Source organism: Colius striatus, chromosome 1 (assembly GCF_028858725.1).
Source record: "Colius striatus isolate bColStr4 chromosome 1, bColStr4.1.hap1, whole genome shotgun sequence".
Taxonomy (NCBI): domain Eukaryota; kingdom Metazoa; phylum Chordata; class Aves; order Coliiformes; family Coliidae; genus Colius; species Colius striatus.
In genome coordinates, this window is record NC_084759.1 from 118,109,442 (window position 1) to 118,253,620 (window position 144,179).

At 39.7% G+C, this 144,179-nt stretch overlaps 4 protein-coding genes across 7 annotated transcripts; 1 reads left to right on the forward strand and 3 right to left on the reverse strand.

The window, feature by feature from the left end:
• Positions 1–266: 266 nt before the first annotated feature.
• On the reverse strand, positions 267–38,685 carry F5 (coagulation factor V). The gene is made up of 26 exons (XM_062004840.1): positions 38,624–38,685; positions 37,809–37,994; positions 34,607–34,698; positions 33,106–33,228; positions 29,918–30,130; positions 26,491–26,634; positions 25,389–25,610; positions 24,476–24,641; positions 22,056–22,233; positions 20,900–21,002; positions 20,302–20,513; positions 19,436–19,586; positions 18,812–19,024; positions 15,064–16,999; positions 13,019–13,184; positions 11,591–11,827; positions 10,920–11,127; positions 9,772–9,951; positions 7,664–7,780; positions 7,137–7,208; positions 5,986–6,080; positions 4,558–4,713; positions 3,799–3,943; positions 3,492–3,640; positions 2,573–2,755; positions 267–1,800 (listed from the first exon to the last, which is right to left on the reverse strand). Exons 2-26 carry the CDS (start codon positions 37,967–37,969, stop codon positions 1,612–1,614), a joined length of 5,811 nt encoding a protein of 1,936 aa, XP_061860824.1. The 5' UTR covers positions 37,970–37,994; positions 38,624–38,685; the 3' UTR covers positions 267–1,611.
• Positions 38,686–45,891: 7,206 nt separating this feature from the next.
• ATG3 (autophagy related 3) lies at positions 45,892–68,229 on the reverse strand. Its single transcript, XM_062004899.1, has 12 exons — positions 68,037–68,229; positions 64,974–65,015; positions 61,473–61,522; positions 60,193–60,263; positions 58,369–58,476; positions 56,632–56,681; positions 55,335–55,416; positions 54,850–54,884; positions 53,929–54,084; positions 53,142–53,269; positions 47,670–47,738; positions 45,892–46,022 (listed from the first exon to the last, which is right to left on the reverse strand). The coding sequence occupies exons 1-12, from the start codon at positions 68,106–68,108 to the stop codon at positions 45,941–45,943; spliced, it is 945 nt and encodes a 314-aa protein (XP_061860883.1). The 5' UTR covers positions 68,109–68,229; the 3' UTR covers positions 45,892–45,940.
• On the forward strand, positions 68,196–80,882 carry SLC35A5 (solute carrier family 35 member A5). 4 transcript variants are annotated; one of them, XM_062004878.1, is made up of 7 exons: positions 68,196–68,297; positions 69,623–69,777; positions 70,658–70,756; positions 72,068–72,201; positions 75,358–75,425; positions 77,896–78,691; positions 79,841–80,882. In XM_062004878.1, exons 2-7 carry the CDS (start codon positions 69,648–69,650, stop codon positions 79,907–79,909), a joined length of 1,296 nt encoding a protein of 431 aa, XP_061860862.1. In that variant the 5' UTR covers positions 68,196–68,297; positions 69,623–69,647; the 3' UTR covers positions 79,910–80,882. The 4 variants fall into 4 exon arrangements, with proteins under 4 accessions (XP_061860862.1, XP_061860855.1, XP_061860871.1 ...); XM_062004871.1 differs by lacking the exon at positions 68,196–68,297 and adding an exon at positions 68,444–68,522; XM_062004887.1 differs by lacking the exon at positions 68,196–68,297 and adding an exon at positions 68,456–68,814 and having other exon boundaries at positions 72,071–72,201.
• Positions 80,883–81,944: 1,062 nt separating this feature from the next.
• Positions 81,945–108,339, reverse strand: CCDC80 (coiled-coil domain containing 80). The gene is made up of 8 exons (XM_062004851.1): positions 107,725–108,339; positions 105,476–107,364; positions 99,638–99,794; positions 94,281–94,417; positions 93,527–93,675; positions 90,174–90,277; positions 88,826–88,906; positions 81,945–86,419 (listed from the first exon to the last, which is right to left on the reverse strand). The coding sequence occupies exons 2-8, from the start codon at positions 107,354–107,356 to the stop codon at positions 86,073–86,075; spliced, it is 2,856 nt and encodes a 951-aa protein (XP_061860835.1). The 5' UTR covers positions 107,357–107,364; positions 107,725–108,339; the 3' UTR covers positions 81,945–86,072.
• Positions 108,340–144,179: the final 35,840 nt, after the last annotated feature.

Here is a 144,179-nt window from a genome sequence, read left to right on the forward strand (position 1 = left end):
TTAGGAAGAACTTTTTCACTGAGAGGGTTATTAAGCATTGGAACAGGCTGCCCAGGGAGGTGGTGGAGTCACCATCCCTGGAGATATTTAAAAGATGCATAGATGAAGTGCTGAGGGATATGGTTTAGTTTATGGATGGGCTTGGCAGTGTGAGGCAAGTGGTTGGACTGAATGATCTTAAAGATCTTTTCCAACCATAACAATTCTAATGATTCTACTGTCAAGGCAAAAATACAAAATAAAATCTTGATGGTTTTCATGCTACAATGTTATCTTTATTTCCTAGTGAAAAATGACGACAGTTTGTGACATAGTAAAAAAACACGAAAATATTTGTTTAGTTTTTCTACTTTTTTCGTTTCCATTCTATACCTTCATTTTGAAAAGCATGGTCTGTAAGATACATGAATTGAAAAACGATTGAAATAACTTGGAATAACTTGAAATAACACCGTATGATGTTCAAAGACAAACTGCTTTGAAAAATCCACCTTGGTCAATGGTACCCATTGTGATAAATGGAAGTTCTGCAATTAAACAAGTTACAGGATAGAAGTAAAAAACACTACTGGAAGTTCATGGACTGTGTATATATTTGCACTAAATGTAATCATCCTGGGAAAGATCCATGCATGGTCTATGCACAGAGTGGTTCATTAACAAAAATTCCACTAAATGGCAAAGAATATGCAGATGTTTCTCTCACCCAATTTCATCAAACGCTCTCCTCTGCCACCACCAGGCTGCATTCTCACTGAACTGCTACAGTTCTCAGTGCCTTCCTGTTTGAGGGAGCTCTCTCTACCCATGTCCTAAAAGCTTGTATAGGACTGAACTTGCATGGATTCTCACTTTGGTCCTGTCATTGCAGTTCCATGACCTGCCATAATCCAGGTTAAATCATTCCCTTCTCATTTCTGGGAAAGAATGATATTGCTGAGTCCCCTTCTCCTTGCAAGCACGCAGAAGATTAACTATGTGAAACCCACAGCATTTCAAGTGTGCTGGGTATGTAAGAACCAAATCAATAACGCAAACCCGCATTCTCCAAGAAGGGACTGCACACGCCTCAATGCTGGAATGTATTCTACCTTTGCTGCTGTGTAGATGAAAGACAGGTGCAAGTGAGGCCACCTCTACAATAATTTCTTACCAAAGTGCTGCTGGAATGCAGCACCACAGCTCCATATCTGCATTGTTTTCTTTCCTCTCAGCCCTATGTATGGAGAACATCCACCTGCTGCAGCTTTCTATTCCTCCTTTGTGCTGCAGAAGCATTACAAAATGGAGATAATCAGGGTTTAGGATTAAGGCCAGAGTCCTCCATTCCTAGGGATTTGGAACTTAAAATTCAGTAAAAAGTAAGACAGAGTACTGGCTAGAATGAAGAAGTGGTAATACAGATCATAAGGGACTGTTATTTCTTCCCAGAGAAATGAAGCTGTTTTCTAGTATATTTGCAGGAATGAAACATCTGCCAGAAAAATCTCTCACAACTCTTGCTGGCAAAACATTAAGGTCCTTTGAAGAAGCACACATCCAAACTACTACCTACAATTGTTTTAAGAGTTTTAAAAAAGATTGTTTTTCTGCATGAGAATTGCTGAAAAGTTAAGAGCTCCCAGGCTTGTCAGTCCTTTTCACAGCCAGACCCTCATCAAAATCACAGCCATAGAGTTCTACCCGAAGGGCAATACCGTGATACCATGTTCTTGGAACGATGCGGATAAACCTGGACAGGATGGGTGGGTTAAAGAAATGCTTGACGTGCCCGCTGCTGTTTTTGTTACCCAAGAAAACCTACAAGTAACACAAACACAATTAATTAAAAGGCAGCACTTTAAAAAAAAAATAACAAAACTACCTGCTTTTTCTTTTTTAAATGGTTCCAAGCTGTTGCATTAGCCATCCAGAGCAGATGGACTGTCTTATTTCTGATTTTACATATGACCATATACAATCTCTTCCTATGATGCTGAGTCAAAAGTAGTTCAGACCAGCAATATCTGAGTGAATTAAGCAGCCTCTTTCATCCGCACCACAAAATTTGCCACTCTAATTTGGGTGGACTGAAAAAAACCAAACTTGTCTGATTTTGCTTCTGCTAATAGCCCTTTTGGGGGCTTAGGTTTGTGTAAGGTGGTAGGGGCAACAATATCAAATATTGTGTCTGCTTTAGGTATCAGGAGCTCTCCAGCTGTGTTACAGCAGAAGTGCTCACTATCATTAATTTCACTTATAAAATCAAGGCAGAAATAAAAATCCTGAAAAGAGACTCCAGGAAATCCCTTGTGCTTTCAAATTAAATGCCCTCCCTTACAAATAGTGTCAAGCTCCTTTTATCACAACGTTGACTGCATCCTCTACAGATTTGGTTTTCTTTCCTTTTATTACTATTAATTGCTGTGACCAAAATCAGATGGCTATTATGACACTATCTGTATTAACATCATCTCCCTCTCATTAAGTGCTATGAGAATATCTCTTTGGCTGGGTATTCTGCCTTTGGACCTTGACTGTGCTTGGCACCTAAACCAAGCAACAATAAAATTGTCTGAGCTGAGGACGATACCTTGGCCACTGAGCTTGAATCTTCTGTATATGATTTCCACTCTGAGCCTTGGTCGCTGTATAGGATAACATAGGTTTTCACAAAGTTTTCAGCAGATATGGACTTGACCCCCTGGGTAGCGATAGCAGTTATCTTCTTAGTTGTGAGGAGATCAATTTGCAGCCACTGTTGGCTGTTGTTCAACTACAATTGACAGAAAGGGTTGTCTGTTAGCAAACATGGCTATGTCTTTATTTGCTTAAGTGAGAAATCCTGTTTAAAGTCAGCTAAAATTGCACCAAAATGCATCAACACTGTATCAAAGAAGTGCAGAAGAGTGAAGCTGGGGCAAAAGTCACAAGCGTTCTTGTTGGCCCCTACAATTAACTTCTTTGCTGCAGTAGGTGTATTTGGTGTCTTCTGATTTCCACATTCATTTCCAACACAGAATGAAAAATAAAAGATTTATCTCTAGTATTAAAAAGGAATACATAAAAGCAACCAAAACAGTAGCTCCCAGCAAATCTCAAAGAACTTTGTAAAGAAATGCAGCTCCATTTTGAAGACACAGAAGCTTACATGTCTTGCTGACGTCCATACACTCCCAAATCCATTAAGATGCACTGCCTGCAAACCACTGCAGGAGGGGTTTCTTTAACCCCTTGGAGACAAATATTCAACTTGTATTAATCTCCTGAAATTAAAAGGGCTGTTTCTGCAGGGAAGGGCTGCAGGCTCTGGCATCACCGGGACATCATCCACTTCTCAAAATATGATTTCATTGATGTTGCCAGAAGTTCATCCCAAAGGACAGCTAAAGAGCTGAGAAGTAACCCTATCAGGCTTGGCACTGGACAGAGCATGCAGGAAGTGCACAAGCACTCAGGCAGCACTATTTTATTGAGCTGTCTTCCCATCATCCCTGTTTTTCACTTGTTACCTTGGCTCGCCAGGCATTCAACTTTCCTTTCTGATTGAGACGAGCAAGTGAAGGATCCCATGTGCTAAACCAGGATGTCTTAACAGATGAGGCAGTTATCTGGGTATTCTTGATCTTTCCATTTTCCATTCCAAGTGGTAAAGAGCAACCTGTTGAGAGAAGCACTATGTTAACTCTGGTTCATCCAAGCAGCCACAGCCTAAGCCACAATGTTGGTATTGAGAACATATACACTTTTACCTTCATTTAACATATTAGGCAAAAAAAAAAATCAGAAAGGAAGCACCAGCACATGACCCATTCTTACCATCTACTTCACAGCCCAGAAGCTCCATGCGAAGAGTAGGTCTGTTGTAGGCCTTGGATGGGTAGACTCTGATGTACCTTGCAATAATAGGGGGATCAATAGTGTTCTCTTTCACCTCATAGGCATTGGAATTACCTTCAAAAATCTAATAAAAAAAACCCAACAAAAATTATCCACATATAGTTAATTGGATGGGAACAAAAGCTTGGATACTGAAAGCCTGCTCTGTTACAAAAGCAGTCTTTTTTTACACCATCCATGGTGATGGAGTGGCCTATGCTACAGGGAAACTTGAAATATTTCATGGTCCCACCTTAGCATATTTGCAAGTGCCCAAAGGCCTCTGTTCAAAGAAATGACCCACTTCTATGCATTACATAAGTCTGTAAGGTGACATTGGTAAAGAGGCAAAAGGAGAGGCAACAACAGGTTATCAATTTTGGAGTTGTGCCATAGGAGTCCCATGGTAAACTAAAGGGAGCTGTAATAGGTAGGGCTGGATTGGTTGAGCATAAAATGACCTCTTTCAGGGTACGACCTCATTTATTAAACAGGCCTTCTGCAGGCAATTCAGATAGTTTAATGTTCAACTGTTGCCATAGCAGAAAGGGAGGATCAAAAAAGAAGACCTAATTCTAAATGACAGTGGGGCTCAATTTTTAATTCTGCATCCTGCTTGCTTCAAAAAAGCTGATGTGGGCTTAGGAAGTCATCCTATGATGTTACCAAGTTGTTGCAACCCCTACGGCATGTACAGACCTTTTCTGCTGGGGAGCTGTCTCCTTTGAAGGTGCTCCACTTCCGTTTGTCTTTGCTGTAAACAATAAAGAAATTCTGGACGTACAAGGACTTAAAATACTGCTTGGCTCCCTGTATCTGTATCCCAGTTAACAGAACTTGTCTCTGAAAGTCCACCTAGGAACAGAAAACAGTGTTTATAGAGCCAATAAGCACAGTGAAACCTGTTTCATACTTGGTCATCTACACAATAGCTTGAGCCATGTATTTTAACACCCACAATGGTCTCAGGAGTAATAACAGTCAGATGCCAGAGTTTGTCTGGTTCTCATTTCATGTGTGTATTTATTTGTGTATGCACCACAACGATGCCTCAGAAATAACTGCATCTCCATGGTGGGCAGAACTCTGCTATCCCTGTTTTACAGGTAGGCAGAAGGAGTATAGAGAAATTCAAGGCTCACATATTTGTAAACTGTCTCTAGTTTTGGATACTCAGGCTAAAAAAATGTGTATGACATTCTGAAGTGTTGAAAACCCACTATTCTTGCTGATATTAGGTACAAGCACTTAGCATATAAAAACAAAGCAGCAAGATGATCTTATCAGCAGTGAAACTCATTCTTCGGGAAATGCCATGCACATGTCTGCATGCTTTACTGTAGTAACCTCAGCTTCTCACCACCCATGATCCCTATCAAATTCTTTCTCCTTCCAGCATTATTTCCAGTTCCACATCATGTCTCCCAACCTTCATCTCCACTAACTTGCTGGCACGTCAAATGTTAGCAAGCCAAACACAATGGCCATCTGCTGAACTTACACTGCAACACTAGTCTGAGTCTTTCTTTTCTCCCAACTGACAATTTGAACAAGATTTGTAAGAAATTTACTATCTTCCCTAAATTTGTGTGAAAATTTGTGTGCTACCTGGTGCACAAGTTGATCGGCATGGAAGAAAATGATGAATTGAAGTGAGTGAATAATATAGTGCTTGAAGCCATAATTATAACCTTTATTTCCCTGTGAAGCCACATTATGCTGTATCAAGTTGGATACAGAGGCATCTAAGCCAAACAGACAAAAAAAACCCTGAAGCAATGCTTGAGAGCATTACACTTGAAATGATTGCTCAAAAAACACATACCTATAAATATGCACTGTTAGGTAGACAAAGAAGTATTGGAAAGAATGACCCATTTGCCTACAAAATGGTTAGTCTAAACTGTGAGGGTAACTGTCCAGTCAATGAGCCTTAAGATCTGTAGAGACTGGGTTACTTCAGGGAAAATGGACAGTTTATAGCATCACCAATCAAACTTGCTACATCTTTTCAGTTTTGCCCAGCAGTCTTCTCAGTACAAACAAGAGCAGCTTGACCTTCAAAAAAAAGTTGTAGGGAAATCACAACTCAGTGATGGTCAAGCACATGTTGTGTACCAACCATACCTGGATCCAAGGAAGTTCTTCGTTTTGCATTGTAGTGCTCCAAGCATTGTATGTTCCAGAATTGTTTAATCGGGCTAACTTAGGTTCCCAATAGTCTAGTGAGAAAATATAAATAAAGCAGGGATATGAAGAGAGGCATTGAAAGAAATGGAGACTATGACTAGCTACTGATATTGAGTACTTCAGTCCTTTTCCAATCTATCTTGGGTAAAAAAAACCTAAACAAAAAAACAACCAAGAGACTCTAAAACCATAATCTAGAATATTTTGTATATAGTCTGCAACTGAAAGTCAGCTGTTAAGTTTTACAGTTGGCAGAATGACTAAAAAGAAACGCCTTTTATGTAATGTGTTGTCTGATGATTTGGAACCCAAGGCTAGGGTTTGCTAAACAACTTTTAGCCACCAGTGTGATCAGACAGAAAGCATGCTCTATGTTCATGAAAGAGAGCTCCCCAAGGACATTTCCATGTTAGCAATTGATATGGAATATATTTGACAACACATCTTTCACATCTTTATAACATTGTGTCAGGAAAATTAAATCCAAAGAAAAATCAGTTTTTCAAAATAACTTCTTGTTTCAAGGGAAAGGATGTGTGTTCCTGCATGTGCACGTTAACATGTATAACTTTCTTTGCCACTGTTCACGTAAAATTCTATTAGTTTGTCTACTAAATAATCCCACTTTTATACCAGGAATAAATGTAGTAAATTAAAGGTTCGATCATTGTTCTGAATGCCAAGTTCCCAAATCTTTCATAACAGACACACTTTGTCTTTTCACATCTCATACCACATGCAAATCTCAAAAGCTTTTTGAACACTTGGTGTTAATTTTCAAGCAGGACAAAAAAGAAAAAAAAGGACAAAAAAGATAAAGCTGTATTTGTTCCAGGTCACCCAGTAGGTCACAGAGGACTCCCTGATTCTCAAGCCTGTGAATCTGACAGTAGATCACCGTTAGAGGGCTACCTAACTCAGCTTACAGTCTCTGCTCGCAGCATCGGAGAGCTTTTTAACCTGACAGTTGATTCACTGCTGAACTGATCTTTTAGGATGTATCATGAGATGCCAAAAGAATATGGAACTGTAATAGTATGTTGAGTATACTAGGGAGCGTGCCCAGAGCTTTTCAAGTATTAACTCACCTATATGATGTGAAGCATCAATTTGCGAATCGAGTATAACTCCACTTGCCAGACCCATTGGAATCCTGCATTCTAAAGAGAGCATGGTAAGTTTGTTGTTAAAGGAGAACTATTCCTATATATATACACTGGTGGAACCTTCTAAGACAACATCACTCAGAACAATTCTTAGTGTTACTGTAACGTGACCACTCCCTTCCTAGAGAAGGCCAAGTTAATCTCTGCAATTTCTCTCAACAGATGGATCCACTAGTCACTACGAGGAAACCTCATATTCAAAGCTAGTATGCTAAAGCAACAAAGATAGCATGCTACATAATTCAAAGCTAGTATGCTAGAGAGTAAACATTTTTTCTCCTAGAACAAATTGACAGCAATTAACCACTCCACTTCCTCCTTGAATGCACTTAGAATCTGCTTTGGGTTTTTGCAGAACAATCTCCCACATTTATTTTTAGTGATCCTAAAAGGGTAGAGATGACTTTATATGTTGACCCTCCGAGTCAAAGAACACTTTCATTCAGTACCTTTCTCTACAACTAAATAGGATGCCTGCATTCCTGCTTGCTGATATTCCCCCACTGCAGTGTCTAAAAGCCACCAGCCAGGTTTCTGTGGTTTCATTTCGATTGTTCTAAAAGAGCCTAGAAAAAAATGGAAGAGAAACATCAGAAACATTAGCATTGTAAGGTCAATGTTAGCGAGATTTGACGTTAAATCAAACATGATGGTATGACTCAATCCAGAAAAATTAAATAAACTGCTACACATTGCAGAGAGAGTAATAACTACTACCATCTCATTTTTTTCTCTTAGGAAACAAGTTCCAGCTGGAGACTGAGACTGGAATTAAGTGAGCAGATCAAAACCTAACCATTGCTGCTAGTGCAAAGCACAAAACCTTCAATGTCTCTGTGTAACAAAAAGTACCTGCACGTTAATGAAAAGTGCTTTTAAGTTTATTACATAATATAGAGATATTACATAATATAGAGATATTATAATCAGCTGTGGTGCTGATTATAGTCCTTACTTCTGCTGCCCCAGTGTCTTGTTCAAGTAATGTAAAGGATGGATGTAAAGCAGTCAAAAGCAGATGTGGGAGAATCAGGTGTATAGGCCCTCCTCTCACTTTCTGCATGCCCCAGGACTAGCAAGGATTGTGCGGGAAGAAGATATGGTTCAGGCTGTTTGCTGTGCCTTTTAGAAAGCACAGCACATGTTTCATTGTTTTTCTTACATTGCTAGTTAGTGCAGACATGATAGTTCCAGTTCCCATTCAAAGAAAGATGTACATAGATGTCACAGTGAAAAACATCACCCTAAAAATCTTAAATAGTGAATAAACCACCTAATGTTCACTAAAATAAACTCCTATATCCCAAGCAAATCCCATTATTTTAATCTCTGTGTTGCCTTTTTTTGTTGTGTTCTTTCAAACACTTGTAGCTGGCACTACAGGCTCCATAAGCACTGTTACTGCACACATGCACTGCTGACCATGATGGGCAAAAGAGTATATCCTGAGGCCTAATGAATACTTTTAGCTTATATCCTTTCTCTCAGGACATAAGAATGCTGCTAGGGCTCACATTCATTCTTTCCCTTCTGTACTACACTCATGTTAACATTACAGAAAATAAACCCCCACCATAGTGAGCCAGACACCAGAGTAGTATTTCCCAGCAAATATCAATGAGCCTTGTTGGTATTGAAGCCTGAACAGGCTGCAGTATTTTACATGTTGTTTCCCAAGGAGTTGGTGGCTGATGCTATCCTACCAGCTCCCTTTTCCCCTTACTGACCTTTGTTGTTCAGCACCTTCCAAAGCCAGGCCCAGCGCTATGACATACTTTGCAGATAGGAAAAGAGAGATGCAATAAAGGGGAGAAAAACACTCATGCTCACAGATCTGGCGAGTGACAAGGAAAGTGCAAAATGGAAGACAGTGCTGCAGATCATACTGCTATTCATTTTCCATATATATCTCTCATCTGAGAAGATGACGTTTGTCCAAGCACTTAAGTTTTGTCTACAACTTTACTTGAATTTCCACTTTGAAAGGATAGCAATGTTATCTTTATCTCTCCCCTCCCATACTGTTAAGTGAGGGGCAAAGCAATGATTTTCCTTCTAAGTATCATAGACAAAAGAACTGTTAGTGCTCTCAAACTCTTTCTTACTCTGCCCAAAGCCAGCTTAAGTTCACCTTTACCTTGGTCTGGAGAAGAGGAGACTGAGGGGAGATCTTATTAACATTTACAAATATGTAAAGGGTGAGTGTCAGGAGGTTGGGACATACATTTTTTCTATAGTAGCTAGCAACAGGACAAGGGGTGATGGGATGAAGCTGGAACACAAAAAGTTCCACTTAAATATAAGAAAAAACTATTTTACTGTTCAGGTGAAGGAGCCCTGGCACAGGCTGCCCAGAGGGATTGTGGAGTCTCCTTCCTTGGAGGTCTTCAAGACTCTCCTGGACGCATTCCTATGTGACCTGATCTAGGTGGACCTGCCTCTACAGGGGGATTGGACTAGATCATCTCTAAAGGTCTCTTCCAACCCCTGCCATTCTATGATTCTATGACAGACTGCAACGACTACCCCTTCAAACTTTTTCTGCTCTGATACTTACCTGGTAGGAGTGTGTATGTACCAAGCTGATGCTTTGGCTCTCCTTGTTCTATGAAGGTCTGTCCATGAAAATTAACAACATGAATGTCTTTTGGCCCACCCATATTTAGCAAATGCCATCGGACCAATTCACCTTCATACATCCTCAGGCCTTGCAAATTGTAGGTAATCCCATTAATGGCTGGAAAAAAACCAGTGAGGAACACAGCTCATAAAACAGATTTCTTTAAAGTGCTAGAATGTAGTCATTAAAATGAGTAAAATAATGAAGTAATGCATTTGGGAAAAACAACACCTTTTCCAATTCAAAGTGCTGCACACTGCACAGTCTACGTACATCGATTCAGAAAATCCAGCAACCTCAGCATAGGATCTGAGTACAGGTTTGCTTGTAACACATGAGAAGTTTGCTTGCCAGGAGAAGAGAACAAGGAGGTGTAAAGAGATTAAATGTCAGATGGGAACATCAGGCCCAAAAGAAAGGATGGCTATCCAAAACGTGTTCTGCAGTTTTCATATCCACAGTCAAAAGGCAGCTTCCACTTTGCAATATGCTGCTTCTTCAAACACGTTCACTTAAAATAAACAGGATCAGATTTTCAAAGCCACAAACATAGAGTTTTATTACTGAACATCATTTCAATGAGAAAAAAGGGCTACCTTTGAATACTCACCACTTAATTCTACATGACTAAAATCTCTATCCATAGAGACGTATATGAAGGGCTGTCCTACAGCTGCTTCAAATAGCTCAGTAGAACTACCTGATTTGTCATATTATTACAGTATTTTTAAAATGTCTTGCAAAAATGTTTCTGGGTATTAACTGTTTACTGAAGAGAGGTTTCTTGGCTTTTTGTGGTTTGTTTGTTTGTTTTTTTTGTGAGGGGTAGATGAGTATGAGAGGTTTTCTGTTGAAAATTCTAATATGTCCTTTCTTCATTTTAATTAGAAACTTCCAGTCAATGCTAATCTTTACATTTAAAACTATGACTATTATGGGTACAATGGAGAAAAAATCCCACCCCATTCTCAAAATTAATGTGCAGGATTTATGCATGTTCAAAGGCACTATGAGCTGAGATACCTCTACCAAAGTCTTTCCCCGTATCTCAATAAACGGAATACTTGGCAAAATTAAGTAAGTACCGTGGAATTTGTGGCATTGTTGTGTTTCTTGGGTCTTCTCAGTACAAGGCCTTCTAGAACGTTTGTCAAAGTACCAGCTTTTCTCTTCATCAAAAGCCATAAAAAGCAAGAAAAAATCTCGTGTCAACGTTCTGCTGTCTGATTTACTGAAGGTTCCTTTCTGACAGATCAGTATTGGTCCAATCAGACCAGAGTTAATATCTTTCTCCTGGAAGGTAATAAACTCATATTAGATGTAAAAGTGGATTTCCCAAAAGGTGTCAAAAAACCCAGCATTCTGTAGAAATGCATCAGGCCCAAAAAAATTAAAGCAGAGGCCAGAATTGCTGTTGCCTTGTATCTTCACCTTTCTCATGCTCGGTCTACCAAAGAGCTCCCCAGTTTGAATTGTTCAACCGCTTATATCATCTCTCAATGTAGTACAACAGATTAAATGTCAGATGGAAACATCACACTCAAAAGAAAGGACAATTATCTAAAATGTCTCTTGCAGCTTACATTTCTACAGTCATACAGAAACATCATTTGGAGACATTCAAAACCTGACTGGACATAGTCCTGGACAGCCTACTCTAGCTGACCCTGCTTGAGCTGGGGAGGGAGAGAGGACTAGGTGAACGTTTCTGTGAGCAACCCCAGCAACACTACCTCTTCTGTTTTGAATTCCTTACCAGATTTAAATCGGAGTAGTAGATCCAGGCCCGACAAGCTGAGTCTGACTGCACAGGGCCCGATCGCCTGTTTGCATACCATACATATATATAGCTGTTATTAGGTTGAACTTCATCATCTTCCTTAAACCAAGCAGTAGATTCATCATCATAAAGGCTTCCCTCAGAAGACTTTTCATAGAGGAGTCCGTGAGCATGGAGGGAATATGGTCTGGATGCCAGATTTTTGAAATGAACCTAAAAAACATAGAAGAAATAGATTCTTGTTCAGCAAATCCAGGCCTAAATAAAAGTCTCCACACCAGACATTCACATGACCTCAAGTGAGAGTCAAGATTTGTGTATTGATAACAGGCTACACTGTTCATGGTATAGGTGACAGGGACAGCTTTTAATATCTCCATGCAGTCACCCTCTCCTTGATGCATGGAGTAAATTAAAAAGTAGAAAGCATTTTATCTAGCTCTTTGTCTTCCACTGAGTCTAGGTTCTTAGGACTTCTACTGCTGCCTTTCACACCTGGATAGGCTTAGTTACAGCAAGCAGGGAGATGGGGAGTTTCTATCTCTTACACTTTGCTTCACAGTCACAATAAAGAAGGACCCAACACAGTAACACTAGACCTCTGTATATATTGCTCTCACTGAAACTGGTGCTTCTCACTTGTCCCAGAGGAGCATGAGGATAGGGAGAGTCCTTAGCAAATAACACTTCCAAGATAAAATATCCTCTTTCTTCTCTTAGCCATGTTTATAAATGTAGCTCACTGTGTTTCTGTTGTGCACCTACTTCTACTGAAATAAGCAGAAAGGAGAAAGAGATCTGCTCTCTCCATCTAAGTCTATCTCTGGGTATTAGAAGACTGGATGAAGAGCGATGAGAAAAGGGAAACTCTACAACAATGTGCTTCCTAATGCAAATATAGCATGGTATTACCAAGGATATAGTTCCTCTCCATCCTTGTTTGTATTAGAACTAACCAGCCCATTTAATGCAAAAGTTTCCAGAGGAAAATACGCTTTTTGGACAAATATAAATATTCAACTTGAATACAATGTTATCATTTTTTTTTTATTAAGAAGCTCCCTTAACATAGAAAAAGTAATATTTCAGTGCCATCTGGGGTTAAAAATATATTTTTTTTAAATGTTAAACTTAAATCTCATTTTACATTAGACTAATAAGATAGTATTTAATGTTGAGAAACAGGAAAGTAAAACAGAAGTGAATTTACTGTGGAAGAGAGAAGGATGTGTTTCAAAGTGACACACCACTGTGCTTGCGTGTCCACACTGCAATGTCTGTCTTTGAAAGCTGTTTCCCTGTCATCATCTTTTAAAAATGTGTGTCGTGTTTACAGTCATGCTGTAAGACTGCCCTAAGAATCTTAAATCTTATCCGGCACACATATTCAAAACATTGACCTACTTGGATAACATCGTCCACTTCAGCCCGGATAACTGGACCCAGGATGCCAAGGTGTTCATTATATTCATCTTCACCCTGAAGAGTCGTAAAGGTACTGTCTGTATAGCTTTGGAAAATCACCTTAAGTGTGGTGCCTTCTTTACAGGTGTTGTCATTCACCATTGTACTGAAAGAAAATCCCCAATTAAAAGCCCACACAGTGAGTCAGAAATAATAGCTTTGATGAAATCTGAGAACTAATACAGGAGGAACATTTTAGAATATAAAGGATAAATACAAAATAAATGTCAGATGATTCTGAAAATCATGGCTTGCAATGCTCAGACAATTCTAGTTCTACACTTGTATATGAAAACCTTCAAAGTTTTGGTCAGCTATTGCTGAAAAACTCCAACAAAACTCTGAAAACCCACCTGAACTCTATTTTCCATTTTTATCATTAGCCTCAATAATCTGTATCAGGGTTTAGCTCAGAGTGTAGTGAGCCTACCACCTATAACCTACTGTCTCACAGACATACCTTCTCTGGAAAGATAAAAGAAGCACACTTTATATTTGATTATATCTGTATTTTGCAACACAGAGCTGGTAAGAAAAAAAAAGCTTTTAGGCATTAAAATAATTTTTTTCAGTTCTTAAGTAGAAGCACCAAAATGCTATTATTCTGATAAAACATTCTATTATTCCCTATAAATTGTGCTTTGTTATGAATTCTGCAAATAGAAACTTAACTGAAGTCATCTACTGGGAAGAGTGGCTGGGTTTGAGCTCTTCAGCACACTGGGACATTACATGCCATGGGCTTTGTTAATTGTACTGGAACTCTGCACCTCTCATCAGTTGAGGACAAACCTCACTGGGGAGCTCTACACAGAGCTTTGAGCATAAGGATTTCTTTATATTGCAAATGTGCAAAGAAACCGTCTGTGGCTTCTGCCATTTTTGCATGTACCATTTATATGGACTGAGATTAGACAGGAGTAAAACCTGGAAAACACTGAAAAAGTGGCAGGGGACTGCCAGTCAAATAAAACCGAAATTCAGTTTGAGAAATAATATATGTAAGGAGCTGAATTTTGTACAGTGATGTTTTTCTTGCTTCTATTTTTGCTGCCTTTGATAAAAACCTGAAGTTGTGGCAGTTTTGGTCTTGTTCCTTTCAAGGACCACAAAGTTCAACACTTTGACAAAAAATTTCTACACATTGCAGGGCACTAATCTAAATTTGTAGGAATTAACATATTCAATTTTTAGTACAGAGTTTCTCTCAGGTCACATATACTCTCTGCTGTGGCACAGTGGTCAGTCTTCCCTGTCAAAATGTAAGAAAACTTCAGCGTTTGTGATTCAGTCACCAACTTTCTCTAAACAGTAGGAACAACCACACAGTAACTTATGCAGCTTTGTTTTTACTTTAAGCATAAGGCAGTCACGAGTGTGGTTAATCAATTTGCATATGTTTTTCAGTATTGCAGTCTTCTGAAGTTGGAAAGTGCTATTATCTCATTTTACAATGGAGAACTGAGACACCAGAACTAGTGCGAAAAAATGAGATTTCATCCTGCCTATAGGCACAACCTGCCTATATTACATCAGTTAATCCATTAAATTCCTGGAAAGACATTGTACAAGGTGGTCTCTATCTTGTCTCTACTACAGAATCCAAGAAGTCAAGGAGGAATTAAAAGAAGTCATTCAAGTATAACAAAACTAACTGGAAGTTTCTCTCATGACCTCTTATACTGGGTGTTTCAACTTCTGCCATAAAGAGTTTCTAGTGAGTCTAGAAGAGGGGGTTAAGGAAAAAAAAAAGGAGAGGCGGAGAAGAGTTCTTAATTGTGCTGCTCATTATTATAATAATTTCTCACTATGACATTCTAGGGAGATCCCTGCCTCCCCTGGAAAATTCTTAGGGTTCAGCAACTGAAATGTTGGAAATCACGTTACACATTAAAGATGCTCTTAAGTTTATCAGCACGTGAATCAACATTCTGCTAGTATGTATCAGACGGTGTGCAAAATGAAAGCAAATTATTTAGCCAAACCTTTTTTTATATCCTGCGTAGTTCCAGCAGACCTCTTTGGCTGCGATATAGTATCTCCTCTCATTCCCTTTGCTACGCAGGTAATGCTCAGCAATGTTGTCTGGGTTACGTTGTTCATTGATATTCACTTTTGGATCTGTCATGTATGGGTCCTCAAAGCTCACATAGTGGTATTCGTATTCCCCACCTGATGTTTCCTCATTGTAATAGCCTTCCATAATGTATTCATAGTCTCCATTTTCCTGAGGAAGCCCAATCGTGATGGATGGCTTAAGCTGCCTTGGGGTTAGTGTGTAATTTAGTGACTCTCCGTGCCTGGCTCTACTCAGATCCGCTGTATTGTTGGCCCTGCTAGGTGCCCCCGTGGTGTTAGTGCAACATGGCAGTGTTGTGTGGTTGGTCTCACCCGGAGACAATGTACGGCCAAACCCTGCCATAGAATCGGCGATTCTGGAGGGTTTTTTACTCCTTGGGCTCAGCAAGTGGGTTGTTTGTGGATATTCCTGTTTTTTCCTTCGGATCTTGATGAAGGTTCCAGATGTACTCAAGGTATCATTCTTGTTCCCATTCCCCTCCTTTCCTTTCAGAATTGGGTGCATGTGGCTCCCATTCTGTTTTTCTCCCATTAAATTTGAGAACCTTTGATACTTCTTCATATGCTTCTTATTTATGAATGCTGTACCATTTCCACCACGATGATTTAACATCCCACTAACAGATTTGTCTAAATTTGCCTCTAATCCCAGAGTTCCTTTTGCAGACACCAAATTCCATTCCTCATTTGTCATTTTAGAAGAATATTTCTGAGTCCTGGGTGACGATGCTTCTAGCAAGTTCTTTACTAGTGCAGGGCCTGAATTAGGGCTTACATTACTGAAAGTATGACCTAAAGTGTCTGGTTGTCTATCTTTGGAGAGCTTGGGTTCAGAGGGACTGGATGCATTCAACCCATCTCCTACAATGAGGTCTAAAGCAAGCGTCGAGTTAACCGCATGCGTGGCATTTTCCATCTTGGCTTCTTCCTCTTCAAGTTCCTCATCATAATCATTTGGAAGCTGGCCAGTTCCCAACGTGGCTATACCAGATGTCTGTTCTGGATGATGAACAGAATGAGGTGCCCTGGTCTCATCAAAAAATGAGACATTTTTATTTCGTACATGGTGTAGAAGAGCATTCATCTTTTGGACAGAGTAAAACTTCATGGCCAGCGAGTTTCTCCTTTTCCTTTTACTGTTACTGTCATGGTTTCTGCTTTCTGTGTTTTCCTCTTGATGCTCTTCTGAAAAAAAATTACCATCCTTTCCATCAGTCAGAAGCTCTTCTGCAAAATTCCTTTGGCCTTCCCTGTTGCTCGGCAAGTATTCACCTGCAGATTTGTTACCGTGATCTGTTTCATAACTGCTTTGGCTTCTATTCTCAAATACCAAGTCAGCCTTTCCATCACTTGTCCTAGCTAAAAATAAGTCCTCTTCTGCTGTGACTGATGTGTGATTTGACTGGAATGTTTCACCATCAATTGAAGGAAGAGGAGTGATAGTTTCTAAGAACTTATAGGTGTTTGTGGACTCACTACTATTAATAGCTGTCAGACCAGAGCCAGATGTCAACTCAGAACTCGTGACATCAGCGCCTTCATACTGTTCCCAGGCCAGTGCTGTAAGGTTTTGTTTTTCTTCATCACCTGTTCCCTTCCTTGAGCTTCGGATGGAGTAAAAAGTAGCCAGGTAATCCTGATAATCCGAGTCCTCTTTATCTGCCTCTTCTTCCTGCACATCCTCAACTGAGGTGGAGATAGCCTTTTTATCAGTCTTGGTGGGAGTGAAATCCATAATATCAAAGGAGTCATCTTCCTCATAGTCACATCTGGCATCTCTGAATCTCAGCCTCATGCCATAACTCATCTCTGGGGTACCCCAGGATGTTAAAAGCCAAGTACCTGCAATGGAAATACAAGTATTTTTCTAATATACAGTAGTTATGAGAGTAGATGTTGGCTATCATGGTCGGGGTAAGTTGATGGGTTTTAGGAAGTGGAGTGCTAATCCTCATCTGAGATTAGCACGAGTTCTCATTGCAATTAAAGGTAATACATGTAAATAAATGATAGCACACATAAATAAGTACATCTAAGAGCTGAAGCTCTTCTCCACAGATTAAGTTGTACCTGGGATCAAACCTAACCCATAAAAGAGATAGACATGAAAAAGAAAGAAAGAAACAATATAAAAGATCCTATGTTTAGATCTGGATTTAACTAAGACTGGGATCTTTAGAGATAAAGTTTTAATTTCATCCTATCTTTAATACTATATGCAGTGCCACACAGATTGCACTGAACAAAAGAAATGCATTCTGAGGCACTGTTGACATACATTTGACAGACATAGTATTTTAAAAGACTTTTATGTATAAAGGATGATTTTTAAAATGTAAAGAATTTTAAAAGGATAAAATTATTTGAGGCAAAACATTAGGCTGCTAATCTGAGGCATCTAAGATTAACTTAAAATTTTTAATAATTCCTCCAAAGCCTAGTTAGAAGATAAGTTCTATATTTGCAATTAGAATCTGCAGACGACAAAATACAATCTGTTTCCCTAAACACCGTCAAACCAAGTTCTTTGCTTGTTACAGTTTGCTTTTGGAACCAGCAGAAATGACAGAATAGACAGAATTAACAGAATTTGGGAAAGACAATATTTTTCATTAAAAAGGTCACATACAATTTTTATGTATTTATCAGAGCCTGAAGTGACCTGCAGAGCTCTCCTGGTTTTTAACAACAGCAAATTTACAAAAGAAAACATGCCCAAGGTGAAAAGAACAGATCACATACCAAAATCAAGAAAACGTATGACTTTGTTATCAGGGAGGTTTCCATAAAGTCTTATGAAGGTTTAATGATTCTCTAGTTTTGAACAAATAAAACCATTTAACATACATTTTTGACTTACAAAGTCTTAATGCTGTGTGATCACCAAAATCAAGCTTTGAGAACATACAGAATTTGTTACTTAAATAGATAAAAGATGCAAAAAACCCATTGGTGTTTTAAGTAGGATAAGGATATCTAAACCTTGTGAGATTTTAGGATGATTGCTAAACACTCACAGCCTTACATAATGAAGAACCTCTGTCCTTTTGTAAATAATTCCATGTGGGCTAGATGGTTTCTAGCATCACCTTTTCAAGATATGGTATTCATAGTAATTTGACATTAAGATGTATACTGATGACTAGTAGTCCAGTTCAGTCAGGTAGACTTTACTGCTGCTGGATGACCACAAGTCTGAGGTGAGGTGTAGCCACTTTGTTCAATAATGACTAGTGTAATTTGACAGTTTTGGCCCCTTGTAGCTAAGTTAGGATGGACAAGTACGTGGCAAAATTGGAAGTCCTACAGTAGTGTTGATACTAGATTGTTTCCAAAGACTATTTTAGAATTGGCTTGAAATGATCATTGCTAACTCCAGTACTAATTGTGAAGCAAAAAAAGAACCCAACTCACTGCAACAAAAAAATAACAGAAAGAGCCTCAGTATTACATACAATTATGTTATGTGCTAAGTCTCTGTAGCCAACAAAACTCCATACACATCAGCTGCACTGCTGAATGATTCAACATTTTCCAGCACTATGTTTATCTGAAAAGCTTTCTTTCCTATTTAGGTAAGTCCTTACAGACTGGAGATTAAAAAAAACAAAGAGTCTTAGAATAGTCGTTAAACATTATGGTTTTACCACTTACCAACATTGTCCATTTCCACTGTGACTGATTCTCCACTCATTGGGAAAAGGTTTAACACATCTTCGTACTTCCCTCGATGCAGAAAAGAGTGCCCAGAAAGGCGAACAGAGACAATCTCATCATGAGTGCCAACACTGGAGAAGTGCCACTGAACCACGCTATCTTGGCAAAATCCAAGGATCTCACTGCTGTCAGACACATAGCCATTTATTGCTAAAGGGAAAACAAAATAAAAGTGGTTTCAATATTTTCAGATTAAGACTGTTAAAATCTCCTGTTCTTTGTTGTCAGTCCACTAAACTGGACTCACATTTGCACTTGGAAAGAGACTGGCACAGGGATGAAACCACAATAGCCTCAATGGAGATTTCAGCTCTGGAAATAGTATCTCTAAGGCAGCAGAGTGCTCTGTCAAAGTCGAATAGCCCTTGTCCTTGCTTCAGGGTCCAGAGCCAGACTGGTTCCTAAAATTCTGCATATTTCTGTACAGTGCCACCTAGCAGGGTTAGAATTTCACTAACTTTCCCAAGAATTCCCTGATTGCACTATATCTGAGAAATAGCAGTCACTGAATGTTCAGGTTCGTGTGAGCTTTTGTAATATTCAACTTGATATTCCACTCACTGTGCATTATGTTTGAGTTATAGAACTTGGGATCGTCCCTTTTAACACTGGCAGGATTGGTGCAGTATTCCTTGATGTTATCCTCTATGTACCAGCTCTTATTTTCATCAAACACGGCAAACATTGCTTGCTGCTCCACATCTGCCTTTTTCTGAAAGACAGTCAACATAAAAGTTACATTTTATGAGCAGATACATATTAAAGACTCAGTACTACTATCTTTTTTATTACTTAAGCAATAAGCTTCACCAGAGTTGTGGTAAGCGTGATTGCCGGGCTAAGGGAAAGGAGGGTCAAGACTTCAAGGTCACAACTGCAACCAATCCATGGTAGAGCACTGGGAAAGCCTCTAGCATTGCTGATATGCATATAGTATACGGCTGGGCTTTCTGTAAAAGGATCAGCCTCCTGGTTTGACTTGAGCAGAAACTTTTGACATTTTTTTCTCCCAAGTGATGCTCAACTGTTTGCCAAACAAGATTTCAACAGATGGCAAACAGAACCGCTCACCCAGAGCTCTCCCATGCTGTTTGGGTTAGAACTCAACAGGATCTGACAGAAAGGGACCAGCTCAGATCTGAATGTCTTTAAGAGTGTGAAGGTACAATAGCAGCAAGAAAAGTGATTATCAAGTCTAGAAGTCTGTACACTTGCAAGTCAGGTTGACCTTTTGTTGAAATGCTTCTCTTGCTAAGAAAGAAATATACAATTTCTCTACCACCGTGTACAATTACAGGATTGTTTGATCAAGAGATTTCTTTAGAGGCCTATCACTTTAATTGTTCTCTAAGGGGAGCAAGATCAAAACCACTGTAGATCAAATACTATTATTTGAGCAAAATCTAAGAGGTTGCCCAATATGTTACCTGCACACCCTTCTGTGTCAATGCTTCACTTTTACAAATCAAAAGTGGTCCAATCAGTCCAGAGGCTATATCTCTCTCAATATCTACAGCACTATGATACAGCCTTGTAATACATTGTGCATCCTGTGCAGTGGGTTGGTCTGTTTTAGCAATTTTCCATTCATAAGTGTAGGTCTTCCCTGGTTGAATTCCTCTGCTCTGTGTCCCATTGCCTAAGATAAAATAATGGAGAACAGTAATGATACAGACTTTAATGACATAGTAATGATACAGATCCTTATATAATATAAATCTCCACCTTTTAATGAGATTGGTGCAGTTATGTCATTTCAAGCTACCTCTGATATAACTGAAGTTCACATAAAAAAAGTTTAAATTTCTCTAAAATCACAAAGAACAGAAAAGACAGTACAAAAGATTATTGGTCTATGCTTTGCAGATAATACCTTGGTTTCTCTAAAGAAACACTTCAGGTCAGCAGAAGTAGAGCACAGAATTGTGGTCTCCCAATCATGCATACTCCTAGCCGCCTTCTTAAAAGCAACGAAACCCTCCACAACAGTTAGTGGTATAGAAAATGTCATCACGGATTTCTTACCTGTGGAATCCAGAGGATAATCAGCTCCTTCTGCATTCTTTGAAAGCGTTACTCCATGGAAGTAAATGCTGTAGGGTCGACTGGCCTTATTTTTGAATACAATCTATATTGTTAGGCAAATGAAAAAAAAAAAGGGGGATTCAGCATTCAATAAATCCTTGTCTGATTACATACCAAGGTTCTAACTACAGTAGAATTTTTCTGGTTTCAGCCCATGAAGTGCTGGAAAGGGAAAGTGATGTCTTAAATATTGTCTGATAATATAATCTCACAGTGTAAATGCTACTGGTACCCTGCTGCTGGGCTTTGTAAAGCTCACTGGCTTACATCTGGTCTCTGGAAAATCTAAAAAGAACACTTGTTCTTCCAGCTGCCAGGCAATGCTACCTCACGGAGCATGAAGTTATCGAGTTAAATTATTAAAAACCTTCACTATGGGAGAAAATTAATTTTAACAGATTTAAAAAGTGAGTCTCAGGTTCCAAGATGCAAAGGGGATAAGGAGGAAAAGGCAAAATGTCCTGCCTACTCTTGATGAAACCTGAAAAAAAAAAAAAAGAAACACGCTAAATTCAGACTCACAGAGTTCTGGTGTCATTTAAAGGTCATGAAAATTTGTGATGCATCCTCAGGTGACAACAGAAAGACAAGTAGATGTGACAGGAGCACAAGTTTGTAATGCAAATGCTTGGTAGTTTCATTTCATAATTTCACGAAAGAATAATTAAACTAAGAAAATTGAGTACCATTGTATAAAACAGCCAGAAAAAATAAGACCATAAGGAATGAGGGGCTCATGACATTTGGGCTTACTTCCAAATCCTCCTGGAAGTCCACTTGGGTCTAGGTTTTTTCCATTTTAGACCAACATCAACATATAAATATATCTTACAAAGACTGTAAATTGTGTTTAGAGTATATATGTGAACATAGCGTATTACGACAAAGTGTAAAATAAAGCACAATCACAGAAACTATATAAGGAATGATGAAAAATAAGTTAAACACCTGTCACTTGTGATCATGCCTTTTAATAGGGCCAACATTTATAATACATTTTTTGAGAAAAAAACCTAGATCAAACTACTTCTTTACATCTCTGCTCAACAGAAAATTATGCTATAGTATGATTAATCTCTGAATTTATGTTACTTACTTTGACTTTGTCATTGAGTTGAGCTCTGATGATAGGGCCCAAGATTCCAGTTTCCTTGGGACGAGGATTCTCCAGACGTTTAGTGAAGCTGGCATCAGTATATTGCCTAAAAATAGCCTTTTTATATTTTTTACCTATAAGATTTGAGAAGTTGTCCAAGTGCTGTGATTTATAGTGTCTTAAAAATAAAGGAAAAGACAAATTATCAACAAAACTTGAATAGTGACATCTATTAGAACACAAAATCAGTATTCATGCAACTGGAAGAAATCTCACTACTTGAAAAAAAAAATCCAAATCCTAAACTAACCTAATGCTTTTGACTCCAAATTTTAACCTAAATTAGGTAAGACAAAGCTTGGAACATTATATGTATTTTAGTATCACACATGATCAATAAGTATCAGAGTTTACATTTAATTTAATGGGGTATGCATACAAGAAAGAAACAAATTGAAAAAATAGCTACATTCTCCAGATAAGTTAGCAGAAATCACTGTTCTTCTTTTACAAAGGCATAGTTGAGAATAGAAAAAATAGACAATTTCCTTACAGTAGTAAAGATGTCAGGAGAGACTGGAACGGATAATCTTAATCCTAGTCAAGCACCATACAGTAAGTAGTGTTACACTCAGGTTGAAAAACATTAGACTTGTTAATGCTGAGATCAACACTGGGACAAATACTGGGAAGGAACACAGAGCAGCATGTTTGTCCTGGTCACTTGCAATTCAAAAAAGTTTACTGAAGTGGGATAAACTGTAATTTTGAACAAAAGAGGAAAAAACAGAGCACTGAGGCCATGTAACCACCAGGGAAAGATGTAAGAGTTTGTTCCATGTAATCCAACAGCAAATAAGAAGGAAAACAAAGAAGGAAGAATATTTGAAGAGTTATGTGAACACTATTTTCTAAGGAGGTGTATGAAATGATATCCCCGTACAGGGTAAGTAATTTGTCTTGTTCTTGTTTGTCTTTGTTTAAATCCTTCTTTAAGCTTCTTAAGAACATCAGCTAGTAAAGCCATCAGTACTCTAAAAGTGGGGAACTAAGAGATTGCAAAGTTAACCTTACAGTATGCTGGCAACATTGTATTTCATTTCACAAAATTCCTTCTATTTCCCTAAATTCAACAAAATAGTCCGGTATGCTATTATGACTTTTACTCCATCTACACAGGTTCCATGCAATGGTCATTTATAGAGAGATCTCTCTTTCTCCCTTTCCCAAAATGCTTCATTGTACTGAACTTTTAAAAACCTTTATTCTTCAGAAATATCACAGAATGGCAGGAGTTGGAAAGGAGATCTAAAGATCATCTAGTCCAATCCCCTGCTGAAGCAGGTTCTTTTCAATAAGGTCGTGCAGGAACACATCCAGGTGGGTTTTGAAAACGCCTAGAGAAGGAGACCCCACAACCTCCCTGGGTAGCCTGTGCCAGGGCTCCCTCACCATTACAGTGAAATAGCTTAAGCTTAAGGGGAATTTTTTGTGTTCCAGCTTTTTTTCCCCTAGTCCTGTCACTGGACACTACAGAAAAAAAAAGTGTTGCTCCATCCCATTGACATACATCTTTCAAATACATGAAATATTAATGATGTTTCCCCTTAGCCTCCTCTTCTTGAGGCTGAACTGCCACAGTTCGTCCAGTCCCCTGATCATTTTGGTGGTCTTGTGCTGGACTCTCTGCAGAAGTTCTCCGTCTCTCTTGAGCTGGGGAGCCCAGAAGTGGATAGAGGACTCCAGATGAGGCCTCATCAGGGCAGAGTAGAGGGGGAGCAGAACCTCCCTTGACCTGCTGGCTACACTCTTCTTGATGCATCTCAGGATGCCACTGGCCTTCTTGGCCATGAGGGCACATTGCTGGCTCAAATATTGTCTTCCTCCCTTCCCTTTCCTCTTAAGGATTGTTTATTTCAACTGAATTCACGTTGAGAAGTAATTTAGAAAATAAAAAATGCCCTAAAGGGCACACAAGCCAAAGTCATCTTCATATTTTGGGTTCCTCCTTAGAGGCAAAAGAACGTGTCCACTTTTGGGCTCTATAGCAAAGAAAGTCACTAACACACTGGTAGGATTCCAGTGAAGGGCCATCATGGTGATTAGGGAGCTAAAGCATATGACATAGAAACAATATCTCAGTTTATCCAGTTGTGTGAAAATATGGCTAAGGGATTATCTTATTTTAATCTTCAACTATCAAATCTTCACTGTGAGGTTACAAAGGTGCGCAGAGAAGTTGAAGAGTCCTCATCCTTGGAGACAATGAAAATTCAACTGGATAACTCCTTGGGCAACAGGATTCAATTTCACCATGGGATCCAATTTTGCCATTAGATGCCCAGAGGTCCTCTCCAACCTGAATGATTCTGTGATTTCATGTTAACATTCCATATTATGTTGACAAAGTATTATCTTACCTATCAAGGCTTTCTGGAATATTTGGGGCATAATCCCAAGTAACTTCTTCTGCAGCAATGAAATATTCCCAGTTTTTTACCATAAGACGTTCTTTATAGGAGAGATGACTCTTCTTCATCTCTTTGTCCCCACAGTCTCTTATAGTGAGGTAACCATGCATTCCAGCTAAATGAGACGAAACAATGACATAGTGATTTTCCATTTTATGAACAGTTACCACTTCAACAGCATTTCTCATTTCTTGAGCTAAGGCTGCCAGCAAGTGTTTGTTCAGCTGATTACCATCTTTTCAGGCTTGAACAAGCTGCATCCAGCCAGACTACAGATAGGCTGGAAGGCCTCCAAAGAGCACATGTTAATCAAATAGAACACAGAAGTTCTCTCAGTTAGCCCTTTTTGAAAACACCAGCTGAACAGATAGAAAGCTATTCTTTTTCCCATTTTTTTGTGTTTTGATTTTTCCAAACATGTCTTCCAGCTATTGTGAGAGACATTTCCCTCATTCTTTAAAACAGAAATCTGATCACTGCTGAGAGATATCCACATTCAAATGATGAATAGCAAATATTTTCATCAGATTGATTGTTCCTTGGCCGAAAGTGCTTGGTTTCTCAGGAAACAAGCGATTCCTTACTAATTTTATAACATACTTATCTGAACAGCTTAGATGCTGAAGTACTGATTAAGTGTTGCTCTGTCATCTGTACACAGCAGTAAAGCTGCAGGTAAGAACATCTTTTAGTTCACTGTGTACTTCTCATTCCAATAGAATGCTCTGTTCTCCAGATGGCTTACTGAAACGACAGCCATCTGAAACACCGTAACTACCATTGCAAAACAGTAGAAGCCGTTTGGCACATAAAGTAATAAAGGACAACACTACAGCTGTCTAATAAATAGTTATTTCCTTGCCTTGCAGGTGCTTTTGGACAAGAGAAGATATCAGCCACCTTCCTTCCTGACTCACTGTCATGTTTACTGTGGCTGATGCTCCTCCCACTAGGTTAACAGCAGAAACACGGCGACGGCTTTGCTCCATGGACTGGCCATTGATGTGAATGGAGAAAATTTCTGGCTTGGAACTCATTCCTATCAAATGCCAGCTAATGTTGTCATATGCACAAGCCTCTAAATCTGAAAGAAATGAGAGTAGGGTTCAGAATACGGGCAAATCATGCAAGTTTCCTATGCACATGAGATCTGAAGTGAATCTTTGCTCAAAACATTAAAAACCAAATCTCTGACTCCTGTCATCAGTGCTTGCAACAAGAGAAAGATTCAGAAATTTGTAAATGGAATACTGAGCTGGGGAAGAAGGAAGAAAACCAGTAGCTTCTTTTGGAAAGCTCATCTGTACTTACTTGGAAAAGAAAAAAAAAACATCAGACCCCTTTCTCCTGAAAAAAAACCCCAAACCAAAACAAAAGGCAAGGATTCAGGCTAAAGAATGAGGTTGTACCTACTGCACTACAGTATTCGTTTAAAAAACCCCACCTAAGACAGTCTTTTGTATTTCTGCAATGGACTGTACAGAGATATGAAAGTAGTTCCTCAGGAGAACAAGGTGAAAACATTAGCAACAGAATAGCTTTGTTGTCATCTTCCTAGTCTTTCCACTTCATTGTTTAATTAATTGTAACCGACTTTCCAGTTCCAGGTAGCTCCTCACCTACTATGTTCTATATGCTGTAAAACCAGCAGTTTGCTCAACCACATCACTACCACCCCATCAGCTGAGTAAAATAATGAAAGATTTCTTATACCGTTAAAGTCAGTAATCCTGTTCTTAGAGCAGAACTCCTCTTGAAAGTAATCTTTTTGTTCTTATCAGTGATATGGCATGACTTTTTTCCAGTAGCAGTTTCTCTTTTACAATTCAGATGCTCACAGACATGTTCTAAAAAAGGCCATATCTCATTTCTCCACATCTCTGTTCTCTTTCATCAGAAACACACAAAGCTAATGTTCACTTTCTTTCAATGTTAATTTAATTTCACAGAAGCCTGAACAATACCTGGCAATGTTCCATCAGCATAGCCATTAATTGTGTACTTAAGTGATCCTGATTTTTGCCAACTCTTGCTTTCATCAAATACACCAAACATCAGTACATACTCCTTGTCGAAAAATTTCTGTGACCCATCCTCATTTAGGCTTCCTATGAAGAAGAAACAACAGGTCTTAGTTTGAAGCAGAAGTAAAGCAGTTCTCACATCAATGTAGTGGCATTAACATATATTTAATGAGCTTGCTTCATCTGTTAGCAGGTACTGTCTGAGCCTGACCAAAACAAGACATTATGAATGCTCACAAAGTGATTTTATTTCTCAAAGTACTTTTGGGTTGGGTAACTATGAAATGAAAAGTCTGTAATATCCCAGAGGAGATTTAACAGAATGCGATGAATTGTCCCAGACAATTCTGGCAATGTGTTGGAGAGATCATCTTAACGAGTGGGAGCACCAAACAGTCTTCTGTCCACAATCAGACTCTGGCCTCTCTTTTGAGACTGTGAGGCAAAGAGAACCATGGCTGTCACTTGCAGTGTTAACACTGACTTTTCTAGCAGTGCACTGAGGTCATCAGCTCCTTTGAAAAGCACAAAACCAACCATTCAGCAAGCAACCTTTACATACAAAAGACTACTGTTGAATTGGATCAGATAGGAAACCACCTAGCTGAGTTTGTGATACAGGTCTGATTTTCACCAACAAAGAGAATTCGTCACCCAGAACTGGTGCGATTTTACTGACTCTTTCTGTAGATAGCAAATGGAAGTTTTTGGCATGAACAACTTTCAATACATAATCCATGACTAAAATAAATGTCCCTCTGGACTGCAGGAACCAAAAAATTGGGAGCCTGTAAATTGCTCTACTTATGAAGTGACATGGGCAGTATGTCCTGTTTTTGGCTGTGATAGAGTTAATTTTCTTCCCAGTAGCTGGTACAGCACTGTTTTGGATTTAGTATTAATGTTGATAATACACTGATGTTTTAGTGCTTACTAAGTAGCACTTATCCTATGTGAAGGACTTTTCTGTTTGCCCATGCTCTGCCAAACAAGGAGGTGCAGAAGAAGCTGGTAGGAACTGTGGCCACGACAACGGACTCCAACCAGCCAAAGGGCTATTCCAGACCATAGAACATCATGTCCAGTATATAAATGGGGAGAGCTGGTTGGGAGGGGCAGATCGCTGCTCAGGGTCTGCCTAGGTATGGGTCAACAGATGGTGAACACTTCTTTTCATTACAATTATTTTTCTATTTTATTTAAATTATTAAAACTGTTCTTATCCCAACCCACAGTTTTACTTTTTTTTTCCTGTTCTCCTCCACAACCCACAGCAGGGTGGGGGCAGTAAGAGAGCAGCTGTGTGGTGCTTAGTTGCCAGATGGAGTTAAACCATGACATCATGGAAGCAGTTGCCTTTAATACAATTCTGTTTACTTATGAGAGCCTACAAAGTCCTGTTGTCTGGCACAAAAGAAGTCTCAGATGAACAGAGGAATTTATCTGCTGGTCATGCAAAGAATATTTAGTCAGTTCAACTCAAAAGTCTCTTTTTACAATCTCCCCAGGTCATACCAGCTATGTTGCTCTTAATGAGTCAGACTGTGGTGGGTTTCCCCGGTCAGGAGCCAAGCACCAACATAGACCCTTCAATGCTTTTCTGCTTCCAGTAGGACAGGGGAGAGAATAGGAAGAGCAGAAGTGAGAAAATTTGTAGGTGAAAAAAAGATGGCTTTGTAGGTGAAAGAAACTGGGCAAAAAATCCCAGCAACACAAAGGAAATCACCCATCCCACAAGCAGAATGATGCCCAACGAGTCTCTCAGGTTGGAAAGCCAACAATCCTTATCCCTCCAGACTCTGGCTTCCTCCTCTGTCTCCAGTTTTTATTGCTGAGAATGACATTACAGGGTAGTAAATATCCCTTTGGCCAATTTGGTTCTTTTTTCCAGCTGTATCTTCTCCCAACCTTCTAGCCTGTGACGTGTGAGTAGGAAGAAGCCTTGACATTGTGCCAAGAACTGTTCAACAACTAAAACATGGGTGTATTGTCGACACTATTTAGCCACAAATCCAAAACACAGCACCGCATGAGCTGCTGTGAAGAAACTTAACCTCTGTACCAGCCAGATCAAATACACAGGCATGTTGTGCACCCACCACACATAGTGTCCAGCCAAAGCAATTCTGTTCAGAAATCTTAGAAAAGTTAAGTAGTTAGCTGTTTGTCTTTGCTCTAGCTAGAAACATAAGCTTAAAATTGTCTTGAAGGTAGTGGTCAAACTAATCCATCTCAAACTCATATCCAGCTCAAGCCCACAATATATGCATGAATTTGAGAAGCTTGAGAAGGAAGGAAAGTAATTAATTCCAAAGCATTTGTCTAGATTAACTCCACCAGTATGCCATAAAATGCACAGATACACATGCACATGGGGAAAGAAGACCCCATGAAAATTAGAAAAACAATAATGCTAAAAGCACTAGTTCTCAAAAAAAGTTCAGGAGGAATTTAATACCATTATTCCTTTGAGGTGATATGACTAGGTGTGTTCTGCAGCTAAATGGGTATGAAGCAGTGAGAAGAGTGCCCTTGTACAACCCATATTGAACTAGTTTTATGTTTACTTTCAGGAAAGCTTCAAGGTCCAAGTCCATGTACTCTAAAGTCAATATAAAATGTTTGACTCAAACTGCAGGGAAAGAGGACCGAGCTAAATAGCTCTGAGCTTTCACTAAAAGAAGGATATATAACCTGGAAAAAATAGGATTTAAGAGACCAGTAAGTAGTTTAAATAGCTTACACAGTTGTACAATGTTTCAAATATTCTTCAAATCAGTGGCATATACCTAGCAGCTATTTACAAGATCTACAAGACAGCAGCTCATATTATTGGAGATGCAATTCAATAACTCAAACTGTGATGGTGTGCAAAGTAATTTTTGAAGATTTACAATCTGTTCAAAATTTGGCCATGTTTTCAAAAGACTAACAAAAGACACTCTGCAACTTCAAACCCTTGTTGCAGAAGCGAATGCTACAGCCTCTTGATCAGATAGCCTTTAAAAAGTGTGGGTAAAACAATTATTTCTTGTTTTATTCTCTGGAATGGCTGAACACTTTTGAATTAAACTCTAAAAAAAATATTTATTTCTAAGGAATTTCAAGGTCATATATTTAGCAGTTAAGCAACTGAAAATGCAACTACCACAGGCAAATGTATCTATTAATAATGCACTGTTGATCTGCATGAAAGCTTGCATTTAAAAACTTGAACATCTACAAGAAAGATGTTGAAAACCATTTACTTCACATTGCATATAAAGATGTGAAAAGGAAAACATCTGTTCTCTCATTATCATAGAACCATAACTTTATTACGAAATTATATTATATTACCTTACAGTCGTCTAAAACGTTTTGTTACCTTTCTTGCAGATAAGCAGTGCTCCAATCAGACCAGAGTTAAAATCCATTGCCATGTTTTCATGAGAATAATATGCATAAGTAAGACAAGGAAGGTCATCTTCTCTTGGGCCAACTTCTTCTGTTATATCCCACACATATGTGTAGACCTGGCCTGGAAGTACAGCATCATCTCGTTTTTCTGCAGATGATGTTCTGTCATCATAAAGGGAGCCTGCCAAGAAAAGAGTTGGTAGGGTGGAATGAAGACAAACAGCAATTAAAGCATCCGGAATGTTCAATCAGTTCCGAAAGCTTGGTTTGTTTCTTGCCTATACAGTACTTCATCTTCAAAGAGTGAACTCGTGATACCACTCACATTTTGAAGAGTTACATAGGGGATACTAGGTATTTCACCATCCTCTTTCTTATAGATTAAAGATTTCCTAGAACTGTCATCACTGCCAAAAGGTGGGGCTCTTCAACAGTCTGACTAGGGTTAAGATGGCGTGAAGTTTCAGCCTCTGCTGACTGATACTCTGTGGAGGAATACTACCTACTGATTGTCTCTCACAAAGCCATTGTGCAGGCTATCATTGCTTTGCTGCCTTAGATCTTTTGTGCGCTGCATATTCAGATAGCTGTAATGGCTCCTATCCATGCCTACAATATCCAAAAAATCTGTAATAACAAAGGGGAGCCAAAAGATCACAACTCTAGGTGCAAAAGGTGCATTAATAAGACAGTCAAACTGAATTGCCACTTCTAATAACCTGTTCTGACTCCAGGATATGAGATTGCAAAACTCTTTTTGTACCGACACAATAAACAAAGTTTTGAATAAATTTGCAAACTGCAAGACAGAGCTCTGGCTCAGCATCCAGGCCAGGGCAATCCAAGAAGTGCTGGCAATGGAACTCACTCTGTGCTAGTGCAGACATTTGTCTGTTTATGATCTCTTATGATTATGGACACAGTTTATGATCTCTTTTTGCTAGAGTCATGAGAGTTCCAGAAGCAAAACACCACAAAGATGAGCATGAAGTGCTGAGTTATCAGAACAACATGATCAGCATTGTCAAATGCCTTCACCAATAATCACACAGAATGGTAGGGGTTGGATGGGACCTTTAGGGTCCACCTCCCCTGCCAAAGCAGGTCCCCATAGATCAGGTCACACAGGAATGTGTCCAGACGGGTTTTGAAAACCTCCAAGGAAGGAGACTCCACATCCTCCCTGGGCAGCCTGTTCCTCATCTGAACAGGAAAGAAGGTTTCCTTATGCTTAATTGGAACTTTTTGTGTTTCAGCTTCTTCCCATTATCCCTTGTCCTGTCACTAGATACAACAGAAAAAAAGTGATGCCCCAACCTCCTGACATACACCATGTAGATATTTGTAAATATTAATGAGATACCCCACAGTCTCCTCCAGACTAAACAGTCCCAGTTCCCAAAGCCTTTCCTCAATGAAAGATGCTCCAGTCCCCTGATCATCTTGATGGCCCTGCACTGACCTCTCTCCAGCAGTTCCCTGTCCCTCTTGAGCTGGGGAGCCCAGAACCGGACACGGGATTCCAGATGAGGCCTCACCAGGGCAGAGTAGAGGGGGAGCAGAACCTCCCTCGACCTGCTGGCCACACTCTTCTTGATGCATCTCAGAATGCCATTGGCCTTCTTGGCCATGAGGGCACATTGCTGGCACATGTTTAGTTTGCTGTCAACCAGGACTCCTGGGTCTCTCTCTGCAGAGCTGCTCTCCAGCAGGTCAATCCCCAGACTGTCCTGGTGCCTGGGGTTGTTTCTTCCCAGGTGCAGGACTCTGCATTTGTCCTTGTTAAACCTCATGAGGTTCCTCTCTGCCCACTCTCAAGTTGGTTGAGATCCTGCTGAATGGCAGCACAGCCTTCTGGGGAATCAACCAGTCCTCCCAGTTTAGTGTCATCAGCAAACTTGCTGAGGGTACCCTCAGTCCCCTCATCCAGGTCATTGATGAAGATGTTGAACAAGACTGGCTCCAGAACTGATCCCTGTGGAACTCCACCGGCTACAGGCCTCCAATTTTATTCTATGCCATCAATTACCACCCTCTAGGCTCTGTCATTCAGCCAGCTCTCGATCCACCTCACCGTCAACTCATCCAGCCCACAATGCCTGAGCTTTCTAAGAGGATGTTATGGGAGACAGTGTCAAAAGCCTTGCTGAAGTCAAGGTAGATGACATCCGCTGCTTTCCCCTCCAGCCGGTTATGCCCTCATAAAAGGCTATCAGGTTGGTCAAGCAGGATGTGCCCTTGGTAAATCCATTTTGACTCCCCCTGATAACCATTATTTCCTTCATATGTTCAGTGACTACTTTCAGGATGAGTTGTTCCATCACCTTTCCAGGGATGGAGGTGAGGCTGACCGGCCTGTAGTTTCCTGGGTCATCCTTCCTGCCCTTTTTGAAGACGGTATTGACGTTGGCCTTTCTTCAGTCCTCAGGCCTCTCATATGTACTCCATGAATGTTCATAAACGATGGAGAGCATTACTATGAGGATTAAGCTTGCCCAACAAGTCTTTAACCTCTTCCTTATCCACCCAGGGCAAGTCCTCTGTTTTCCAGACCATCCTCCTATCCTTGCTGGACTGGGCTTCCTGAGGGCTGGCCTTGGCTGTAAAGACCGAAGCAAAGAAGGTATTCAGTAGTTCAACCTTCTCTGCATCCTCTGTCAGCAGGGCACTCTCCGTGTTCAGTGGTAGGCCCACATTCTCCCTACTCTTCCTTTTGCTGCTGATGTACCTGAAAAAGTCTTCCTTGTTTTCCTTTACTTTCCTGGCCAGTTTTAACTTCCTAGTTGCACTCCTGCATGCAATAATGCCTTGATATATGCTATTGTAAGGCACTTGGAAAAGTCTTTTTAGACCTATATTTAAGAGTTTATATGCCCTAAAGTAGAATAGTTTGCAATTACATGGGGTTCTACTTGGTGACTTCCAGAGGTGATTTCCAACCTCAACTACTTTGTGATTCTGTGAAACAGGCAGCTGATAAAGCAACTGTGCATGTCAGATGACACTCATCTTCCTAGTGTTAATGCTGATCAACAAGCAAGTAGTTAACAATGGGTGTTTTACACATGTCCTCAAATGTTGGTCTGGGCCTCTCTCAATATTTCATGCAGTAGTCTACAAATAAATGAACATAACATGGAGTTTTATGGTATTTACCTTCTGCAGTTTTGCTGTAAACTATGCCTTGGGGATGAATGCTGACTGGCTTGTCAGCCATGTTCTTAAGGTGAACTACTAAAGTATCTCCCACTTCAGCACGCAGAGTTGGTCCCAGAATTCCTGTAGTTATGAGACAGAGAGAGGGGAGAAAATGTAAGCAAAGCAGTATGCTTAGTGAAACAGAGTTCTCTTCTCCCATTAGGGAACATAAGGTACAAGTTGCAAAATTAATACAGGCAGAGAATGTATTAAGATTGCAATGAAGATCTACCTGTAAAAAGGCACATGGGGATGTATAATCTGCAGCTCATAGTCAGGAATGTTATAAATTACATATCTGGCAACTAGCACTTAAAAATCACAGAAAAATTATTGATTATAAAAACCAATTTTCAAACACTGAACATTTATCAAAAAGTTCATGTTGAGGTTCATTGGGAATTTTTAGGAATCCTTCACATACAATTTAATTAAATAGTATTAGAATGGCAGATATTTTTTGAAGTTCAAGATTTCAGAGAAAGGCATTCAAGCACATGTATTTCAATAGCACTCTCAATGCCAGAAGTCACAGAACAAAAAAGATCTTTCAGTCCGTAAATGTTCTCTGTAGAAATAATCAGTTCCATGCCGCAAATTGCTTGAGGCATACCTGTAAAAAGTTTTAAGAGGGGTTTGTAGCCCTAATCCCCACGTTGCAAAAATAAGCAATGGAAGAAACCTGCTAAGACAATCTTTGGCTTGCTAACCTCTTTCCTTATAAACTCTTTTGTACATTTCTTTCTGTGAAAAGAAAAAAGCGGTTTCAGAAAACACAGGAGAACAAGAAAAATTGGAAGGAATCAGATCATAGACTAGATCTTTCAGGGCAATTTATAACAATTTCATATTACCAACCTCATACATATTTACTTTGAAATCTAAATCTGAACATTCAACATCTGAAGGTATTTTACCTTTTAATATGAAGTGCAAACAGATTCTATAAGTACTTGCACAAGTATCAGAACACAAGTATCATACTTATGTATGGCCTAAGTAAAAAAATTGCCTCCATCCATTTCAAGCACCTTCAGGCAGCATCAGACATAAAGGCAAGGGGACACCTTTCACAACCAACCTCATACTTTTTATTTTCCTTTCCACTGATCCATCATAAACATATTGAGCCTCAGGCCTTAAGTTCCTCTTGTGTATGTTTACAGTTTCACCACTGTGACTGTGCTGTACATGCCTAAATATGTATGAGAAGTCTCATCAGAAGCTGAAAAAGGGAACAACTTGGTACCATAAACCTAATTTGCAGATAGCACTGAGCCCCAGACTACCTATGGCCTTGAAAACCTAGTTAGTTCACTGTAGTGCACCACATCCTTTGTGCCTATTAGGTTTATGTGTAAAACAATGAACACAAAAATACAAGCTTACTACTTGGCTTGTTGCTGGCTTTATAACAAGGAACACATAAAACCAGTCAGAACATTTCCTTCTCATTTACCTGCAAATATATTTGCTGGCTTTTCTCTTTTAAAATCCACTTCATATTCTCTGTAAGAAATTTTCTTAAACACAGGATCCGAATGTTCCAATCTGAAACCAAGAGTTACAAAAAAAAAAGAAAAATAATAAAAGGACAAAGATTCCCAGAGATGCTATTGCTGTTTAAAAGGTATCTCAGAAAACAAATCCTCGAATTATATTTAATCTGTTGCATATTTTGCTGAAGGCAAGGCGCACAGTCCAACCCTGTGGTGTCTTTCCCTCTCCCTCTTAATTGAATCTATGATGCTCTTGAGCTAGGCTGTTTCATGTTAGACATTCAATTACAGTACCTAGCATAGTTTGCTCCTTATTTTGCTGTTGGTTTCTATAGGTCCTTTTGATTCTGGGATGAAGAATCCCTTGTTTTGTCCACTAAGACACAAAGGAAGATGTCCTCACCGTAGTAAACCTAGAAAGTATCTGACAAAACACAGTGAAAGAAACCTGAATGTCTCTTTCTTCAGCCCCATGCTTGAACTTAAAGACTCATCATGAGGATTCTACAACAGCTTTAACAGTAAGCTCCCGTAGCAGCACTGACTTTGGAGGTAACAGAACCGTTCCCTGACAATAACTAAAGATCTCGCAGCAAGTCAGAAAATTACTTTCTGAGAAACATTGTAAGTGTCCTTAGATGTGGTATGTAAATGATTCCAGTACCTAGCAGATCACATAATGTTTTCTTAGAAAACATCTTAGAAAACTGAAATCCTTAGAAAACGAGCAAAAGGACACCAGCATACAGCACTTATGGGACAGAAACAATGATAAGCAGAAGATTGGAGGGACAATAGCCCGTGTATAATTTCAGATTTACTGGTTGATTTCTTACAGTCTATATGATGTCAGGATCCAACAGTAATTCACCTTGTGTTTATTTTTTGTAATGCCCTTCCAGACATGTTTCATAGTGGAGAGCTGATGGGCTGCTCCAGCACAGAGAGGCTGGGCAGAGGTAACAGTGAGCTCGCTTCAGTGGCATCCAAGGCCCATAAGGGGGAGATCTTTTGTAGAGATCCTTTGTAAATCCCTCACTAAGCTCTCTCATAGCAGAAGCGTGAGGCAGAAGCAGTTCATGTTACAATTAATTCCCTTCTCTTTGAAGTCACTGCTAAAATTTTGTTTAACTCTTTAAGCAGAAAGATCCAATCCATAACACTGATTGACAAACTGCTGCCTTAATGTTCAACAGAATATGCACATAAAACCATGAGGTGAAAGAGGAAATTTATCAATGCCTAATTGTATAGCTAGAAGGAACAAAATTACTAACTTAAGTAGTTAGCTTACTAACACTTCAGCAACCTCAAACTGCACAAGCAAGTTACACGACTTTCAGGAATGGCAGCAACAGCACTGAATGCACAGATAATGCATTTTCATTTTGCTTTGAAGTGTCTCATAAATATCACTTCTACATGGTAGCAAAGAAAACTCTCCAAAGATGACTGGCACTCAGACAAGTTTTTTTGTTTTTTTTTTTTCTTTTCTACTCTGTGTGATTGGAAAATTAAGGAAAGAGTTCAGAAAGAATTCATTTTCTTTTCAGCCTTTCTTCAGTTACTTAAATCCAACAGCAGCAAAGTATCGGGTTCTCAAACTGTATTTAGACATCCAGCTCCTACTGAAATCACAGCAAGTTCCATACCTAAATGACTTTGGGATCCAGGCCATCAGCTCTTCCTCAGTGAGGATCTTTGTATTGGTTTCTATGCTTTTTGAATTAAATTTCTAGAAGCTCTACAAAGCTCATCAGACCCATTTGGGATGTGACTTGCTCTAAATATTTACACGAGATATCTAAATATGCACTGTGTAGAAGAAAATTCCTAGCTAATCACAGAGTATTTCACTTGAGGTTTGAGGCAGTCTTGTGGGTCTCTACTGCATGAAAACAATCAGCTCAAAATGTGACGTTTAAGAAAACAGCAGTGATGCTTATATTGATGTATCCAGTGCAGATGAGAATGAAGCTCTACTAAATTCACATGCCTGGGTCAATACTTATATGGCATCTGGCTTCATATTCCTACAACTAAATCTTATTTTCTTCTGTCTCGACAGTTTGACCTTATGTTTATACCAATTGTATTAAATATCCAAGAGGAGTTTTAGAAATCATAGGAACTTTGTTTTAATTAAGTCTTGGAAAAGGAATAGTTAGAAGCTCTAAATTTGAAGTGGAAACATCCTTTCTATAACATCCAGAAATGCAACAGATATTTAAAAATAAAATCACAAATTAAACAAAAATAAAGGTAATAAGTCATTCACCAATATTAAAAAAATGAAGTAATATCTAAACACACCTTTTAATGTAGTAGAACAAGTAATTTGTACCGTTTCATGCTACTTAAACAAATAAAAGCCATGTACAATGACTACAGTGAGTACAGCTTAAGAATGCAGCCTAATTTAAACAGAATTCTAAATTACATGCAAGTTTTGTCATTTATAGCATTGCACTTGCAGTGTTTATAATCCTAAGGATAATAGTGATAACACAAATAAGACATTTTATATGCCTGACTGGCACATGCATGTAGGCTGGCCACTCCGGAAAAAATATAGAAGCTGTATTTTCACTCAATGAAGTACAGCAATGCTTGATCCTACAGCATTTACACAGCAGAACTCAGGATGGACATTTCAGAAAAGCTACTGAACAACTCAGAAACAACATAGCTAGTTCCAAAGTTCATCAGGCTCTGGTTTAAGTGAAAGTGATAGTATCTAAATTGGAACATATTTATTTATTCATTCCTTCAGCAAATTCTAAAGTCTGAAAGCTTTTGAAATTTTAGCAAGCCATAGCTTAACTCAACATTGCTTAAAATCCCTAAACCTACAATAATTACATTTAAAAACACCAACCACCACATCCAGAAGATGATAAAAGCAAACCCTAGAACATATTTAACAGAAGTGCTCTAAAACAAAAAATAATCCTATCCCATAATGAAGTAAATAAAAAGGAATTTTTAATACTTCACTGGCTCCAGTTCAGATCATACTGTTTAAAATCACACAAGATCCTCTGAAGTCAACCGATCAGACTCTGAGGTTGTCCACTAAAATTCCACAGGACATGGAAATATAAAACACTTTCAGTCACAAGAGAGGACTAGTTTCATCCTTCTCGTCTTGTACTTTGTTACCTGGACTTTTCCTCAGATTCCGGTTTGTAGGTCCAGCTAGTGATCTGAGCAGCTATGTAATGCTCCCTGACCTTCACAGCTTCCACCACATGCTTCTCTGAGTCTGGCCACCATGAACCAAGAAGCAGCAAGAGAAGAAGACGCATGCAGTGGAGTGTCATGGTACAGATCCCCGTTGATGCTGCTCTGGAAGACAAGGCAGAAGCCGCTGCTTTTATTGCTGTTGCTGCTTCTAACTTCCCCTCAGAAATGAAATAATTGTGATGCAAGAGGGTAACAGCATTTGCCTACGTTCAGGTCATTGCTCTTCACCTCCTCCTCCCCTTATTGACTGGGATCCAACAGAGATAAAAAACTGTTTAAACTACCTTCCTTCCCCTCCTCCACATCATCTTCAGTGAGAGACAAGCACCAAGGAGAAGCAGCTTCAGCCTCACTGCAGACTGCAGTTGGGTTATTGTCTACTGAAGCAGCAGGGTATCAGAGGCAGAAAACAATTATTCAGGTCACTTACAATTACAGGATATTTGAGTTGTGTGATTAGGAGGAAAGGGGGGCATATTTTCTGCCTTCCCAGAAAAGGAGAAATCCAGCATATGGCTGGCACTGATGGAAATTTCCCAGTTAGGTGCTACATCTCCCAAGAAATCATTACCAGTTAGAAAAATGCTGAAGGATTAAGGTGTGGGAAATAGAAGTGAATGCAGAACTAAATCTGCTTCAGATTACCATATACTGTATACTCATAACCAAGTCAGTAACCTTTCCAAATATGTGGTCAGCTTCAGTTTAATTTCCACTACACTCTCAAGTACCTCAGGTAATGGATAACAAATGGGCTTCTCAGTGGCGGACTGAAGACTCGCTCACAGTCAGAATCCTTCTAATCTACTCTTGATTAGGATCTGTCCACATTTATCTAAAGAAAAATGACTGGTGATTAGCTTATCGAAAGGTATTTTACTACTCTCAACTATATCACCAAAAATGTTTCTTTGCTTTTGCCAGTGCTGAGAAATTTTGTCAAAACAACAAGGAAATTGTTGGGTGTTTCCTGTACACTGGGATTACTGGAAAAAGAAAAATCACTATCAATTTTTTTTCCCATGGATAGAAGATCACAACAGCTTTTTCAATAACGTTTTTCTGATGTTTTAATGAACAAAAAAAATCATCTAAAACCCCCAAACAGAAATAATCCACTCCAGGTCAGTATTTCTTCGGTGTACTTCAAAAGAAAACCCAATCAACTGTAGGTTTGATTGATATTGTTTGAACAATAGATTCAATAGCAGAATGGTCTAACAGGTAGCCTGGTTAATTCTATCCCAACTGCATGGTATCATATGGCCTTAGAAGAGACAGGGAAGATGATTGGGAAAAAACTGATAAAGGCCAATAGCTAAATGCTCCCCACTAAAGTTCAGGATAGTTTGGTGCCTATACCTTAAAACAATTGTGATCACTTAGACAGCTCAAGACTACAGATACCAATAAGTTTCAAGGCAGCATACTGACATTAAACTGCCTCCTATTGCATCTGCATGGAGTTATTCACTTGCTTCCATGAGCTGCTTTGACATATACATTACATATGAAATGGATTCAAAACCCAGAATCTAGAAACAATTAAGTTGGACCAGAATGTGTGCACAGATATTAAAGAGTTCTGTGGCCTTTACAATGCTGTTCCTAAAGCTCCTTCAAATCCAGTGACTTGAAGACCTTCTTATATTCCTATGTAATCTAAAATATGCTTTAAATAAGTCTTACTTTAATTCTGATTAATGAACTGTTTGAATTTTCCATTATAGGTAGGTTTCTAATACTTAGTTCTTCCCCATAATAAGCAGCTAAAATACTGAAGTCTAAAAATGAATACTCAGCATACCTGCTTAAAATCCATTGTTTTTTGACTGAGCTGGGAATCATCAAAGGTGACATCACTTAGTTACTTCTCTTTTATCCATTTTAATGAATTTCAGGGTATTTTGGACATTTCTCAGTAAATGAATCATGCAATACGAATCAAATGGTAAAAGGAATCAAAATGCATTACATCAGTGAAATTAATTTTATAAAGATGGCTGATAATATTGATAAAGAGTATCAAATTAGGTCAAATACACTTTCCATTAAGCTTCACTGATTAGCATGTATTACTCCTCTTTTAATCCTTTAAGAGCAAAAGTCCTATAGTAGTTACTCTCTTACTTTCTCCTCTTCTTCCACCTCTGAGTATCAATTTAAAATTGAGCTGTCTGAAATTATCTGGGTTAGTCCAGTTGATTAAAGGGTTTTTTTTCTGTGTTTAGGTTTATTGGGTTTTTTCTTTCTTTTCTTTAAAGTACTGCATCACATTGTCTCCTCTAGGTGTTGGGAAATTTCAGCATTCTGAAAATCATTATTAATAATCCATTAATCTTGTTCTACCTAGGCATTACTTTCTAATATCTGTAACTACCTCCTCTGACATGGTGAAAGACTAATAGATATACATAATTTTTCTAGCTAGCATGGTTGTCTGCAAGGTACTATTAAGACACACAACAAGTGACTACAGAATATATACTTTGGGTTGAAGTTTTCCAAGACAATGCAATTTTTTGTCTATTCATATATTTAGCAATGGTCTTAGCTGCTTCTTCACAACACTGCACATGCTGCACACCTCATATTTTACCCTTATTGTTCACCCACATGTTCAAACGTCATTTACATTTGGTCACTAGCAACATCAAAAGGTCTTGTGGGCATGCACGGAGGAGCAAGGGTCCTGTCCATACTGGCAAAACAATCTCTGCAGCACAGCAAATGATATTATTCCCCAAACAAAGCAGTAACTTTGGGATGTACTGATATTGAATTGCCAAATGAGAAAAAAAAAGAACAAACATGGAAAGAGAAGCATACATAATACATTTCAACACTAAAACCAGGTGTTCTAACTGGGGAAGATTACTGTCTACTCTGACACTCAGTAATTATGGTCCTGATTCTTGTTATGCTACAGGTGAAAGCATACTAAAAGAGTATACTCACAGTATTGCTTTAAGGCTGACCTTTAAAACTAGCTGGCATTGCCAGCTTTTTACCCAGAATAGCCTTGTCTGAGTATACAATCAAGAATAGAAAACTCATTAAAAGAGCTGTGAGGTAGTGACTTGCAACTTTCTGTGAATTACAGATTAGGACACACAACAAACTTGGTTTTACTACATCACAACTGATATCCTAAATGCTAGCAGGCAACCATATACTGATGACTACCATCAGTTTTAACAGTCATATTATAATGATTGGAAAGGAAGTAGTATAGGGAAGAAAAAGTTGGAAAACAATTATTGAATTGGTTGCTAATGTCCTAAGACAGATATCTCTCTCATTCAAACATGCAAACCAATGCACAACACTCTTTTTTAGTGCAGGGTGAAAGGATTTAATGGACAAACCAGGAGTTAATTATTGATCAGCAGCAAACACGTAGTTCCAAACGTAGGTAAAAGACAGAGGGACACTTACCAAATCTGTCAGGCACAACTCAGAATAGAAGCCATCTGATAAATATCTTCACTTCTAGAAGAAGGCACTAAAGCCAAGAAAGGTTAATCTGTGAAACAGCTCATTTTAGAACTTTAAAGCATGTGTACTATGTAAAAAACCACATGAACAGGCAAAAAGAAAAGATGGACGAGAAATTTAGGTTTTCAGACAACTTATTTAAAAGGAGTATGTGTTGATGTTTTGGATTTGATAACAGCTTGTACGAGAACACTTTCTGCAGAACTGTTAAAGGCAGACAGCCTGTGTAACTTGGGTGGTCACACATGCTACGAGGCAGTAAGAATGCGGAACGGCATGTCAGACTGGTCTGTGCTAACGGCTTCAGAAGATACCTAATCATGTTGATTTAAAGATAAATACATTTACGTGTTCTAAACCTGAGTTTTTCTTTAGGAGAAAAGCAAGTGCCCTTGATTAGAAGTGGGTGTTTCTCCAGCCAATGTTTGCCAAAAGCAATGGCTTAGCAGGACCCAAAACTATTTGCACAGAAATACCAAACACAATAAACAGTTCCAGAGAAAAATAAATTTGTAAATCATCTAAATACTGTAAACCATAATTTCAGTGCTTTATATAATTTTCCTAAGACCACTGACTTTCGGTCTGAAAAAATTTTGTTTTAAGCAACAAGGAGAAGATACCCAAGCTGCTTCTGTTCAAAACCTACATTAATGCCTGACTCAAAACCCTGGACTGACCCAAAAGAGACCCTTTTTTGCCTCTGTGTGCTTAATTTTTGATAGAAAATTTTCAGTTTGACTCCACGTCAAATTTTGCTCTTATTTTGAACCATGTTTGTGTTCTCCATGTTCCAGTTTGTCTTTTGTATTAAGAGATTTCTTTATTTGCTCAGGTTTGCAACTGATAATCTAAATTGGACCAAATGCCCTCACGCTCAGCCAGTCTAGCAGCATATTCAACTTGGCTTGCTCTCTGTAAAGAACAAAAGCAGTAAGAATACCAGTGCCCACCAAACTGTTAACCAGAGTGTACATTAGGATTGCAAGTTTGCATCTTTTTTATCATAGATCCTTGTTGGAAATGAACATGGATTACTAAAAAGTGAGACTTTTAATAAATGCAAACTTACCTATTCCCAAGGATAGGTATGATAATTTTGAATGAATTAACTTTTTCTTCTTTTCTGTGGTTCCATTTGCTATGTCTAAGTCTTTTTTGTTTTTTTAAAGTAGACTTTGAACAATTCTTACAGATACTAATAGATAAGGTTATTTTCCAACAGGAAAGCATACAGTATGTGTCTAGCATCGCTTTACCTAGTCACATTCAGGGCACTCTACTTATCCGTCACTGTGTCAAGTCGTTTGTTAGCAAGACAGTTAAACAATCTCCACTTTCTCATGCCTAAAAATGCAACCACAGGACAGAGCTGAAATTGCCCTTTATTCAACACTACTTCTACCCTTCAGTATTTGTAGTTTAGTTTTTACTAGACTTTAAAAAGACTAAATATAGAAGTGCACTTTCCAGGTATTGCTTGGAAGTTCCTGCTTTGATTTTTTTTTCTCTATGTTTATTCTTATTGGAAGCAAGTATTTTTTTTATCTTCAAAGTATTTCAAGTAAATTGAGGACTAGATATTTTAAGCTTGACAACAAAGCTTATCATGGTCATTATTTTTTAACCTCTGTAAGGTTATGGCATTTGCATCACAATCTGTTCCCCGTGGTGAAATCTTAACTATAGTTCAGATTCAGTGGAATCGAAATTTCACCAACATTCATTGCATGCAGCACCTGTAAACTCAAATGTACCAAAGACTAAGAGGTGGAGATCTAGGGGCAAGTAAAGAGCCACAAGAGCTGTAAGATGTGCAGTAGGAAAAGGACTCCAACAAAGCATAAGCTCTCAGGAGCTATTCTAATATATAGGGAAAATTCAGACAACTAGTGACCACACAGGTTTTGCCAAAAGCTATAACTGAGGTTACATTTGCATATATTTACAGCAGTTACTATAGCAGCAGTCTTCTAATGACTAATAGAAATTTTTAATACTAGTCCCAAATAGCAGAAAAGGCAAATCAACAGATGGCTGAATATGAGCCAGTAGTGTGCCCAGGTGGCCAAGGCCAATTGCATCCCGGCTTGTATCAGAAATAGTGTGAACACCTGGGCCAAGGAAGTGACTGTTCCCCTGCAGTCAGCACTGCTGAGGCCACACCTTGAGTGCTGTGTCCAGTTTTGGGACCCTCACCACAAGGAGGACATGGAGGTGCTGGAGCATGTCCAGAGACAAGCAACAAAGCTGGTGAGGGGTCTGAAGATCAAGTCTGATGAGGAGTGGCTGAGGGAGCTCGGGATATTTAGCCTGAACAAGGTTGATACATGATCACTCTTTACAACTACGTGAAAGGAGGTTGTAGCAAGGTGGAGGTCAGTCTTTTCTCTCCAGGAATGAATGATAGGACACAATCAAATGGATTCAACTTGCACCAGGGGAGGTTTAGATTGGACGTTAGGAAGAACTTTTTCATGGAAAGGGTTAGGCATTGGAACAGGCTGCCCAGGGAGGTGGTGGAGTCACCATCCCTGGAGATATTCAAAAGACACATAGACAAGGTGCTGAGGGATATGGTTTAATTAGTGATGGGCCTGGTAGTGTTAGGTTAGTGGTTGGATTTCATGATCTTAAAGGTCTTTTCCGACCATAACAATTCTCTGATTTTATGATTAATGTACAATATAACTGCTCCAAGTTCACCTGGTTCAAATGTGTTTGCCCAAGTACAGCCACTTTGATGTCCAGCCAAGCACAACAACACATGCTAGTCACCAAGTACTTGGTTTTGTGAAAGGAGGTATTTCTGTGCTACAAGTGCCATACAACATTAAATATCATGATGCTGATTGAAGCTACTGGCAAGTTCTCCTCAGTTCTGCTGCACCTCTGTTTTCTCTGACCATAACAGAAAACCAGCCTTCAGTTTGTATTTTAAAAAAAAAAAATCATGTCACTTATTTCTGTCAACAGCCTGACAAAAGAAAACGTGGCGATTGTTAACATGCTGGAAATCAGTGAAAGCCTAATTCACCTTCCTAATGAGGAAGAGTGGATATCTTCTAGGGAGAAGGAAGTTTCAAAAGATTGACAGAGCAAAGAAAAAACCCAACTTGTGCTGCTTGTTATTTTAAGTCATATTCCCTCTTTACTTCCATTCAAATCTCCTTGTCTGTTGGGTCGAGGAGACTACGTTACCAAAAAGTCCAAAACATCTTTGAAATTAGTCTGATAGGGAAAATCCTATGGCATGACTCAGTGGGTGTGGTTAAGTTTTAACAGATTTCAGCTAGCCTTACTCTTCACTTATACAGACATTGCTTAAGATTTTCTCCAAGAAAGAGGAAGTGAAGACAGATAGCAAAAGAGGAAAGGCAATTTGAGCATAGTACACAGAACCTGATTACAGGCTCTCATATAAGTAACAGCATGTAGGTGCCAACACAGCGGCTACTCTTCCTACTCAATAGTAAATTCAGTCATTTGCAGATATCTATAATCAGATTAATTCACAGAATGCAAGTTGGAAGTTTGGGAGACAAAGATACTGTCCTGAAAGCTAAATAGAGTTTAAATGAACCTAATACATATCTATACATATATATATAATGGTCCTTCCCTCCCATTTTCATTCATGAAAAACTTAAGATTTTACAGGGCATAAAATGGCTGCAAAAGCCTGGATGTATCTTGATATGTGAATGCATAACATACCTCAGGTACATTTACCCCAGAAAGCAAACCATGCTATTATATTACCAGTTAGTGTAGTTCAGACAGACAAGTAATCAGGATTGAGTCCTGCTCTACCCTAGCAATCTTCTCCCTTTATCCCCCAGTCCTAGTTTTGTCAATAAGGCTATTCTTGCTTTTATTGAAAGATGAACAGACTACATACTAATGTTCCTCCTTTATCTCCCAAAAAATTCCAGCTCAAAACACTAGTCTTGCTCAAGTGTAAGTCTAAATAACCTTTCAAAGATTGGTTAGTTACAGCTATTTTAGTTTAATATATAAATAGTCAACTTTTACTAACAAGTTGAACATTTATTTTCTTTCAGCTTGCAAAACCCTCCATCAGCTAAAGGAAACATAACTATTCACAATCAGGAAAAACCCACATAGCTCTCAAGAGAATTTAAATGGGAGAAAAAGAAATAATAATAATAAATAAAAATAAAAAATCCATTTTAAAAACCCCACATTTTCAGGAATTGCCAATGAAGCCAAAAGCATTAGGCTTCTACTAGGAAAGTAATTTCAACTTCCAGTATAGACAAAAAGAGTCTTCTGTTGAAAGGAAACTGAAAGAATTATGGAGAAAAAATAAATCTCACCTCTTAGTTCAGTGTCTGTATAGTAATGAAAGTGATTTATTTATATTACACACAAAGATTTTTATTAAAAAGGCTGGTAATGGAACATTTTATTTTAATGCAACAACTTGAGAAAAGGTTAGTTACAGAAATTGTGTATAATGTTGTATAATTCACATGGATAGGTTACTTAAAAAAAGATTTATTAGAGGAGAACATCTCTCATTTTAGTTACATGGTAAAGTGCCTCGTGTAGTCATATTCTATCGTTGGAATGACCGCCTGTACAAATTTCAAGAAAATAAGAAGATACCTGAGTTTCTTGTCAAGGAAAATCTACAATAGCTAGAAATCCTGTAAAATACAGCAAAAGACACATTCAGTGGTCTGCTCAACAGTGCTTCTTGCTAACAGGGAAACAATACCTACCAATTATACAGTTAGAGAATGGGAAATTAATACAGGAGAGCTGTGGTAATGATGTCTAATGCTTGCCCAAACATACAGACTTTCTTTAACCTTTTAAGTTAAAGCAGGTAACCAAGGGTTATTTTCAATAAATCTTAGAACCACCACACAAATATTTACAATCCCATTTACATACTTAATATTTGCCATTAGCAAATGCCAAAGTGAATTGCACCTAGCAAGGCTAATCCCTAGCTACCTTCTTGCAGTTGCAGGGAAAGCAGGCTCCTCCCTCAGTATTTCAGTGACCCAGAAAAAGAAACAGGTTCCTGTTCTGAATCATTATTTCAAAGATCTCCTTCCTGTTGATGAGGGAAAACAGATATTAGTTTTGCTAAGGTGAGAAGTCTGGCTTTGTAGAGGTGACCTTTCTCATCTCCCTCGTGTCTCCTTCAAATGCACATTGGGCCTCAATGTGCAGTGTGGATTATACTGGATAGTTATAAACAGAATTGTGTGCCCATCTGGGACTGAGGTAGAGAACTGAAAAATTAAAATAAACTACTACTTTCAAGTGATAATTAAGTTATGTCGGTACTCGATAGAAGTAAAACTTATCTTAGCATGTCAGTCTCATGATAAACAATTTAATAATGAGGGAAGAAATTGTCTATTAAAACTTCACTTTGTTTAGCAATAGCAGAAAAAAGTAATACAAATCTTGAAGTGAGACATTTCTAGCTATTGAAGAGTAGAAGACTGGAACTACCTTGCCAGAAAAGTTATTTTCCATTTCAGTTTCAGGTGCTTGCTGCAGATTTAGCAAATCTCAACTCATACCACGAATGGGAATTTTATTGATTCAGGGAATTTTACAGCTGCTCAGTAATCCCCCCTTGCTTTTCTTAGAGCAGCAAGAGCAGTTAGAACCCTGTTTTGACAGAACACGCTTCTGTAACTACCATATCACCTTGCTAAAAGAAAACTCTAATTGTCAGGCACTTGCTATTGATGTTCAGAAATGTTTTAGTAATTTTTGTTGCTTTTTTTTTTTTTGGTCAGTTGAATGTTTTACCAAGATATTGTTCACATGCAGAGTAGAGATAATGGGATCTCTAAATCTTTCAGAAACTAATTTCAGATTCAAATCTAACACTGAAGCTGTTGTACCAAAAGGAGTGATTACAGTCTGGCTAGAGTTCATGAACCTCCAGACTCTGCCTCCTACACTGGGATCTCAGTTTCATACTCACAGCTACCTCCTCCACACCCCTAAAAAGAAGAGCTCAATCCCATTCCTTCAAATCCTACCTGCTTTCCCCATTGCTCCTGCTCCCAGCAACACACTGCCTCTGTGCCCCCCAGATCCACACCCACAACTGGTTAACAGTTTGCGCAGAGGAGCTCATCCCAGAAATCTAGCAAGTGCTGCCACAAAAAGCTGTTTACTGCTTTCACACACAATTGCATTCCAGTTTAGGAACTGTGAGATAACAGCTCCTTACACCACAAGAAATCTCTGAGAACATTGTGTAGTAATGAAAAAGGATACATGTGAACTCCAAGTTCTCCCCCACCTTCTGCAACAGTCTCAATTATTTTCTTCATCACTTCTGCATGCCTGAAAAACACATCAGAAACAGTGAAAACATTTTATGGAAAAAATAACTCCCTCTTGATCTCAATAGTATTAGGTTTTGTGCAAATTAAATAGTTTTGGACTTTTAGCTTCAGCAGCAGCAAGAAGAAGCAGCTTTAAGTTTACCAAGGAAAAAAAAACCTCAACAAGAATGGAAAGTTAATATTAAGTGATGAATTTAACATTATTGGCCAGCTCCTTAACATTTACAAGGAAAGAGAAAGACGCTCTATGCTACAGTGTAGACTAGGTACTATAATGAGAGTCAATACATATTGCTTGTCGCTAGTGTAATTGTTGATTGCTAAATGCCACAGAAGCTATCAGGTAAGTCCCCAGAAGGCAATCCTTCCCAGCAGCAGGCCACCAGAAGATCCCTGATGACCCTTGAAAAAGATAGCTAAAAATGTTGCAGCAATTTCTAGGCATCTGCTGCACTCTTACAAGGTATAAAACACCTAATTTATAGCATCCTAGAAAAGCCAGGCTGAACCAGCCCTGCAGAAACTCAGAAGTCTTGTCTCATACTGACTTTGGGTATATAAATTCTCTGGCTACAGCAATAACTTGAGTTCTGTGCCAGATCAACAGTTTCAAAGCTAAATGCTTCTCTCTCATGGCCATGTTATTGTAAAGCACTAGAGAGGAGGGTAAACATTTCCTCAGGTCACTGTGTTTTGACATTAAGTCATCACTGACATACCAGGTCTACTATGAACTACACAAACATTTGTCTACAAAGCTGATCCTGGGAATCTAACATGGTACCACAGAATAGCTGATATTGGGAGAGACTGGTCATCATTTTGTCCAAGCCTCCTTGCTCAATGAGCAGTAAATCAGAACAGATTGCTTGAGATCTTCTCTGGTTTGATTTTGAATATCTCTAGTCTTTATCAACTTCAAATCTTTTCACAATCAGTTACAATTCAGAAGTAATGGTCTTGTGTTCAGCATAGTTCTTACGTCCCATAAACCAGAGGATGATGCACACAGAAAATCGGAGGGAAGAACTACTGTATGATTATGTATTTTATTTAATGTTTATATATTTTTAACACAAACTCTGAGTTTGTGTAAGTCATCTTAATTTTATCTACTTCAACTGTGTTTTAAATTTATAGGCAATCTTTAATCAATGAGGTCACATGGGGCTATAGGCATCCACCCACACAACACTGAAAACAAGTTCATGGTAGTAGTTTAAAATATCCGTTCCGAAACAACCTATGTGCCTACTGAGAAAAAGCAATAGTGGTAAGCAGAGTTTGCATAACTTTCAGACCATGTTTTGAGACCATTATGCAAGTCTAAATAGCTGACCAGTAACTGGCATTTAGTATTTGCCTTCAAAGTTAATCATGCTACCAGGGACTGCAAACACAAGGAAGGAAGCTGTTGCAAAGTTACCAAGCCGCATTGTAAACAGGAACATGCAAGTCTGGGGAAATACTAAAGGTCAGCATTTGTCACTCACTGTCCTGTTGGTCTTTGCAAATTAGCTAACGTTCACAATTGATTCCAATTCTGGATTCCCATGATGGCTGTGCAGACATATGCCATATCAGGTGCCAAGGCCAGTTGCTTCTATATAGCTGTCTGGTCACCTTCAAAACTTAAGCTTTGACCTTGTCCGTAACTGTGGACTATTTTTTGCACTGGCGCAGGACATGGGTCACCCTACAGCTATTGGAAATCTTTAACAGGGTAGTGGCTCAACTTCATGTATCTTAATGACATTTTTTCTTTTCTGTTTTCTAAAGACTAGTTAGATACCAGGAATTCCATAATGGCTATAATAATAGTCATTCTTAACTGTTGTACAGTTACTCATTAAAACATTTGCAGGTGCTTTATACACTTTCTAAAGTTTGTTTCCCGATTTCAGTTTGCTTCTGTAAGAAAATGTTGAGGAATTAATATGAAGTAGGTATATCATCCCCCAAGGGAAAGAAAGAAGATAACTTTGGGAGAAATGTCATCTACAATATCCTGCTATCTTGTTTGTGGTTTTTTTTTTTTAACTTCTGAATAGAAATTCACCCAGAAGTAACACTAACTCAAGATGACTAAATATACTATATGCTCATCAGTGCTTGTTCCAGGACCTGTTTGTATATCACTTGAGATATCAAATAGATCAGACACTTAAAACATCTGCTAAAAATCACCTAATTTACTTTCTGGTATGGCAATCAACTCTTGAAATGGTTCAAGTAACATACTATTCTTATTCCAAGTCAGAAATACTGTTGTTTTTACTGAAAATGGAATGAGATATACAGAGTTAAGACTTACATTAAAGAGTTAAAAATAAGTTGAAACAAGCTGATTTCTTAGATTGATTACACAATCTTTTATGTTCTCATAAGCAATGTTCAATTTCCAGGTCAAGAAACCCTCTCCTGCTTCACAAATGACCAAAGCTGACAGTCAATACATTTGTTACTGACTTCACACTGGAATTCAGCACAGCTGACATACTGACATTGTCTGAGCATCAGCTGGAAGGACAATATATATCATCAGAAAGCAAAAGTAAAACCCAAAAGCCTTCCTGACATACGGAGAAAAAGAAACTCTAACACTAGAAATTATTCATTCCTTTCACACTCCTTGCAGTTCATAGAGGCAAAAGGCCTTCCATATGGCTTTCAGTCTAGTGGACAACTCTATATAAGCTTCCACTGTTCCCAGAATTACCTATGAATTTGATTCTATAACTGCTGTACAGAACTGAATTTGATTGTTTTTCAAACTGCCGAATTTGATTCTGTAACAATGATACCACTGTGTAAAAAAACCCCAAATGTCATCATTAGCAGAAACATTCAGAATCTGTCACGGTAAATTAACTTGGAGATCTACAATTCACTGATTCTTGCAGTTGCCTTTAGTCACTTCCCTGCAGGCAATTATAGAGCATGTAAGGAAACAGAGTTTGGAAGCCTCTCACCATTTATTCTGAAATGGAGAAAAATAAGCCTTTGGAATTAGCAATTCAGATCTAACTGTAAATGCATTTATTACTTAGCTAGTTTAATAGTTTCTTCATAATATCCACATTAAAAAAGTTGAAAATTGTAAATCAGTTTGCTGCAATTAATGAGGAAGTTGACTATGTTCCTCCCAGTACCATAAAAACGCTGACAAGTGATACAACTCAGAGCAGAGCTGCAAGATGAACAGTTTCAACTAACTACTCAAAATAGAAGCTATCGCAAGCAGCTGACAGCAGCACTAGACACTGATTTTTTCCTCTCTCTGACGCGTGACATGGTGGTGTACACGTCACAAGAAACAGCCAAGTACATTTAGGATCATCCAAAGACCCTAAGTTACACAACTCTTGGAACACCAGAGTACTGGTACTTCCTAGCTAAATTAAGAGCAAATCAAAATATTCAGCAGTTATTTTTCACCTCAGAAATCCAGACCTTGTTAGCTGTTAGCCTTACCAATTTAAGAAAATAGAATAGTTTGACTCAGAGAGTAAGAGAATATACTTAGAATCTCATTTTAGATGTGCCATTAGCATCTCAAGATGACCTTCTTTAAGCTTTCCAATGTTAAACAGTTGTCAGTCAAGTAGACTGCTTTTTTAAAATCTTTTTTTTGAAACTAGACAGCTTCCTCCACATTTAACACTATCAGCTATGCATCATCGATTGCATAATCTCACTGTGATATCACTTATCCTTCATGCTTAAAAGACTAATTGGAACAAGTGCCATGATGCAAACTGTTTCTTCGAGCGTAGATGTGGATTACATAACCAAGGCATTGGCACTTCACTGGCTTCAGAGGAAGTGAAAATATGTACACAGAGCTCTCTCATCCATGAAGACCCAATCCAAATTCACAGACCAGCATTAAATTAATTCTTGCTCTGCAAAGATATCTGCAAAATTAAGCAAATTACATTGCAGTCACAGCCCTATATAAAACTCACAGGCCTACCTAGTCTGTGAGGGCTGTCACATCCAAACATCTGGTCCTCTGTGTTTCTTCTTAGAGTGCCCTCTCAGCCTGCATCCACCAACAGGAGCTTCATCACAATTTATTAGTAGGGCTTCCAGCAACCACTAAATTAAGCCTTCACTTTAGGGTTTCTTCCTGCTTCTATTAATCAATCATCTTCCTAGTCTGTCTATCAAGGCTTGCTACGTTCATCCCACCTGACACTCCTTCAGAAACACTTGTTGCACAAAAAGCTGCATCTATTTTTTTATCCAAAACTCTGCAGACAGCAAATGATAAAGACAGTTAAAGCCACTAACAGGTTGACATATTAACACTGCTATGTTCATACAAAATATCTTACTGGATCAAACCAAATATCTACCATGTCCTGCTTATTATCTTATACCATGTGCTCAAGCAAGAGGCCGGAGTCCTAGTAATGCCTAGGCCATCCATCTACTAATGTGTCCCTCAAAGTACTACCAGCTTCCAGCAATATACAACCCAGGGACTTTCTAATTCTGGATCATTTTGATAACTTCACTTTCAATAACTCTCAACAAATTTTTCTTTCACTACCATCATACTGATTAGATAAATATTTATTTATAATACATTAAATATTTAGTTTAAGTAAGTGTAGTGTGCAGAATTTTATCCTTTTCCATGACAACAGTGCAAGATCATCAACGATGTCTCTTTTAAAAAATGAGACAAGAGCCCAAACTCACATCTATAAGAACCGCACACTATCAAGAAGCTGAAGAGTTAGACTGTTTAAGATACTGGCTCTGTATCACTGAGTCATCTAAAAGGATTTTAAGGTCTATATCTAAACCAAAAGGCACCTTTCAAAGCCCTAGAAAAAAAATAGGTGTGACTATCAGTTGAACTACAGACTTCCTACATCTTGAGTGAAAAATGTGGAAAACACAACAGAAAAGACCCTAAAACACAAGTGTGTTTTGCACTGGCTCAATAAATAATTCAGTGAGGTGATTAGAGGACCTCTGTTTATCAGTGTAAAATTTCAAGGACTCCCAGAGGACCAGAAGGTACTTATCACAAAATAAGAGTAATTTCATGTTCAAATAGTTCCCAAAGAACACATTGTACTTTCATCCTTGAAAAAAGCAGTAGATTAAGACGTAAGAGAACTTCTATCAAGTTCTAGTACTCTGCCATCTTCTGGAGTCTAAAGGGAAGTGGAGGTAAAGCAAATTCAGCAGAAAGAAGGTATCTCTAACTGCAAAGTATCCTTGCAGCAGTGAGCATTGGAATGACTTCAGAGAACTGCTGTTATCTTCCTTTCATACTCCTCAGAAGATAAAAGACCATTAGGGCAGACCATAAAACCTGATCCAAATCCTTAACAAACATCTTGTACTTGCATGCTGAATCACACCAGAAACAAAGAGTTACCTGCATGGATGAACTGAGCACATGGGAGGTGGAGGAAGATGAGGATGGTTTTCAATGGTCACTGTTTTCTTGACATGATCTTGACTAATATCTTCATACATATGCTCTACTGTTAAAGGCTGCCGTTGCTAAATGGGAAAGAGGAACAAAAGAACAAAAGCATTACTAACGAAGAATTGCTGAGAAGGACCAAAAGATTCTTACATCATTAACAGATGAAACACCATAAATTCTAAGCATCTAATATCAATGGTTCCAAAAGTATATTGAAAAGAACCAAGTGTTATAAAATCTGTATGGTGTAGAAATAGTCCAGCACAATTTTTTTGGTTTAATATCCAGGTGAGCTGTAAATTCAATATATTTGAGAATCATTTGATTTCCTGAGCTGTAAGCCCTAATCAGCTTTAATTCAAGAAACTTAGTAACTAAAGAGAACAGTGATTTACCTAACCCTCTCCCTCTAAAAATCACAAAGCCACATACCTGCTCACTTGTTTAAGTTTACAGCGGTTATTACTAGCTCTACAGAGCTGACAAACCCAAATAACAGAACATGATTTGCTTCCTCCCAAACGTGCTTGGTCACCAAGAATAGTTTTCAGTGAAATTGTTCTTACTTCTTGCAGGCAACATGAGTTCTGTCTGCAAATCTGCCTGCATAATGGCTCTCTACTTTTTCTTTTATATTTCTAGTGTGAATAATCAGCAAAATGGCCTTGCTATTTGACACAATGAGTCTAATTTCACAAAAGAGGGGAAAAAACCCCCAAGATATAGTTTATACCTCATCATATCCAAACAACCAAAGCCTTGGAGTTTGGTAGTATTTGTCGTAGGTGATGTAGAGGTCGTAAGTTCTAGTCTGTAGAATAGCATCTTCCCCTCCAACATCAACTTTAGCTTTGTTAGCTTCTACAATCTGTCTTGTGTCAAGTGTTGCCTGGTTCAAGGTAAAAAATAACAACATTAGTATAATCTTGTTTGGATTCCCTCCTTTCCCATCCTAAGTAGTTATGTAAAGCTGTAAAACTGAAATGAATGTTCTTAAGTAAGCATTAAAAAACTATAAGCTTTTTGGGGTTTGCTTTTACCTTTAAATTAGGAGTATTAGTTTCTCCTCCACCAAGTGGTTTTTGGTTTTATTTTTGGTGGGGTTTGTTTGTTGGTTTTAAAAAAGGTCCGATTTCTTAAGGAAGCATACAAGCACATTGTCACATTCCCCTCCCTTTTTTTTTAACCAATAACTTTTGAACCCAACAAACAATTCCAATGAAATTCAGAAGTCAGAGGTCTTAGTTTGTGCAAGTTCATGAAGACCTTAGCAGACCTTACCACAAATAATCATGCCCTCTGTTTTTTCTCATGACAGTCTGGTGTGTCAGTGTAATCTACTGAACCTATAAGCCACTCATCTTCCACATACTGCATGTTTTAGTTCTTGTGAATACAGCACTGTGTATAAGCAGAGGGAAAAGAACCAGCAAAAAGAAGCAACATTACTGTGAACACAGTCTTCAAGGACCTAAGAGTTAAGGTTACTGCAGTAGGTTGGCAGGAGACAAATCCATAGGAAACCAGGCTCAGTAATTCCACTGCTCATAACAAGCTTGTTGTGTTATCCATTTGTTACTATTATTTTCACTTTGCTTGAGCTTGTATTGGTGAAAAGCATTGTAACAGACAAGAGAGAGAACTGTTCACTCACATCATCTGTCTCCAATAGCCCACTTTCTTCATACTCTGAAAAGAAGACCCATAAAATTCTATGTTCAGCTTGTAGCTAGTGATAATATTTCTCATTCACAAACAATTCCTTTAAAACAATCTATGTTTAACTAAAGATGTTTTGTTCAGGTGGACTTCTCAACCCCCAAACCAGACTGTACCTTTTTAAATGCAAATCTGACCAAGACTATGGTAAGCATATGATGAACAAGGAAGCTGAGCTGAATTCCTAATTTATACTTGCTTGGATTTGTTCTGCTACTCAAATTAATTTCTCAATAACATTCACAGAGGTTTTGGCACACAAGTTAACCATGCATCAATTACACCTTAAAAAAGATAAAGAGCATATGCTTGCCAAATTTTTCAGCACATATTTCACAAAAAGGAGTGTTTTCTTATAGAGTGTATTGCTTTAGTTAAAGGACTGAAATAACACACGTCCCATCCAATTTAAGGAATTACCTTCCATGTCTGCAGCTTCTCCTTCATCTTCCTCATCATCATCTTCATAAGATGCTGAACGTTCTGGTATTTTTATGTTATCCTTTAGAAGTTAAATTGAAAGCACTGCTTTAAATACTGCTGCATCTACACAGTCTAACATACACAGCAAATTTAAGGTATAAATCCAGTAAATACATACAGTGAACCAGAAAAATAGTTTCTGCAATACTAAGAAGCACTATACTGAACTGAAACATTTGCTTATTAATACAACTTAAAAGTCCTAGTAGGATATTAAAAATCTGCTTAAAAATACCTCCTTTGACTTTATGATCTGGAAGGGTTTAATTCCCAAGTTATGAATCACAGTAACATTCTGTGAGCATTGTGCTTCACAGAAATAGTGATCACTTTTAGGCATCCCTTAAAGTGTTTGGTCCACTCTCATGCTACTGACTTGTGAAAAAGCAGTACCTTTACTATGTTTGCCACAGTTTCACTTGAAATACATGTACTTCACAGTTCATCATATCAATAACATTTTGAGCTGTTTACAGCTGTGCAGTAGCATGTCTATTCTTTCACCCTTAGGTTTAGAATTCAAAGTTTTCTGTTTGGATGGTTTAACAAACTCCCATAGCGCACAGACAGCACCTCACTTTAACTACAGCATTTTGTGACCTTCTCCACATTTCTTAAAACAAGTTAGCTAACACATTTTCATTTCCAGTACTTCCAAATCTTCTGCTTCCCGAGGACTTAAGTTTCAGATTTGGCTCCTGCTGCAGGCTGACTTTGTTGCAACACACAGAGAAACTGATGACTTTATAAGACATATACATTTAAACAGTTTAGCACTTCTAAACTTGAGGCCACAAGCCTGTCAAACAAGATCATATATGTTGAAACTTTGCTGGCAGTAGTTAAAATGTTATTAAGAAACACTTTACCTCCCTACTTTATTTTTTTCCATTAAAAAAAATATTTACACCATATTCCCAAACACTAGTTTCTTAAAACACAAAGTTGTACTAATCCTGTAAAGAAAATCTTTTACAGTTTCTAGAAGCCTGGCACAAGAGCACATTGGCTAAAAGCATTGCAAAAAGAACATCACCTCAGTAAAAATGTAGTAATAAGGGGATGTACGTGCTTAGACTAATAACATGTGCTCTGAAGGTCAGTGTATTCTTGCAACACACCTAGTGACAAAGAATATTTTATCTTTCACAAGCAGTAGTAGTTTGTTGTAGTTAAGACTTATGTTACCTTTAGGTCCTGTAACAAAGCAAGAAGAACATTTAGAAACAAGTACCTTACTGTCTAGTGTGAGCTCCTTAACTGCTTCTGTTGCACCTGCTACACCTGTTAATTGAACAAGTTTGCGTTAGAACAACTTGTTTCGTTGTTGCAGAACAGTATAGAAACAGGTCACAAAGACTTCAGAAAGCAGAAGATCATCTTTCCAAGTTACATTTTATAACCATTTTGATATTTGAAGGGCTGTTTGTTTGGTATGGGTAGTATACTTGGTGCTGGTCATCCATAAACAAACTATACCAGTAAGAAAGAGCACAACAGCACAGCTCTTGAATGTAGTAACAGTTTTGATGATGGAATGTTACAAAGTCATTTGGATTTCTACTTCAGGAAATTTTTGCATAAAAGAGTTTGGGATAGGCATTCATGTCACAATAACAAAACTGAACTTCATGAGCAAGACATGCATTTATGAACATTTCTGAGCACCTTGAAAGCAAAGTGTTCATGACAAAGCATCACTGCTTTCAGCTGAGAGGAAGTGGGGGGTAAAAGAATCAAAGTCACAGTAGCATCTGCTCTTGAGTTCCTCCCCATTAGTCTTCTAGTTTTACTGCATCTGTCACCTAGTACTCTGTGGTATACATGCCAAGACTCTACTTTGACAAAGTACATTTATTTAATTAACTCTCCAGTTGATTTGGCAGAGAATCTATTCACAGCAGGGATGGAAAATCCAGCTTTAACTCAAGGATATGACTAAACTATGCTATGTTTCTTTTGTGTGAGATGTTCAATTATGAACTGTGATACTGTCTAAGAATTGACAATGACAAAAAATGTACATCTACAGAAACAAAAGGCATCTTCTCCCACTCATTTTCTCCTCTGCCTGGATGAACTATTTAGAGAACTTCTTCCACATTACAGCAAAAAATTTACACCAAATAATGTAAAAATCTGAGTGGAGTACTTTCTAGCTTTGGAAACGGTGGAGACAACGTCAATGAATGTCAGAATTATATTCACTCATGCTAGAACATGAAGAAACAGACTAAAACTAATACACTTGCCAATACTTAGAAAAGAGCAAGGATTTATAAGAGGTTGTGCCAGAAAAGCTAAAAGGTAGATTCACGTAAGCAGTACTTTTTGGGCTTCTTTATAAACATATGCTTACATAAGGACTTAGTGTAAAAAGAGGATCATCTCCCACACTCATATCTCTATTAAACAGTATTTTATTTCTTTTTAGTGCCTGCCCACACCCCCCCCAACCCTTCCCCCAGTTACTTCAGCTACTAAGATAATAGCTATTTTCTAACGATCTCCCTTTCTAACTCAATCTAACAGAATGGGAAACACTGAAATGATTAAGTCAGTTAAGGCCATCATTAAGGTAAAGACCTCAACATGCTTCACAAGCAATCTTGAGAAAAGAGAAATGTGATTATTCTTTGAACAAATAAGGTAAACAAGCATTTTCTTCACAGGATCTTCTTACTAAGGAACAAGCTCATTTTTAAAAATAACTTCCTAGAACATTATTAAGAGAACATTGAAATAATCTTTTCTCAATATCTCTAAAAGTAGCCTGTCTCAGTCATACACAACTTTAAACACTTGAGCAGCTCCATATCAATCAACTGAGTAGCTGGCAACGTAACCTATTGCTTCCAGATTAGATACCAGTACACAGCCATTTATACGTCAGAAAAGATTTTACTTAAGAGTGGAAAGTGAAAATCTTTCAGGTTACGAAACACAAAATCTGAAGCAAGACTTTGAATACCTGCATTGTGAAAAGTGTCTACCCATCCCCCATCACCATCATCTTCTTCTATAATTGCTTCCTGCTCATCTGAGTACTCCATCTGCTTACACCTTTTGTAGCACGGCACTGCAAAAAATTGCAAAATGACTGCAGTCATTCCAATGTAAAACCAGACTGGTGCAAGAAATTACCTTGTAAAGCCTTCTGAAATGTGGTAGTCTCTCCTACTTACTTATTTAAGGAAACCTAAAATTAAATTTCAAACGTAAAAGCATGAACTTAAGAAAATATGTTGATGTGCTGTACCGGATATTTTATTTCATGCACAACGTAACACTTGTAGTGCCCTTAAAAATTCATTGTTACCCATATAGAGCACTTCCATCCAAACTTAAGGATTAGAAAATAATTAACTTCTCATTTGCTAACAATTGGAGACAACTTATTAGTTTTTATCACATTGCTAAACAACTTTTAGTTTAAGTACAACTTTGCCTGGATTAGCATCAGTGTACTAAACTGATATGTCATTAGAATTCTGCTAAAGGTCTGCTTTAGCTATTTATGTGATATATGAGGTATGTTTAATTGTAAATTAACATCTAGAAGTATAGAAGAAGCTAGAATTAATGTGTTTTTTAGAATAACTTCAGTCATATGCATTACTGAGACATTCAAGTACAGATCTATATAAAGTTTTCATAAAGTGGTCAAAGAAAGAATGTGGGTCTAAAGGCAAAACAGACATTCTCCAACGTCATAAACAAGTGCTATGTAAAACATGTTCCTCTTCTACTTATGTTTAGGAAAAAAACCCTGCTGCACAAAGTGCAGAGTTTGTAAATTGCTCTTAAATCTTTCAGAAAGGAAGGAGAGGGGTGTGAAAGGCATCATGAAGAGATCCAAAATGAACTTTGTAGGATGGCTAACAGCTGCACCCACAGCCCACGGGTTTGACTCAGGCGGTAAGCCAACGTGTCATCAGCAGCAGGAAACATACTGAAATGTGACTTTAAAGGGTCGGAGCAATGAGGGACATTGGAAGTGGGGATAAAAAATAAAGTAGATCAGTTGTCCATCTAGCCATCAGGACCATCTTAGGAAAGTCTGTCTAATACCACTGTAAGCATTTTCACACAATAGCACACTGCAAGACTCCAAAAGCCTGTAAGTGAAATCCAAGTAAAAATTACAATCTCTGAAGGCTGTTCTCAGTACTAAAGGTTCATCTAATGGCATTATCATTGACACATTTTGATATAACACCTTCTGATAAAATTATTTCCTCATCACTGTGCCAAGATGTTAGCCTCTTTATCTGTTATAAAGGTAGTCACCACAAGCATTATATATACACAACCATGAAGTTAATACAAAATGTATTTAAAATTGTATTTTCTATTATTGTTATGGACAAGGACAGCGACATTAACAAAACATCTGAATTAAAAGTATCAGTGTCCCCATAAAAAAACATTTTGGGCACACTTCAATAGCCTGAGTTTTCCAAATTAAAAAAGAAAATAAACATTTTTCCTTCTAAACACTGAATATGAGTTGAAAGACAGGAGAAAGGAAACAGACAGGGAGGTTTATACTGTTTAAATTTCACTTTTAGTTCATCAATGGGAGCTGTATTACTAGTATAAAGCCCTGCTAACAGCTGGTCGGAGGAAACAATTTTAGATCTGCAGGAAAAACGTATTTTAATACCATGATGCCAAAGCATCCAAAGTGCAAGATACTTGCTTCCCCTGTCAATACAGACAATCAGTAGAATTGATAGCACAGTCGACCATGCTACCAATCCTAAGAACACTTATATTTAAACTTTAGCCTTACCATTTTTAGTTACCAAAAACTGTTTGTCTGTTGGCAGATAAGCCTTGACTTTTAGTTCTTCTCCTGAAGCCCTGTAAAACGAAGTGCACCATAAAAGGTTGAGAATTTGGTGATCTGCAAACAAAAGAATCCTTCTATTTTCACTGTGTATCAGGAACACTTTGTGTGTTCCTCTTGACCTACTCTCAAAATCTGTTTGCTATGACTACTATTCCCTATACAAAGACTTTCATACAGGTAAGGGGTCAAAATGGTTGGCCACCACTAAAATCCTGAAACAAAACTATTTTCTCCTTCAAAACTTACTTTCAGTTTGAAATGCCCAGGCAAAGGTAGATCAACAGAACAATCTAGTCTATATAATATTTCCTAGGATCAACAACAACCCAGTCCCAAATGTCTCAAGAAAGCAACTTCAGAAAATGCAAGAAACAGACTGCCATAAACATAAAACCTGCCAATAGTCTCTAGAGCTCAAGTAATCTTTGCCAAGTTCACATTACTGAAGCATTTCCTTTCACCTTTAAAGGTGTTTTGCGGTTTGAAACAAGAGTAACATTCCAAATACCCTGTTCCAAACCTCTGGCACACGGGCCAGACTCAACATCATGTCCTCTCTGAAGGAGACAGTAAAAGGGCAAGCAACAATAATTCAAGTGTAATAACTTATCTTTCAGCAACTCATGGCTCAATATAGAGCCAAGAGCTGTGATGATACCAACTGCACAGGCAATGCCCATCTAGACATTGATTAGTTTTAGAATACAGCACATCAGTAAAACATGAGGAAGCACCTTATTTGCATCCTTATTGTACATGAAAGATAAAGGACTTCCAAGTGCAAGGACTGCAAAAAGTGATCTGATGTAGGTCATCTTGAATATATTTAATTAACAAATGCTTGTCTAGAATATACCAACTACAGCTACTTCCTAGCAATTCAATTGCCTTTGCTTTTTCAATTGCCAATCACCAAGACAAGCTCAGGGAGACATGCTGCTACTGAAATAATTCACAGTATGTACCAGTTTGGGTTTTTTTTAAACTTTAGGAAAAGAAAGAAAAAAATTCCCAAACAAATTTTCATCTCAACTACTTCTGCAGAGCAATAAATAAGTCCCGTCTGACATAAAGATAGCTTCATCATAAAAACAACAGAAGTTGTAGTGGAAGAGTCCATGTATTGTTCTGAAACAAGACAACTGTATAGTTGCATCCAATGGAAACACATGAAAGCCTAGGTAAGGGTGCTAGCTTTCTAGAGTTCTGATTTTACTTACCATTGCCAAGTAGGACAGTGGTGAACTAAATGATCTCCAGCTGCAACAAACTGTTAAGGAAGAAAAAAATATAAAGTACTGTTAAACACAGTGTGGAAACAATCTCCAGTTTCCCTCAATATTAATGTTTCAGTTGCACATTCCTTTCATAGATTAACTATTTAACTAATAACTGCTTATACATTTGACACTTTAAACTCCATTTCTCAGATAACCATGAAAACCCAAACTAAATTGACTTAACCTGAAGAAAATGCATACCAAGCACAACAGCAAATTTAGATAATGTTTAAAAAGCCGTAGTATTACCTACATGTCTCCTAGCAAGCAAAAACTTTTCTAGACCCAGTAACATTGTTTACTTTGCAACAAAGAAACTGGTTTTATTTGCTACTCTTCAGAGTTTTAAGTCCATGAAGAGCTTAATGTAAAAAAATATTTCTTTTTCAGTGTTCAAACCAAATATGTGACACCAATTCATTGCATCAGAGAGGGAACTGCTCATAAAAGTTCTATAGTAAAGTACTATGAAAGTTCACTACTGATGTTAACTAGATATGGATGACCAAGTACTTAGTACATTGTAAAACTTATACATAACATTGTTATGAAGAAATAACTTTCAAAAATCTTCACTCTACTTGGTTTTACTATCAGAGATAAAGGTTTTGTAAAATGACATCACTTTGCAAAGCAATATTGGAAAACTCAGGCTAGACTACTAGCGAATGAACTCAAAATTCAGCCAACAAAGTCTAATCCACTGTTCTTATTTTTTTGTACACGTAAATTGAAGAAGGCAGGCCTGCACTTAAGAAGAGAGTGATTTGTGTGCTCTTAGAGGTGCACATCTATTGCTACAGCTGCTTTCATGCCTTAAAAAGACAGTTTATAACATACTTCCTAGCTGACCAGATGCTGTTGCAGCATGACACAACAGGCTTGCAGTGTGTCAGCCATTTTCTCACTGTGTCCTGCAAAGCAGGGAGGATCATTATAGTGAAAAAATACAACACGCACTGCGTATGGATTAACACATTTAATCTCTGCAAAAGTGCTGTCATCCATTTCCCAGAAAGTCTATAGCAAAAGTGAAAGCATCACTTCAAAAAAACAACAATCTCTCCCAATACACATGGAAATTAAATTCTCTGTTAAAGCAACTGGAATGCTGTTTGTGGCAGCAATGTTATAACACATTATTAACGAGGAAAATAATTTAAAGTTTTCTTTGTGAGTTTCACAGATATAAAAATCTAAAATAATACATGAAATTTAATTTGTATTCTCTTCAGTCTATGCAGCCAAATTATCTAGCTGGTTTCACTTTCTATTTTTCAAACACTAATGGTATGTCACTTCTGAATCAATATTGCAATAGTAGCAAGGCATCAATTTTAGTAAAAATTCTTATTTCCACCCAGAAAGAATGACTTTTAAGATTTGTCTGTACATACATACAAAATTAAAACAGCTGTTACCTTTCTGAGGTATTAAGTAGTAAGACTCAGGACAAGTAACAATTTATTGCAATTAAACCAAGTATACGAAAAGAGGGAATGTTTGAATAATGTGTCATCTTTAGTCCACTAATTGATTAATGTTCAGAGACAAGTTACAAGAACCCCTTAAAGTCTACAAAACAGTCAACATCTCAGACTAAAATACAGTTGAATTGAGATACATTACCCTGGAAATCCAAACACACTGAAAGATAACATCATAGCATTGTTAGAGGTGACTTCTAATTCCTTTTTAGCAATCATTACTATAATAAAGATCAAAATCATCAGGGAAAAGGAAACACTGTCAAAGAGACAACCACCAATAGATCCATGTTCCAGTCTCATCTGAATTTAAACAATAATTAATCTTGCTGTGTAACTGTTTCCCTTGACTACTATTTGCATTCTCTTACTGGTCTTTAAATGTTGAAAACAGTTTAACATAATGTACTGTGCTTCTGGCTATGTTCTATTGAAAGTACCTTTCTTTCAGCACCATTGCAAAGTTTTTTCTCACAGATCAAGAATAGATCAAGCACTAGTAGAACTTTTGTCCAGACTTTGGGATTTTTCAAATATAGAATCACAAATATAATATAGATAATATATTTTCATGTAATATATATCTATATATACACCATGTACATGCATAGTTATCAAAACATCACAACAGCATGTTGATAAGCCTGTTTTCTTGAGTAGTACTCTTCTGGATCATAGAAAGCACAAGGGCTTGCTTGCCTTGCTGTGTAGGAAAGAAAATTTTCTTACGTCATCTTCACATTTTTGCATTTTTCTTTCATTCTAACTAACAGTTTTAACACCGTTTTATTACACTTTTGTGAAGACAATGTATTTTCAGAACAGTAGCACTTCAATATGAGAAAAAGCAGAATGGGAAAGTAAAAATATTCCTGCACAATCAGTGTTTTTCCAATTCTAGAAAAAAATCCTGTTTGTTTCTCTTCACAGTAGACCCCTTAAAAAATTAAAACTGCTTGACAGCAACCCTAAATGCAATCAGCCTGAAGTAGTCTATAGAGAAGAAGAGGGAAAAAATAATAATCACTGGATAATTGGTGTGGACAAGCATACATAATAATTTAGCCAAAGCCATGGAAGGAACCAAAAGTGAGGTAAGCAAAGACTGTTCCAAAGAGATAAGCTTCCCTTCGAGCTGCTTATGGGAAAGGTTTTTGAAATCAATATTCTTGTTCCAGTCCTGAACTCCCATGACAAATGGAGCTGTTGACCCAGGACAAGCTTCATTACACGCTTTTCAGAACATAATAAAAATAGCATTCCACATTCAGGTATCAAGTATCATGTAAAGATGAATTCTCTTGATCTACTTCAGTTGTAGATTAAAAAAGCCATTTAGAACTTCCACTTCACAGAATGGCATGGGTTGGTAGGGGACCTCTAGAGATCATCCAGTCCAAATCTTCTGCTAAAGCAGATTCACCTCAATCAGGTCACACAGGGACGTGTCCAGGCAGGTTTTGAAAACGTCTAAAGAAGGAGACTCCCCACGCTCCCTGGGCAGCCTGTGCCAGGGCTCCCTCATCCTTAGAAGAAAGACATTTTCTCCTTGTGCTCAAGTGGAACTTCCTGTGTTCTAGCTTGTGTCTGTTACTGCCTGCCCTGTCACTGAGCTCTACAGAAAAAAGACCCACCCCATCCACTTGACACCCACCCTTTAAGGAACTTACAAGTGTTGATAAAGGCCACCCTCAGTCTTCTCTTCTCCAGGCTAAACAGCCCCAGGTCTTGCAGCCTTTCCTTATAAGAAAGATGTTCCAGTCTCCTAATCATCTTGGTAGCCCTGTGCTGGACTCTGACCAGAAGCTCCCTGTATCTCTTGAACTTCACAGAAATTATTTCAAGAAGCAATAATTAGTTGGCAAAAACATGAACTGCTTAAGATGAACACGTTAACATTGCGTAAAATTTGTTGTTACTTTCAAAATATATTTCAAAGTATCTAAATACTTACTTCTTCAGGTGTAATTACTCCAGTTTCTTTAAACTTGGACTCCTGCAATAAAGAAAGTTTAGAAATTTTGAGAACTGCTAACACATCAAAGCACCTCACTTTACTTGTAAGACAAACAGCTGCTCTGCACTGGACTTGGAACTAGCTCTGTCCACAAAGATCTGAGAATCAGTTTGGAGGCAATCTCTACCAAAGCCAATCTCTACCAAAGCCAATATGCAGTTTACTTCTATATCAAATAATGTACAGCTCAAGCAAAATACTTGTTGCAGAGTGTGCAGTATTATGAAAACAGCTCACATAAAAACTTAAGGGTTTTTTTCTACAGCAAATTGTATCAATACTTGAGAAAAAATTCCTGATGCTCTGTATTACACTTGCCAGTGAGAGATAGAAAACCATTTTGAATAAGTGATTCTCACAGTCAGGATTGTTGTTACTGTTGTAGGCATTGAACAGCACTGCAGTGCAACAAAACAAGGCTTTGCAGTAAAGAAAGGGTCATGAAACAAATGGCCAAACCAGATGTCCTCTATAACAGAAAAAGTTACGTAGAAAGACTTTGTTACTAACTTTTTTTAAATAGCCATTTATGTGTCTTCATCATGTATCCCATGAAAAGAGTTTTGAATTCCTCATATTTTCATCTTTCTTTATGGATGAAAGAATAGATGGCAAGCAGCAATGCTTTAGTTGATCTGTGATTTAGTTCTGCATGGTGAAATGAAGTACTTTTGCATTAAAGATGACGATGATTAAGTTTAAGGATACAACACTTTTTAGCATATTCAAATCTAGGTTGTGTTGCGTTTCAGACTTCTATTTGGATTTCTTCCTTCAAAAAAAGTCTCAAGCACCAAGGAAACCTACTGTTCCCCAGCATCTAAGAATGGCCTTTGAAGATACACCAACAACTTCAGCCATGACATAGCTCACCTTTCAAGTTTTTGCATCATCAACTACTGATTAACTTCTTGCCCTAAATTTCCGCGCCCTCCCCAACCCCCTCATTAAGACTAAAAGGAGCAACTGAAAAATACCACACTTGTGGCTACAACTTCACCTTATTCAATCATTAGGAAATCATTAAAGAAAATCAGTCACCATTTCACTTTATTATTCTTGATACTTCACCCTGGTAGGTACCTTCACTTGTTTCATACAACACTGATCATTCCCTTTCTCCCACAAAGAGCAGACATTTAAGAATGAGCTTAAGATAGGCAAAATTGTTGTACAAACACCATAATGGCACTATACGCTAGCCAGCAGAAATCAAAGGAACTCAGACAACGCTAATTTAGCAATCTGAATTGCTGTACAACTGAGAACTCTCAATAACACATTAGGTAATCTCAAAGTGGATACAACTTACTATTTAACTTCAAAAAGAACTATAAGCAGTAGGCAAGGCAGAAAATTATGTTTCTGAAATTATGTAAGGAAACTATGTAAAATATCCATCCTCTGTTCTTTGAGGGTAGATCACTTTTTCATCTCTGTACATTTTGTGGATTGTAAGCTAATGAGAGACGCTGGTCTAGTTTCTTTCCAAAGTTATCAAGTTGGAGTATTTATTTCAACTTTTCACGCAGGGAACATAAACAGATAAGATCACCTCACATTTATGGGCGGTTTTGTTCCTGCCTTCTCCCAACAGTATACCTGGGTACCATTATTATACCAGTTATGCAACAGCAACTGCACTACAGTAAAGAAGTTACTTCACCTTTCCACACCACAACCTCACATATGTCATGTTGGTGGACAACTTTAGAAAGGTCCAGTATCCAGGCAAGAGCATGCTATACACCACAGAGGGACAAATTCAATTAATAATTGAGTATCACTATCTTCTGACCAAAGATCTAAGCTGCACAGTACGAGGTATGTAGAAAGTCACACTATAAAACTACAGACAGAGCAGGTGCTGTCATAGCAAGTACAGTAGAAGCATTTTTTCAAAAACACTGAAAAATGCGGAAATCGGTAGTGGAAGAACTGCTGGCAAGTTAAGTATTTACACACACAAAAAGTATAGTTTTACATAAAAAAGTATTTGTAGATAGGAGGCAGAAGAGGGGATGTAGTCAAACAACTGCAGAAAAAACATAATGTACTTCTATCTAAATGAGCAGTAATAGGAATGATGACACGTGTGCTGCCCACCTTCAGAAGCAGACTATTACAATTCACCCTCAAGAACCAAACAGCCTATTTCTCCCATTTGCAGATTTTCAGCACACAGAGGCTTGTACTAATATAACAATGCTGACATAGAAACAAGCTATGCCACTTAACTCTATATACTATATACTTAACTATACCTGCTCTCATAATGAAGATGTGACTAGGTTTATTTTTTATGTCAGCTTAAGAAGTTGCACTCCTGACCAAAATAACCATTGCAATGCATTTCTGAAACCAGGCTTAAGCCTGTCAGTACTCGACCAACTTTGGCCTGGTCACACAGTCAGCTAAAGTTTAGCCACTTCGATAGAGAACAGCGACAAATAAGCTATTACTCGAGCAGCGGAGCTAGCAACACTTGGTGTTCTAAGGCCTGCACCTCACGGGGGAACGCTCCCAGCTCTAACGTGATGTGGGCTCCAATTCAGCGTTCCTCCACCTCGCCGTGGGACGAAGGCCGACAGCTTTGCTGTCGCAAGGCTGCCCCACCACAACCTCCCCTTGGGGGTACACTGCGCCCTCAGAGACCCTCCGCCGGTTGCGTAAAGCAGCTACAGAGCTCCTCGGGCCGAGACACAAGCGAAAGCCGTAATCGCCGCACGGCTTCCGGGAAGGCGGAGCTACTGCCCGGACAGTCGGGTACCCCTCAAGCCCCACCGGGGCGGCAGGCAAATGCCCAAGCGGGCCCAGACGACCATAAGGAGCGGTAGGCGGTCGGGCAGCGGCACCACTGCGAGCGACAACGCCGGGGAGGAGGCCGGAGCCGCCTCTCCACCACCCGCGACCCTCAACGGCTCCTACCCCTGCGGAATCGCGCGCTTCCCCTCCCGTCGCCCCGCCCCGCCCCCGCCAGGCTCCCGCGCGGGCCGGCACCTTGAGCACGGGCGTGAGGTACTCGGCCACTTCCAGGGCTTTCCCCTTCACCGTGTTGATGACGTTCTGCATGCCGCCGGCGGGCCCCGTGAGGAGAACCACACCGCCTCCCCCGCCCCTCCAACAACAAGCTCCGCGGCAGCAACCGCCCCTCGCGGGCCACGTGACCTCCCACTCGGCCTACCCGGGTGGGAGAGGAGGGGCGGGGCAAGAGGGAAGCCTGGGAGCTCCTCGTGCGCGTGCGCGCCCCGCAACGCGTGGGTAGGGGCGGGGACGGCTCACGTAGCTGCGTGGGCGGGAGAGGGGGTGGGGACCGCTGTTGCCTCGCGGTCACGTGCCGGGAGGGGCGGGGACGAGTGGCACAGAGAAGGAGGGTGCGCGCACCGGCGCGGGGCGGTGGCGCGGGGAGGGGCGGGCAGCGGGTGCGCGCCGCCGCCACTGCTGCTGGACGGCAGGGCGCCGCCCCGTCCCTCCCCGCCCCGCCAGGTGAGGCCGGCGGCAGGCTGGCAGCGCCCCCAGCTGCGGCGCGGTGGGCGAGCGAGACGCGTCGCGCGGGACGCCGAGGCGCTGCCTATGCTTTCGCGGGCCCGGTGGGAGGTCTGTAGTGGGGAGTGAGGGGAAGCGTCGTGCCGCGGCCTCTTGGGAGCCTGTCTGCTCTGTGTGCTTGCCTGCGGCTTGCGAGCACCGGCTGCAGCCTCCTCGGAGCGGTCCCGCTCCTGGCTGCAACCGTGCGTTGACCTGTGGCAGCGACGTGGCAGACGGCGGTCAGCAAAGCCAGGCGAGTGTTACTTGGGCGCGGAGGAGCTCTCTGTGGCTCTTACCGGCCGCGCTCTGGCTAGCTGCGAGGTGGGTATTAGCCCCGTGTCTACCCGGGGCCCGTGGAGCAGGCATTCCCTGCTGCCCCGGGCCCGTGCGAGGTGCCGGGCTCCGGGCGGCCCCGCTGAGAGTGGAACAGCGCGAGCCGCGGCGGCCGTTAACGGATGTTACAGTCCTTAACGGCCGCACTACCCGTAGCCCCCTTATCCAGCGACCAGTGCCGGCCGCCTGCTAGCCGGTTTTTCAGAGCTGAAGGCACGGTAAACAGAGCTGCTGGGCAACGGGAGCGCTGGAGAGCACGGGTATGCAGCTCAGGTATTGCCTCCAGCACTCCGCGTTCCCCTCCGGTCTCCCGGGCACAGTCCGATGCTGAGTAAGCGCCAGGTCGTCACTGATAGGCTTCCTCTCACCCCACAGCAGCGAAACTGTGAATTAGGAACAAGAACACTTTTTAAAACACCAAAGAAAAATAAGCGTGGAACGTATCTAATCCTTCTGGCTAATCAGTATTCTGTAGAGGCAATCTTCTGACAAAGCGGCTTCTTTGTGCTGCTTTCAGTGCCTTTCTATACGGTTTTTATTCCTCTTTGCCGATCCTCAAAGCATATCCTCTTCTCTCAAATTTATTATGCAAAAAAATTAACTATAGGTCATGGCTTGTGATGTAAGTATCTGTATAAAATAACACAAAGCAGTAAAATACACAAGTCACTGTGCTTAGCCACTTTCTGGAAGTATAATTTGTAGTGTATTTTCATTTTGTCCTCCAGAGGGCATTGACAGCGAGACGGCAGAATGAAGACCAAGTGCTGTAGTCGATTTGTGTTTTGCTCCAAGACAACCACCTATACCTTTTTGCTTGGTGGAGTGTTTGTTGCGTTGGGATCAAGTCGAATCCTTCTGATGAAGTATTCTGCCAATGAAGGTGCTGTCGGGTGACAAACATAATATACCTTGAATAAGAAACTGACGTGTGGGGTAAAATGGATACCCAAAAGCCTAGTTCTCTACCTGCAGTTCTTAGCATAAACATCCTGTTATCTCTATAATATATATATTCTTAGTATAAGCATTCTATAGCATTGTGTGTATATGTTATAGGTAGAATATTCTGTATTCTATATAGATTCTATTAAATAGTGACACTTATTTCTGTAGTGGAAAATCTGTATAATCAGTAGATAAAGTGATAACTTGGGTTGCAAGGTGTATGATCTGCATGGAGATTCATCCTTAAAAGATGAGGTAGTGAATTATAGCTGATTGTCAAAGACTAAACTGTTGTGTAAGCTATATTGATTGTATGTGTCTCCACAGAAATACTTGTCTTGCAACAGGCTTAGGAGAAAAGTAGTATCATTGTGAGTATGCTATAATGGGCTAGTTTTACTGCTTCTTTCAGCGAGCATTAGCAAAGTATACTAAGAAAAGCAAGATATAGTCTTAGAAGAAGGTTGTGTCATCCTGGAAGCCATTTTTATGTATGGGGGAAGGATAGCATATTGCTATTTGGGGAAAACATTCGCATTTTTAAAGTTTTTTAAAACGGTGATGTTCTTCCTCCAAAAAGTTCTGTAAAATGTGGCCAAATAAGGCAAGATTTCAAGCCAGAAAGGAGGCCGTTCAGGAAGTTGTATGTATTAAAAAAAGAAATATTTTTAGTGAAAGTGCTGATACAGCCTTTTGCATTTATGGAGAGTGCCTAAAATTCTGACCAAAGGTGTTAAAATAACTCTTACTCTGATTATGAACACAGAAGACAGGATCTGATTCTGTATTCTCTATGATTTGCTGTATCCCCCTAGATAACAAGTATGATTACCTTCCTACAACAGTGAACATATGTTCTGAAGTAGTCAAACTGGTCCTGTGTGTGATATTGGCACTATGGGTTAAGAAAAAAGGTAAGTACCTATGTTTAACTAAAATGTGATGAATTTCTAAGATTTGCTGTACTTCAAATTCTTTTTCTTTTTTTTTCCATTTGAAATGATAGATTCACATGTAGTAGTGTACAGTAGATCGTGCTGTTAAGTTTCACTGCAATTATGTCTTACATTCAGAATTGTAACAAAATTTTACTTCTTTAACTCTACTTTGTCCTGTAAATTCAGATTGTCTTGCTTTGTGTGTATGGTTGTTGAAATAGAGATAGGTCAGTTGAATTAGAAACTGTAATGAAGATGCAGCTTTAACATTTTCAGAACTTTAACAGTGTCATGCTAGGATAGTAGGAGTCACCTCACTGTGAAGTTGACTGAACAGAAGCCTATAAATTGCACCGACTCAAGGATTTTCCTTTCTATTCTGTTGTTCCCACTGTTTTTATATAAAAGCAGCACTTCCACCTTCCACTGAAGAGGCTTTGCGTGTGTAGTGGTAGTTGAGTCAGAAGCAACATGTTGGACGTTATAATTCAAGGTAGCTTTGTTATGAAGACAAACCTTGGGGCTGCTGTTCAGAAAAAGCAGTGCCAGGCTTCGATAGCTATTGGTTTTGCAGTTCAGGCTATATTTATTTTTTCATTCTATGTTTAGATTGGTAGAGAGTGTCAGGAACTGTCAACTTAAATTGAATTGCTGGCTTTGTCCACTTGTCCATATGACAGTCATGGCTCTGGCAAGCTGATGAAATTTTTATCTCCACCATTTAGTACAGGCATATTTTATGACAGGAAATTTATTCCTGTAGTCTAAGGTTTCTCACAGACTTCTTCCTAACGTGTGTGTCCTGAATACCTAAATAAATGTCATTTTTTGATAACTTGTCCTTTCTTTCTTCTTGCTATATGTTCTCTTTTTATCCAGATCATGTGCTGTGTGTTACACATACTGAGTTCTAGTTTATCTTGTATTTCTGACATTACTGGCTGCCTTTTGGGTGCTACATGAATAAATCTGCTGTCTGTGTCATTGGTTCTAGATTTGATTGATAATCATTTTCCCAGTGGATGAATATTCTGATGGGGTAACAGATTCCTTCACTTTTTTTTTTTTCTTTTTTGTCTGCTGAAGCAAGAAAGTGAACGCTGGTAGACACAAATCACTGCTCTAGCTGTGAGTTCTGCCCTGGTTCTGTTCCCTGTGTTGCCAAAGAGCTGTTGTACCTTAGTTTTTTTCACTCCGACAGTGTTCCTGTGGTACCTACTCTGTTACAAGGGACTGGGATTTTGATAATAAGAAAAATGTCTTTCTGACTGATTTCTTTTCTTTCAGAAGGTTGTTTGGATCATACCTTTGCATGTCTTTCCTGGAAGAATTTTTGTAATTCCATGAAATGGTCAATTCCTGCTTTTCTTTACTTTTTGGATAACTTGATTGTCTTCTATGTCCTGTCCTACCTCCAACCAGTAAGTATATATATATACTGAATAGTGTATCTTCCAGTGTCTTAGTGGTAGATGGCATTGCCCTTGGACTATCTACAGTTGTAACACTGGCAAAGCAAGGTTTGTAGGTAAAAGAATGATTTGTTACCTCACCAACCAGACCTTCCCATTCTTTTGCCCACTGGCTGGTCTCTCTGTAGAGGAGAATCTCTGTATTTTCTCCATATAAAGCAATCTAGAAACAGGCTGAATTGCTTAAATACTTTACAGGCCGTCTGCACTTTCTGTCCTTTGACTTCTCCCACTATGTATTTAATTTTCAATACATTTGCTTATCTTGATAGTATTTGAGCTGCACTTTTCTGTGTGGCTTCTACTGCTTTATATATGTGATTTCCCATGATGACTTTTTTTGTTTCCTCACTGACTTCAGAGAGAAGTGAGTAAATATAATCCCACAAAGAGAGTAAGTGTAACAGAATCTGAGGAGGGGAGGAAGAAAACTGTTTGAGTCTTATTTTTTGCATTTGTTTAGTAGTTATGCTTAAGCACAAAATTTAAGCGATACTTTCTTATAACTACACACTTACAGCTATTCACCCTTTTTGGTGAATCTGTGCAGCTCAGGAAGTAGTACAGTTTTTGTGCTTTCTTATATTTTTGTGCTATGATACTTTTTGGTTCAAAATCTATGTTTGAAGTTAGATTGAAACAGATGATTAATAATTACCATAAAATACTGTGACTGCTCCTGTTTGACATTAAAAAAAAGTATTTCTGTTCCTTCTCTTTCAAAACTTCTCTCTAAAATATTGTCCTTTTGGGTGTACATTTCTGTCAGGGACAGACCAGAGGCTAGAATAGGACTTGACTGAAAGAATCTATTTAAAATCAGGAGTTGGCTATCTTAAAAAAACCGTACACGGGTGCTTGGTTCTGTGGTTTGTTGTGTGGGGACTTTTTGTTTGTTTGGGACTTTTTGTTGGTTTTTATTTGTTGGGGTTTTTTTACTTTAGGAAATTCACCTATCATGTTTGTAGTAGCAAGGCCTGATGTTTAGAAGGTTCTATAAATGCTACTGCTTTTTTAAGAAATTTGATTTGGCACAGTTAAAGTCATCTTCTGTAATATCCACAGCTTCTGTATTTTACACACACACCTTGTCTCTCTCCCCTCGGAACATATGCTCTAATACTGCTGTCTTATACCTTTTAACGGGATATTTTTGTAAGGGTTAGCTGAAGTTTTAACATTATCGTGGTAAACAAGTATTAGAGGTACTTAAATACCTGTTAGATAGAACACCTTGACAATGTACAAGACCATGAAAGTGAAAAAAATCAAGGCAAGATACTTGAAAGAAGAAATCCATACCTGACTGAAATTGGTTTCATGTGACTAAAAAATAAGCAGGTTTGGGACTAGGTAGTACATGAGTGAGCAGTTACTTGAAGTATAGAGTTGGTTTGGTGAGATTTTTTTTCTGGAAGCTTCAGCTATAACTATGGATACTCTTTTTGGCTAACACTTCTTAATAAGACTTTTTAGAGACTTTGTGATATGTAAGTTAGTGACATAGTGATCTTTGGGTTTTTTTTTTTTTTTCCTAATAATTCTTATCTTGGACAGAGGTCTCTTTAGGGCTTGGAGAACAGAGCAACTCTGAATTAATTTATTGTAGCTACCTCGCTATAGGTTTTGACCGTATTATGTTACCAGAGATGTTGGCTCTAAAGAGAGAGAGTCTTTGGCTGTAAAGCAAAGCCAGAGTATATACATGCACCACTTAGATGTTTTGCATCAAACTTCTTTTTTTTCTAGGGTAGTTTCTGTGAGATTAATTTGTTTCTTCAATATTTTTCTCCTTCCACAGTGTTCACCTAACAAATAATGAGTTGTAAACTGCAAAGTGGAAAATTAAGGTGGGGTTTCTTGGGTAGATGTCTCATGTGTCAGTCTTCAGCTTACTTGAGACCCTGTGTCATGCTGTTCTGTGACATTTATTATTCAGCAGGTAGTATATTAGAATAGAGTGTAACTAAGGTAATGGGAAAAGGACTTGTGCTTTTCCACTTGCAAATGAAAAAGGCTCTGCTTTTGCAGAATCTGGAATGTGGAAATACAGATAAGAAGGTTCAAGATAAAGTCTGTGTGTGCATTTCTGAATCCATACATTTTTGTGTAAAATTGTCTAAAAAAAGTCATCTGTCTTGAAGACTTAATTGTAGGAAAGAACTGAAATGCCTAGATTTTTGTATGTGCACTGAATACACAGGGTAGTCCTGAATAAAAAACACCTTGGGTAACACTGCTACCACCCAAAAAGAATATTTTTACCCCACTGGTGCTGGTAGATTCTATCTTTAATGATAACTGCAGTGTCTAAAAGACTTTTTTCTTGATCCAGTGTCCCAGTACGATGTGTTTAATATAAAGATCAAACAGAAAATTCTTGCCCCAAGGAGTTTGCAGCTTGGGATCATGTCCATGGATTGTCATTAGTCAGTACTATACACCTGCTGCACTGTCATTGGTATATGCCTACTCCCAAATTACATAGGAGCTTTTGAGTTGTCTTCAGTTGTATTTTGCAATAGGTAATTTTTTTAGTACAGTTGCAATCTTGAAAATTCAAGCCAAGCATGTCCTTACCTTTGTTAAACAATACAGCAAATGTATTTGACAAATAAGAAGCTTATTTTCTGCAAGTGTCTTGTCCAGTTCTATGATTTTATGAAAGCTGCAAACTGGCACTGCAGCCACAAGCAGCTTCTCCCTCCCCCATTCTTATTTTCACTTTGAAGCAACTTCCTTCTCTGTGCTGACACAGCTGGTTTTGCACCTGACTGATCAGCCTGGCTTAGGAACTGATCTGACAGAAAACTAAACCGTTAAGTACATCTTGCACTGGTTGGATTGGTTTGTCACCTCTTTCTTTCCGTACGGCTGTTCCCCTTACAGTGGAATTGGGATTCTGTGGTTTGCTTGGGATTTTGAAATGTCTTGAATGTCATTTTAGGTGCATGTTGTTCTACCACTTAGGTAAGGAAGGAAGTTTTGTACCAGGACAATGATTTTCACTCTGGCACCTTTCAGAAAGGTGAAGACTTGAAGTCAGTGAGCTTTCGATGTCCTAACTATGTCTGCAGTATAATTTTGTTTCCCTTCTCTTTCTAGGCAATGGCTGTGCTCTTCTCAAATTTTGTCATTATAACAACAGCTCTTCTCTTCAGGATAGTGCTAAAGTAAGTAGTATATGCTAAAGTAAATGAAACTGTAAAACTTCTTCATCAAGGCAAGAAAGAGATAATCTACAGTCTTTTTCTTTGTCCAATGGGAACAGTAATGATCTTTTCTGGGTCAATACCAACTTGGAGAGCTGGCTTTGTTTTCTACATCCGAAGGTGTAGGAAATAATAGCTTATTAGGAGTCCCTGCATATCTATTCACATTTGGTTGACTGTAATAGAAAACTGATTATATAGTTGTTTGTCAGAATTAAGGTTTGGGTATTTTTATCTATACATTAAATCTCATATTTCATGATTAGCAGTACTTCAGTCTGTTGTAATTGTTAATTGTAGGTAAGTGTAATCTAAGAACAGGAGGTGAGATACATAAGAGTGAAAGACATCTTTGGTGATAGTGCACTGTCCCTGATAGTCCCCATCCACCATCAACTACATATTATGTTTTAAAAAGTAATTACGTGTTCCCATTGTTGTTATTTGTGTGGTGTAAGCCAGACTCGGTCCTGTGTGTTTCATTTTGCCTGATTCGTGCTCTTCACAGTGTCATTTAGATTTAGAAAAGACTGACAAGGAAATGGATATTAACTTCACACTCTGCTAAAATGCCACTTGTGTTGAATGTAGAGCAAAGAGACCTTTTCTACAGGTGTTAATATGTCAAACCAGTGTCTCATTGACTTGAAATGCTTTTTCTCAGTTGTTTAATTTTATGTCTTATGATGTCAGTTTATTTAATCTTCCAAATTTCTGATTTTCCCCAAGATAAACAGAATGTACCTGAGTGAAAAAATACTATAAGTAGTTCTAACAGTCTTATCAATTACATTCTTATGATTTAGTATCATAGAACACTAGAAAAGGGCACAAAATCAAAGAAGATGGCTAGATGAGGGGAGAGCAGCAGATGTCATCTACCTTGACTTCAGCAAGGCTTTTGACACTACCTCCCATAATATCCTCATCAGTAAGCTCAAGCATTGTGGCTTGGATGAGTGGACAGTGAGGTGGATCGAGAGCTGGCTGAATGACAGAGCCCAGAGGGTGGTGATCGATGGCACAGAATCTAGTTGGAGGCCTGTGGCCAGTGGAGTTCCACAGGGATCGGTTCTGGGGCCAATCTTGTTCAACATCTTCATCAATGACCTGGATGAGGGGACAGAGTGTACCCTCAGCAAGTTCGCTGATGACACCAAACTGGGAGGACTGGCTGATTCCCCAGAAGGCTGTGCTGCCATTCAGCAGGATCTTGACCAGCTTGAGAGTTGGGCAGAGAGGAACCTCATGGGGTTCAACAAAGACAAGTGCAGAGTCCTGCATCTGGGAAGGAACAACCCTATGCACCAGTACAGGCTGGGGGTTGAGCTGCTGAAGAGCAGCTCTGTGGAGAGAGACCTGGGAGTTCTGATTGATAATAAACTAAATATGAGCCAGCAATGTGTCCTCGTGGCCAAGAAGGCCAATGGCATCCTGGGATGCATCAAGAAGAGTGTGGCCAGCAGGTCGAGGGAGGTTCTGCTCCCCCTCTACTCTGCTCTGATGAGGCCTCATCTGGAATCCCATGTCCGGTTCTGGGCTCCCCAGCTCAAGAGGGACAGAGAACTGCTGGAGAGAGGCCAGTGCAGGGCCACCAAGATGATCAGGGGACTGGAACATCTTTCATATGAGGAAAGGCTGCGGGAGCTGGGGCTGTTTAGTCTGGAGGAGACTGAGGGGAGATCTTATTAACATGTACAAATATCTAAAGGGTGGGTGTCAGGAGGTTGGGGCATCCCTTTTTTCTGTAGTAGCTAGCAACAGGACAAGGAGTAATGAAATGAAGCTGGAACACAAAAAGTTCCACTTAAACATAAGAACAAACTATTTCACTGTTCAGGTGAGGCAGCCCTGGCACAGGCTGCCCAGGGGGGTTGTGGAGTCTTCTTCCTTGGAAGTCTTCAGGACCCGCCTGGACATGTTCCTATGTGACCTTATCTAGGTGAACCTGCTTCTGCAGGAGTGTTGGACTAAATGATCTCTAAAAGTCTCTTCCAACCCCTACCATTCTGTGATTCTGTGAAATGTAGTGAAAGTTTACAAAATGAAGAGGTTAATTATTTGAATGTCTATGATTTCTTTTTATTCATCAGACCTATATTCCTATAGAGGCAACAGCTGCTTTCAAGTTGTCAGGCGATCAGTACCTAGAAATAACATGATCTTGAAAGATTTCGCTTAAATTATCTCTACAGAATATTCCATTTTATATTTCTGTGTTTGCCAGGCTGGGCCTCCCTTGCCATAGAAAAAGCATACTTCATTTTGACATCTTATTGTCAATTCTGAAAAGACACTATTTTTCTTTGCACCTGTCTCTGTCTCCTTGACTGTGGCATCATTTCTTTAATGTATTATGTAGAGCTTTTTCTGTTTTTTAATTTGTACCACTGTGTTTCTAAAATTGGTGGCTTTTTTTGTCTGCTCCTAGGCGAAAACTCTCTTGGGTACAATGGGCATCTCTGGTGATTTTGTTCTTGTCCATCGTTGCCCTGACTCTAGGAACTGGAGGGCATCAGCAAAGCTTGGCTGCACATGGATTCCATCACAGTATGTTTTTTAGTCCATCTAACCACTGCCTTCTCTATTCTGGACCTGAGGAAGCATGCCTGGAAAAAGGCAACTGCGTAGAACCAAGTTTCCTTCCCAGCTTCCAGTGGAACATCACCAGTACCATGGCAGGAGCATTGAAACCTCTCCGCCTCAGCCTGGGCCATCTGCTTATTCTAGTGCAATGTTTCATTTCTGCCCTGGCTAACATCTACAACGAAAAGATCTTGAAAGATGGGGACCAACTTGCTGAAAGTATCTTCACACAGAACAGCAAACTCTATGCCTTTGGGGTGCTGTTCAATGGGCTTATGGTGGGGCTGCGGGATAAGGACCGGAGGCTGATAGGGAATTGTGGCTTCTTTTATGGGCACAACGTCTTCTCGGTGGCTCTCATATTTGTCACAGCTTTCCTGGGGTTATCCGTAGCCTTCATCTTGAAGTTTCGAGACAATATGTTCCACGTTATGACTGCTCAGATCACCACTGTCATCATCACCACCGTCTCTTTTGTCATCTTTGACTTCAGGCCTTCTCTTGAGTTCTTTTTGGAAGCCCCCGTAGTGCTTCTCTCCATATTCATCTATAATGCCAGTAAAACAAGAGGCCTGGAATATGCCACACTGCGGGAAAGGGGCAAACTCATCAAAGGAGATGCATGGGAGAGGTCAAGTGGGGTAAGGCTTCTCGGTACTTGGTTCTCCTCTGAGTTCTCTTTTATTTCACCTCCATTTATGGTATGAAGTATCTGGAAGATTCATTTTGTTTGTGACTGCACTCATCTCTCAACTCAAACGTCAAAACTGCAGCATTTCATAAAATCTTTTAAATCGACTGTGTATTGCTTTGCATATTTCGTTTTTTGGTTCGTGAAACCTAGTTAAGCATTGCTTTCCTGCTATGACTATAGGCAGTCCTGTGAGCAACTTTTAATTTGTACGAATTCTTTCTTGAAACACTTTTAATGAAAACATTTTACTGATCCTGGGCATCCAGAAATTGGAATTGATACCTGGGAAATCATTGTACTTAAGTACAGCTTACAAATCTGTGTAGCTGAGCCCACGTTATGAAGTTAATGTTTTTGATATTAAGATTCTTTCTACCTTAACAGTCAAAGGTACCTGAAGACAAAAGGTAATGTATAAATACAGAATTATAACACGTATTTTTCTTACGTTTCCTCCAGGACTGGTAGTGGTTTTATGTCCCCATTTGAACAGCAATCTAGTTAGCAATCATGGCAAGGAGGTCTTGCTCTTAAATATGTCATTCGGTTGACTTGTTGGTATGCCATTCGTCTGAGCTGACCAGTGAGTCTAAGGGGAAAGGTTAATATCTGTGTACTTTACAGTCTAGGTGTACTGTAGAGCTCTGTAATACACATTGCAACCAGCAGAGATTGCTGTCTGCATTTAGGAACCCTTAAACTTGATAGAGAAATTTTTCAGAAATTCCACTTGATGCTTTTCAGGTGGTTGTTTAAAGAGCGGTCAATAACACAGAGTCATGTATTTTTGCTATACTGTATGTTACCTATCTTAGCACTTGCAGTTGAACAGCTGTGGTAAAAACAATACTATGTGAGCAGGCTTCCTGATGAAAGAATGAGCTACAAGCTGGTTTAGGGAGTAAATAACTAAAAAGTGTTAATGATACAGGGGATATATTTTTATGAGCATGTCTATTCGAGAACAAGATTATAACACACCGGTAAGAGACTTAAATTGCAGAGTCTTGATTTTGAGTAAGTGATGCCTTCAAAAGAAACTTTACTTTTTTTTTTTTTAAATTAATGAGATAACTTTTGTTTCTGATTTCTGTAGGATGGAGAGGAATTTGAGAGACTGAACAAACCAAGCAGTGACATTGATACAGATGAAGATTCCCTCTAGCATGAGGCTGGCTCAGAGGAGTGCTATTACTCATAGTGAGAGAATGTTAATGTTTTATTAATGTAGAGAAGGGTCATTTTTCTCTACTTTTTCTCTACAAGAGAAATTGATACCATTTGGGACTGAACATCAGAGGTGTATGAGGAAAACATTCAAGCCATAAATATATGGAGACTTGTATTCCCTCTTCCTATCCACATAAATGAGGAATTCAGAATCTACTAAGAGAAACAAAATTTGTAACTGATGCAAACAAGAAAGCTGGGACCCTGGACTCATTGGCAGGACTCACTTGTGTTATGTTATGGAAGGCAGTCCTGAACTCTAACCATGTGTATTTCATCGCTTTGTTTGACTGTCCTGAGTCACTGCAACTTCCTGTATGAATTGCGTGGTTAACAAAGCAGAGATAAAACTGTTCTCTGCCTTGCAGAACTGATATGAGTGTTGAATAACATTTCTGCTGCATCTTCCAATGTACAAATGCTCCAGGAAATTTTCTTTTGAGCGTATTGAATGTTTTACTGTATTTTGGCAATTCAGGTTGACATATCCCTAGCTGAGTAAAGGAGTCTCTCAGAATCAACCTCATCAAACTTTAACTTGAGAATGTCTGGTAAATAATTTTGGTTTAAGGGCACGTTGATCCGTCAAATGAGCGGATCTCTGGTGTGTGATTTGAGTTTGAGTGGTCTTAATTCTGTCTTCATTCCTGTTTTTACATCAGTGTAACTGTGTACTGACTCCCGTGGAGTCCTTTCTTTGCAATTTTCTGTGATGTAACTGAGAGCAGAAGAGATTTCACTGACTTCAGCCACTAGTTCTCCTCACATTTTCACTGTGAGACTTGTGTGCCTGTTTCCCAGTGTCTGGGGAAATGGAAATCTGGAATGCCTTTGTAGAGATAGTGAATTTTACATGTAATTTATGTGGCCTAACTTTGAAAGAGCTTGAATAAATGTGTTATGCAGTATGAATGCATCATAAGGTCTTTTCTGTGTTTAGGAAGCCTATGTGTAGACATTTATTTTGCACTGAGGCCACTATCTGAAAACAAGTATGCAGCTACAGTGGTGTCTTTCAACACCTGGAGCACTGAGCAATGAGGGTGCAGGTGGTGGTATCATTTGGTATTGCTCCACCCTGTCAGACTGATAAGGTCTTGCATTCATTTTGTAGAGAGAGAAACCATTTTGCAGTGTGCCAGGCATAGCGATCTCAAAATCACTGGTAAGGCATCTGCTGGATGATATTTTGAGTGAGATGAAAAATAGGTTCCAAATAATTCAGATAATTTTAAAAGGGGGAAGGGAATAGTTATGCAGATAAGAGATCCTTGGTATGTTCCTAAAGCCTCATCTCACAAAGCAGTTGAAAACATCTTGGTTTATAATTTCCTCCCTTCAAAAATGCGTCTTTCATAGTTGAAAGATACTGTCAAAAGAATTCTTGAGAAGATAAGCAATGAGTTCAGTGTCAAAGCCTCATACCACAGTGTATAGTAATCAGTTAGTGATGCATTTCTCTGTGCACGCTGAAGACAGTCCTGCCTTTGTTCCCCTCTGCCATCCTGTTTCCAGCCTCTCTGGATAATAGCTTATTTATGCATACTGTATTGATGGCTCATTGCTATATTAATTAACATACCTCCTGTCATTGATCCATCAAGAGAGGCAGCCTGTTTCTATCTGAGGCCAATGATTGTCAAATCATAAACTATGAATATGAAATAATTCTTCTCATTTTTTACTGTTTTTTTTCTAAGAGTATTAACTTTTTTCCTGAAGTATATGAAGAATAACTGTATAAAATGAAATAACTGTTATGGTTGAAAGCTATTTTACAGTTAATATTGTGTTTGTATAGTAAGCCATTTATAACAAAAGTAATTCTAGTTGTTTGCAGCTGTACAGAATGAATAAGAAAGCATATTTCAATGTAAATGTGAGAAACATGATTTTCATGGGTTTATGATGTCCTATTTTCGGAAATGAAACTTGAATGCAAAAAAAAAAAAGCTCAAACGGTTAAAGAATTAGTTGCAATAAAACACTTTCATTTTTCTTCCCCATTACATACAGCTTTGCAATATCTACCTGCCTGAGTTAATTTTTCAATCATAGCTATCAAGTTTAGCAGGTATTTCCAAGAAGAGTTGAAAGTACTGTTTTAGATTGCTTTGCATTTACATGAGCAGTAGCTTTTTAGATGAACTTTTCCAGAGAACTTTGTCTTACATTGTCAGAACACAGAAATGAGCCTCACACCTCTAATGACAGAGCATCAAACCAAAAATGAATGTCTTAAAAAAACATATTTGACTTTCCTGCCTGAAATATATCCATTAAGAGAAATGAGATCTAGAAATTACTCATTTGCAGATTTCATAAAGTGCACTTAATTCTTGTGTTTAACTCTTGCCCTGCTTAATGATTTTTTTTCCCTCTCTAAATTTTGCCAGTGCTCTCATACTTGACTTATTTGCCAAAGTCCTAGATTGCACAAAGATACAAGGTAGATAACTGTTTATCCAAGCTTTTTCTTCTGCTGTAAAGTTAGTCATAGAAACATGGAATGGTAAGGAGTTGGAAGGGACCTTTAGAGATCATCTAAGTCCTGCCTAACATGTAGAAATCTTTCTGTTGTCGTTATGTTGGAGGTCTCAGAGAGGTTCTGTTGGATCAGCCAGGCAGGTTTCTTTTAATAAGGGAGAAGTGTATATTTCCTTTGCAGCAACAGTAATGTTAACTTCTGTCAAAAAATGGGTATTTGCATCAACTTGCAATAAAAAAGTGTGTAAAGTAACACAAAAGTATAACCATACAGTTCTGTGGAGCTGTAGTATCCATGGCAATAGTTAAATTTAGCGTGTACATGGGATTTGTTAAAGTGACTGTAAACGATTTGTCAGGTGGAAGACAGCCCTGGTTAGCTATTCTAGAGTTACACATTTCAAATAGATAATGTGAATCCTTCTTAAGAATTTCCACTGTATAGCTGTTGGAAAGCGTACTGTTTTTCTCCTTGAATGACAAGAGGGAAATTTATGAAGAGATTTTTGGAGAGCAGCATTAGTTTGGCACACAGTCTTTAATGAATACATTGGGCAGAGAGCTCTAAGCTATGATTTAGAGCTGAGGTTCACAAACATTTGAACTTAATTGCTGCTGAGGATGTTAGGTTCCTCCTTCCAGGTTTGAGGAAATAGTTCACAAAATCTCCCAGGAAGAGAGATGTGATCGTTTCTCTTGTTTACAACAAGCTAATTAAAGCAATATTTGGTTAGTTTCAGCTGCTTTTTGAATGTAGCAGCTGGGCTATGGTACTTATAAGACAGCTTGTGAATGAAAACAACTATCTTGGCGCTGAATCAAATCCCATAAATTCATATAAGAAAAAAATTATCATGTGGAATCTTCCCACCAAAAGCTGTAGAAATAAGACCTTAGTCTTGCTAAGTCCAACCTCAGAGTGATGCTGCTGAGACACATACAGTCCTTTGGATTTGATTTGTGTTTTGCAAAGTGGAGTCTTAATTTTGAGTGTTGTAGCTCCCAAATGCTTACAGTTATCAAGACTATATCATTGAAAAGATTTTTTTGCTTGGTGTTCCTTCAGGCTTTGCTTTTAGTTTTCCATTGGGACAAGTAGGTTATAAAATCACAATTTAAAGTAATTGCTAAAAGTTTCTGGTAATTTTGTGTACCAGTTTGTAATGAAGGCAGGAATTGTCACCAGAATGTAGAATAGTACTGAGTCTTCCTCAAATTCTATGAATATTTGAATGTGTGATTTTGGTTAAGAGCCCATCCCTACCTCACTTAAAAGTGGACAACTTGTTTGGAGTTGTCTTTTTAATGCAACTCCCACTGAATGCCTAGGCTGGGTTTGGTACTTGCATAACTTTGAATTCTGGAAAGGGGGGGAAAAAAAGGGAAAGAAAAAGTGCACTTTGAATTGGGTGTTATGCTCTCTTTTGTAAGTTTCCTCCTTCTGCTCAGCACAGGCCGTTTAGTTTCCATGATTTGTAATGTGAGTTAAAAGCCTTTACTTTAAAAACTTTACATGAAAAATAAGATTACAGAAAAATTGAAATGAACACCTGAAAGGAAGCACCTCAAAGATGTTTTTGTTTTATCTACTGGAGATGGCTGTGTTAGACTTTGCTTTTTCTTCAGACAAAGAAAGTTTGGCAGCTGACATTAATACGCTGATGCAATAAGTCTTGTTTTCTAAAACTGCTATGGGACCTCCCATTTTTCTAAAACTTAGCTCTGGTACCTCCCATTTTCTTCTAGAAACCTTTCAGTTCTATGATTTTTATAGCTCCTCTATTTTTTTTCATTTCTCTGTCCACTACTTTCAGCTGCAGAAGTGCTGTAGTTAATGAGAGTTTGGATGCTCTCTGTAGGCAGCAGTTCTCTCAAAATCATTCTGTCAAAACTGCCTTTCCCCATTTAGCTCCAGTCACCTGAGAGAGGTAAGCTGGGAGCTGTACCATGTGCTGACAAAACCTTGTGGTACAGAGGGCATTCTGCCTCAGAGGATGACCAGGTCTGTAAGGCTGAGGAAGAACTGTCTAGGCCCTGCGACCTCACACATCTGTCTGCCTTTCTGACATTCAGAAGGGCAAGTGAGGACCTTTTTGTGACTAAGTTTCTGAAGAATCTGATGTTGAGTGAACCTGTCGCTTTACCCAGTTTTTGGCAGAGTCAAAAAAAGTCAGGAAAATGCTAAAACTCAAACTTGGGGGGGATGCTCTGGCCACCTTAGAACTGTAGCTTCTCCCTCTTTCTGTGCTACTCCTGTGATGGCAAAACCTATTAAGAGTGCCCTGTTGCATGTATCTATACATGGCAAATGCACCCCTGTCATGGGTTGTAGAAAGAAATGTGACTGATCAGACAAGTCCGCATTGACCACTGTGCTGCTATGAAAGCTTGCCTGATCACTTCAGGATATTGCTGAGTCTTTAATGCTTAGAAGTCTAACCCAAATGGTGTTGGAAGCATGGCTGTGCATGTAGTTCCTGACACTGATTTCTATAGGAGTAGGGCTGTGCAACATACCCAATGACCAAAGATGGCAATAGTAAGGGAGAAAAAAACCATTTCAGAAATTATGTCAGAAACAGAGCTAGTTTAGAGGCAGATTGAACTATTCCCAAATAGTTTTAGAAACATGTAGTCTAGATTTTTTTTTTTCATGGGATAAGGTATGAGAAGAAGTAGAAAGAAAATTGTAATTTAGAGTAATAGTTTAATTAAAAACATTATTATAGAGAGCTAGTTACAACTAATTTAAAATATTTGTAAATGAGAATTTTCCTTTTTTCTGATGGAAAATAATGCTTTTCAGTTTTCTGTATTTCAAACAATACTAACTATGGTTGGTGTTTCCACTTAGCTCTCATTAATTTAACTGTCAGGTGGGCAGGACCTAAGAGAACAGGGACCCTGGTTAAAAGAATAAATGGCAATGCAGCAAGCCTTGCAAGTCCAGAACTTTACGTTGTATTGTATTAGAACAAATCCTGCCAAAGCCATAAATTCTTATTTTCCTTGATAAAGTCAGCTAATTACAATGTTAATGCACTTTTTAGGCAAGGTATTTCAAAAAGATTTTTTTTTCAATTATTGTTATTAGTAAAGAATCTGCCCCCTGTTGCTTTCCTAAATTTTCCTTTTCTAGGAAAGTCCCATAGTGTGATTCTTTGCTTCTCTTCATGAGCACAATGAAACCTCTTTCCAATAAATATAGTTCTTTTTTTTTCCTTGTCCTTAGAACAAAACACTAACAGGAGCATTGCAATATTTGTTGGACAGTTTGTATCCTGCCTTACAATAGTGTCCATGTACTGGGACTGTGGGGTTTTTTGTTTTATTAATACAAACAGCACCTGCTGATGCCCTTGGTTTATAAAAGTTTAAAAATATAAAGGAATCTTTATTGTTTAAAGCTTTAATACTACTGGTTTGAATTGCTTCACTGTAAAGGCCGCTGTGTTTTTGAGAAGGCAAATGACCAAAGTCCTTTGATTGAACAGTGGAAAAACAAGGCATGGATATTTAGGTGGCCTAGGAAGACTTTCTGCAACTGGCCATGTATTGCTTGGTTAGCTATTAGTAAACAGACATGGGGCAGTGGAAAGCTAAGTTGCTCTTCAGTATGGATATCCATGGTGGTAGCTTCCATGGTGATGGTAGTCATCTTGGTAACCTTCCTGGTATCCCTGGTGATAGCTATGGTAACCATACCCACCATACTCATCATCTGGGCACTGCATGCCGAGGGATTGCTGAATTGTCATTTCCTGTCTCCGAAGCTGCATGGAATCAATCAGATCATACACAATTGCCATAGACCACATTGGAGAAGGGTACCAGGATTTGACATTTCCATCTTTCCCAACTAGAAGCATGGAGAAATATTCTGGGCTAATTTGGAAATAATTTCTAATGTCTTTCACCAAATTAGCTGGGATATCTTCTCGGTCAACCGTAGAGCTTCCTAGAAAGTGATCACATGAAAACAGCATTAATATTTTGTTTTGACAGTGATGACAGTTTGTAGGTAACCAAGTTAGCAACATGAGATAGGATACAGCCCAATAGATGGCAATATAAGCTGCTTGTTACTTACAAGTTCAGGATTTTCTGGTTCTGAAATAAGACTGATGCACTATGAACTAAAGATGTATTCTTAACAGGTGAACCTATTTTTAGTCTCTGAGCCAAAACTGTTAGAGCATGGCACACCTTTTGGTCACCCAACACACATGTGCGTCTTTGGCTTCTATGCAGTTTGTGTCACTAGTTCACATAATGCAGAAGGCCTATGTGAAAAACAGTCATGATAAAAGAAATTACAAGATTTGAAGTGTGATAGTGTGGAGAATTGCAGGATGTATTTGCTGGGTCATTAATGGCAATTTTAGAGCTTCACTCTTGAACTGTTATGATTTGAGAAATGGAATGTATCATGCCCACTTTAAAATATATATTCTAGTGCAATTCTGATGAACTCCAGGCTTCCAAGTGTGAAGTCTATGTGGGGTAAATGAGCAGAAACTGTAAGACAACTAGGATCTACTGGGACTGTTCTTGTTCAATGTACTTGTAAAAGGTGCTCATAAGATAAGAGCATGAAGGTGGAAAAGCCTACTTAAGGTGTGGAGATACTCAGAGTAGTAAGGGCAGGAGATGATTATGCAGCTTTGTGGAAGACCCTTGTAAGACTGTGACTGTTTAATAAAGTGGTGGAAGAAGTACAGATTGAAGTAAGATGATGCACATGGTGAAAATTGTGCTAACTCTACATAAAAAATGGAGAAGTCTCACTGTTACCATTTCTCAATGAGCTCTTAGGGCTATGAAACGGTTTCATGAAAGGCTGGTTCAGTGCTCAGTAATGGTCAAAAGCCAAAATGTTATAAACCATGAGGAAAATAATACAAATCAAACAGTATTATGATGCTATTATTGGCAAACCTATTGTTTGTGTGCATCTTGAACACCACAGGAAATCTGGTTTTCACACCTTTATATAGTGGAGCAGGGAAAAAAAGTCAGAAAGGCAACAAGGTTTTGCATAAGCTGTATGAGAAATTGCCACATAAATAAAGACTATAGTCTATAAAGTAAATGGATTGGGGACAGCTCTACAGGGTTGTGAATGTCATGGCAGGGATGGATAGGGATTAAGTGGTTACCTTTTTTTTCCCCCACAGAAGAAATAAGGGATATCAAAGCTATAGGCACTATGTTCGGGACAAAAAGGTACCTTGTAGATCTGTAGAGCTTGTAACAGGAGAACATATGCTAAAAGTTAAGGTGAATTCAAAGGGAGATGAGACAAGTACATTGAAAAGACATCTGCTGATCTTAACAAATAGCAACTATAGCCAAGGTCACAAAGTCCTTAAGCAAAAAGTAAGAGTAGTCTGCAAGAGTGTTGATGGAGGAAATATGACATCGGCTTCCTCTGTTTTTATTCTTTCTTAGTTTAGACTTGACACTTAGTGGACTTAAGGTTTATTTGCAGTAGGACTAGGTTGCTTTCATGCAGGGAGCAGTTTGAATGGTAGTGGAATAAATAAGCTCCTTCCTGTCTTTCCTCCTCCACTGATGGAGGCAGTTGTTTGAATTAGGTAGCAGAGGAACCTGTAGCATTTGAAATGTATTCTGACAGTGAGATCTCTTAGGAATAGCTACCTGAAGTACCCTGCTGGGATGTGAGTGGAATACTTTAAGAGAGACTGTAAGAAAGATGGTGAAAGATTTAGTTTTACCAGAGCATATAGATACAGGACAAAGGGTAAATGTTTTAAACTGAAAGAGAGTAGATTTAGATGAGATGTAAGGAAGAGATTTTTCAGAATGAAGGTGGTGCGACATGGGAACTGGTTGCACTGAGAAAATGTGAATGTCCCATCACTGAAAGTATTGGACAAAACTTTGAACATCGTCAAGTGAAAGGTGTCACTGCGCATGGCAAGGGAGTTGAACTTTAAAAGGTCCTTTCCAGCCCAAGCCACTCTATGAAGATGAGAGACCCATATAAGGGAACTGCTGAGTCTGTGTTGTATTAGCCCTGAAGCCTCTTCAGCATCCCTTTGTCCTTGACAACAAGGTAGGCAGAGGAATGTGCTTGGGACTGTGTGTTTAGGTGGGAGATAAAGATATGAGACAACTTCCTGATGATATTTGGGGTTTTCTGTTCTGAAGAAGCTACATAATATTTAGCACAGGAACACTAAGAAAACTTTTTGTTTCTTTTTGTGTTGTCCTGTTTCTTAAAAGAAATAAAACAAAAAAGTCATACTCATCCCCCTAAAGAAATTAAAGCAAAGAAACACTCAGCACAATGTAATGTCTTTCATGGGTAGTACTGAAGAAACCAGAAACATTCACTTACCATTAATTGGATACAACTCTAAGACACCTCCTATATCTTCTCCAACTCCTAGCAATTTGAGGATAGTTATGTGTCGCAGACCTGTGGAGGAAATTAAGGGTTTGGATCAGACCAGATCTTTCTGCTCATTCTCGGGCAGATTTCAGTTTAGTCAGTGACCTTTATGCACGCTAAATGAGGGGCTAGTTTCAGCCAGCTCTCTAGGAGGAACTGATTTCTGTGGAGTCTCTGCCAGTCTCACCACCTGACCCAAAAATGGAGATAAGCTAGTGTGTCAAGTAAATATGGTATCAGTTGCATAAAAGCTGTTGCTAGAGTCCCAAGGATGACAGCACTAAGCATCTACTGAAGCAGGTTCATCTCAGGTCACACAGGAACACGTCCAGGTAGGTTTGAAAACCTCCAGAGAAGGAGGCTTCACACTTTCCCTGGGCAGCCTGTGCCAGGGCTCCCTCACCCTCACAGGAGAGAAGTTTCTCCTTGTGTTTAAGTGGAACTTCCTGTGTGTCAGCTTGTGTCAGTTACCTCTGGTCCTGGGCACTACAGAAGAAAGACTGGCCTCATCCTCTTGATACTCACCATTTAAGGAACTTATAAGTGTTGATAAGGTTCTCCCTCAGTCTTCTCTTCTGCAGGCTAAACAGCTCAGAGTCCTGCAGTCTTTCCTTATAAGAAAGATGTTCCAGTCCCCTAATCATCTTGGTAGCCTTCTGCTGGCCTCTCTCTAGAAGTTCCCTATCTCTCTTGTTCTGAGGAGCCCAGAACTGGACACAGGACTCCAAATGAAGCCTCACCAGAGCAGAGTAGAGAAGGAGGAGAACCTGCCTTGACCCACTGGCCACACTCTTCTTAACGCACCTCAGGATGCCATTGGCCTTCTTGGCATATCATTGGCTCATGTTTAGTTTTCTGTCCCCTAGAACTGTTTGGAGCTGCTTGAAAAAATGATGGCCATGTATCTCCCTGATACCTGGCCCAGTTCTGAGCTTGGTATTAGAAGATCTGACCTTCCCATTGTAGTGTACTTATGTCATTAATTTGTGTATTAAGAAAAAGAAAATACTATTGATCTCCTGAGTACAAGCTTGGAGATAAGCTTTAGAATGCTAGCCTTTCCTGACTCACACAATTGATTCCAGGGAAATGCTTTGTTTAGCTCTTAGCTGTCAGGCTGTGCTGTACTACTTGCTTAACAGTCTTTTCCATTTGGATTTGGGGTAACTACAGCAAAGTTTTCTGTCGTCAGACTCCTCAGACTGCCTAGGTTCAAACTTGACCAAAGGAATCCATCTCATCACCAGGAAGGATGTGGTTTGGGGAAGCAAAAGTATAATTTCTTTTGACTCACCAAAATTGCAGGCTTGTCCACTGAGAGCAGCAAGCTGCTGGGAATAAGCCCAGTCCTCATCGCTGGGCGCAGAGATCACCACCAGCCGCCTTCTCCATCGGAACCTGGAAAGAGAATGTGACCAGGCACAGTCATGATATGTGACTCAAGTGCTCTCAGCATTTTTATTCTTTGTAGGCTCATATATACCTCTCACAACTTTTAAGTACAGCTGGGTGGGAGATCTTCCCAATTCTATCCATCAATGGGAGAGGTTAAAGCCTGTTTTGAATTTTACAACTCCAAAACTCTCTAAGAAACATCTGCAGCTTCACCACTTCACCTAACAAAATGCTACAAAGCTTACAATCTTTGCTTTAAGCCCCCTTCAGTAGTTACAGCATTGCTGAGAAGTGTATATTCAACAGAAAAAAAAATCTTGTAGAATTCCTCACTAGATGTTTAGCTTTTACGTCATTCACCACTGTTGGAACTGCAGTTATTTTGCAGTCCAAGAGCTGTCTGAGAATTCGGGTGTATCTTCATTTCAGACATAACTCATACTTCTGTGTAAACACTCACTGACCTCTTTTTCTTCTATACCACGCTTGCTCAAAATGCCTTTAACGTGGCTTTAAGCCTGAGCTTGTTTGTAAGTGGGTGGTTATGTGAGTCTGTGGCTATATAAGGCATGCATGAAGCACTAAGATAAATCTTGGTTATTTCTATAACATGAGATTCTCTATCTAACCAAATTTTTGCACAAGGAGCACCTTCCATTATCCTTCCAAAGAAAGACAATGTCATAAGGACACTTAAAACCTTTACAAATTCTAACTACAGGGGTTTTTAATACTCTGCAAACAACCACTTTTTTGAGTAAAGGTACTTCTCCACTAAACCTAAATAAATCATATTTATAGGAATTTGCAAAGCTGCAGGGATATTTTTATAGCAGGAAATGATCTTTTAAATGGATGCAGATGTTACTCTTATAATAATAGCCTGCCTTTCTGTGGTACCATGTGAGGATCTCTAAATAAAGGCTAATGCAATGGGTCAATTCTGTTCCACTTGGGAGAAGCAGCAAACATGGTGGGACTTGCTCAAAGTCACAGAAGCTGCTGAAAGAGCAGGGGATGCTGATGTCTTTTTGTTTTTGATTGACTGGTACTGCACGTGGTCTTATAATTAAAAAGTAAATACTTGAAAAGCAAAGCTCCCCAATTTTATATTGCCCAGGAGGAACAGCAAAGACACGTGGGTATGTGTATACAGTTATGTGAATAGGAATGAGTAGTATTGAAAATTATGTATGTGATTTGAAGGAAAGGAGTACATTTGATTTTTTTTTTCTGAAAAAATGGGAAGAAACTTTGTGATATTTTGTATAGCAAAAGCACCTGGCTACCTATAAGCAGTGACCAAGACTGCAAACATTGGATCATATTTTGTGAAGGATATAAATCAGGATCAAATCTATGAGCTGTTTCAAGATACTCTTAATTCCTTTCTGGCTTTTCTGTGCATCCTTTGGAGATATATAGAGCTGAAAAGTGTTGAAAGCTATACAAACTGTTTATACCCCTGCCCCTGGCAATCCATACACTTGGTGTGCTTGTCTGGTGCCACATCTTACTGAGAAATTAATTCAGCCAGTCCTTCTCAGCTGTTACAGTTGTTAGTTCACCAAGGCTAATGTACCAATTTACACTTGGTTTCTGACATCAGAAGCCACAGACCAATTTTCCTTTTCTGTCAAATCTGCCTGACCCTTCGCTGTGTGCATCCTTTCTTCCTCTTCTGCCTGTTTTTCATCCCATTCTTGTGATCCCATAGGGCAGCACAGCCAGTGTTACAGGGGGACTCCCATCCCCCTGCCTTATCCCCCCTTAAGTATCTCCTCCTGATACATATGGCTTTTAAGTGCTACCCAAGCCAGCTCTGGCTCTCATGGTCTCCCTTCAAGCCAGCCAGGCTTGTTAGGAACAATATTTGCATTATTATAACTGACATCCCCAATGAGCAATATCAGGGAGATGATGCCAGGACTCGTTCAGCTGGGAAGATAATCTTTGACAAAGCTGGAATGAATCTTGCTGGGAATCTGACCAGTTAAAGTGGCTAGTGATGTCCACCCAAATATTTAAAGCCTGATGCTTGTTTCACAGACAACAAATGCATTCTGTGCAGCAGCAGTTCTGTTTATAAATGCAACATTCTGCATTTTTCCTGCTTGTTTTTCTAATTTGTGTTTATTACTAGGGCTGTTTCCAAGCAAAGAAGGTTTTGGGGCCTGTCACTTTTCAGCATACAAGCTCTTTCTTGTCTTGGTCAGCTGTTTCCAAACTGTGGTTCTTCCTGGTGGTCTTGAGGATGAATCACTGAGACCTAAACAGGAGGTGGTGAGGTGGGTGGGGTGGATCTTGTTAAAGGTTCTCTTTCTGTTGAAGTGGCCATTGAATTTAAAAATATTTGTGAACCAACAACCTATTCATTTACCTGTTGCTCTTTTCCTCATCAAGTCATAATCTGTCATGCCTCAGTTATTTTTATAGCCACCTGGCATTAACTGTGTATTCCCATGGATTCTAATAGGTGAGGAGGGTGCAGTAGTAACAGTTAAAGCCTAAAGTGACAGACTAGCCCTCACTTCATGCAAATTATCCTGTAACAGAGAGGGCTATAGCTGCACAGCTCTTCTGTGAAACTGAATTCCCACAGTCCAGACATGTTTATTGCCTGGAATTTAGGTCTTGCAGGTAGAGCAGTAACACGACATATAGAGACTGCATAAACAAAACTGTCTTTCTGCAGCAGGCCTCTCAAACATTTTGTAAGAGATATCTGCAAGACCTTTAATAACAGTCATGACTAATACTGGCAAAGACCAACTGTTATCTCAAGCAGGATAAGAAGGAAATTACAGAGAATTAATTACTGATTCAAACTACATGAGAGGGATTAAATTGGGATTAACATGATTGTGATGGTTGATGATTGAAACACATAAACACTATGCTTCATAGGTTCAAAACACTGAGCTAACATCTGTGAATTAATCTTTATTTGCTCTTCTAATGTAAATCAGTGTTTTATCTCCATGCCATGATGCAGGAAGTGAGGTACAGAAAGTTAATGTCCAAAGAATGTGCAGTCAGTCAGTAAACACAGCAGGCATCCTAACTTCCAGTACCCTGTACAAGACTGCATTCAGCTATGGCTGCATCTCTGTATTTGTTTAACACTGTAAATACTGAGAAATGTGTATTTTAAAAAATCACATAAATAGTTGGATTAGTATTTTTCCAATAAGACAATAAATATTGGTACTAGCAGCAGATAGGTACAGAAAGTATTACAGAAGTTAATACCTGGATAAGAAGCTCTCAAGGGATTGTTTCTTATCTTCTTTGCAGACAATGCCCTCTTTTTTCTGTCTTTCCATGTCTTTAATTCGTGACTGGAAGGTGTCAATCAAATCAAACACGGACTTCATTGCTATGGGTACTTCATAGTATTGCTGTTAAGAAAAAAAACAGATGTATAAAAGGATGCACATGTGAGCATTCTTTCTGCATGTTTCACAGCACTATAGTATATATAGACATACAAGTATTCCAGTTTACACACAGTTTGGATTAGAAACTCTGGGAAATTGCAGTCAGACTGCAATTTAGAACTGGCATATTTTCAGTATTTGTCCAAAGGGATAAGGCCAGGCCATTGCAGGCAACAAATTCTTATTGTTTTCTTTTGTATGGCTTTTCAACTAGTGCACTATCCATACACAATGTGCTGTCATCCTGTTGAGTGGCCAGACTGTGGCTTAGAATGTCGGGTACTACATTAAAACTCCTGCCAGTGGGAGACCTGTTCCTATGGTGTCAGCTCACCATCCTAGCAGAAACCTACAATTCTTGAAATCATCTAACTGAACAAAATGAAGATAGCTACTTAATTCCTGAAAATTTCTCTTACTGCCCTTATACTTGTCCTCCAGCAATGACTAAATCCTGCATCAGTCTCTTTGTGCATCACATGAAAGCCTGTAGTGTAATTTCCTTTTTTCCCCCTTTTTCTCATATTTTTCCAGTGCCTTTTCCTTCAAATAGTCAAATGCCTCACCTTGACCTTCATGTCAGTGTCTGTCAGCACCATGAAGAAGTCATTGTAGGTCATTCCATACTCTTTCCTCAACTCACTGATGAGCTGCTGGTCCACAAGGTCTTCATCCTCTATCACTTTCATGGGCCTTTCATTATCTTAATTTGAGACAAAGAAGAAATAAGAATAACCATGGAATAACACAACACCATCTTTCATTTCATATTGAAAGAAAGGGGGAAATTAATTTTTCAGGAACCCTCTTCCTGCTACATAGACATTAAAAAGAAATAAAATCAGTATGGCACTATGGCTTTTAACTGTCCAGTTTTCAATCCAAATATTTTTTGAAAATCAGTCTATCCTGGCAGATGCACTTCAGTATTGAACATTTCTCCTTGCTTTTGAAAAATCTTGGTTGCCTGTTCTTTCCTGGAAAGATCTTCTAGATTTTTCCAGTATGCTTGTACATGTATATGCATGTACTAATCATTTCATCAGAGCTGGAAATGAAGAGACTTCTGGGATAGAAAATAGAAACTGTTCAACAATTTAGTGCATGAGTTGGAAAGTGGCATATGCAAATGAAACAGCATAGAGAATTTCCAGCAGTAAAACATAACTAGAACAGCTTGAGGTTGGCCAGGACACTAGAATTAAGCTTGCTAGTACTAAAAATGCACATGGGAGGTTCAGTGACTACACAAAACCAGGAACTGTTTACTATGTCTTGAATACTGCAGTCCTAGCTCTTCATCTCTATATATACCCTACTGTGGCACTCCTACAAGCCCCTGTGGAGGTACTGAGGTTCCTTACTTCCCCTGGAACCAGGATGTATTAGTCCTGAAAACCTCTGTGTGATCAGCTCAGCCTCAGCTGCAGCATCCAGCACAGTGCTGTACAATTGTGACAATGCTGGAACAGGCCTCCCTGTGCAACTGTGAACCTAGAAAGCTAAAGACAGGCTAAATCATACATGAAGACCATATCACCTCGGTACCAAAGAGCTTTTTGCAAATCTTACTTGTTTATGTCTTATGACACCACTGTGAATATAAATATTAATATATTCTCACTTAGAAATCCTAGCCACAGCCTAAATGCCATGCTTGAAGACAGAGACTTAACAGCCAATCAAGAGTGTGCTGGTTTTGGCTGGAGTAATTTTCTTCATAGTAGCTTTGTGCCGGAGACAGTGTTGATAGTGCAGGGGTATTTTGATTACTGCTGAGCAGTGCTTACACAGAGTCAAGGATTTTTGTGCTCCTCATATCATCCCACCATTGAGGAGGCTGGAGGTGCACAAAAAATTGGAAGGAGACAGCTGGGAGAGCTGTCACCAGCTGACCAAAGGGATATCCCGCACCATATGATACCGTGTTCAGCATCTAAAGCTGGGGGAAGAGAAAGGAAAGGGAGGATGCTGAGAGTGATGGTGTTTGTCTTCCCAAGTAACCAGTACGGGTGATAGACCCCTGCTTTCCTGGCGATGGCTCAACACAGGGCTGCTGATGGGAAGTAGTGAATGAATTCCCTGTTTTGCTTTGCTGTGCACCTGGCTTTTGCTTTACTTATTAAACTGTCTTTATCTCAACCTACAAGTTTTCTCACTCTTCTGATTCTCACCCATATCCCATCAAGAAGGGAATGAACAAGAGTCTATGTGGCGCTTAGTTGCTGGCTGGGGTTAAACCACAACAAAGAGCTAGAATCCAGAGATACAACTTTGCAGTCACCTGCTCCACCATTATGCACCAGTAAAAAGGGATGAGATTAATTGATCCAATTTGAGCACACAGTAAAAGATTTGATTCATTGTACAAGAAGTTATTTTAAATGATTTTCTAAACATCCATAGCTCCATGCATCCATAGGAGCATACTGATCTGATTCAATTTTTTCAGTAGGTCCAATCTGTGTAACAGACTGAACAAAACTTCTGAATTAAGGTTTTGGGAAAATGTCTGCATCAGAACCTGACCTTTAAGTTTGACCTTGGCCATGCTTCTTACATAAGGAAAACCAAACCATGTAAGGCACGTAGCAGTACTTCAAAAGTGAGATTTACATGTTACTTATAGCAAGCATGACTGATAAAATATATCTCAAAAATTAATACTTAAGCCTGCAAACAATACCCTACAAAAGCAAAGACTATCTCATTGACCTACATGGTGGTGGTAGAATAACGCAAAAGATGTCAGTGTGAAATGTGACAGAAAACAGCTGTGTGATGCAGTACCTTGGATTGCCTGATCCATGGCACTGTTCTGCTTTAGAGTCTAGATTTTAACATGAAGATAAACGCTTTAGAGTTTCATTGTTAGGAGATTTTCTTTCAAAACTTATAATGTAAAGAAGGAAATGAAATTACAAGAGTGATACAAAAAAATGTTTCAGGGGAAAAAAAATAATGCCACAAAGGCTGTCCTGCCTTTCAAACTTGGAAATTATTTCTAGGGAGGAAAAAAAGAAAAAGAAGTTAAACCAATAGCCTCTTTCCAATCCACTATTTGTCCCTGACTTCCACCTCATAAAGGATGTCTGGGATCAGGATGTAGAACAATGGCAGTTGAGTTTGTCTGTTGCTACCTGCAAAGTCCTTGCTCTCTTTGCCCTTTCTAGAAAGGTCACTGAAAGAGTATAGAATCTTTTCTCCATGTATTTTTAGCTGCTCTACAGGATGAGATAGTCTTTAGAAATAATTAGAAATGAGGTTGCAAACAAGTTCAGCAGTTTGTTGTTGTAGTAGTACAGTGGCCTAATAGATTAGATATTGGCTTTGTAAGATAGGTAGCTTAGGGTTGGTGTTTAGTTGACTAAAGCCCTATTCCCATGAGTTGGGGGAGAGACCCGATGGAAAACTCAGGATGAAGAGAAGACCTCTGCAGTGACACTCAGCTTTTCTGTCACTGCTGTGGGAAATGATCTTTAGTTTCAGTATTAGCTGATCTTAGCTAAACAGTGTTAATGAGCTGTCTTTCTTTCACTACTTCTATATGTGCTTGAAATTTCAAGTGAAAAGCCTTTTCTGCAGATTTTTCTGTTGTCATTTGTGTTTCAATCCCAAAATGCACCACTAAAAGTAGACCTCATCATGCTGGGTGCTAGGGCTTCTCAGCCTACATACTGTGAACAAAATACTTCTTAGGAGATTTTACTGCTTCTGGTGCTGCCAGAGAGTGAGACAGGAAGAGGTCATTCAAGCAGCAAGAGTAGAAGAGAAAGGGAGGTAGCATAGAAAGATGTTTGTATTATTGAGACTTTTTTAAGAAGCTCAGGATTTGTTGTTTTGGGAAAAAAAATATAAGGTGAACTTCATGTAAGGTTTGACTTATACCCTTCTAAGTCTCCTCCTTTTCTTTGACAAGTTAATTTCTCCTGTGAGAGTTCAGCTGTTATATACACTTGTGTGGTTTGGGGAAAGTTTGGATGTAGGTGAAGTTTGGAACAGACTGAAAGAGTATGGTCTATGTCAGAGTGAATGTCTGTTTATTAGCCAGACTGGAGCTAAATATAATCCTAACCAGTCCACTGACAGGCAGATGAGTCTAGGTACACAAAAAGTAACCTTGAGTAACCTTGGCCTGGTGTGGAAAATCCTGTACCACTCCAGATTTGTCAGAGAGGTGCACGAATGGACAGTCTGGCAGAATTTATGACAGTGTCATTCAGGGACATAAGGCTTCCAGTCCCCTACTAGATCCTCTCCCTCTGAGAGCAGTAGAGGCATGGCTGGAAGACAGACATAAATCTGTGATTTTCTGGCCTGTTATATGTCAGACCTGAAATGCCTTGAAGCTAATGTGGCCCTGAGCTTTTTGTTCCATCACACATCTCTTCCCAAGGTCTGGTATAACCAGATGAACTTCCAGAAGAAAGATGTGGTAGACTTATTTAGAAGAAAAACTAGCAGCCTTTATATTATTTCTTTGCCTTCATCCAGCAAAGCGTTCAGGCAGTGTTAATCTTTAGACACAGACAGCACTGAGATTGTTCACATGGTTAAGAGACACCTAAGCTTAAGTGCATTGCTGGACTGGTACCTGAAGTCTTTGTCCAAACCCTGCTGTTATGAGAGGAAAGGTTCTCACTAACTTTGATGAGTGCTTTCGCATGACCTGACCACTGACACCAGTTGTTTCCAAGCTGCCTAAGGATGACAAGCGTCACTTATCTGTAAGTGAACTCCATATGAAAAGAAAGTGGTACAGCTGAATGAGCTACTTTGCAAGTTCTGCATACTCTGCTTTATAGTGCCGGCAAAACCTCTGGCTTCAGTAAGATGAACCTCTTTACAGTAGCCAGCAAAAAGCATCACACGGATAGGTGTTTTGCTTTGTGGGTAAAAAGAGGCAATAGGGGGTTGGAGTAGATGATCTCTAAAGGTCGCTTCCAACCCTACCATTCTATGATTCTATGGTTCTGTGGTAAGACTTCAGATGGTAAACACTTTAGTATCAGGTATGCTGGCTCAAATTTGTAAGGTTATCTGTACCTAGAGGTTATGGTTGAAATCTACTAATTACTGTCTGTTTACCAGTACGGAGGGGAAAATGTGCCTGGACCTCCCTTTACTGTTGAGGACAATACTTACTTTGTGAAAGTATCAAAATCAGCTCTTAAGCCTGAGAAAGCTGATGCTAGGAAGGAAAGGAACTTGCAGCAAGGAGTCTAACTAGCACACCTCTCTCTGCCCTGGGTTTAGCCAGTGTATGCTCTTGAAAAATGAAGCTTTTTTCCATGACCTTGTGAGGAGTACAAAGACATGAGAAAATGTTGTATAACAGAGTGGGGAGATAATAACATTGAACTTCAAAATAGGATTAACTTGAGCCAGGTTTAGAATATAATTTCAAACAGTTAACTTCAGCAATTCCTGCCTCCAATAATCTTTTCTCCTGCATGACACCAGCCAGTTTCCTTAAGCACTGTTTAAATCATGCTTGCCAGTATCTAGCCATCCATGGCTGATATCTCACAAAAAACGAGGGCAGGGAGGCATTGCATTAGGGCAACCACTCACTTAGACAATGAAGTTGATGTTCATGATATTGGTAGAGCTGAGACTAATTTCCTTTTCCTGTCCATAGCCTCATCACATTTTCTTGCCTTTTCACTATTTCACTGTTCTACAGGTTATAAGAATTTGCACAAAGCAAGCTGAAGGTTCTCAAGTTGCAGCAATGGAAACCTCAACATGGAAAATACCAGAGACAAATAAATACAAAAGGGGGATAGTCGTAAGGGATTCAAAAGTGCACTGGACCACAAAACATGATCTTGCTTAGATCTTAACTCAAACTGGGGAGGTTTCTCCTTTTGTTGTCTGAATTGTGCCCAAGAAATGGAAAGAAATGATGTAAAAAATGAACCTAGCTGGAAGTGGTCAATTTTCATGCTGCTGTTGTTCATGGTGCCAAAAATTGTAATGACGGAAATCTTCCTTGTTGCCATCTTGCAGAAGCTTTCCAGATACTCATCACGCTGCTGTACATACATGGTGTTGTCCGCCTTGGGAGTTGTGATCAGCTGGTGGTGGCAGAGACAAAAAAGCTTGTTTAGTATAAGGAATGAAGCAGATAGGTATTTTACTGAAGGAAAACTAGTCACTGTATGCAAACTGGGCTTTCTTTTCCATAGAACTGTTGACAACTCTGTAGCCTTATTTTATTCATTTTGTGTTTCGAGTGTGCCTTTAGGCCCAGGCTTGACCCAAAGGTGTTCAACCAGCCACAGGCAAACCTCAGAAAGTATAGCCATTTGGTGGTACCAGCTCCACCACTGCCTCTCCAAAGTGCTGCTAGAAGAAATGGCAGTGAAAAGAGAAGACATTTTTTCCTGTGAAAAAAAGAGATTTTCTAAAACCTCTTATCCCTTCCTGTCAGTTCTGCCTGGTCTCCCTCAGAGCCTTCAGTGGTGCCTTGAATCTAGGATTCTCTCTTCTCACACAGAGTAGGAGCACTGGGGACACGGTAGCCACCCCAGCCTCATCACATGGTCCAGACAGGGCTCCCGGTGGCTATTTTGACTGACAAGGAGTGAGTAAAACTTGGGCTACACAAATACTTGTCTTACTGAAGGCCATATAAGACAACCTGGGAGACTTGCTAAGGCCACTGTGACCTCATCTGAAAATTGCCAATTAAGCTTTTCTTTGTTTTAAGCCACTTTCACATCTTATGGGACTTCAGTTTGCTGAGAAGGCACAGCTTTGGTGGAAGAGCAGGAAGAATAATTACAACAACAAAAGTTTTTAAATCTCTACAGTTTATAGTACTGATTTCAAAGCCTCCTAATGATTGCAAAGATTTATCTTTTCAAAAGGTTAAAACATACAACTTAGATCCTTCCTCGGTGACTGAAATCCAAATATTCCAGGGAAGGTGTGTGTAACAACATGCAGTAGTCTCATGCAGCAGCTCCCACCAGAAAGTGGAGTGCCACAGCTCTAGCAATGCAATCATTCTAACTAGCAGTAGTGAACTGCAATCAAGCACCTGCCACCAATTCCCCAAACACAAAGGGACTTGGAATCTGGGTCCAAATCGTATGGTTTATGACCGTAAGTAATCACCAGAATCCTTCAGTTTCAAAGTTAATGCTTTAGCCTGTAACAAATGTAATCACCTTATAGTTGCATTCTTAAATGTAGGGCCTGGAGGATAGTTTGTATAATATACTCCTTATAAATTCAGTTGATCAATGTACTGAAATGTAAGAGGCATTTCTGGGCTTATTAGATCTGATTCTCATTTATGCAAAGGCCCTCTGGCATGGCTACAGCACTGGGACATGAAGGTGAACGAGAGTCAGACATAAAGAGGATTTGATTTCTGGGCCATAACATGTAACATGTTGCTTTTAAATTGCACATAAATACTTTAAATGAAAAAAAAAAGATCTTGAATAGGATTTGAGGACTGAGATCAAAACCAGACCATTGTTTTTTATTCTCCTCCTGGTTTTGGAGGCTATAAGCAGGAATGCACAGTCAAGTCTGATCTACTTCATCAAGCCTGGTACAACAAAGCTGGGAACATTTAAATGGCAAAGCAAACTCAAAGCTTTGTGACAGGACTGTTTTAACCCAGGCAGTATATACACTGTATCAATCTGTATTTGCATGTGTATATGTATGTGTTCATGTGGGTAGATGTGCTTGTGGATGTAAATGGAGCGTTATATGTAAACTGTCAGTTGGCATTTCATCACCACAAAGAGATACACAAAAAAAACAACCTCACTAAGCCAATGTTAGTAGAACTGCAATAAAAGCCCCACTACAGTGAGGTGAGGCTGCAGGACTCAAAACTCATGTATTTTTTAAATTTCTGTAGCTGAGTCCTGTATTTGTCATTAATTGAGTTTAACCCAGAATAGTGTTTAAAATTCTGAATGTTTGCAATTCACACTGAAATCTACAATCTGAAATTTTTAATGATGTGTAGGACTTAAATCCTCATATCCCTGTCTAAAGACTTTTGGTAGAGGACTGGAGCAATGTCCTTGGGACTCAGCTTACTAAAGCTTCTGATAAATAAAGGTATAGCAAAGCAATGGAGAATAACTCAGAGAGAGCAGTGTGGGCTCATTCTCTAGAGAGGGAATTTGAAGGCTCATGAATGACAGAGTTCATCTATCTGGAAGAACTGGCCCTAAGGGAACTGAACAGTGTGATAGGAAGGGCTGCAAATGGGCATGTGTATGCATTCAAAGAAGCTTGATAAGTTCTTTGTTTTCCACATGTGCCATATATGTCAAAGATAGAAGAGCTCTGCTGCTGCTTTTACATATGACTAAATCAAACCTATTCCGCAAGAAACTTCAGAGCAAGCAGGCTGAAAATGGTATTAGATAATGGAAAAGTGCAGCGTGGCATAATAATTTGTCTTCAGTGAGTTTTGGCCCAACAACCTGAGATTGTGCAACTCTTTTCTTGGAGATCCAGCTGAGATGTGGCCTAGTATCAGAATGTTTAAATTTCCAACCATCCTTTAAGTTGCCAAGACTGTGTTGGGATAATGAATTATCAGCCTGACATCTGTGAGGTCTGCTTTTGGCTCTTTTTTAAAACTTGTTTTTGTTTGTCTTGATGCTACACATATTGTTGGAAGCCACAAAGTTGAGCTGTATGGCCAAATTTCAAACATCCTAAACACCTGTGCAGTTTCTCTCATTCAGCTTTTTATTTGGCTAAGTATTAGTTAACAAGTAACTAATAGGCATTATTTGCAAAATTTAGTCAAATTAAATTTTTTCAAATATATGGCTTTTCTCTACCTTCAACATATTGGGGAATGCAAGTCTGCTAGCTAGAAGAATGGGAAGGGGAAGAAGAAACTTGCCTTCTGCTCAGGCCTGTGAATCATCAGCAGAATGATTAACTAAATTCCAATGGTTGAAATCTTAGCTTGGCATCTTAGCTATTTGTATTGGAGTTGGCCTGGATGCACAAGGAGCTCCTGGACAAACTCAAATACAAAAAGGAAGCCTACAAGGATGGGCAGCCTGGGAGGAATACAGAGAAATTGTATGAACAATCAGGAATCAGGTTAGTAAAGCTAAAGCCCTGATAGAATTAAATCTGGCCAGCAACATCAAGAGCAACAAGAAAAGCTGCTATAGGTTAGTTGGTGACAAAAGGAAGACTAGGGAAAAAGTGGATCTTCTCTGGAAGGAAATAGGAGACCTGGAGAAGGCTGAGGTACTCAATGACTTCTTGTCTTTGTCTTCACCAGCAAGTGCTTCATTCACATCACCCAAGTCGCAGAAGGTAAAGGCAGGGACTGGGAGAACGAAGAATAACACACTGTAGGAGAAGATCAAGTTCAAGACCATCTAAGGAAAATGAAGGTGCACAAGTCCATGGGACCTAATGAGATACATCCGTGGGTCTTGAGTGAACTGGCAAATGAAGTGACTAAGCCACTGTCCATCATATTTAAGAAGTCATGGCAGGATGGTGAAGTTGCCACTGACTGGAAAAGGGGAAACCTAACTCCCATTTTTTAAAAGGAACAAAGGAAGACCTGGGGAACTACAGGCCAATCAGTCTCACCTTTGTGCCTGACAAGATCACAGAGCAGACCCCCCCTGGAAACTATGCTAAGGCACATGGGAAATAAGGGAGTAATTGGTGATAGCCAACAGTTTCACTAAGAGCAAATTGTGCCTGACAAATTTGGTGGCCTTTTATGACAGGGTTACAGCATTGGTGGGTAAGGGAAGAGTGATAGACATCATCTACTTGAACTTGTGCAAACTATTTGACACTGTTCCACATGACATTCTTGTCTCTAAATTGAAGAGACATGGATTTGACATATGGACCACTCGGTGAATAAGGAATTGGCTGGATGGCTGTACTCAACAAGTTGAGAATAGTGACAAGTAGCATTCCTCAGGAGTCAGTGTTGGGACTGGTACTAACATGGACAGTGCGATTGAGTGCACCTTAAGCACCTTTGCTGATGACATCAAGCTGTGTGGTGCAGTAAACATGCTAGAGGTGCCATTGGGAAAGATATTCTCAGACTTGAGAGGTGGCCCTGTGTGAACCTCAAGAGTTCAACAAGGCCAAGGCCAAGTCCAAGGTCCTGCACAAAGAGCGGGGCAATCCCAAGCACAAATAGAGGCTGAGCTGTGAGTGGACTGAGGACAGCCCTGCAGAGAGGACTTGGGGAACTAGTGGATGAAAAATTGAATATGAGTCAGTAACATGTGCATTTGCAGACCAGAAAGCCAACCTTATCCTGGGATGCATCAAAAGAAGCATGGCCAGCAGCCTGAGGGAGGGGTTTCTCCCCCTCTTCTCCAAGTTCATGAGATCCCACCTGGAATGCTGCATCCAGCTCTGTGGGCACCAAGATAAGGAGGACATGGGCCTGTTGCAACAAGTTCAGAGGAGGACCACGGAGATGATCAGAGGGCTGGAGCACCTCTCCTATGAAGACAGGCTGAGAGAATTAGGGTTGTTCTGCCTGGAGAAGAAAAAGCTCTGAGGAGACCTTAGAGCCACCTTTCAGTACCTAAAGGGGCCTACAAGAAAGCCACAGAGGGACTTTTTACAAAGGCATGTAATGATAGGGCAAGGGGTAACAGCTCCAAACTGACAGAGGGTAGATTTAGATGAGATATTAGGAAGTTCTTCACTGTGAGTATGGTGAGGCATGAACAGGTTGCCCAGAAAGGATATGGATGCTGCATCCCTGGAATGATTCTATGTTTCTATGAATATGGAGCATGAAAGTCAAAGCTATGTTTGTGACACTGACTACTGGACTGTGAAAATAACTGTGAAATAGGCCAGCTTGCAGTGGAATAATTGCAAGAAACCAACTCTCACAATAATATTTTCAAAGAATTGTTTTTCAAAGTGTACTTTTCATGGTATGTGCCATCTGTTGGAAAAAATATTGTACTACAGCTAAAACTGTTTCCCGTCCCAGGTGAAGGGTTTTTTTAGATATGTAGTTGGAAAAACATACAACACTATTAAACCCTGAGACACCTAACTCTAGACCATGCTGAGTTTCCCAGGCTTGAAAACTTACCGTAGTGTTGCAGTTGAATAAAAACAGCAGGAGAAAAAACCAAAACAAAATAAAGTTTGCATAGTATCTCTGAAGATGTCTAGGAGATTTGAATGCTAAATTCCTATTAGAAAGGATAGCAAATGCAACAATCCTGCCTCAAGGCATCTGAGCATGCACCTTTGTCAGACATGCACTAGTACTTGCCAAGCCACCTGGCTTGCTTCCAGTTTTAGGACACCAGCACCAACATATAACAGGTGTGCCAACTGGCAAAACATGCTGAGTACCTAAACGTGGTAACATTGGCAAGTACCCCAGAACAATGAATAGATGTAATCCACACTGGAACCTCATTTTATTGATCGTAACTATACAGATTTTGACACCTACATATTCAATGGAAACAAAATAATCTGATGGCTAAATGGTGGCTCATCAAAGTGATTGTGAAGAGGTTTTAGACTAACTCTGGCTGACTGCATTTAAGATTTCCAATGTGAGTCTGCAAAACCTTCCCTGTTAGAAATGACTGAGTGCAGAAATTTTAACTCTTAAACAAAACCACCAAAAAAGAATAATACGAAACCACCATAAACTTTCTATTCTGTATATTCCTACTATGAGGGAGATGTGGCTTCATTTAGGTGTTAAGATTCAGATAAAAGAGTTACTTACAATGAGCCGCCTTTTGCCTTCAAAATATTCAAGGAGGTCAGTCACTGATTTCCTGGGAGGCTGTAGGAAAGGCTTCTTGTTGGGCTTAGGGAAATCCTCATTCTCAGTCCTGCTCCCCTTCTTATTCTTCTTGCCACGGTCTTTGTCCTGCTTGCTCTTTTTCTCAGCTTTGTCCTTCTTGGACTGCTTCTCACTCTTCTGCAGCTTGTCAGATCTGTCCTTCTTCTTCTTCTTCTCAGGTTTATCCGTTCGCTCATGCTTCTTTGACTCTTTTCCCTTCTTTGTGGGAATATTCACCGCTGCAAACTCTTCCTCTAAATGAGAACTAGCAGGCTTACTCGAGTCATACTTATCTTCATATTCATTGCTCAGTATCTTTTCTTGGGTCTTTTTCTTTGGTGGTTTAGTCTTTGTTGGTTTGTGTTGCCCTGGTGTGACATTCAGGTCCCTGTGGTTATAGTCTTTTCTGTCTGTTCGGTTATCTTTAAATCTACCCACATTTGCCTTTGTATGGTGCACCGAGGGAGCTGTTGGGACTTCTGTGAAACTGTCATAGCGGGCAGCTTTGTTTGGTTTCCGTGTGGCCGCTGGCTGTTTCTCTGAGTGGCCACGCTGCCGATCCCTGCGGTTTGCCTTCCACACAGGAGAGTAGAAATCCTCAGAGGCTGTGATTCGTGGCGTGGTAGCATCAGGGGCGACAGGCAGCCTGTGGTACTCTGTAGTGGAATGTGACTTTGTGGTCCAGGACCTCTGCGTGGTGGGGAGGGGTGTGGTGGTTGTTGTAGACCGGCTTGCTGTTGTCACTGTGTGGGTGGTGGCACGTGTAGTAGTGGTGGGAGGGAGGGTAGAGGTCCTTACTGTAGGCAGAGGAGTGGCCACTGTAGTTGTCATTGGTTTCCTCACTGTTTTGGTCCTTGTTGGCTTCCTAGCTTCCTCCTTCCTTGCTGATACCTGGACATGTCCGCCTACAGGGGTAGGTTGAGTGCCTCCCCCACTATTGCCTTCTTCAACCACTTGACCCTCCACCCCAGCTGCTTTGCAATTCTGGATGAAGCCTTTCTGCCTCATCTTCTCAATTTTTCTGATGGGGCTCTGATCAATGACTTCATACATGGCCTCTAGCCTGACAGGATAAGGGTACCTTTCCTCCACTTGCAGAGTTTTCTTCAACAGCACCATGCCAAATTTCCCCTTCTCCAGTTTAAGAAAGCTCATGAGCTTAGGGATAAGGGCAGGATCTAGTGGCTGCTCCAGGATTTTTCCTTCATTGGTTATCCTTCTGACTTTTCCTCCTTCTTCTCCTTCTTCGTGGAACAACACAATCTGCTGGATGTGCCTCTCGGCCAGTTCACAGTAAACATCATTTTTCAGCAGGCTCATCATGAGCCGGTAGTATCCCTCAGAGGCATGGGGGGCAGAAATGACCCACACCCGATTTTTCCCAGCAAAGCTGGCCAGGACATTGGGGGAACTTGACCCTGAAGGGAAACGTACCACTCGTGACTGTGAGGCAGAGGATATCCCTTCATCCTTAATCATCTCAGACTTGGAATATTTGGCTGCAGCTGTGAGTCTCTGTATCCGTCTTGTTCTGGTCCCCATGCCCCTGGCCTGGGAAGGAGCTTCCCCTTGCAGGAGACTGGCAGATGCCTTTGGAGGTGCTGAAGAATCCCTCTTGGTGACAGGGTGTTGGAGATTTGGGCTGGAATTCCTCTGGAATACTCCCGACCTTCTCAGGAGGCTGCTTGGAGCACTGTAAGCCAGGGGCATTTTCCTAACTCCATGGTTTCCTCTCTCTGCTAGCCTCCCTGTCTGCTCTGAGCCACACACTAGCCACGTTGCCCACAGCAGGGCTAAGCTGAGAGCTGGCCGCCAGTTCATTGTGCAATCTGCTTCAGGGGAGGAGGAGAAAGCGAAAAAGTTATGTGTTAACAGTACGATGATATCTTGCGCAAGTGATTAAAAAAGCACAGGCTGGCTAGGTTTTGTGATTTAAAAGTGCTCTGTCCTGCCCTGGTGGCTTTGTGTGGTTTACAGTTATTTTTGGAAAAGCATGAAATGGATCATTTTATGCAAAAATGAGATCATCTGTCTGTAACATGACTCTGTCTATCCAAAAGCACACTGTGATCTGCATCCTTCTCTCGGTCCCTCTCTCTCTCACGCTCTTACATACACACATGCAAACATGCACAGAGAAAGGGTCCAGTACTCAGAGCAGAAAGCCAAGAATTTGACTTGAGACTTACACTCTCAGGGAAGTTCCCCCTCCAGAGATGAGGCTTCTCGTCTTTTTCCTTTAAAAGGAGACCGATGCCATACAGCTTTGCTGCTGCCCACTGCTTAATCTTTATGCTGCCCAACAGGTCCCAGAGACTGTCTGTCTCCCCGTGTATCTTTTAACTTTCTTTCTTCTTCACCTTCTTGACAAGCAGGATGAGGTTAGCAAAAATTTCCTTTGGGATTTCTGCTTCTCCATTTACCTGCAGGTCTGGCTTTTTGTTGAACCAGTTACCCACACAGGCAGGGATTTCATTTAAGAAAAGGAAACTCCTGCCCACTCTGAGTCTTTTTCTTTTAAACTTCCCAAGCTTTCTTCCCACTCCTTGCTTCCTCGGTCCCGTTTAGCTCCTTTGTTTCCAGAGAGGAAAGCACCAGCATTAATATATTTTCCAGGCTGAAGAAAAACACAGGAATGTGATGCTGGAAAAAAAAAAAAAAAAGGACGCTTCCCTTTCCCCTTTCTCTGCAGTTCAACAAAAGCAAATTGTAAGACCCATCTTTTCTTCTCTTCCCCTTCTTGGCTGGCCACAATCCCAGAAATGTCAGGGTAACCCCAGCCCTGCTCTGAACCGGCCTCAGACAACGGTGGCCACTGGAAATGGGGGAAACTTCACTCAGGATTTAACAGCTCAGCAGAACCCGCCTCCTACCAACTCCAACACAGGGGAGGGAGGAGGAGGAGGAAGGCTCTGGGGGCTGAAATACTGCACAACATCACAGAGCACTTCAGAGATGGTGACTCCAGCCTTAACTCTTTCCTTCACATGTCCCAGTTCCCTGGTGCACCCGAACCTCGGCTTTCTCCTTCCTCCCTTCCCGTTAAACAAACACCATCTGGATAAAAAAACTAGTCCTGTGAAAAGTGTGTTTCCCCTTCAGTGTCAATAGCAGCTTTGATGTTTAGGAGTTATTGTTTTTAAATCCCATTATTTCTGCCTCCTGTTCCCCCTTTCCTTGTTTGTTTGCTTTCTAGGAATTCTCCAGTGAAATCCAATTTCTCTTCACTTTCCAACCAATTTCTCTTTCAGGTCCTCATGTGTGTCAGTACAGTCCTTCCTTCAAATATTGTATGGGCATGGCATTTTGTTAATTCGTAGTTTTTAAAGATATCAGGATGTTTACTTAATTATCATACTAGAATTAGAGTCATATGTGAATGTGGTCATATGTGAATTAGAGTCACATGTGAATATCTCATGACTGGGAAGTATCAGTGAACAAAAAACAGATAAAAGGTGCAAAAATACCTACAGAGACACCGACAAAAACAGGGTCAAGTCCTTTGCTCTCTCTTCATGGTGTAAATGACACCATTCTATTGAGCTGACGTAAACTGGCATAGCTATGCTGCCAGCACCTGCTCTTCAGAGGATTCACACTGGCTTCAGTGTGTTGTGCACTTTTAGTGTAAAACATCACTTAATTGTAGTTGATGCATAACACCTAAAAATATGCAAGACCTTGATACTACGTTTATCGTTTTGCAGGATTTCATTGATGTGCAGAGATGCTGTTACATTTCTGTGATAACACACTGGATTTGAGCCCAGTTATCTTGAGGGAGGGGCGGGGGAGAAGGTATACCTTCTACTTGCTTGAAATTAATGTTCAAGGATAAAAAACTTTCTTTTCTTTCTCTCTTTCCTTATTTGCTTTATTTTTACTTTAAGTTATCCAGTGCAGTGATAAACATTGGTAGTGGTTTTGCTAATATATGTCTACAATTTGAATTCTATGGCCAATAGTTTGCCCTGGAGGTAAGGGAGGATGCTGAATGCCTGTTGCTCACACTAACAAGAGTGCAGAAATGCTCAGCCTCTCCCAGAGTATTATGTTCTGCATCTGCTGGGAGGTAGAAGGATTGTGCCTCTCACAAAACTAGAGTTCCACAGAGAAAGGGTGGGTGATATTTTCCACTTAAATTAGTAGCGGGTCTGCTGGTTTATTAATCTTGAAAAAAACCATTCTCGAAACATTATATTGTTTCATTGTGACATTTTAAAGAAACTATAATTCAAAATGAAGTTTTCATTTCAGTGCTTCCTCCACCTTTATTACAAATTTTTAAAAAGAAGTGACTCTAGAAAACTGAAGCCAAGTATTTAATTTAGGGTAAATCAATTAAAAAAAAATCAAAATTACCTCAATTTTCTTGGTTTTGATGATAACTTGAAACCACACAGAGGCAAAACATTGCTTATTTGCATAGGTCTATTGAAGCCAAGGAAAACACATAGCATGTGACAGCAAAGGAAAGAAACAGATTTTTAGCTCTGCTGTCTATCCTATCCAATTATAGACACACTAAATTTCTGTGAGGACTTTGCTTTGCTCCCCGAGCCTGAGTTTAAAAAGTAGCAGGCTACAGAATCTGTCTGAAGTGCATTAAAGGATGATAGATCAGTGAAGATGACAGATTGTAGGGCAGCTGTAGGGAAGGTCTAGCACACAAGAAGATGTGGAGCCACAGGGATTATTCTCAAGGCTGATGTTTGTTAGTATCTTTCTCTGAGGTGAAGAAAACTTGAAATGACTGCTGGAAATATTTGGCATCTGAATTTCTTAGGAAGCAAATAATTTATACAGGTCAACAGGGGATTCCTAGTAAACTGAACATATATTTTAAAAGGCAAATGCAAGGTCATACAGCAAGAAGTGAAAAAAAAAAATGAAACATGCATAAGATGAACAATATCCCAGAAGGCAGCTATTCTGTAAGGGACTTAAAGGTCACAGTATATTAACCACTGGAAATAAGCTTTTGGCGTGATATTGTAGTAAGGAGAAACTCTGCTAGCATGCAAATGAGAAGCTGAGAAGACACATGTCATGTCACTGAGGTGGTTACTGCCATGAATATCAAGCTTTTCAAAAGGATTGCAAATAGTTCAAAGAGCGACCTGATGACTAAATGTGATTCTGTTGAAATGAACATGGGGAAATAACTATGTGGAAGGCACAGCTACATTTTAGTCATGATCTTCTCATGTATACACAGAAAAGACAGTTCTGAAAATAAATTGCTGTTTAATCCAGCAGAAGAAGACAGAAGGATAACCAATGATCAGGAATTAAATCTTGACAAATGCAGGCTTGTAGTATTTTTTTTTGCAATTTGTAATAATGATCTCAGTTAAACACTGGGCTAATTTACGCAAGAATGTAGCGGTTTGCTGCTGCTTAGTCTTCAAATCAAGGTTCTAAGAGACCTTCTTGGCTAAACTGGAAGTTATGGAAAATGGATGGAATGAGATCCCTGTGGTCACATCTATATGGGAAATTTGATATCAAAATGGCACCCACCCCTGAAGAGTGCAGATCTTTGGAAGCTTATGGAACTGCATTCTTTAGCCCACTGAACTGACATGAGCAATTTGAGAAAGATGGAATGCAATGTAACAAACCCTGTAGCCCTCAAAGTGGTTTTAATAAGGAACTGAAAGTTAATGATATGTCCACAAAGGGAAAAAAAAATATCAATTTAAGGATGACAGTACTGTGAGCCTTTCTATATTCTGCTTTAGGTATCAGACTTAAAAATACATATGTCAAGTGTGTCAAGGAGTGTGCACACAACTACACTATTTCACCTCCTAAGGAATTAAGGGGAAAGTCAACTGTCTCCTGAACTAGGACTCTTTCTCAGTCCTACAAAACTTGGAGAAATAAGATAGCAGCAAAAAGGGAACAGCCAGAGGAGCAAGTGGGAAGAGCTTTCTTTTTCAATAGACTTCCAGGCAATTCTCCAGAGAGTGTCAGAGAAACTGCTTACAAGGAAGATGAAAAGAGGCAAGGGGCTTGGGAAATCAGCATCAGCTGCTTTGTACACTGCTGCGGAGCTGGGAGACAGATAAACAGGTGTAGGGTCTCCTGTTAATGCCAGGGAGGGGCTATTAAAGCAGAGAGCATCAAAGCCTGAATCCTGTGAAGCCAGACCTTGATGCTCTAAGAAGAGACAGATTTCTTGAAGTCCACTGGATCCTGACTTTCCTGAGAAGGGAGAAGGCTATTATTAGTGATCTGACCTGGGTCAAAACCCAGCCAGCAGCTGGGGAAATAACAACTAATAGTGTAAACAGGGAAACTGTGCTGCAACTCCCTGTGTGCAAGCAGGAAAAGGAGTCGGTGCAGGGAGGTTTGCAAAAGCACTGACCCATAATAAAAAGCAGTGCCTGGTTACTCAGATCAAGTTCCTAAAATAGAAAGGAGCTTTTGATAAATAGGTTGGCCTCATTTGAGTCTTCACTTTTTAAATACACATTTTTCTGTGGAGTCCCCAGGAATGTTGCTTCAAAACTGTTAATACAATGTGACACTTCAGGCTTTAAAAATAAATAGTGTAAACTTTAAATGTTTAAAACTGAGGGCAAACCCCCTAGGTGCTGACATGGTTGCAGTCCCAAAGGTTCAGAGTTTGAGATGCAGTGAAATTCTGATGTTTGACTGTTATTATTGGCCTGTGCTTGAGCTGACCTTGAATTTAGCACCTCTCCTTGTCCAGTTTACAGAGCTTTGTGGTGAGAGGATGGCTCTCCCATAGACCTATTTCTTATTCTACATCTGGTTGACATCTGGGATGGAAATGTCAGCCAGGGAGAACAAAACATCTTCTGGCCAGCACTGACACAAGTTCTACCCCAAACTGACTGATGCAAGTAGTGCTATATACACTGAGATGAAAGTGTTGAACATGAGAGCAAATGAATACAAAGATTGCCATCTGCCGGTGTTGCAAACAGTGTTGCCTAGTCACAAGCTGGTGGGAGTGATAAAGCCATCGCAGCGTATGACAAATAGTTTCTCTACAATACAGCTGTTTCTCTAGGAGGTGTAGCATTTAGAAAACCACAAAAATCATCTTGGGGTAGTTGCAGCCAGCCAGCCACATAAATAGTTCTTGAGATGATTAGGAAAAAGAGATTTCATTAGTTCCCATCATCAATGAGCGAGGCCAACACAACTCTCTTACAGCAGTAGAATCCCACAGGCAAATGGTACTGCTGGCATCTCATGAGGTGGAAGTTGAAGATTGTCTCACTAAGAAGTGCTGTTAGTTATCCCTCCCAAAACAAATGCCTGTACAGCTAAATGAATTTGGCCACAATGAGCTCTCCAGCAGCAAGGGTCTGGTTTCTCAACTCACTTTTGCACCTCTGCCCCCGAGGGTTTGATGCTAGCATAGGTCTGAACACTGATCCACGCCACCTCCTCTCTCTGGCGTGCTTTCTTTGTCCTTCTCCCTTCCTTTGTCTGGGGGACTGCCAGCTGAATTCAAGCTTTTCTGAACAGAGGGGGAATTCTCTCATGGCTCTCACAGCCCCATTTTGTGGTACAAAGCAGATTTAAGCAGGATGGATTCTGATGCTTATGCAACTTCTCCTTTTGCACAAATACTAGGACTTAGACTCTTAAGGCAGAGCTCCCACATCTGATCTTTTTGACAACTATTTTGTCCAAATGCAATCACTTATGGCTTTGCACATTTGGAAACAGATAAGTAGAAATTGTCTAGCAATACAGTCATCTCATTCACTTACTAGAGAAGACTCAGCTCTCCTCTGCACTGGTAGAGGAACTTTAATGACATTCTGCCAGAAAACAGAGCCTACTGATTCAGAGGCAGTTGTTCCTTACATATTTGTGTGCCTCATTATCTGTCCTAAAATATTCTGGCTTACAAATATTTTTCTTGCACCCTGTAATTTAAATTTTTTAAATGGTGTGGTTATTGTTTTTGAAACAACTTGTTTTGACTATGAAATTGAAGGAGTAGGAGTGGAGGAGGATCATGGTTAAAAACTAGACTGTGCTATAGTTCAGCAGTGGAAGAGCCTTCCAGAACAGGGCTGTGCTCAGTGACTATGTGTCAGAATGCTTTGAGGATTAATATAAAAAAATATTAGTTACATAGTTGCACATATTCTTGTCCTAACCTTCATTACTAGTCAACAGAGAAGATTTGAATCCTCTGATGTTTCTAAGTCAGAGAAACACTTAAACATATGCTGAAGTTTCACTTATTTCTCACTTTTGCTGCTGGCGTGATTGTATGGAGGGAAGGCAAAGCTGAAGTAGAATGAGATTTTAATGTTTACGTCCCTTTATTTCAGGTCAGACTAAAGACAGTTCAAACCTGAATGTGACAGCTGGAAATATTGCCATGTAGATAATGTACCACATTTCATGTCAGGCTGTTTATGCTCATTTACAGGAATTCATGGCCCTTGTCTTTATTTATATGCTCTCAGGCACATTACAGTGTTAAATTTTCAAAGGAGTCACTCTTTTCTCTTTCATTCATATGAGTAAACACTACTGTCTTACTAAATGGCAGTCTTTGTCTCTCCCTTGTCTCCTCTGGGCTGAAACAGATCTTCTCTGCCAGATGCTTTTGGCTTTTTTTGGTTGTTTTATTTTCCCTTGGTGGATGTCAGAGGATGGGGGCACCCATTGCAGTGGATGCTCTGACTGTCAAGTGTTCCACAGACCAGGAGTCTGTAAGTGGGTCATAACAATGGGGAAAAAGAGTAGAAGTAGTTGGAAGCCCATGTCTATTAAGTTACTTCCTTGAACTAGTTTTCAGCATCAGCATCTACTACCTAAACCTTGGAGAGACACTGGGAGAAAGAGAAGGTATGGACAAGTATCTGCTTAAATTTGGGCATATAGAAAATTGAGTCAAAAGCTGTGGAATCATTTAGAGTGGGATGAAGAACTACAACCTCCTTTAAGGGGTTTCGTTTGCTTTGGGAAGGCCTGTGCCAGCCTCCTGAATTTGCTGTTTGGTGAATACAGTTCTTGTTTCCTTGCAGAAGTTTGTTTTCCTTCTGTGCCTGGGCAGGGGCAGAACCTACTCACCTGGGAGAGGGGAAAAATGGCTAATCTGGCTAGTCTATTCCACCACGCTACGTGGACATGAACCTGGAAGCAAAAGTGTGTACAGAGTGATGCAGGCAGCTAGTTCTCAAACTATAATTCATGACATGATGATGAATGGTCATCATCCGGCAAGAGAATAACGCTGACTGATGCTTTCAACTGAAAACATATGAAGAGGGTGCAGAATGGTGGGAGAAGTCTTGAGCCATGACGTTGGTCCAAAGCTTTTGGGAACTAGGGGTTTTGTTGTTTGGTTTTTTAAGGTCTGTAACCCAGTGTAAGCTCAGGTCAGACACAAACCCAAACTGGTGCCATGTGAATAGGTTTTCACCAGGCCAAAACCTAGCCATGCAGCTGAATCCTAATGGTTTCTCTAGCAGAAAAAAGAAAGAATAAAAAAGGTTCTTGGTTCCTGATACAGTGTCTCACATTAAGCAAATGTACATATGCATCTCTTTCCTGTTCAGCAATACTGGTGCTAATTTTTAACCAAACAATAATAGAATATCTGGGGTTTTGAAGCTGCTGAGGTAGTCTACTTCAGAGGCAATAAATTCACATAAATAAAATTGATGTAGAAGGGATTAGGATATGCAACAGAGGTAAGGAGTGATCTCTGCCATGCACAATCAGTGTCAGTGTTTTCATTCAGGATAAAAAATACTTTTTAAGAGTGGAAGAACTTATGCACATAAATTCCACAGCTCAGTTTTGGACTGCAGGGTGAGAGACATTTTTCACAGTTCTTGACAAAGGACATTCCAGCAACTAGTGAGATCTGGATTCCATTATATATTTTAGGCTACAGTGCAAAAGTACTATCTGTCAGAAAAAATGTGGTTGAAGCATGTTTTATTAATATATTGCTGCTGTTCTTGGATTATACCCCCGTAGAAGCTCACAACTGAACTGACAAATCTGATATGCTAAATGTTAGATAGCATTTCAAAGTTTAGTTGTTGGATGTGATTCCCATACAATATACAGAGACCATGTATATTCCTGTTTTTAAGCATTGAGAGACAAACTATCACTGCCCTTCTCCAATAGATCATTGCTGCAGGCTGTTTATGGAGGGCTTTAGTTTTCATGTCCTGGAAGCATTAGTGTTACTATAGTGCAGTAAGTTTTTCCTCTTGAGTCTGGTACCTGTGTATGTACTTGCCAATCCAGGCTGCTTCTGTCTAAATAACATAGGACAATGCTGTCAATGTTTTTGTCCAATGATTAGGGTGAGTCACAGGAGAAACAGTGGCAGGAGGCCTGTGCTGAGAAGACTCAGAAGACCAAAAGAAATGCATTTGTTTACCTGTCACCTCATAGAGTTATATTAATGATTGAATCTCCCTGACAATTCAGAAGAACAAACAAAGAAAGGGAAATGTGTATTACAGATTTCTGCAGAGAAATACACAATAAGGACTGATATTTCCATTGCTGGTTTTGCTTTCTTATCTCCATGTTAAAGGCAGCTTTGTATGTAAACCCACATATGTCCCTGATACTTGAACCTAACTGCTTTCAAATCAATGGCACAGTTCCTGTCTTCACTGAAGACTCCTGGATTTTGCTCATATTTATAGGATACAATTAAGATAAAAACTTAAGGGACATCGCAGTCTTCCAAAAATTAAAGAGGAGAGAGAAAGAAAATATGTTGTGAAAGAGATCCCAGGTGAAATAATTGATCCAAGTTTTCATGTCTGGATGTTGTTATTTTTTCCATAATTGCTATAGCAAGATCCTGCTTCCACTGAGGGGAGGTGACTTGGGATTTTTTCAGTAGCAATGGAAATTTAACACTCAAACGACCAGAAGTGTTAAGGCTGCTTTACTCGTGTGTGTCAGCACTGGGAGAATCAAGATATAGGAGGCATTGTTTAGTCAAATACAACATTTTATGAACATGTACATGTGTGCAAGCAGTCAAAGAGAAAGGAACTGAAAACTGCTATCTACTGAGGAGAGATTGTCTTAAGTACCAAGTAATGTGCAGTGATATAGGCATGGGTAAAATATGACTTAGATATCTTATTTCTTGCAGATATCTTAGAAAGTCTCATTTTTGCAGTAAGGAAGTCTAATTTGCACTGATACCACTGACCTACTGCTGTTGGAAAGGCTACTGTATTTAGACCTCTAGTTCTCTTAAGCATGCTTTTGACAGAGGTGGCTAGTATTTAATGATTGCATGATGCAGATGCTTGCAAAGTAGCTAACTCACTTCACCTCCCATAGTGAGTGATTTTCTAATCTCCAGAAGCATAAGGCCACACATACATGCTCTCAAAAAACATTTGGGATCTATCATATCTCTGCAGGATACAAAGGATATGACCAGATACCCAGTCCATTTAATTCCTTTTCCACAGACTCTATTTTCTGATTTTCCTTTGTATTACTGGTATTGTAGTTGCTACCCTTCTCAGAGGAAAAAAAAAACAAAACAAAACCCAAAACAACAGAGAAAGCAATCCAATCCTATTATGGACTAACAGCATTGTAATTTATCAAAATAGCTACTGAAATGTGCTGGTTTCAGACTCCCACTAGTTCCTCTCCTCTTGAAAACTGTCTACAAATACGTATTGCTAATGCTTGTCTGATGCTAGAACTGTGACCAACTCTGAGACTATTTGTCCCTAAACTCACCCTTGGAAACATACTATCACACCTGATAAAACCTTATTCTTGTTAAGTGCTAAGAATAATTACGGAGTAGAGGTTTATGATTTGATCCATCGTGGCTATAAGTAGCCTGGCTGTGACCTTAATGCTTTTGTACCTGCAAAGAAAATTCTGGGACATCAAGCAAATCTGTTCTCTGGAGAGATCGTAATCACTGTTGGACACAATAGGTGGATAAATGGATGCAAGAGCTCAAGGGCTAATAAGAGAATGGAGGCAGGAGTGCCAGGCCATTGTGGTAGTCCATCACTGGCCAAAGTTACATCAGTTAACTCAGTGCTGGTGGTATGGGGGCATCTTAGCAAAGAGGAGGTTATAGGGATTTTTAAGGAATAATATGAAGGGGGAAAATGAGCTTTTGGTGGGTTTTTTTTTCCACAAATGTATCAAAATGTGAAGATGCAAAGGAAACTCAGTACAGAACTAACCTTTCATTACTTAGTTCATTTAAGGCAAGATCTCAAGTTTTTGTGTTAGAGAAATATTTCTTTATTGCTGTATTGGTAGCCAAAAATGTCTGACATCTGTTTGACTAACATCTGCATGCCATCATGCACAGCAGACGGTGGGCTATAAAATGTCAAGAAGTTTTGGTAATGGAAAGATCAGCAGCAGGCTGGAACACGAACCAGAACTATTTATAGAGAGAGAGATTTAATTCTTTTTGAGACGAACAACACAAATGATTGAGAGACTGAGAGAGTGAATTATGAGCAGATAGTGAAAGAAGTAGGTATGTTAAGCTTGGACAAACGACAAGCCACAGGGCTGTGATATGAAGAATCAAAGAGCAGGAGGTTTTTTATCAGGAAGGCTAGGGCAATGTGATCAATGGACAAAGACATGTCTAGGATGAAGCTTTTGAGGCTAAGAAGGAAATTTATTAAAACTTCACATGTTATTTCCCAAGGGAGATAGATGGCAAGAGCTCATAAGGCCTGAGTTACTTAAATCTGATCTGGGTAGAGTGCTAGAGGATATCTTGTTGGTGAGAAAGTAAGTCCTAGATGACTGTATTGGCCTTTTGCATCTGCTCTGTGTCATTCTGCCATTCCAGTCCCAGAGAGTATGGGATACGGACATGTGTCCTGTGAAAGGAGGAAAACAGCAAGTGCCCATCCACGCTTCAGCTATGACTTAACCCTTTGTAAACATGAGCCTGCTGTCTCTACAGAACGGGCACAGCTCTTGGCAGGGGAGCTCCTCAGCAGCAATTTTGTCAGCTAAACTGTAAAGGCATGGACAAATTGTTCTTGTCTCCTGTGTCTGCCAATTCCAATGCCACCAGCATAGCTATGCAGCCATAACTGAAGGCAGAACGGGGAGACAAGTGGCAGTGCAGGTGTAATTCAGAGCTAAACTCAGCTGACAGCCCTTATTCAGGTGAAGTGGGACACAGGATACCAGCTTGATCTCCAGAGCTCCCAGCAGAGTGTCAAACTAACACCTAGATTTTATTTTGTAAACCATTGCAGTTCAATGAGTTGATCTTAAATATTAATAGACACAGCACCTCCTTGTATCATTTTTAGAAATTCAGGTACATCACGGGCTTTAAGAGAAGGCAGTGGCTTCACATTAGAAATGTACCTGATGGATTTTCCAAGTCAGGGCCATATTCAGTATGGAACCAGCCCTAGCTTTGCTACTGTCCCTAGTTTCAATGGATTAGCTTAGTATGAATGAGCGTGTGACTAGAATTGCAGGAGCAGTGTGTAGGGGTTGTTGTAGAGAAAGAAAATTGATGATTTCTATGTGTTGATTCTTTCATTCTATTCACATACCAGTTACAACAAAGTGCTTAAAAGAGATGGGAGCTGGTACTGAAGCCTGTTTTAGTGACTATGCAGACATAAACAGGCCCTTGTGGCATTACATGATCACACAGCCTAAGCAGCCTTGGGATTTGCCACTAAACTATACCATAACTGTTTTGCGACGCCATCTAGTGACACATATGGATGCCTCAAACACAAACTCTGGCTTTTGTCTGATTTTATTGCGCTGAATTGAACAGATAATAGTTTTGCAAGGGAAAGAAACGTCTGTGTTTATCAGATTAGATCAATTATTAGACCAACAGATATGAGAGAAGCATTTGATCCATAGGATCTGAGCTGTTAGCTTATTCTGAATGAAAAATGAAATAATCTGCTGAAGTAATAACCTGTTCCCAGGCAGTATTGAAGTTGGGTTGTCACTCACAGTCCTACCCCAGTTTCAGGTCTTGGTATGAAGCCTGATAATATACAAATGTCCCTCTGCTTTTAATATCGGTAAAAACCCATTTCCATTTACGTTTCATGGAAAAATAGCCTCCAAATAAACATACTGTGTAAATTATCCCATAGTGCTTCTTTTAGAGTGAATTAAAATATCCTTCCCTTAATGAGAGGACTATTAAAATGGAAGCCACGCTGAGGAGTTACTGATGAGCCTGCTATATAGCAAGATCCAAAGTTTGTAAATCTGAGGGGAATGAGAGGGAAAAAGAGCAATACAGAGTCACAGAAAAGCCAATAACCGCTTTCTATAATCTTTAGCTGTCTAGAAAGCCACAAATCATTTTTTCCTCATACTTTTCCAAATGTTAATATTTTGGAAAGTGTTGAATTATTGCTGGATTTTTTTTTTACTTTGGAACTGATAGTTTTTTCTCCACTCCAAAAAAAAAGAGAAAGATTAATGAAAACTTTGTTTGAAAAGTGTAATAATTCTGAGGAACAGTAAAACCCTTATTATCCTGCAGCAAGCTTGTAGCTTAGTCCTCACTCTAATGACCATTCTCACTGTGGTTATCCATTTGCCATCCTTGGACAGATCATAACAAGAAGTTCCTGTGCATCTACCCTATTCTCCCTGTCCTGTTCCTTTTGAACAGGAAGGGTTTTTTTGAAGGGTTCAGGCAGCTTTATAGTGCAAGCATTTGGTGTTATATTTTTTCACATTGAATGTAAAGTTTGGGTACAATCTCTTAATCTGAAACAGACGTCTCTTCCCTCCTCCTCCTCTCTAGCTGACTCTATAGTCAGAAGAATGTGTGATTAAGGGATGTGCTCTTCTCTCAGCAGCACTCAGCACAGACAAAACTCAACTCTTAGGGGGAGAAAAATGTTACCTAGAAACTGTCCACTTCATGTGCATGTGGGTAAAAACTGAACACATTCAGGCCAGGAGAATTCTCCATCACCTGTGTTAAATACTGAGTGCCCTTTAAAAGGCAGCCTGTAGTTTGAACAGAAACTGTGGTGCTGTGATACGGCAATAACTAGAAGCCCTATTTCACAGAATCACACAGAATCACAGAATGGTAAGCATTGGATAAGACTATTTTAGTCATAAAATATCTGACCACAGATTCATTTCTCTAGAAGGTAAGTTCCCTTTCTGTTATTCTAAGAAGCAAGTGTAATAACACACTATTTAACAGGTCAGAAATACATGTGGCTGGACATTGCTAAGTGTTTTTATTAGAATCAAGTGGGACAATGCAGAACAATGCCGTGGTGTCTGCATTTAGTACATTCACTGACCCATCTCAGGCCAGTGTTTGTATGTGGATCTGTACAGACTCATATAAATACAAGTCTCAGTCCCTGTCGCGCCATTCACAAAGAAGCTGTTACGGCAAGGCTGGGTTGTTTTCCTGTTTCACACATTGTGGCCTATCTTAGAGGATAATGTTGTCTATATTATTTCCTATTTGAGATCCTAGAACTGAAAGCTGATATTTAGCAATATGCAAGCCTCTGCAAGGCGCTTTTGAAATACAGTCTATGCCTCATGACAGCCTTTGTGTTTGCCACAGTTTGCAAATATGGAAACAAAGGTGCAGGGCATTTCAGTGGCTTGATCCACCACTCCTTCTATTTGGAATAGACTTCAATAACATCAGCTCTCCGTCTCCTTCTGTCTTCTCTGTCTGCACGGGACATGCATTCAGACCTGCTGTTCTTGAAAGGGGTTTATGTCTTATAAAACTAGGTTTATCTCAGCTCTTCTAGTCAATGAAACAATGCACTATGCAGAAGGGAGGTAAGCACATGAACAAACGTTCAGATGATCTTGCATTCTTGTGCTAAAAAGCTTCCTACGGATATGTCACAGGTTCTTAAATGAATTCTAAAGTGTATGACCTATAAATGCCCATAATGTCTTGTTAAAAGCAGTCAGTCTTAGGACACTGTGTATTTTGACCCTGGAATGTATGACTCATTTTAAAAAATGTATTTTTTTTTCTGTTGCTGGTATTAGTGTGCCTCTCATCACCTCATCTGTGTATTTCTGCCGTTCCTGTCCTTAGCCACAAAAGATAGGATTTCCATTCATGCGGTTCTTTACATGCCACAGAATGCTACAACATTAGCTATGTGTTTGTCTGTTGAAAAACCCCAGAATGTCCTTCTCCCATGTACTGAGCATGTTGCATAGATAACAATGACTATGCAGGCCTGATGTCAGGGAAGGCTTTTACATTTTAGCAAGCCTGGCACTCAACTCTGCATAGAAAAGGAAAACCAAAAAGAATGAAGATCTAAGATCACATTAGGAGAGCAGGCTTCAAAGCTAGGCAGCAACTTCACGGCTTAGACAGGCAAAATGGACCGAAAAAACATGGTCACATGGCCTTGCCACAGCATAAACACACTGGCTGATGACTGCCAGATGATGGTAAGATGGAGGTACAAACTGCAACTCGCCACTAAACCTTCTCTTCTCAACACCATCCCTTGACCATGGCTGGAAAGGTTTTCCTCTTCCTCTGGTTTTAAAATTAGCTCTATGTGTACTGCTGTTCTAACTCTCCACATATGTCACTGTTTCTGAATGTGTCAGCAGCTCTACCTTTCTTGTATAGGATATGACACCCTTCTTCCTCTCTCTCTCCCCCCTCCTCTGGCTGAGAGGCTGGTCTTTAAACTTGCTTATGAATGACAGCATTGCTGCTTCTTGCCCATTTCAACTCCATTTCTGGAACAAACATGTCTTAAATTGCTGTCTGCAGCACCCACTGTCAGCATGACATATCTGAGATGGCAGTGACAGTAGCAAATGTGAGAAGCCTGACCCTCCAAGTCCAGAGTTTGAGTCCCAGTTAACAAATTAAAAGCTTGGGTGTGAAAGAGGAGGAAGGCATTATGAAGAACAGGCCTGAGCAATTAACTTCAGAAAGAGCTCATATTTGTTTGGACTGGGTCTGCAAACTGCAAAAATGCCTTGGATAGATTTGCCTCATTCATCTACTGTACAGGAAACAGGTTATAAACTATGTTTGACTGGTAAAATTGGGAATCTAGTACTTTTTGGAAAGCTGGGCCACTTGTGATAGCATCTTTAATCAGATATCCAAAGTTTCCAGTAATTCATGGTGTTCTTGTGTAAAACTCAGTCCTGCTTCTTCAGTCAAATGCAGGATCTCAAAAATCATACTAGGGACAGAGAATATCAGAAGCAAAAGCACTCGCACTGAATCACACCTTGGAATCTGCACTGATGCTTATGGAGATTATATAGGTCAAGAGAAGGATTAGAGTCAGGGATGAAGACAAGGACCATGTTCTGCACTGTGTGTATATAGACTCAAGGATGCCAAGATCTGATGTCCAAGACAATACCTGCTGAAAGCATTTACCTGTCAAGCACAAGAATAACTTTCCAGTCTTAGGTGAAGAAGTGATTGTCTGCTATTTTGTATTTATACCAGCTACAGAAAACTGAAACCAACACTGGAACCTGAGCATCCTCAGTGAATCAGTGTATCAATTAACATCTTGAGTGATGCCAGTGAGAATGAACAATAAGAGAGTAGCTTCTCGTTTGCTTTATGCACTGTTCAATTGAACTGGCTAGCTGAAAAAGCTCAAGCATAATATCTGAAAACCTCTTTCCTTTTACTTGTTCTTTTTCAGGACAAGGATGAGTTATGGAGGAAATGGAAACATCTGTTAAATCATAACATCTGATAGAAAATCCAGCCTTTCTTTGGTTTACTACCTGGGTTAAAAAGTTTATTTATATGAGATGCTGGATAGCTTTGTGAACTACTTCAGTAGGCCAAGTTCATCTGGTCTTCCAGCACCATAAATTTATGTCCTTGCTGTGGCTTCCTGCCAGAATCCTCTCCATTGAACTGTATTTACATTAGCACTGTAAAATGTTACTTCATTCAAGTGTCTGAAGTGAAGCACTCACTCAGTCCACGCACTTAGTTCTTGATTGTTGCCAGCTGGTTGGAAGTTAGCTGATTGCCTTTCCCAGCTGAGCCCCATCGTTCTGAATATAATAAGAATTAAAGCCCCTGATTCACTAGGGCTTCTCAGGTTCCAGTGTTGGTTTTAGGGTTTTGTAGCTGGTATAAATAAAATATAGCAGACAATCACTTTCTTCACCTAAGACTAGGTGATACAGCAGGTGATACTACCTGGATACAGCAGGTATTGTCTTGGACATCAGATCTTGGCATCTTTGAGTCTATATACTGGTAAGTGATGTGGATGGTGGTTCACTGTGTTTCAGTCTGGATTTTTCTTCTGTAACTTTCCAAGCTCTTTACAAAGTAGAAGTACTTTCATCTTATGGAAGGCAGAAATGGAGGCAGAAAAAGGCAGATCATACTGTCTGGTAAGAGTCTACCTGGTGTAGACTCTTACATGATGCTTCTGTAGGCTACTGAATCAATAGGATGGTCCCAAGGTCTCTCATTGATAGAACTACAACGACTTCTATGGGAATAAAGGAAGTTTGACTCTCCTTAATGTGCTCCACTGCTCAGGCTGTATAACTTCTGAAAAAAAAAAACCCACTTCAGAGTGGGGTCAAAATCATATGTTCTTCTAGATGTTCTAAAAGAGCTTGCTGGAGGGCAAGCTTTGGCCTATATTTCAAGAGAAGGTTTGAATAAGGATTTTTCATTCTTGAATTTCACTAAATTTAGTTAAATTACTGTTATTTCCCTGTGTCATACCATATTCCCAAAAAGCACAGCGACTTTGCTAGTTCACAGGAACCAGAAAGCAAAACTACCTGGTCTTATGTGCAAAAAAAGGGTGAATGACAACAGCTAGTGAATGGACTATGGTTTTTAACTTGTATTTAAGAATGAAGTACAACATCCTACTCGGAAGCTTAAAAACACCCCAACAAGTCATGCTTTTAACATTAAAATACATGATAGCTAGTTTAAGGAGAATACTTGTTAAATAGTTTGGAAATTAGATTCCTCATGGAAGTATCCCTGTTTTGGAACACTCAATTATCTCAGTGTTAACATGCAGATTAGGGTATGGCAAAACCTCTTGCAAAATAATCAACTGCTGGTTTAAAACACACATCTGAGTGTCAGGAGACTGCATTTTGCTTTCTGGCCCATTGGCCCTTGCTTTGAAAAGGACAATAGCATTTACCATACAACACCAGGATATTGGGGCAGTGTGAATTGCCTTAAGAGGGTTGGATAGAAGGCTAATTAGGGAGTTAATAAGTACTACTGTCTCTCTTAGTATTAGTGTTTCAGTTTTATTCTTTCCTTATTCGTGACTTGCTTAGATCTTATCTTTGGTCTGTGGAAACCACAAACAGAGAATAAAGAAATATTTTCACACCTTTGTGGGTGTGTATGTTGGAGGGCTATAAGAATGATCAGCAATGATGTGACTGGCACTGCTTTCTTCCCTGGAGGCAAAAACCCCAGATCAACAAAAAAGAAACCTTACTGGTTACTGCTGTGGTACCTACCAGTGGAGCAGTAATATTCATCTAGGCCTCTGTATGACACCTCCAGGGTCTGAAAGAAAATTTAAGAGAAATTAATGGGAAAGTTGTTTTAAATTTGCTATATAGGTGTTTACATCTTCATGGGAAGAAAACATTTTGACAAACCTAAACCACTGGATAAACTGCAATCTTTCCTCCAAGGTACCTCACTGGTGATAAAATCCCACCTCTCTTTCCTGGGTATACCAGCAGCTGCTGCTACTCTTTCTCCTGTTCAAACAGTTTCCCAGAGCTGTAAGCCTCACTGAAGGTGACTCTACCTCACTTAAGCCAGGTCTCTGTTTTTCTGAGTCTTGAACATACCAGCTCTGACTCTCTCCTACATCTTAGCAGAAAATACATCCTGTCTTTCGTGTTACCTGATACAGCATTGGAGTGGTTATCTTGGAGAAAGTGTGGCACACGCCATCAGAGATGCATTTAAATTTGCCTAGGAGTTTGGACTTGTTTCTTATGAAGAGTATATTGACTTCTTTTGTCTACAGGGTCATGGACATTCAGCAATGAGGGAACCTTAAAGACTCTGGAAGCTCTTCTTGGATCTGTCAAAAAAATGTGAGCACTTGTATTTATTTATTATCTTTTCTCTTTGGTGTATATTAGAGGTAAAAGTCTCCGTAGAGTGTAACCTCATTAGAATTCTGATGCTTTCTGGTGTGCAGAGGCTAGGATTCCACATGAAGGGCATCCTGCCATTTTTGTCCTGGACCAGTCCCTTCAAAGGAAACCTGGAACACTTTACTAATGTGCAGATTTATGAGCACTGTGCAGCCTGACAGAGCCTTTCTGACATACTCCTGTAAACTAATTATGGGAAAATGCCCCAGGCCTCTGTCATTAAAAATACATTCTTAGCATTTCACAAACAAAGCTTAGTTTCCTCCTTCTGTTCCTATAGGATATGATCTGTTTCCTGACAGATGTTTATCCTAAAACATCAAGTGATTGTTTCTGAGGAAAGTAAGTGAATAAAAGCATAGTATGTTATCTAGGATGAGTCACAATGTGAATCCTGAACTCCCAGTGTGATCTGAACTCCTTTGATGCCCAAAGAAATTGTTTTTCAAGATTTTTAGTTTGTTTAAATTCATTGTAATTAGAGACTTGGTGCTTTAAGTTCTGTAGCTTGTCATCAAGCCTTCCTCTTCAACAGTGTCTTAGCGTGGCTTTTGACCAAAAGCCATTACCCACCCCCTGGCTCTTTGAGCACCTAAATGAAAGGAGTTGATCTATCCAACTGCTTGTGCCTTGCTGGCTCAAACGCTACAACACAGGGTGCCAGGGAAGGCAGACAGATATAGAATAAACAAGGATGGCTGTTGGCAGGAGCTGAGCACTGGCTCATGTAGGCAGATAAACACAATGTGTTTTGGCTGACTGAATCGTGTGTGTGATCCCAGGCCCCTGGAAAGCAGGACAGGCTGTGTGTGCCTGAAGCAGACTCAGAGGTTACAAATGCAGATGTTCTTGACATGCACATCATAAACAGTGCCCTTGGAAACACTTGTTCCTCAGCTAGGCAAGGAGCACAAGGGCTAGGAGGAACAGAGAGACCAAATTCAGTTCATAGTCTTGCAAGCCATCCCTGTGGAGTGGGACTGAGGCACTGTCTGGCTCTGATAGGTGGTGAGGTTTATCATCAAAACTTAGGCCAGTTTTGCTGCCAGAACTGTGCATACTTCAGACTGCCTAACCTGTTAATTACTGCTTTATATTTCCAGCCTCAGTGAAAGACCCAACATAGGTCAAGTCATTAACCTGAGCTGTAACTTAGACTTGCATTTGGTCAGGGAGCAGGGTGCATGTAGGAACTTCAGCTTATCACTACTGTTGTGTGGATGGTATCAACTAGAATCCTAACTCTTGTTAAGATGTGAACTCCTGAGTACATTTTATACGTAATGTGTATGTACAGAGTGCTCACACAGATCTTGATTTTTAAAACATCTTAAAATCCCAGAGTGGTGTTCTTCTCAAGGCTTTCAGTTTGTGTAGGTCAAACACCAGATGATCTGCAACAGCACAAGACTTTGAACTGATCCCTGAAATTCTATGGCTATTTTCCTGCTATAAGGTTTTGAGCTGCCAAGTAAAATGCACTGGGAAAAACAATATGCAGAGGGATAGCCATATTTCCATCTGTAAATGCTTAAGACCAAAGATTCCAGAAGAGTAGAACAGATCTATCTATTTTGTGGTAGTATTATTAAGTTTGGATTTAAATAATCCTCCCCTTGTTTTTTTTTAATCTCTTACAAGAGATCTAGGTTAGCAATGGAGGCTGGGCCAAGACAGGATGCTTACTAAGCAGTCTTCTGCTGCACAGATAATATTTTTATATATATATATATATATATACACATCTGCAAATGATGGGTGTCAAATTCTCCCACAGTGAGTTCAAAGCAGGAAGAGAACCTGAAGAGCACCCTTTTCCCCCTCCCACACATGCAGAGAAGAGGAAACATTGATAAGGACTCTTTTGTGGGGTGAAGTTTAGAGGAGGCAGAAGACCTCTTGAAAATGCTGCTGGGTATGACATGAGCTGCAAAGAAGAGTCAGTGAGGAAAAGGATATTGAGACATGAGGTAAAGGAACACTTAAGGAAGGGCTAGTACATGTCTAGACAAACTCATAACCGTGGATGGTGGTTATCTTATTTCTGTTAGCTCTGGCTCTTGACCTGATAGGGGTTTTTTCCTTTCTCTTGGCATTGGTGCAAATGATTAAAGAAACAGGGGGGAGCAGAGAATCAGGCTGTGAAGAAGCAGAGTGGGAGTGTGAGAAGCAGCACAACATAACCCCTAGTTTGAAGTGGGTGAGGCAGTAATTGAGGTGTACAGGGCGGGGAGTGATGCAGTCAAGTAAAGAATTGGCGGAATTAGATATCTGTTTGTGCTTGTGGGTATCCTGGCTATTTTTCCTTTTCTCAGCAGCATAGTTTGGATCTGAGCCTATTCCAGACAATCCTAGCTTTCCCTTTCCTTATTTCCCATAGTAAAGGTTGAATAAAATCAAATGATAAATAAACTGTGGGCTGAACTTTCCTTTAGGACTTAGAGGAAAAACACTCCCCTTGGCTTACTCAATTTCTCACACTTTTCCAACTTGTTCTGTGAAGGATTCTCAGGCTTTGCTTCTCCAAGCAAGGGACCTGGTGAACTCCCACAATAGAATGGGGCATCCTTGTGATCTTTCTGGAAGGAAAAACATAGGGAGGGGGTAGGCTACTTATGCAGCTGGGATCTGCCCTTCTGACCCACCCTACCCTCCAAACTCCTCACCTGCAAATAAACATAACCACTTATATGAGGCTGAAAAACTGCACTAGATGAGGCTGAAAAGATGTACTAGGAGCATCCCCTGTGGACTTAAAAGATGGCATAACAGGAGTTTTTGTTTGGTTGGTTGTTTTCGATACTAAGTGATGTGGTGTAACAGTACTGTCTTCTGTTTCAGAGGCCAGCTTGAAGGGCTTCTACACCATATTCCTTTGCACAGGATGGACGTGCTTTTTTGCTATATCTTTGCTTCACAGGGAATGTGTATCTGATCTGATATCAACGTGTTGCTTCATCAGAATTGGACAAAAGCATTTTAGTGCCACTAAATCTTATGAGCCACAGACTTGCTCAATGCAGCTTTTCCATATATAGGGCACTGACTCCTTTCCAGAGATATGGGAAGAGCTGTCTTATTAATTACTTGTTTGTGAAAGCACAAGTTGATGAAACAGTCAATGCTGCAGCTTCTTTCATCTACTTCTACTCCAAAATAAGCCAAAGGTAGAAACAATAGATTTTGTCTCACCTAATCAATCTCTGTCAGTATGCAATAATTTCTACCACTCTACTGTTGATATTTAATTTATTGTATTTCTTACAGTACAAGTGTACCCTCTGAAAGTCTATTCCACACACCTATAGACCCCTCTACTGGATGTACTGCAGTGTCAGTGAGATGTGGACAAACATGTGTCACTATTGGAGCAACAAGAATGATAAGAGGCTTAGAAAACATGAACTGTAACAGTTTAGAGAATGAGATTTGTTTAGTCTCGGAAAGAGAACATGGCAGGACCAGAGCTGGGAAATGTGATAGTCTTCAGACCTTTCTAAGGGTGTTGGAGGTAGGACACTAATCAAATATACAGGTCAAGATGGGGTAAGGCAAGAAGAAATTGGCTTAAGTTCAGCAAAAAAAAGAAAAAGCACCAGATCTTTAAGAAAGGGAGAAAACCCACAAAATGCTTTCTTGCTGTAAGGATAATTGAGCAATTACTGTCTAGAGATTGGTAGAATTATTGCCCTTAGGGGGTTCATGAGAAGGCTGGATAGGTGAAAACTGGAGAAATGGGATCTCAAAATTTCACTGCATTTCTACAGTCATTCTTGTATCACCATCAATACAAATGCTGTTTAGTCTGGACTGGTGTCATATGCTTGCAATAATTTTTTTTTCCCCCATTTCCTCCCCTCACTGCATTTAGATGTTATCTTGTATCATCCTCTTGAGCCATTTCATATGGCCAAAGCAAAACACTGAATAGTCCTATGATTGTACTACATCAAATTTGAACATGTCTTTTTGTAGAGGAGTAAAGCTCGGTATTTAGCTCTGGTTTTGTATGGCATCTAGCATAGCAAGGTTCTTGTCTGTGACTGGAAACACCAAGGATGCTACAGAAGAAATAGTGCACACAATAATAACAATAGTTACTCTCTTCTACACTCAGGTCTATCTGTGACTGCAGTCTTGTATTAAAATAAGACTGGTATGTTTGGTGTGTTGAGCTGGGTAGAATAGTGCCTATGGCAGGATGACTCCAATATGGAAGGTACAATGTGTTTCAGTTGAAGGGGCTCGTTATCTGATACTGCACAAGGAACACATTGGAATTCACCAGAGCAACATGTCAGAAGCAGGATCTTCTACTTCACAGAATACACTGTGCTACATACTAATTTTTGCATCTTTGCACTAGTGCAACTAGTCTGTTTTGAAAGGAATCAAAGGAAGGTATGATGCACCAAGACCTCATGTGTCAGCTAATGTCTGTCAGCTGGCCAGTTAGGCTGGACCAGTAATCTGTAAGACTCTGTAATATCAACCCCTGACCCTGAATTAAACAAATGGGAGGCAAGTAGGACATGATTAAACCCTCACTTCTGCTCCTTTTAACTACTCAGTGTCTTTGTGCAGAACATCCTGTGCTCAGCTTTCTAGAGGCATTACTGTCCCTAATGTAGAGCAAAAGGCTGAATCCCACTTCTAAGAGCACACATGCTTCTGCACTAACATCCAGATCTACAGCTCACACATTATCTTTAGTGTGGCAGAAAATGCAGTCAAGCTTTTCCATGGGGAAACTGGCAGCCCTCGGGTACCTGCCCTTCAAGACCTCCTTACCTGCAGTCAGCCCACAGTCATCATGGCAACTCCCTACTCCTTAGCCTGGGGCTGTGACCTTCACAGTGTCTTGGGCACTCACTGTTCTGGGGCTGCAGCTCTTGTGGGAGTGCTGTAGCTCAGCAGGCACTGAGACTATCCTTTCAGGGAAGTGATGGCTGGCTGAGTGGGATGGGAGAAGGTGTCAGCTGACCTCTTGAAACACCTCTGTGTCCAAAAGATATTTTCAAGATGACACAATTCAGAAGTTGATTGTTTCTGAAGCTGAATTGTGCCATTTTTAAAGGGCACTGAGACTCCAACACTGCATTCTCTGGTGGTGTGTCCAGTCTGTTACAACTATGTTGTTCCATCCCTGGGAGGCTGTGGGAAAATGCAACAGCTCAGTTCTACTCCTGACTTTGCCAGCCACCACAAAGTCATCCCAGCTGTAAGGGCAGGGGGGAAGAACCTCCAGGGATGACATGGACTTCATCCACATCACAGGATAGAATAATAGAATCATATTTGGCTGGAAGATCATCTTAAAGGTCTCAAGTCCAGCCTTTGTCCCAGCCCTATCAACCATTAGACCATTTCCCTAAGTGCAACATCTACCCATCTCTTAAACACTTCCAGGGACAGTGACTCTACCACCTCTCCGGGCAGCCCGTTCCAATGCCTGACAACCTTTTCAGTAAATTCCTCCTCATACCCAGCCTGAACCTCCCCTGGTGCAACTCGAGACCATTTCCTTCTGTTCTATTGTTTGTTACTAGGGAGAAAAGACTGACCTCTGTCTTGCTACAACTTCCTTTCAGGTAGTTGTAAAGAGCAACAAGGTTTCCCCTGAGCCTTCTTTTCTCTAGGCTGAACAGCCTTAGATCCCTCAGCTCTTCCTCATACTAGATGTGCTCCAAATCCTTTACTAGCTTGGTAGCCCACCTCTGGATCCACCTGAATGTCCTTCCTGTAAAGGGCCCCAAAACTGGACACAGTATTTGAGGTGTGGCATGTCTTCATCTCACTCAGCTTCTTTGAGAGCTAGTGACAGAAAACACAAAGAGGGAAATACCAGGCCTCCTACTTAAATGTTTGTAGGCATTGTATGGAGCTAATGGACAGTAAGGACCAGTGACATATACAGAGATTTCTATGGGGAAATATCTGGCACCTAGTGATGGGTGCTCCGCTTGACTTGAGCTGCCTCTGCTCAATTTGTGCCATTTTGTAAGAGCAATGGTCAAAACTTGGTGAAGTGTTTGATTTTTGAGGCTGATGTGTATAAAATGGGGGGAACATGCCTTCTAGTAATTAAGGCCTTTAAAATGTATTTCAGGCCTGAAAGTATGGCCTCTTTGCTTTCTCTGTTTTCCAGAGTCCTCTAGAGGTGTCAGCCCTTCTGTGGTGCTTCCCACTCCACTTGCAGTTTCCCCCCACTATTGAATTACTTACCAGCTGCCATGCAACCATGCTGGTGTTCAGGCTTTTCAGTCAGTGAGGCAATAAGAGGAAAGTGGGATTTAAATTAGCCCAAAGGATGTTGATGACATTTTCCTCTACTGTGTTTCAGACCATGCTGGCTCAAGCCATCTTGCATCCATCCAAAGTTATTGCAGACAAGGCAAGCTTTGATCTTTCCAAAAGTGCAGAAGTGTACGTCTGCCGTAATGTGATGTCTGTCCTATTATTGCTGAGCCTGGAACACAATAACATCTTATAGAAGGCTTTGGAGTTTAGACTACAGCCCATTTATTTATTTTACTGGAGCACTGTCCCATAAGGAAAATCCTAGGCTGGGTTTAAAGAGCCAGACAATGGAGCAGCAGTCACATTTAGATGTTGCTTTTGAAACAATACCCTAATGCTACATCACTTTGCTCTGCTGGGTTCTGCTTCTACTTGCCAATGACAGAAATCACAAGATCAGAATTAGTGAAAGGGCTTTAGTGATGTTTAGGGCAAAGCATGTTGAATATGAAAACACTGACTCAACTCTGCTGAAAAAACAGATCTCTGGTTCCTAAGTTTTTTCTTGATCAGTGGATAGAGGCATTACCTCACACTTCGTATGGAGTCCTGCAATGGATTGTGTCTCAGACTTTTGCAAGAAAAAAAGTAATGTTACACTTTGAGTAAATATTAATAGTGCCAAACATATGCCAAAAATTTAGACCGTCTATTACTGCTGAACAAGGCTTGAGACTCCCAGTATTAATAGAAAAGAAAAAGAGACATGTCTAGTCTTACTGTCTGTGAAAATAACCTTAAAACATTTTCAGAGTCCCTGCAGATAGACTAAAATAGCAGCTTAAAAATGTATGGCTTGCTGTATTTATCCCTGATGGATTTCCAGTGATAAACTGCAAAAAAGATCAGTACTTTTTACAGATATATTTTATGGAAAAAGTTGGTTTTGAAAAAGTTTTAGTGAAAACTCTTGATACTGTTTTTCTTGCTCTGTTTTCCAAGCTCCTCTCTCTTCTTCCTGCTCCCAATTTAAGAAAAATACAGGAATGGTAAATATAAACAGGTGAAAGTAGCTGTGAATTCCAAGGGGGTTTGGATGGATACTTTTCCACTTTTTAACAAACAAGTACAGAAACAACATTTGAAATTGGTAAATGAAAAAAACATTGAAAAGCAAACGTTGACATTTATTCTCTAAAGCGAGTTTTCTCATCAACTTGATTAGAGCAATTTAGATGATAGTTTTGTTGATGGTTTCCCTGTGATATCATGCATTTCTTATGGATTGCTGAATGTGTTAGGCATCTTAAAGGACTTTCATGGCACTTAAGCATCTGTGATAAACTTTCAAACCTCACTTACTCTCTTAAAATCACTGACTTTTTACAATGCAATTATGTGCAATGATTTTGAAAATTGGAGGTGTGTGTGTTTGTATCTGTATACATCTATCCAAGATAGTAAGATACTAGAGCAAAGAGGCTTCTGCGCTATTTATTAATTTTTTGATTAATCCATTGTCAGTGTGAGTACTTTTTGATATTTGTGAACTACTTGAGATCTCTCTGTCACATCAGTTTACTGCAAAACCTGGGAATCTTGCCATGAAAATTAGGACTAGTTCATCATGGATTACATGTGCTTTTGCTAACAATTACAGGAACAGCACCTTTGGTGAGCTGGAATTTGATGTGCACACAAGCAGGGCAAGGGGAAGTACTGAGAGCAGCTCTTTCAGCCAAGTTTTCTTTTTAAAGGGCTAAGTCCACAATACCAGACTAAACTAGAAGTCCAAGTCTAAACCAGAACAGCCAAGATTTCATGTGATGCCTCACCTAATAGCTTCAGTCTTTCTTACTGATTACCACTTTTGGTTTAAGCCTTACGTTTTTTGAGTGTGTATGAAGTTTATGAGTTCTTGCTCTGAATGTGGACCCACAGCCCAGCTTGTGGGCAGCTAAGATCCGTTCAAAACTTACTTTGTGCACAGTGATATTCTATTGGTTACACGGAAATATCATGTGATGACAGAACTAACCACATGCTCAGGAACAAAGAGGAGGCCATGGATCCAACTAGAGGGCTGCAGTGACTGGCTTCTGAATGATGAACTATGTGGCCTTTGAAGAGCCTATACTGCATGAGCGTCTTATCTTCAAGACTTTTGTGAGATACCAGAAGTGTAGGTCTATGTGGTCTTTTTATTGAATAATTCAAAGCCAGGAAACCTTGCCTTGTGGTGTAGATGTAAAAGGCTTAACCTATTCATTTTAGCAAAGAGAAGGTGAAGAGGTGGCTTGGTCAGAGCCCACAAGACTTTAGTGTGGTAGAAGGTTTCTGGGAACAAAGAACACTTCTATGCAGAAGAGAGAGGCTTAACAAACCCTGTGGCTGGAAGCTGCAGCTCAGTTTATACAGATGGGAACCGAGGTGCAAAATCATAGGCTTGAGGCAGGAATCATTGGCAGAAATTCTATGCCTGGTGTTACACTGTGGATCAGACTAGGTCATCACAACCAGCACTCTTGGCTTTGAAATCTGTGTGCCTATGATTAACGCGATTCCCACATTATATGCGCACATCAGCATTACATTTAGTCACTGAAGAAGAGAGAGAATGCATCCAATTAGCTCTGGGCTTGGTGCCTAAAAAGGGAAAATGAAGTGAGATTTTGTTTAAGGCCAACCCTGATAACTGAGGAAGAACATGGAACTATTAATATTTGGGCAGAGTAGACAGGATTTCAAGGTTCAGCACAAAAGACCTTGCAGAAAGAACACTGTTGAGTGGGCAGCACAGAAGGAAGGCCTGCACCTACCCTACAGGGTCTTAGTTATGTTATAGCCCTAGAAAGCACAGGACATACCTAGATAAGCAAATCAGAAGTAGGCAGGGCTGTACTGCTTTAGAAACAGCTGGTACTGGAATCTTTTATTTCAGTAGGATCTTGCATAAATAGAAAGGATAATTGTCTTCTTTTCTAAGGATGGCCTTGTTAAAAGGGGTGGTGATGGGAGGGAACTGAATCCTCTCCAGAGTAGGCCTGGTTTAAACGTTTTGTTTTGTTGGGAAACCCCTAAGTTCTTACAAGAACTTGGAAAGAGTCACTTGCAAGTGTCCCTGACTCACGTTACAGAAAAAATTGCATCAAAATGCAATTTTCAAAGTGAACAAACCCATGATTTTCAAATACAGAATTGTACGTCTTTGAAAAGGTAAACAAGATACCACTTTTTAGAAAAAAACTACCCTCTTGAGGTCTCATTAAAATCCTTGAAGTATACCTTCAAGTTTTGGTGATTCAGATAGAAAATGTTTTAATAATAATTATGGTGCACGAAGAGCGTTTGATCCTTCTGACAGTTTATTCGGATTGGAAATACTTTTAATTGATCCATGGGATGGGAAAATAACTTCCTATACAGGCTTAATTCCTGCTGCCATGAAGTGCTAGGACATCTCTGCTTGTCACTCACGTTTAAGTGAGTTCTTTCAGTACAGCTGTTTAGTTTTGCTTCTCCATTCTCAGTTATCCCAGTCCAACACTTACATTTGTAGAACATATCTTGTTATCTGCCTCCAAGGTCCTCAGTTTAAGCAGAACATTAAGGCTTGGATAATCATATTTTCTCATTTAGTGATTCAGGTTGTTGTTGACCTTTCTTTCTCCTATCTCTCTCATCCAAACTAAGTGATAAGATTGTCTGTTTCTGACCATCATTTTAAAATATTGCGGTTGTCTTTGTCAAGTTGTATAACTCAGTCTTGAGTTTTCTCATTCTGTTTTCCAGATACCTTGAGGAGGAAATATCACGTAGAGTCATGCATTTGATCTCGCCTGGGATGGTGGGTCTGCACTATGCAAATCTGAAATAACTGTTTTCAAGAGACCTTTTATTTTCATCTTGTTGCTATTGGCAGGGAAAAAAAATGTTCAAAAGCAAGAGAATTTGTACCTAGTTGATTTGAAAACTGAATGGCTCCCTCTTTTTGCTTTTCTAAAAGTCCTTTACGTGGGCTTGGTTTCTGAGGGCTTGTGATCATGCCTGTAGTTTGCTTTCTGTCTAGCCACAGCAGCTTACCTCATTTACAAAAGAGTCTTTCAGCACCTGACCCTATATTCAGGGCAAGTTCTGCAATCTTTAATTGTTTAATTAGCTGGTGCTAGCTTAAAAATATTTCACAGTGCTCTTTTAGGTAAATTGGTTATTTCAGGAACCATCCTCAACAAATATTTTCATTCCAGATTAACATCCTTCTTTGCTGCTTTACCAGCAGAAGGAAGCAATCTTTGTGACTGATCAGTCCATCTTCAAATACTTGCAAGTAGCCCTTACCTTCAAAAATAATGAAATAAAACCCCTCTACCTGAACCCTCTTATACTGAGACTGCTTGATGGGCTTTCTGCTGAGGGGGGATGTGTGTGGTGGTTGTAAAAAGGGGGAAAAAAAAAAAGGCCTTCCATCTTTTCATTAATTTATTATTTTTTAGCTTTTTCTTACTTTAGTTTTTAGCTTCTTAGTTTGTTTACGTGAGTGGGCAATCTTTCATCTCAAGCCTTGCATGTCCTCTTTTTCTCCATAAAACTATGGAGTCAAAGAAAACCTTATTGTGGGTATAAAGGTACTATACATATAGTAACAAAAAACACGCAGAATGAAGGCTGCTTGTCCTGACTTCCTCTGTCAAACGAAGACAGTGAGTAAAAGTGAAAGGCAGCATTTATAAAGCTGATTAAAAGATATCCTTTTAAACATCAGTTAGCTGGGGAAGCTGGCACTGACAGAATTAGAGGTTTTGCTTTGTGCATTTGCAGATTTTTATATGATGGGGAGAAAATTAAGCTACTGAGAAGTTTTTTTTCTTTTAGTGATACCTAGACACTCCTGCTACAGGAAGCTGAGTTATCACTTGGTTTGTCCTCTTCATCAGACTGTCAACTGATCTCTCCTAGTTTACTTCTGTTAGAATTTCCAATAATTTTAATACTAGAACACTGGCAGCTAAAAAATTAAGAAAAAAACTACCTGTACCCTTATAACTTTTTCTGTGAGGGGTAAACAAGAGTGAACATGAAGTACCACAATATTGCTTTCACCAAACCAGTTTTAAGACTGTAACCTGGCTCAAGTGGTGAGATACTGATATTAAATGCTACTCAGGCAGAGCCAGTGTTAATATTTTCAGTGCCTTAGAAAAAAGGAAGGAATGTAAACTAATTCTACTTCTGTTATGATGGAGCTCATAACTTCTGAGCAAAATTAAAGCTGTTTTAGGCAAAGTATAATGTTTCTGCTGTTTATTTGGGGCAGGATGATGGTGATTTTTAAAATGCTTACTGAGAGTCAACTTGAAATCAGGTTGACTCCCATGGTCAACAGCAGACAATGCCAATGAATACATGTAATGTTGGTTTGTGAAATTCATTATCCCTATGTGCCAAAACTGAGACACTGGAGACAAAAGCCACAGCCTTTCAACTCCAAATATATCACCGGACTAAACTTGCCTGACATGACTAAGAAAATGATTGTCTAAAGAAATTACTGTGCAAGAAAAACTCCACTCCTTTTGTAGCACCAATCTCTTGTCCCCTCCAGCGTTTGGCACTGGCTAGCTAGTCAGCCTGTGGGACACTTTTCTGTAGCTAAATAGGATACAGTTAAGACATATTTTTTTACAGTAGCTGAGCACTTTGCAGAATCATAGAATCACAGAATGGTAGGGGTTGAAAGGGACCTCTGAAGATCATCTAGTACAAATAATGCATTAATTTTGGAAACCGGGCTGCAAAGTACTGATGTGTTCGTTAGCAGCGCCATGTGTAGCTTATGTATTAGTTCACAGTGTGGACTCTCTCTATTCTAACTTCTAACAATAGTAAGCTAGTGGCTCTCAAACATCAGGGACATTGCACTTCATGCGAAAAAGGCTCCTCTTGTGAAAATCTGGAAGTGAAGACTGCTGTCTGGGAAACGAACACCAGCCTGAGAGCTCAGCTGTCCAATGAACTTTGTTTAATCAGCCTATTGGGATAAAACAGGATAAAGTAGTATCATTCCATCATCATAGCTTACAATCTAGAGTCCCTCTGTAGTTTACAGTGACTAATTATATCAATGACAATTCCTTTCCAAATGCTGCATAAAAAAATATTGGCCCCAGTGGTGATAACGTCAGTGAGCAACAATAATTTGGGGCAGTTCAATGCTTTGCATTCTGTAGAAGGAGTTGATAAATATGTCTCACAGTTCTCTTTTTACTCTTTGGATGACATTGTCTTCCTGGAGGGTGGAATATAAGATCTAGGAAGATAAAGTGGTAATTTTTGTTGTCACTAGTAGGAGAGAAAGTGGAAAAGATTGTGAGCTAGAACCAATGGGACCAATACATTCTGTATTATGACCCAAGGCTTTGTGTGATATCAGCTTAACTGTAATTCAGCTGGGACAATCTCTGAAGAAAGGTGAACTTAAGGAATTTATTTTTCCAGTGTTGGGAAAAACCTGGTGCTGCTGCAGCTGAGGAAATGGTATAATAAACAGATATGTTAAACAGAGATGGAAACAAGAAGAGAGCTATGTACTTGTGATGAATAAGTGAGGTAATAAGAAGACATTTCTATTGGAAGAAACATACTGATAGCTTTCATCATTTTTCTCCCCAGTTAAACAGGACCTTTTCAGTTAAGGAAGTTGTACTAAAAAGTATTTTCATCTATGTTCTTAACTCCTTCAATAGAAATCTAACTGGGTTCAAAGATTCACCAAACCTGGCTCTGCAGAGACACAAAAACAGTAAAAATGTGGGGAAATAATTTCATTTTAGTAATTTTAAAGCTGTTGCCTTTCATATTCAATGTAGTCAATTCAATTTCTCTGTTACAGGGGGAAACGATCTCATTTCTGCATCTTAGACATCACAACCTAATCTTATCTTTTTCTTTAACTTCTTAGGTCAACAGCCAATTGCATATTCACCAAATGCTTGTTTTAAAATATTTCTTATACTCTGGCAGGCATTTTTGCTGCCAAATCTCAAGAATCTATGTACTCAGCTTTGCTCACAGACTTGGTTGGCTTAGAGAAGTTGCACATCAGCAAGACTGGAGTGCCCTGGCCTGTAATAAACAGTGCCTTGCTATACAAGTATGCCTACTGTCATAAGCAGTACTGCTCAGCAGAGGAGATGTGAACTAGCTGCAATAAAAACTGTTGTTTTGATACAAAAAATCTTTGGTGTGGTCATAATCTTACCCATGTGGATGATGAATATGTGTTCCTTTTTTCCTTTGCTGAGCATGTTGAGCCCTACAGATGAAAACTTGTTTATACATGATAAATACATCAGTACTTTTTACTTTTTTTAGGCATTTTTCCAATACCTGAGTCATACAGAATCACAGAATGGTAGGGTTTGGAAGAGATCCCTTTAGAGATCATTCAGTCCAACCCCTCTGCAGAAGCAGGTCCACCTAGATCAGGTCACACATGAGTGTGTCCTGTTGGGTTTTGAAACTTTCTAGAGAAGGAGACTCCACACCCTCCCTGGGCAGCCTATTCCAGAGGTCCCTCAACCTCACAGTAAAATAGATTTTCCTTATGTTTAAATGGAACTTACTGTGTTACAGCTTCATCCTGTTACTCCTTGTCCTGTCACTGGATACAACAAAAAAAAGTTATGCCCCAATGTCCCGACAACCACCATTTAGATATTTGTAAATATTAATGAGATATCCCACAGTTTCCTCTTATCCAGACTAAAAAGCCCCAGTTCTCTCAGCCTTTCCTCTTAAGAAAGATGCTCCAGGCCCTGGATCATCTTCATGGCCTTGCACTGGACTCTCTCCATAAGTTCTCTGTCCCTCTTGATCTGGGGAGCCCAGAACTGGACACAGGACTCCAGATGAGGCCCCACCAAGGCAGGGTAGAGGGGGAGAAGAACCTCCCTTGACCTGCTGGCCACACTCTTCTTGATGCATCCCAGAATGCCATTGGCCTTCTTGGCCACGAGGGCACATTGCTGGCTCATGGTTAGTTTATTGTCAACCAGGACTCCCAGGTCTCTCTCTGCAGAGCTGCTCTCAAGCAGGTCAGTCCCCAGCCTGTCCTGGTGCATGGGGTTGTTCCTTCCCAGATGCAGGACTCTGCACTTGTCCTTGTTGAACCTCATGAGGTTCTTCTCTGTCCAACTCTTAAGCCGGTCGAGATCCCGCTGAATGGCAGCACAGCCTTCTGGAGAATCAACCAGTCCTCCCAGTTTAGTGTCATCAGCAAACTTGCTGAGGGTACACTCTGCCCCTTCATCCAGGTCATTGATGAAGATGTTGAATAAGACTGGCCCCAGAACCAAGCCTTGTGGAACCCCGCTGGCCACAGACTTTTCTTGACTTGTCTCGACTTGTCTCCATTGATCACCAGCTTCTGGGCTCTGTCATTCAGCCAGCTCTCGATCCACCTCACCGTCCACTCATCCAGCCCACACTGCCTGAGCTTTCTGATGAGGGTGTTATGGGAAACAGTGTCAAAAGCCTTGCTGAAGTCAAGGTAGATGACATCTGCTGCTCTCCCCTCATCTAGCCAGCCAGTTATGCCCTCACAGAAGGCTATCAGGTTGGTCAAACAGGATTTCCCCTTGGTAAATCCACGTTGACTCCCCGATAACTGTCTTTTCCTTTGTATATTTAGTAACAATGTTGAGGATGTAGGTGAGGCTGACTGGCCTGTAGTTTCCCAGTTTGCCCTTCTTGAAGACTGGAGTGATGTTATCTTTTCTCCAATCCTCAGGCACCTCGCCTGTTCTCCATGAATGTTCAAAAATTATGGAGAGAGGCTTAGCAACCACAATAGCCAGTTCCCTCAGTGCTCTCAGATGCATCCCATCAGATCTCATTGACTTATGAGTGTTAAACTTGCCCAACAAGTCTTTAACCTCTTCCTCTTCTACCCAGGGCAAGTCCTCTGCTGTTCAGACCATCCTACTATCCTTGCTGGACTGGGCTTCCAGAAAGCTGGTCTTGGTTGTAAAGACTGAAGCAAAGAAGGCGTTCAGTAGTTCAGCCTTCTCTGCATCCTCTGTCACCAGGTCACCCTCTGTGTTCAGCAGCAGACCCACATTCCTACTAATCTTACTTTTGCTTCTGATGTACCTAAAAACTCCCCTCTTGTTTTCCTTTACTTTCCTGGCCAAGTTTAATTTTAAAAGGGCTTTAGCCTTCCTGGTTTGCACCCCTGCGTGCTCTGGCAGTGTTTCTATACTTTACCCAAGAAAGCAGGCCATTTTTCTGCCTTTCATAGATGTCTGTTTTCTCCCTGAGTTGTCCCAGCAGATCTTTGTTCATCCATGGAGACCTCCTGCCTCCTTTTCCTGCTTTTCTACTTGTGGGGATACACCAATCTTGGGCTTGGAGGAAGTGGCCCTTGAAGTTCAACCAGCTCTCATGGGCACTTCTACCATCTAGGATCTTATCCCATGAGATACCTTTGAGCAGGTCGTTGAAGAGGCCAACAATGTTGTGAAAGAACCTATCAGGAGGTAGAGAAATTATCTCTGAGAAGCTGGAGATATTTTTTTGAGAGCTGGAGGGAATGACAAAACCAAAATGTTGCCAGAGAACAATTGTTTTTAAACATTTGATCTGATAATTTGCTAGTTCCTAGACATATTTGTTGAAATGAGTCTTCTGTGTATTAGAAATAACTGCACTGTACTTAGGTGAATATTTATAGAAAAGCCAAGTCCTGCTTCTAGAGCTTGTCTCTGCTTTTCTTTTTTTTTTAAAACTTGGTATTTATGTTATCCAACCATAAAATAGTTTTGGTTGCAAAACTGTGGCTGACCAAAGTCCTGAGGGTCTGCCACAAGAAAGTTGACATCTCCACTGGTTAAATCCATCAAAAACAACTTTTCCACTGAATATTCTGGGGAGCATCTTACTGAATAAAGCAGCTTTTCTAAAGAGGGGCATAATTCTGCAGACTACACTGGACTTCTGCCTCAGGAGGATTCTGACCTTTGCCTCTCTTTGTTATTATAAAAACTTCTGCTTTTTAATGAATTATTGCATCTCAATGAGTTTCTTCTGAGTGATCTTACTGAGAGATAAGACTGAAACAGGATTTTCTACATGGCAGGAAATTGCAGAGAATACATCACTGAATTATTTTTCGTACAAGCAGAGAAACAAACCCAATCATTATGCTCTCTGCCGTTTGGAAAACTAGGGAAGGTTAATGTAAAAAGCAGGGACTGTATAGCTCCCATTTTAGAACATCAGAAATGTGACATCCTCAAGCTCTTTTTGATCAATTCTACTCCTTCAGTAGTGAAAAAATAGCATAATTTAAGGTAAAGGCCATAGTTTTGTCTGTGTTCTATAAGCAGAAATCTAAAATTAGAATTTTACTATCTTACTCATCTGACCACTGAGCTTTAGTTATAAAGGAACACTGGTATGAGCCATCTCGTGTCTGAGCTAGTGGAACAAAACTAAAACTGGTGAGGTTTTTTGACACCAAACTAAACCTACCTCTCATAACAAAGATAAGAATAAACTGAAAACTTTTATCGGAGTCCTACAGTGCGGTGGTTTGGATGAATAGAGACCAGAGGCCAGGCTACTCACAGAAGGTGCAATGCAGCCACTCAGGTCAGAAGCTGGTCCCAACAGCAGAGGCAATTTCTTGTAGTTTTTGGAAAGAGAACTGGAGTGTGTCCCATGACCAGAAGACTGGATTTCTGCTCAGAGCAACTCTAAATCTTGACATCATGATACTAAGATGTAACTATTACATCTGCAGAACAATCTTTCTCCTTTGCCAGTCACACAGGACACTGTAGCTTACTCATTTTGGAAGCAATAAACTCATCCATAATTAGTGGCTGAGTGTCCACACATACAAAATACTCTTGTAATATTCTTGCATTGATTCTCTTGGTGCAGAGCAAGGATAAGTAACCTTCAGGTTTCATTTGGATTTATTCAGCTCATGACCACTTATGGCTCCAGAATGACACATCTCACCTCGCCACTTGATGACATCATTATTTACTCAAGCCGTCCCGAGTTTTTTATCTCCTTTTACTAGATGAGATTTCATGGTCTCTTTTAATCTTCCATTAAAAATGATGTTCCTCTTCAGAGTTTAGATAACCTTTCCCAGGCAACCATGCTTCATCTGTCTCTTTGCTAATCCTTCAGCTACCTGAAGGTAACTGGAACGTTTTCCTCTGCTCCACTCAACCCCCAACAGTAAACATACAGCTGAAATGTGAAAATATCTCTGTGAAGATGGTATAGATACAAAAAATAAAACTGATTGGGTCATCCAAACTGTCATTAAGTTTAGGGTCTCCTTGCCAAGTGATCCATCTGCTGTACTTGAGGAAGTGAACAAACAGATGACTAAAGGCATGTACGTTATTGCAGAAATAAAACTGTCACAAGACATTCTTAGGAAAAAAAAGTGGCAAGAGAGGGCAATCCTTATTTTCATATTTGGTCCAATAGTTTGTCAGAGGATGTTAAAAAAAATGAATGGGTTCTGATCAGGTCTTGTTAGTGGTTTATTTGTAAGACCGGGACAAATAAAGTGGTATCTATATCACAGGATTTAATGAAATAAAATGTCCAGTCTGTTTCTGTAAAAATGATGAAACTTGCATTTATGGTGTTTATGCAATAAACTTTTTGACTGGCCTGAGTCCAAGGCACCTTGAAATGATTTATGTCAGCTGCCTCTCTCTAGCAGTAATACTATGAATACTATGTCATTTTTAAATTAAGTATGTGCAATTGTTCACACTGGAATTAAAACTCAGAAAAGAGACCTAGAAGGTTGCAAGGGATTGTGTCTTAATTATTTTTCTCATCTCATGGCTCATGCTGAGTTGCATTCTGCTTAAATAAAGCAACATGGTTCTTAGTAGGAAGAGGACTGCAAATAGCATGTTAGTCCATGGCTCTGCTGTTGTTTTGTACAGTACCAGCTGGTTTTTATTGTGGAAACTGTACTATGTAGCTGAATAATTTTGGTCTCTACAGGCTTTATTGTTCTGCTTTGGACAGAGTGAATAAGTGAGTACTAAACCCTTTGAAGAGTTAGGAAATGACAGGAACTGGTAGAGTATGTACTCCACAGCTGATGGTGGACCAGATGATCTTTCTCCTTTTTTTTTGGTTACTGAAAGCACAAATTGACCTCTGATGGGTTTACTGAGGA

Coding starts and splice junctions, on each gene's coding strand:
- F5 (XM_062004840.1), bottom strand. CDS start 37,969: ATGACACTCCACTGCATGCGTCTTCTTCTCTTGCTGCTTCTTGGTTCA. Junction 7,781..9,771: donor TACATACACACTCCTACCAG/GTAAGTATCAGA, acceptor ATTTTTTTCTAG/GCTCTTTTAGAACAATCGAA. Junction 3,641..3,798: donor TCTGGGCTGTGAAGTAGATG/GTAAGAATGGGT, acceptor TTCTCTCAACAG/GTTGCTCTTTACCACTTGGA.
- CCDC80 (XM_062004851.1), bottom strand. CDS start 107,356: ATGAACTGGCGGCCAGCTCTCAGCTTAGCCCTGCTGTGGGCAACGTGG. Junction 94,418..99,637: donor AATTGACCACTTCCAGCTAG/GTTCATTTTTTA, acceptor TCTCAAATTAAG/ATAATGAAAGGCCCATGAAA. Junction 93,676..94,280: donor ACACTGACATGAAGGTCAAG/GTGAGGCATTTG, acceptor TTTTCTTAACAG/CAATACTATGAAGTACCCAT.
- ATG3 (XM_062004899.1), bottom strand. CDS start 68,108: ATGCAGAACGTCATCAACACGGTGAAGGGGAAAGCCCTGGAAGTGGCC. Junction 65,016..68,036: donor ACCTCACGCCCGTGCTCAAG/GTGCCGGCCCGC, acceptor TCTTTATTGCAG/GAGTCCAAGTTTAAAGAAAC. Junction 60,264..61,472: donor CACTGTCCTACTTGGCAATG/GTAAGTAAAATC, acceptor TTCGTTTTACAG/GGCTTCAGGAGAAGAACTAA.
- SLC35A5 (XM_062004878.1), top strand. CDS start 69,648: ATGAAGACCAAGTGCTGTAGTCGATTTGTGTTTTGCTCCAAGACAACC. Junction 69,778..70,657: donor GAAGTATTCTGCCAATGAAG/GTGCTGTCGGGT, acceptor GTATCCCCCTAG/ATAACAAGTATGATTACCTT. Junction 75,426..77,895: donor CTCTTCAGGATAGTGCTAAA/GTAAGTAGTATA, acceptor GTCTGCTCCTAG/GCGAAAACTCTCTTGGGTAC.